The sequence below is a fragment of the Manacus vitellinus genome, unplaced genomic scaffold (assembly GCF_001715985.3).
Source record: "Manacus vitellinus isolate BGI_N305 unplaced genomic scaffold, ASM171598v3 scaffold_12_pilon, whole genome shotgun sequence".
NCBI lineage: Eukaryota > Metazoa > Chordata > Aves > Passeriformes > Pipridae > Manacus > Manacus vitellinus.
In genome coordinates this window covers 2,046,744-2,171,319 of record NW_021938949.1, presented here as the reverse complement: position 1 = coordinate 2,171,319, position 124,576 = coordinate 2,046,744, and the positions used below count along the sequence as shown (strand labels likewise).

At 44.8% G+C, this 124,576-nt stretch overlaps 3 protein-coding genes across 3 annotated transcripts; 2 read left to right on the top strand and 1 right to left on the bottom strand.

Annotated features, from left to right (window-relative positions):
* The first annotated feature begins 17,972 nt into the window (after positions 1–17,972).
* Positions 17,973–91,539, top strand: OXSR1 (oxidative stress responsive kinase 1). Its single transcript, XM_029957804.1, has 19 exons — positions 17,973–17,985; positions 18,785–18,897; positions 28,480–28,588; positions 40,687–40,828; positions 55,010–55,065; positions 64,163–64,272; positions 67,688–67,789; positions 70,384–70,517; positions 72,347–72,395; positions 74,991–75,056; positions 75,304–75,426; positions 80,035–80,070; positions 81,705–81,884; positions 84,333–84,409; positions 86,561–86,613; positions 87,005–87,073; positions 87,960–88,024; positions 88,884–88,999; positions 89,808–91,539. Exons 1-18 carry the CDS (start codon positions 17,973–17,975, stop codon positions 88,956–88,958), a joined length of 1,572 nt encoding a protein of 523 aa, XP_029813664.1. The 3' UTR covers positions 88,959–88,999; positions 89,808–91,539.
* Positions 91,540–94,812: 3,273 nt separating this feature from the next.
* Positions 94,813–102,227, top strand: LOC103761935 (solute carrier family 22 member 13). Its single transcript, XM_018089215.1, has 10 exons — positions 94,813–95,222; positions 96,212–96,315; positions 96,652–96,806; positions 97,378–97,546; positions 97,893–98,013; positions 98,614–98,708; positions 99,009–99,223; positions 99,698–99,806; positions 99,953–100,163; positions 100,658–102,227. The coding sequence occupies exons 1-10, from the start codon at positions 94,851–94,853 to the stop codon at positions 100,751–100,753; spliced, it is 1,647 nt and encodes a 548-aa protein (XP_017944704.1). The 5' UTR covers positions 94,813–94,850; the 3' UTR covers positions 100,754–102,227.
* Positions 102,228–104,257: 2,030 nt separating this feature from the next.
* Positions 104,258–110,648, bottom strand: LOC103761938 (solute carrier family 22 member 13). Its single transcript, XM_008928569.3, has 10 exons — positions 110,280–110,648; positions 108,897–109,000; positions 108,299–108,453; positions 108,014–108,182; positions 107,547–107,667; positions 106,850–106,944; positions 106,125–106,339; positions 105,289–105,397; positions 104,943–105,153; positions 104,258–104,814 (listed from the first exon to the last, which is right to left on the bottom strand). Exons 1-10 carry the CDS (start codon positions 110,646–110,648, stop codon positions 104,731–104,733), a joined length of 1,632 nt encoding a protein of 543 aa, XP_008926817.2. The 3' UTR covers positions 104,258–104,730.
* Between the last annotated feature and the right edge of the window lie 13,928 nt (positions 110,649–124,576).

The window sequence follows — 124,576 nt, the reverse complement described above, 5'->3', positions numbered from 1 at the left end:
CCCTCAGCCAGGGTTCGAGGGGTCTGTCCCCCCCCGCCGTAAGGGGTGTGAGGATCTGGGGTACCCCTCAGCTGAGGGGGGTCCCTGTTGCACACCCAGCAAGGAGCGGGGCTGTGTGATCCCCCGCTTCAGCCACGGGAGGGTGTGAGAGGGTCTGTCGTCCTGCCCTGAGGGGTGCGAGGGTCCGGGGGTCCCCTCTGCTGCCCTTCCTGACGTGTGTGAGGGACCCTCGCAGGGGAATGCGGGTCAGCCCCGTCCCCAGCAGAGGGTTGGGCTGGTCTCAGGGACACCCCCCGTCAGGGGTAACCCCTGATCTCTCCCCCCCCCTGTCAGGGTGGGCGTGTCATCCTGCCGGGGGAGCGGGACGGGGTCCGTGCTGGGGGGCTCTGCTCCCCACCACGGCGTGGTTTGGGAGGTGCTGGGTGTGAGGGGGTCAGCAGGAGGGAACTCCGCAGCTTAGCCCCGATCATTTTGGGGCGGTCACACCTCTCTCAGCGCTTTCGGAGCCCCGCGTTGCTTTGGTCCCTGCGTGGAGGGTTTGGTAGAGCCGCCGAACGAGCCTTTTATCCTGGGATTTTGCTGCTGCTGTGCGTTTTCATTCATTGTCCTCACAGCTCGAGGCCCCAGCCCTTGCTCTCTCCATTAAATGATTTTTTTTTTTTCTTTTGCTCCTTCCTCACTCTCTCTTCACTTTAAACTGCCCAATTACCAAAGGCCTCCCGCTGTACTGATTTATTGGCTGTCTCGACCATTTCGTTGGGGTGTGTGTGAGGGATATATTGCTCTGGGGCGAGTGTGTGACACATCAGAGGTGGTGCCACAGGTGACTCTAAGGTCAGTGCCTCCCGTCTCGCTTTCCGGAGGCGCGAAATAAAGTAGGAGGTGGCAGGGCAGGCTCCTGGCCAAAGGCTTTTAGGAAGGAGGTTAATTTTTGGGGTAATCTCTCTGAGAGTGCTTTTATTTGAAGTTTCTAAATGACGTAGCACTGTCATGCCCAGGCTTTCCATCTCTGCCTCGTGGGGAGGCTTGTTTTCTGTTAAGGAAGGTGGGAGAGTTTGTGAGAATGCTGTTTTAAGAGATTAAATACTTGGCATTGTTTAAAAGTAGGAAGGAACTAAAGCTGTGGAGGGGGGGAAATCCTTCTGGAAATCCCTGTTGCTCTGTGGGATCAGGCTTTGTCCTCTCCCTTTGCTTAGGGGGAGCAGCAGTACTTTAGGAAAGAGACAAACTCTCTGTAAAGAGAGGGAAGGTGTAATCCTACAAACCAACCCTTTAAACCTTCTCTGGAAAATGTGCCCTGGGGAGGAATATGTTCAGCCTCTTTGGGGAGCAGGAGATACATGAGGATCAGGAGATACAGGTGTGAGGAGGAAGGGGCATTTACCCATTTCCTGGGGAAAGAGAACTGGATTTGTCTGTGTAAGAAATACTTCCTTTTCTTTTGAGAGCCTGCAAAGGGTTACTGTGGTGGCACAAAGCGAGGATTTGGACCTGAGTATCCAAGGATAGGAGCGAATGGACAATCTGCCTCTTTGTAGCTGGCGAGCAGGGTGGGATGGGAACAAAAGGGAATGTAAATACACTTCTGCTCTTGGGAGAACTTGTGGCTTGAGACGCAAGTCCCACCTCAGAGCATTAGGAGTAGCACAGAGATGTGTTGTCTCACATTAACTGACAGAACTTGGGGAGGAATCAGTAAAAAGTACTTAATTTCTTCCATATCTTCTCTCTGTCCCTCTGCAAACCGAGTTTCTGGATGTCGCCTGCTCACTCAGGGGTTGTGTTGGCATTCTGGCCCGTGATGGAGTGTACACTGAGATGTGTATATTGCAAACATATGGTTTCTCTTTTTAACTTTCCTGTCCCCCGCCCCCCCTTTACTCATTTCAAACACTGGTGTGTCTGCCAGCGGCCTGGATGGAGATGTGACGCAAGTTTCCTAGCACGTATATGATTTGTGGGACAAAATGTCACTGTGTTAACTGAGCTGGACTGCCTTGCCTCCTGCTTCATGTCTCCTGTAAACCTCAAGGGGGTTTTTGGTGGGTTGCCCTTTTTTTTTTTTTTTTTTTTTGAGCTCTCTTTACTAATGTAGAGCTGCAAAGGTCTTTCAGCACAGAACAAAGAGGCATCCTGGTGTGGAAGGAGATGAACCTTGCACCGGTGCTTTTAAAGGATTTAACTTCTTTCCTGATGGAAAAAAAAAACCCCACTACTCTTAAAATTTAGAATAAATTTTGAGATTACCAGCTCAACTATTTTTCCACATTGGAATTCAGGAAATCCATGTGTAGTCTAATTCCTTAACTTGTGCTGGTTTTGCCTGAAAATTGCCATATGCGGCTTTTATTGGATGTGGATGGTTCCATACTGTTTTGGTGCAGGAATTAAAGGTGCAAGTTTTCTATCTGCAAAGAGAACTTCTGCTGTAAAACTGCCCTCCTGAATCTGGCTAATACTATAAAAAAAGGGATTACTCAGCACTGGGGATGACTCATGCCATTATAAAGGTATGGATTAATATCTGTTGATTATGCCTGGTTAGTGTTAATAACTGCTGAGTGGCTTCCTTAGGCTTAAATAACTTCTAGTACATTGAATAAAGGAACCTTGATCAGGATGAGAACCTGACTTCAAGTTAAAAAAGGATAAAGTGGAGCTGGGGTAGAGGAAACAATTTATAAAGCGTTTCAGTGACATGTCCCCTCAGAGTAGCCATAATTTTGCAGGTGAATAAGGCCTCTGGAGATACTCAAATTTTCATCTAAAAAGCAGAATGTAGTCTGTACTGTGCTGGTGGTTGTGAAGGTGGTCAGTCTTCTGAGCGTGGATTGCATATAAATCACTGCAGTCTTCTTTTTGAAGCCTGAAAAAAATTCGACCCCATGCTGCTTGTGCTGATCAGATACTCACACACGTGGGTTCCCTGGATCTCACAATTCCTGTTGGAAATGCTGGTAGCAGTAGTGAAGTTGGTTGAAACTGGGTCATTCTCGTTTTGCTACTTTTTTGGAAAGATGAGAGCTGTGCTGGCTGTGGCTGTTTGATTTAGGAGCATCCCCTCTGCTGCAAACAGCCTGTGCCAGAAGCAGGAGATAAATTAGTGGTGGGAGTGCTCCCGTGCTCTGTTCCTGTGCCCTCTCTCCCCTGACAAATTCCTTCACAGCGAGATGAGGACAGCGCAGGCTACATGAACAGATGTGGTGGGAGTTTCTTATCCCCTCAGAAATCAAACCTAAATTGAAAATTGAAGTCACCATTTACAGGATGATTAGGATTTTTAATGACTGCAGTTTCTGTAGCTTTGGAGTCAGGCTTTGCCAGTGAACACGTTGATCTTTTGGGGTTGAATATTTAGGTTTCTAGCCACATTCTTCCCAAGCTCTGCATGCGAGCAATATGTGGCCTGTGTGGGAGAAATTTTCTTTTGCAGGTACAGAGGAAATTCTTAGAATTAAAATTTCCACTTCCCCAAATTTCGTCAAAATATCTGTGGTCACCCTTCTGGTGCTTGTGTAGTTGTCTCACACACTGAGAAAGCACTACCATTGAAAAAGAGCAGCCTGTAGGTGCTCACCAGGTACAACAGGAGTCTTTGGATGTAAAAAACATACTGGAATGGGAGGCTCTTGTCCAATGATAACTTTTTAGGTTTCTTTTTGGAGCATGGTGTTGGTTGCTACCTGTGGTGCCCGTGTGCTGGCTGCACCCAGTTTCACACGCCTGACTATTTAAAACCTATTCAAGAAAAATGTTACCCTCTATAAAATATAACTGCCTGAGCCCTAAATGGAGTGTTTAGGCTTCAGTCTTGGTGCCATATGTTTTGTTTTAGCATTTCCTCACGGATTCCCACTCCTCCCCCCTAGCTTAGCTGAGCAAAATTGATTCCTACACCATATTCCCAGTATTCAGGCTGCTTAATTCATTTAAAGACTTGCTTTTTGCGCTCGTTTTTCCACTTAAAGTTGGTAGAAAATCCTTTGTTGTTTTGTATTATGTTAAAGCTTATATAAAATTAACTTTGGGCAAATGTAGATATGAATGACCACTCACTTTTTTTAACATAGTATATGATCTGCTTGGGCACTGATGTGGGAGATGCTCAGTGCCAGTTTCTCAGCTGCTTGAGTATAGACAAATATATCTTGTGTGTTCCTGAGTGTGACAGAATAGCCAGGCTACTCCTCTATCCAGGCTGCCTTTCCTTTGGATACTTGGCACATCTCATTCCTGTAAGACCTTTGATACTGTCGCCCTACTAGAACAAGGTTGAAGTGAGTCACTTTTCACCTCTGGGGAGGTGGAAGAAAAGGTGTGTGTGTGTGTCTTTGTTTAGTGCTTTTGTTGTTTGTGCCCTGATAGGAAGAAGGATAAAATGCACAAAGCAGCGGAGTGAGGACTTAGAAAGCCAAGCAGTGGTGAAGGAGGCTGGCTGGGGAGAATACATCCTTGTTAACCTTGCCTGCTGCTTTGAGGGGAGAGCAGAGACAGATCCCACTGCTTTCAGCTATTCTGGGATATTAAGGAAAAAATCAACATGTGGGATGCTTCATGTGGAAGTAGCTCACACTTTCCTGTGACTGGTTTCTCTGTAGCAGTTGCATCCAGTACTGTTATGTACCTGTACTGATTAACGTTTAACACTTTCATTTCTCAATAATCTCATTTAAATAGGTTCAATTTAATTCAAATCTCTTGGCTGGTGCTTGGATGTTTTGCTGTGCTGTGCTCCTGAGCACACCTGAGGGGTGGATGTGCTGGCTGACAAATGCACGCCTGGGAGGCTTCTTCCTTCTGCAGCTGATGAAATCTTGAGGAGAACCAGCTCTTCCCCAGAATGTTTGTCTGTTTAAACTTGGCAACACCTCTCTTCTTTCCAAGTGTTAGCAGCTTGCCCACCAAACCAGTGTCTAGGGATGTAATCTTTTAATAAAAGTTGGAGCTCTCCAAAGTGATGGCAATAACAGTGGGTCTTATTGCTAATTGCGTTAGTGAGTTGCGAAAAACTACGTCTTGGTCGAATTTTCTTGGAAGATTTCCCCAGAAATGCACGATATCCGTCGTAAATCTCCGCAGCAGTAAATTTAGCTGTGGACATGCTAATGGAGTGCTTGTAAACTCGGTGTTATTAAACTTTCTTAATAGGGAGAGACAGACTTGAGGGCTTTGTGGGTGTAGAAGAATAGCTGTTGGAGCAGTGGAATTTGGCATTGCAAAATCTTTGAAATATCAGGATGCCGGGACTTTCCAGATGAGTTGAGCCTATTATCCTGTGCTCTCTTTAGAATCAAACAACTGAGACACAGATACGAAGAACTTGGCTCTCAAAGTTGCTGCAGTTTCCTGTGAGTTCACCTAAGGGAGTTCAGCCTTGATATTTCTAAAAAGCACGTGAAACTCTGTCTCTCTTCCTGGCAGCCACACGGGAAAGTCTCGGAGACAGGGTTAGGTCCCTGGCTGACAGGCAGTCCCGGCTCTTTATCAGAAGGTCATCATCTCTCTTGGTGTGTGAGAAGGGATGTGGTGCCTCTGGTATGCAAAATAATGCATATGCTAATGAAGGGAGCTGGGCTAAGAGCAAAATCACACTTGTCTGACTTGAGTAAGACAAGATCACTTCAACAAATGGTGTAACTACAGCCAAATGACAGCAGGGGTACAGGTACCTGTCTGGGTCTGTGGTACTGCTTCAGCCTCTCTCATGTTCCTCTCGTGCATGAACATAAGCGAAGGGGCTGACCTTAGTGTGGGATTCCGCCAGCTGTAAGTTTGATCCCTCAGGTTGTCTGAGAGTGTTGTTTGCCTTGAAACTCTGCTCACGTGTGGGGTTCTCATGGTGATCATCACAGCCTGCATATTGCTTGGTTTTAACTGTATTAGGTGGCCCTGTCACACAGTGCAAGAGGTAGGGATTTGTGGTGATCCAGGTGCAAAAATTAAAAATCCAGTGTTTCTTTTCACCACTACTCCACAGCAATGTTTTTTTTTTTTTCAGGGTCCTTTCACCACTTCCCAAGGTTCTTAAAGATTGTTGTTTCCTGATGTGCATCACCTCACGCAGAATTTTTGCTTAACACAGATTTTCTCGTCATTATGAGAAATTCCATCCTGGAAAAAATACTTGGTTATGTGTAAATTTTTACCAAATGAGAGTCTAATGTGCCTTGCAATGATTTCTGAGGCTTCTTTGGTTCTGCACTCTGTGAAGTCTGCAGGGGACAACTGTCTTCAAGTCTTAAAGGCTTCACAGATCCCACCCATGAATGAAGCACAGAGTAAATTCAGAGCACTGATTCGCTTTCTCACAAAATTACCATTTTAACCAAATCTTCCTTCCACCTCCCATCCATTACAGTTTTATACAACTTGTACTGTGTGCTTGTGAAACAACACCTTCAAACTCTTATAACTCAGCCAAATTAAAATGCATTTTTGAGGGAATACAGAAAAGCTTTTCTGAATGAGGTTTGAATTTTCTGCCAGATTTCAATTTTCTGCTATATCCTCTTTGTCTTGAGAGTTTGGGGTGGGGGAGAGAAAAAATTCTTGTTTTGTTGCGTTTCACTGTTTCATGCTAAGCTGAGTTTATAGCATTCTCCCCAATGGGTAGGCAGGAAATGAGCCTATGTAAATTCATTCTAGAAAGAAAAGGCACAAGCAGCTGTTAAAGAATAGTGTGAGTTGAAATACTTCAGTGATCATTTCTTACTGTAGTAAATTCTCCTCGGGTTTTGCCAAAATTTTACTGTTTTATGGTCATGGATGGTAATTTAAGTGCAAACTTGACTCTTTTTCCTGCTAGCACCTTGCTATTAATAAGCTGTGTGGGAGGATGGTGTTCCCTTTTCATCCATCCACAGAATTAAGTTAAGTTAAAACTGTGGAGTGAAAATTTGACCTTGAGTACCCACCTTACTTCTGGTGAGATCTGACCGAGCACGTGGCTTGTCCTGTGGTATCCTCTGCTGGCTTGTTGTGTGGAAGAATTGAAGTTGTTTTTCTTCTGGGAGCACAGTTAATTGACAAAGTTTTGCAGTTAGAGGTAAGAGTGTTGTCAGGTAGGAAAATGTCTAAAAAAACTAGTTGTGAATGTGGAATTGTATTGAGGTGCTTGTGGTCAGGGTGTGAGATTATTGCATTTTGTGGCAATTTGCCGTATGTTTTGTGAAACTGATGTTTTCCTAAACACTGGATGAAAGCTCCATAGTTACTGTTGGACAGGTTGTGAATTTTCAATTTCATTTGGGTCTAAATTAGTCTCTTGCTCATTTTCAGTCTTCAGGGTGATTTCCTTAGGTTCCAGGGTTTATTCCAGCTCTTCTGAAAAGGAAGCTTTGAAAACAGTGCAGGGAGTAGTGGAAAATGATGGTATTTGAAAAGTGAGAGAGTGAGTTAATGGCTGTGGGATGAGAGCACTTAGAGAATATTTTTCCTAAGAAAATTAGCTGGTTGTGCTCCGAGCTGATACCTGTTGAGGGAAGTGTGGCAGCTGAAACTGCAATTGGGAATTTCAGGTCATCTCCAGCTTCAGGCAGGCAACACAATATTAGCTTATCTCGATGGCTTGAAAAGTCGTAAATTAAAGACAACGCTTCTTGTCATGGGGTAAGCACCTTTCCTGCAAAATCCACAGGCAGGGATTTCATGATGTAAATTTTCAGAACAAAACCAGAAAGCTATTGTCACTTATTTTGCTGAGACAGTGCTAGAAAGGACTCCCAGGGTCATGGAGCTCAGTTCTGTGCTCCAGCTGATGCCAAATTGTATAATCCCTATACCGAATTAATGAACGCTTGTGCTGGAAGGGGCACATGGGGGAATTACCGGCACACGTTCTGTTAAACACTGGAACCTCCCTGTGACCCTGTCGTCGCTCTGTGAAACAGCTGCCTAATGCATTCCCTACGACAGTGGGAACTAACAATGCCTTGTCTTCTCTAGCACGTGGCTGTGGCTCCGTGGCTTTCTTACACTGCTTGCTGTACGTTCAGGCCGTATCTGCAAGGACACTTCCCTGTGAAGGCACAGGAGAGCTGCAGCTTGGTGTTCCTGCTGTCTCCAAACCTTAAAGGTGTTGACTACGAAAGTCTCCAATCTGTGATTCCTTAAGATCTGTCAGTGAAAATGGAGTCCTTCAGAAACCTGATGTGTTATATGTCTTCATGTCCTAGGCCACTTCTTTGTGAACCTTTCTGTCTCTCACCGTACGAGGCAGTCATAAAAATTGTAGAATCATGGGATTATTAAGATTGGAACAGACTTTTAAGATCATCGGGTCCAACCCTTACCAAAGCAGTGCCATGTTCACCACTAAACCATGTCCCCAAGTGCCACATCCACACGTTTTCTGAACACTTTCCAGGATGGTGATTCCACCACTTCCCTGGACAGCCTGTTCCAATGCTGGACCACCCTATCAATGAAGAAATTCTTCCTGATAATTAACCTGAACCTCTCCTGATGCAACTTGAGGCCCTTTCCTTTCATCCTGTCACTTGTTACCTGGGAGAAGAGGCTGACCCCCATTGGGCTACCACCTCCTTTCAGGGAGTTGTAGAGAGTGAGAAGGTTCCCCCAGGAAAGTTGAAAGGTGAAGCTGTGAGTTCCATCCCTTCACTAAAGTAAAACTTGTCATTGTGGATGCCAAGTGCTGTCTAATAAATAACTTGGTATTAACAGCTAACAAATACCTTGGTATTGACTTCCAGCAAACTGTGCTTTGCTGGAAAAAGTATCTTGAGCATGAAGTATCTTTTTCCTGTTGAACGACTCACCAATGCAAATCTTATTTGAACAGCTGAGGGGCTGATGGACTGACAGCCTGAGCACAGTTATTTGTCCAGATCCTAAGGCTCAGGATGGTTCTCATTACTCTTGGTTAAAGAATGTAATTTTGAACCAGTGGGCTAATCTTGTGTGCTGAACAGACTAATAAATATGGAAAATATTTAGTAGATATTCCCTGAAAAGAAAGGATAATAGCCTTCGAGAGAGGAGGTATCTGATACTTAAAAGCTTATTTACATAAAATAACCATGGTACTATCAAACATCTGCACTGTGTGCAGATAGATTGTTCTGTTAAGTGGAATCCTGGCCAAATAAAATATCCTCTATAGCTGACAATTACATTTGAGACAGAGTTCAGAGATAAAGGTTGGGAGGGAAGAAAGGAGAGTGCTGGCTTGGCTACTCTACCAACTCTATGTTTTGAGCCTTGGTAATACCTGATGACAGACAGCATGATATTTACATTGCTGCATATACCATAAAGGCAACTGGCAGTGATTAAAAGGGAAGGATGAACCTTCTCCACTAAAACTGCTGTGTTTGGAAATGAGATGTTTGAGCCTGCTTTCCATCATGTGGAATTAACACTGCATAGCTGCAGTGCCCTTTAAATTAGGCAGGGATGTTGGCACGAAATCAAATAAATATAATTGGTTTCAAACTGAAAATCTAATTTAGGCATGCTAATAGCATCTTAAGTAAATGTGGCAGGTCACGCAGGACTTGTGTAACTGGCCCTTGGAGCTTACTGTAGTTATTGCTGTGGGGAAAATGGTCTCAGAGGTGTTCCCCAAATCACCTGGGCACCTTAGGCAACTGGAGGGTGTGTCCTTAAGGACGTGATGGAGATGTGTGCTAGCCTGGACTAACTTGGGATATCCTGGGGGCTGCAGGAGGTTGGGCATACAGCCAACAGCACCCTTGCATCCATGCTTTGGTGTTTGCAGTGGAAATGTTGAGGGAGTATCAGATGGGCTGATGCTCGTCCCTGGTAATCCTTCTCTCAGCTAATACCTTCTGTGGCCAGTGGCTTTTCCTCCTGTCTGTTTTTTTTCCCTTGCATCTCTTGTTCTGGTGTGGAGTGTGATGCTGGGGGGCTGCAGCTCTTTGTCGTAGGGAGGCAGCGGAAAGCCTGGCTCAGCTGGATGTGCTGTAAACTGGTGACTACTGGTGAAATCACACAGCAAAGTGACCCAGTGACAGCTTGGTCAGATATCTTGCTGACGTGCTCTGTGTGGCCAACCCTGTTCCTCACCCTCTGTTCCAGTCCTGGCCTGTGTTATATTGACAGGCTGATGATCATTTGCTCTCCAAACCTGTCACTTCCTTGCTTAGTCTGTGAGGATTCTCAGCCGGAATGTTTGCCAAAGGTGGAAAGCAGATGATGTTTTTCTGTATTCAGGGCCTAGGAGATATCGAAAGTGTTTTGTGAGAACAATGCGGTGTGGGGTGGGGTGAAAATTTCCATAAAGCTCCCCTTCCTTTCTGCAGAAACCTTGGCATTGGGTCATTTAGATTACAGTAGCTAGATCTCCCTCCAGCTTAGAAATCAGTGTCATTTATTTATTTATAGTGTAGAGTTCAGTGGGGCCATGGGGAGATGTGTCCAGCTGTGGGTGTTGCCCGTCAGTTGCTGATGGCTCTGCAAATTGGACTTCTTACAAGTGCCTGGATGTGGATTTGTGTTCTTCCTTCTGAGTCTGAGATGCAAGTTAAAGACCTGGACAATAAGTCTGCAGCATTGAGTGCTTCTGTACTGATGGACCACTGGATGGGAAGCCTGTTTAAACAAGTGCTGGCAGCACTGTGTGATCTTTGCTGGCTTATCATCCCTCTCCACTGTACACAGAGCACTGGGAATCTTGAGAAATGCATTGTCTTACATGGGCAGAAACCTCTGAGCTCTGGGCACAATGTGTGGTTTTCAGTGGTATTGTCAACAGCGAGAGCTCTGTCAAGATGGTAAATAACTCACTGTCAGCAAGTTTACATGCAGTTCAAATATTTTGGCTCTATTTCTAATTGGACAGTGGAGTTTCAGAAATATGTTTCTCCTTATTTTCTGAAATTCTTTGAACATGCTGGGCTAACACTGGAATATCAGTTGTCTGTTGGACACTGCAGGTGCTGACATGAATTGAGCAAAGACCCAGGCTTTGGGGAAGACACGTGATGGAGACTTAACAGCAGAAATCCCTCATGTGTGAGCACTGTCTGAAATCATTGGCCATGCAACTTGCACAGAATCACAAACTACCTGAGCTCTGGCTGTACTGGAATAAATGATCAGAGGTCATTGCAAAGATACACCTGCAATTTAAATGAAACAAACAGGAATTCACAAATGAAAATTGTGCTTTTCCCCATTCCCGTTTCCAATTCTTTCAGTAAAAGGCCTAGGCTGTTGCTATCAGATGTGCTGGTGCAAAATAGGAGTCATTTGTATTTAGGCCTTAATTTTGTGCTTGAGCATGTTACCTCCCAATCCTTGCCCTTTCTCAGTGTGTTGTGCAGCACATGCCCTGTGTCTTAATGTACCTGCAGCCACCTTTGGCTTGAGCCCAGCTGAATGTTCGCAGCACTTGGCTGTGCTCAAGGTGAGCCTGAACGAGGCATGAACGTGCTGCATTCGGTGGGGTGAGTTAGGCTGTGCTCAAGGCTGGGCTGACATTTTGACATTGACCACACGGAAGTGCCAAGTTTTGAAAGAGTTTATTTAAAATAGGGTTGAGTTATTCTCCTTAAAGCTTTTACCTCAGAAATACGAGCATGGCCACTGTCTTGTAGATGTGGGAGTTCAGCTGTTACACCTGCCTGCAGGACTGCTGCACACACATAGTGCAGGTGTCTTCATGTGTAGTGTGTACTTATGCTGTGATGTGTAGTCAGTGGGGATTGCTGGTTTTCCTCCATCCCCCCAATATGGGCTTTAAAATTGTCCCCCTCACAACTTTTCAGTTAAATCTGCTTTTGCTTTCTGGCTTTGCTTATGCTTCTCTGATTTATTTCTTTCCTGCACTGTATCAGCAAGTATTGCTTTACCTCTTCTTTACACAGTATATTCCCGTCTCTGCTGTGGATCAAACGCTGCATGACTGGAGTGCAGAGAAGGTGCACAAAGTTAAACCTGACCTCTTACTACCTCTACCAGTGTTCTAAATAGGGTATTACCTTCTTGTGCTGCAGCTTGTGAAGAAATAAATGTAAAACCCTGATTCTTCTCTCTGTGGGAAATACTATTCATAGTAAATCCATATTGGGAATAAGTGGTGGAAGGGTGTCTGGGAGCAAGTGTGGATGTGTTGGCACAGATCTGGGAGCTTCCTGATGGTAGGTGCACATCTGCACTCCCTGTGTTGCTGTGGGAGGGCAGCTCCACACACTCCTGTGCTTTTGTAGCTTTTTTGCGTCTTGGCCATGGATTCTCTGCTGCTGCTTTAGTTTCCTGTAGGTTTCCCAACCAGGCACAGAGCAAAACCAACTGAGTTCTGCCCTACTGATATCGCTGCTGCTCACAGTGTCTCTGACAGCATTCAGAGCCACCTTGTTGTTTGGTTTTGCTCTGAGCAGTGCTCGAGGCACCCGAGTGACCCTCCTGATTTGAGACTGTAACTTCACTTCTGGCATTGTTAACACTCTTCCTGCAGTGCCAGGCTGAGTAGATGACACTTTGCTGTGAAAGCTTTTTCCTCTCCACAGCTGAGCAGATGTTTTTGTCCCCTCTGTGACACTACTAGGAATAGATATGAGTCCCATCACGAATTCCCATTGTTTTTATTGATGCTATTTGTAATTGTTATTGTGAATAGCGTCTTCCATTTTGTAGTATGAATGTGACATGTAGTGGGGAGATGGCTTGAAGAACTACAACCGTATTCAAGGACCATTAACGTGGAATTACTTCACTCTTCCTGAATCGTGGGGCTTCTGCCAGCAAGACTTTGACATCCAGTGGACTCTTGTTACCAAGACCTCCTTGGGGAGTGGAGTATTCCCACTCCATACTGAGTTGGCTAGAAATTTGAGAGTAGGCTTTTTTTTTGCTGGCTTGTTTTTAGAAGAGGCTCTTTGTTTGTGAGAGGACTCTTCTCACCAGAAGCCTCAAATGAGGTGCAGAAAATAGAGGCATCGCTTTGCCTTCATAGCAAATGGACCAAACAATGCAAGATCAGTCAGAGTTTGCAATATGGTATTTAATTTCTAGTTTAATTAGATCTGTATCTGCACTGTGCTCTGTAAGAACAGTTAAGAAATTCTATTCCCAGTCTTGTAGCTTCTAGTTTTATTACTGTATTGTCCTTGGAATGAGTAACCACAGAGCAGGGCTCCCACAGCTCTTTGGCATGAGGCTGTCAAAGAGTCGAGGCGTCCAGAGATGGAGGATTCCACCCCCATGCCTGCTCTGCAGGCACGGACACAGAGTCTGTGTTGTGAAGCATTGAAGGTCTCCTGGGCTTTGGGGTACCTGGAACCTGACAGACATTGCTTGGTCCAGAGCAGCCTTGCAGGGAAGTGTTTTGTGTGCATTGTTCATAAGAGGAAAACCCTGGGGCACAATTATAAACAGAGCCTGCGTCACGAGCGGCTTTCTGGCACCGCACTCCAGATAGGGGAGGATGGATTCCAGATCTCGCTTAAAAATAGAGAGGTCGTGTGTGTGCTAGGGAATGGTGGAAAGCAGAGGGCAGGGTTGTGCAGAGGTCTTTGGCTAGGCATAGTCTAATGCTGAAGGAGACTTGGGAATATGACTTGTGGGGAGAGTTGGATTTCTTCAGCCTTAGAAGAGTTGTTGCTGTCCTCAGCTATCCAGGGGGTAAAAAGCTTTCTACCGTGTGGGTGGTCAAACACAGAAGCAGCCAAAAAGGTTGCAGAAGTATCTCTTGTTAAAGAAAATCCAGACTAGACTGAGTTTGATGCTGAGGAACCTTATCTAAATTGAGATTTGACCCTGCTTTCATCAGGAGAGTGGACTAGAGGCCACTGGAGGTTCCTTCAAACCTGAGTGGTTTGTAACATGCATTGGGCCCTGGGAGAACATGTTTCCTCTACAGGGGGGATTTGATATGGCATTAGGGTAGGGACTGATGCTCAAGACTGTTATGGAACATGTCCCCTGTTGATTTTAACAGCTTTGTGAGCAACTGAGTTACTATGAAGGGAAAATTTCACATCTCCCAGGGTACCTGAAGTAGATTTCGAGCTTGGGAAACACTGTTTTGTGAGTCCTCTTTCCATGTAACTACTTCAAATCACCATTGCACGTGGTAGGAGAATTCTGTTCTAGAGCCAGGATTTGGTGTGTGTCTTGTGACCATTTGGCACGACTGTTCCCATTGCTTAAGCAGATGCCTCTGCCAAGAGGATCTCTGGCTTCAATTGCATTCGCCTGGGAGGAGGCATCAGTGCAATTCATCCCACTCTTACTGGGAGAGCTGCAAAGTCCTTTTGTGACTGCAGAGATTGAGTTATCTTTGGAGACAAAGTGTGTAGGAACATGCTGTGTCCTCTGGTCAGTCCACTGTCTTTCTGCTCCTCCAATTAGCCTTGAAATAATTGGTTTCCATTAACTCTAACAAGAGATCTCCTTGGGCTTGTCTTTATTTTCAAAAATGGAAGCTTCATGTAAGTTATGCAACTGCAGAAGAGATGGTGTCCAGCCTCCCTTGAAGGCTGATGCTGGGCTTTCATGGGGGGTTTGTCTCAGTTTAAGGAGAAGTTCAGGCTGGAGCTGTGGATGCTAAAGGTACAGGGAGTATGGGTCCAGGGGAGCAGAGGAGATAACCTGGAAAAATGAGGCTTCAGTAACTGACTGCTTGGGGAGTTTTTGGTTTGGGTTGTTTTAATCCTTTCAGAGCTTGATTTTAATTCAGAAAGAGCCATTTAATCGAGAAACATGAAAGAAGCAGGGGTTAGAAAGGGTATGTTTTCCTCCTAAGGCAATGTTTTCTAAAGTAGGTCGTGACCCTCTTATGCAGGAATTTTGCAGCTGCTATCCTAAGGGTTGGAACTATATATGAGAGCCTACAGGGGCGAAGGCAGGAGGTATTAAGCAGATCCTAATACCCATTTGGGGTCTCCTTCCTCCCCCCGCCCCCAGCCTTCAACAAAACGATCTCCTGCTTTTCAGGAATAAAGCAGCAAGCATTTGGCTGTGCCCGGTTTTATTGTTTTGCTAAGCCGTTATGCTGGAAGAGATTAACTAGGGAGCAAATTTTCTCCGAAAGCTGATCTTGAGAGAGGCGGAGGGAAGAGCCCCAGCACTGACCTTGATCAGAGAGTCTTGAGTTGGGGAGTGAGTGTGAACTGAGCACGGGAACATTAACCCAGTGCTGCCCACGCCCTCAGGACCGCGTTTGGCTCTGACCTGCTGGGAGAGTTGGTGTGACCAAGCAGTGCTCCCCTGGCACAAATTGCCCTTGGGGTTTTTTCCTCGCTGAAGGTGTTTTATAGCAGCCCAGGAAATCTCCTCTCTTTCCCACCATTCCCCGGATATTTGTTACCTGCTCTTAAAACTTTTAGAAAACTTCCTTGATGAGCCTTTTCTTTTTCTCTCCCTTTGTGTCATCATCTCTCTCTATGCCTGTTTTCACTTAGCAATGTGTTCAGCATCCTTGCTGCAGCTTCTTTCCTTTCCTTTTCTTGCCATCCTGGCATTCGACAAACAAATTGTGTGGCTTCAAAGCCTGAAGTGCCCGTGTTGCCATGTTTTCTGTACTCTTCCAAGAAGCATGGAAACCCGCCTTTGTTTGGTCCCAGGGGCACGGCACGCTGCCGCTGCCACCAAAGAGCAGCTTGCTTGTGGCACATCGTGCTGCAGCTTGGCTTAATCCTTGCCTGATACGCTTTTGAGATTTCATTGTTTCTCTGTAATTAGTGCTACAGAGGAGCTGAAAGAAATGACGAATTAGCGGGAGAGGGGGGAGTGGGGAGAGCAGGTGGTGATCGAACTAAACAGAGCTGCCAGAAAAGTAGGAGCAGCAGGGAATTAAATGGGAGGAGTCTCGAGTTCGGATGATTCGCTGCCATGTGCCCAGAAGGATTTAGTTTGGGATTTCATTACTGTTAAAATAATGCCACACACTCCTAACAGATCGGGTCCCTGCAGGCTGGGGCATTGTCCAAACACTTAGTGAAAAGCAGTTTTTGCCCTCAAGTCCTAGTGAGCATTGATCCCACAGACTCAGAGACTGGGAATGATCTGTAGCATGAGTGGTCCTGCTTTTAATTAGTCTGTATCTATTGTTTCTGGTAGTAACATCTTAAAACAATAAAACACAAAGCTATTCTTTGTGTAGTCACTTCTATAACCCCCTGGACTTCATCTTGTGAAAGATTTGGTCTCCAGGAGTGGTATTGCATCCGGATCGTAAGAAGCACCTCTGCCAGTCGTGCTTACACCAGCTGAGTTTAACTGGCACAAAAATCCCAGGATGTCATGTTGTGGGGGGAAGCAGGAGTGTGCTGACACTACTGAGCATCTGAGATAGTCTTTGAGCACAGATACTCTCATATCAATGAGGGCTGTGAGATGAAAATACACACTGAAGAACTAACTGAGGAGTGCAAAGGGTTGTGTGACAAGACAATCCTCTGAGGTGCGCAGTTGTATATTCTTAACAGCGTCTGGCTTGTGTTTTCAGCCTCTATTACTATGCACCAAGACATCCAAAGAAAGAAATCACAATACTGGTGCTTTGAATGTGTCAGCAGCAACATTTCTTCTGGGATCTGACACTTTCCAAAGAAATGATACCGTGTTTGTTTTTTATTCCGACTTCCAAAAGGCGATTGCAGTAGGGAGACCAGCAGTGCTTGGAAGTGCGAACTCACTTCTGCCTTTTGCCAGCATTTCTGTGTGCTCTGCCCTCTTTGTCTTGAGTCTTTATGTGGTTTTACTGTTTTTTCCCCACCAGAGAAGCTGCAGAAAAAAGTTAGGAAAGCAGGTACTGGGTGGAGAGGAGCACATCAGTGCCACCCAGGATTCCCAGTGAATGGGAACACATCTGTGCTGGGACTGATGCTTTGCTGCTGGATTCCTGCACCTGCTGCTTGCCAGGCAAAGTGACCACAGGGAGTGTGTGTGGAGGTTTGCTTTTGGGATGTTTGTCCCCTGCATAATGTTGTGTATCTCGGCCCTGCTCCTGGCAGTGTAGCCAAACTCTGCTGTCAGAACCTCCCCACTTTGCTCTTTCTGAGTGCTTTGTGTTAAATATCTGCCCATCATCTCCAGCTTTTGCTCAAGATCCTGCTTATAGCACTCAAATTTCATTTTTAAAGTCCCTTGTAAATATTTTTGCTACTATTGCTGTCTTTTTCTTCCACCTAAGCTTTGCTTTGCTCCGTGCTCTGAAAAACTTGTGCAAGTAATAAATGGCCTCAGTCTTGAACTTCTTAAAAACCCATTTGCTTTGTGAAATAGTTCAGCTTTAGCAACCTTAGCATTTTGTGTTCTGCACATTGTTGCCTTCTGGGATTAAAATGTAAACTCCTGAATGCAGGGAATCCCTGGCAAGCTGATGCTGTTGTCCAGGGTGCACTGGCAATGCCATATAAAGTGAAGTCAAAGTCCTGTAGCTCCACTGTAGCAGGTTCTGGTTGAAGATTAGAGGAGCAGTGTCCCACAGTTCAGGACTTTTCAATTTATTTCAGTGTGACTTTGAATGGAGAAGTTTTTCTGTATCTTTCAAGGCTGGATTTCAAGCTCTTCCCCCCCCCACCCCGGAACTTTATTTGAATTTATCTTGGTGCAACTTGCTGTGAGAAGAACATTGATGGTGGTTGTAGGGAGCTTCAGTAGCCTTTGAAGACGAGATTGAAAACTTTTGCCTCCAGTTTATGTGAATGTACTAGACAAAAATCACAAAGCTTGCAAAAATGTGCTTTGTCTGGATTTCAGAATCTGGAAGCAGTTTTTATAGTGTTAAGGACAAGAGAATCTGGTAAAATAAGTGTCTTACTGCAAAATGCAGAATAGTTGTTCTCATCTCTCTCCTCAGCCTAAATGGGCTCATGGGTTATGCCTTGGATAATAAACAAAATATCCGTGGGTTTATTTTTATTAGCATTTTTTAGGTATTGGCAATAGGAAGCTCTTGAACTATTTTCCACCTATCCTACCTCCTTTTTTATTAATTTGGATTTACTCTTTTCCAGTGAAGCCTGTAAATGTGAGGAACCAAGATGAAGGTAGAAAGTAAAGTAACAAGGTGTCCTATTGATGAGACGTGAATGTTGCAACAATTTTTGTAGGCCAGCAAAAATAGACTTAACATCAACTAGATTTTAAGTCTCACTGTTGCAATCTCCTTTTGATATGAAAGAGTATGATATTGCTGAGCAGTTTAAATCCAGAACTCTTATGCCTGGTTGTAGCAGTTTGAACAACTGTACATTAAAATGCAATATTTTTTCCCTGTTGGAATTTAAATGTTCTCTGGCTGTGGTTCTCAACCCAGACAGCGAGGCGGTGTGAGAACTGGAGCTGAACCTGCTTGAATGAAACCTACCTCGTGTCTTTGCATGAAATGAGGAGAGATGAGAACAGCAATTAGTACCTAAAAATATTTGAAAAATCTCATTAGTTTTGGTAGCAAAGACTGTGGCTTGTTTTGACACTTTGGGTGAATACATCAGGTTAAAAGTCTGTGTGACCTCAGTGGCATTGCTTTTAAAAGTACATGAGTAGAATCACTCCTCTGTTATAGGGAAGCTGGAATCTGGATGGATTTTTTTGTCTGCACAGCTGTAACGATCCCTGGAAGGGATCATAAAGATCCACTTGTTTTCCTTCGGTTTGCCCAGCACTTGGCTGTGGCAGCTGAACTGACCCATGGGGCTGCACAGACCTGACTGGGGAGACCTGGAGAGCCTTCACTGGATTTTCACTTGGCTCTACTGTCTTTACCCTCTGGCATTCGTAATTTTGTTGTCTGGCCTCTCTCCCTTCCTGCTGAAGTCTGTAAGATGTTGCTGACTCTCTTTTTCACCCCCAGGGAGTGGAGCGACTGCGGTGGTGCAGGCGGCCTTCTGCATTCCGAAGAAGGAGAAGGTGGCAATTAAACGGATCAATCTGGAGAAGTGTCAGACGAGCATGGATGAACTCCTGGTATGCAACCAAAATTGTCTGGGGAGTTGTATTTCAGTTATCCCTGAAATATCTCTTTGCTGAGTGCCTTAAACAGCCTTTCTTGAGGTGGGGTGAAGGTGAGGGGACTTGACTGACTCCTCTAGAGGCAACTCAGTTGTCCTGGTTGAGGGACACGGTACTTAAAATGTTAAAAAGATCAACTGTTGCAGAACTTCAGACTGTTTGTTTAGAGCTAAGCACTTTGTATAATCCCTTTGTTTTGAACAGTTAATGTGCAAGTGTGAAGCTCAGCTGTACCCACCACCAGAGCTCTGTGGTTTGAGGGGGTCCAGAGCTACATGCTTCCAGAACCTTTACAATTTAAGGGAATGGCTTTGCTTTCTTTTCCCTTCCTGCATTTCTTTACAATTTTTCCCCTTCACCTGCAAAGAGAAAAACTAAATGAATTAGCTGTTGTTCCTAATCTCTCTCTGGTACTGATGCCAGCTAAAGGGATCACTGACATACTGCAGGCTGCCATATGGAAACCCCCATAATTCCGAGTTCAGGACAGGAGAGAGTCCTTTGGAGCTGTAGCTCTGTAATTTCCTTCTGCTGTGTGTCTCTTCTCAAGGTTATCTCAATGAAAAACAGATTCTTGCAGAGGTAGCCGTGGTAACTGAAACTGCCCTTTTCTCATCTGGCTCGGATGTTGCTGGGCTTGGTTTTCTCCTCTCCCTGTGTGTGTGACCTGGTGCTTCTGCAGTGCTGCAGTTCTCACCTCACACGTGGAAGATCCCTGGATTTAAGCCAGGCAGAAATGGACATTCCTGTGAACATTGAGGTGTCTCCACTAAAATGAGAAAGCTCTCTGGGGTCAAACTTTCTATAGTAAATATTGACGTAGTAAAAACTGGGGAGATGAGGCCTCCTACCATCTTTTCTCTAAAGCAACTGTCTAGGATTTTTATAATACCGCCTGTCTGTCCACTTACAAACAACTTCTATAGTGTTACCTCAGGCACTTGTTTTTGTGGTTGCAGAAAGTAAAACAGGGGCAGAATTTGGGAATCCTGGTGAACTTTACATCTGTATGATCTTCAGCAAATCACCTGAACCATGGTTCCGGTTTCTGTTTAGTGACTGATGATATTTTTATCATTATAGGGATCTGCAAATCTGCCCTTGTAAGGAGGAAAGGCTCCATCCAAGCTGTCACATTTTCATGCTTTTGTGAAGGGTTGCGTGTAGGACTCTTAAGGTGGCCTGTGTGCAAATCCTCTTATGGCTCATGCTGGAGTTCAAGATCTCTTCCCTTTTCACAGTTGGTCTTTTTGTCCTGATACCAACCCTTGGTACCCTTTTCAAGCCTTTTATGTGGCTTGTCCACACTGCTCTCAGCTGTATTCCTGACTGCATTGTCACGATGTAGTAATTGAGATTGTCAGTCTTTGAGTAATTGCCAATTCTGACTAAAAGGGTTGGGTTCAGAAAGAGATGCTGTGCACACTTGGCATGTAATTTTATATAAGTACTTCTAATTGCATATTTTAAATCCCTGACTGACCTGGTCCTCACAAGGATTTTTCCTGTTATGGGTAGGATTGCAGTGTCTTGCAGTTGTCAGGTCTCTGGAGCTTCCAGTTTTGTGACCAGGTCTAGAGTGAGTCCTTCTCTAGGCTTGGGTATGCAATTATTCTTGAACCTAAAGTCATGGGGGAGGGGAGAGGATGGTTCTGAGCTGTAGCAGCTTCCTGGGGCACTAGCTGCTGAGGTAGACATGTTGTGTAAAAAGTGTTTTCCCTGGGTTTATTTTGAACTTGTCAAGTTTATGGGATGTTGATTCCCAGTGCAAGTCGAAAGGATGGAAGTTCCTGATTTCTCTGCTCTGTGCTCTTACCTTCACTTCTTTTTATCTTGTTTCCATATTTGCTTCTTCCCTAAAGTAAATATTCTCAAGTTTTACAGTCTTGCAGTCTCCCTTTGTGGCAGTTCCCCAATTAGTTTAATTAACTTTTTTGAGCAACTACTTCTTACTGAAGGATTGTGTGGTTTTTGGTTTTTTCCCCCAAGGAAGGTAACTATAAATCCTTGCAGATTACAGTTGTTTAAAGAAGCAAATGCAAATAGAAAGATGATGAGTTCATACTGGGGTGTGTTATACCCCCTCCTTGCTTTCTTCTCTCCCTCTGTGCAGTTAAAAACACGAGCTGGCCTTTCATTAGCTCTCCTTGCTCTGAAGGCTTCTGAGCACAATAGTCAGTTCACTGTGAACTTTGCTGGACTGCCTGGGGTCAGGACAGTGCTCTGGTGTTAGAGCAGTGCCCACTCGTCGGGCAGTGTGGTGGCAAAGGGAAGATTGTGCTTAAATGATTTTATAATTATTTTTCTACAGTGCCTCAGACCCATAGCCTTCTCTTTATTCCCAGCTAAAGGATAAAACAGTTGCTTGGGAGAGGGTAGGGAGAGCAGCAAACATTTCTGCCATCCTGATAAGGATGGTTTGGTTCTTCTCCATCTCTTTCAATGTCCATGCTGCTTAGTGGTTGGCACTTCCACTGCTTGGGATGGAGGAGAAGAGGAAGGTTAATTTGGAGTGGGGTTAGGAAATGCAGAGTAAGTGGCTCTATCACCAGCTGAATGGATGAGTGGCCTTGAGCTTCCTTGAGCCTGGCATGTTCCCAGAGGCCAGGAAATCCAGGACCACCTTCTGGCTTGTGGAGATACCATGCTTAGAGTGATTTAAGTGGTATGACTTGGCTTGTTAAAGGTATTGATCTTTATCCTTGTATTTCAACATACACTTGAACCGTGTGGGTGGTCAGGGATAACCTGCAGGCTTTGCATACCCCATATGACATTCTAGGTTAATGCAGTGGATTAATTTATTGTTGCTACAGGGTATGGAAAATGCAGGAAGGACCAATTTTTTGAATTAAGAGCGAGCCAAGTCAAGGGCATTCAGCTCTTCAGCTGAAGTGCTAATTGCTATAAAGAATGTAGGCAGCAGGAGTAGTGCCATGCAGAGATGTGCTTTTTTCTAGCCCAGCTACCGAATTAGGTGATGTTAATCAGAAATTTATTTCAGTGCTTGATTTCTGTCTTTTCCCCTGTACGTTTTTGAATGCTCCCAGATCCTTCCTGCATGTGGATTCAGCTGACAGCAAAGTACAGTATAGCTTGTAATGATTGTTACTCAAGGGTGTGACTGGGAGTGGAGTGTAAGGAGAGGTGGTCAAATACAGTGTGGCCTACAATTCATCTTGGACTTCTTGATTTATAACTGAAGTTCCGCTTCTTATTTGTCTTACAGCCCAGGGTAGTTAACAAGCATGTAGCATTTGGTGTGTGTTTGAAAGCAGTCTGCCCATGTGTTGTCCTTCACAGCTGCACACTGTTGAGTGCTGTGTTTGGCTCTTACTCTTTTCCATTGTGGGATGCTGGTTGCTTTGCTGCTGTTGCCAGTCCTTGAAACACAGTGGTGTAACATCTGCCTCAAAATAACCCTGCCTCCAGCTTTTTTCTTGTATGACTGTGTTTTCTTGTTTTAAAGAATTACTAATCTAAAAGGCCTTAAACCTCCCCTCTGCCCACAAACTCCACTTCATTTTCATGCAATTAAAACTGAGTTTTCTTTCATCCAGATGTTTGTTTTTTTTTTCCTCCATGAGTAGCAGATGATGTGGATTGTCACCTTAGCAGTTACCAGGAATACTGAACAGCAGAGAGGGCAACATAAGATATGGGATATTTTACACTGGGCTAGGGTGACTCAGCAGGAGACAGGTTAAGGAAAGAGCATGGGAGATGTGGTGTTTCTGCTCCTAGGAAGAGATTCCAAATTCTAATAGGACTGGACCTGACAGGTCTACACACAAGAAGAGTGAAGGGAAAGTACTGCTCTCCCACTGCTGTGGTCAGAGGGCTGTTGGGGAGGCAGAGGGAACAAGTTGAACTGCAGTAAATCAGAAATGTCCTTTAGAATTTCATGGAATTAACCTGGGGAACTTCTGCCAAAAATACGGAGATCAAACATTGCGTGAGATTAAATAAATCAACCTATAGTTGAGAAGGTTAAATTAGATAGGATTTAAAAAAAGGATTATGAACTCCCCTGGTTTAGAGCATAAGCCAACTGTTAACTGCCCAGGCTTAGTCAGAAGTCTCCCCTCTGGGCAGATAACTGTGTAACTGCTTTTTATAGGGTTTTTACACCTTCTTTTGAAGACTTGGACAGGATATTGAGCTGCCTTTGATCTGACAGAGCAGTTCCTACAAGTGGATTAACCAGACTGTAAGGTTGTTGGGAACAAAGCAGCAGGCTAGTGTAGTAGTAGTACAGACCTTTCATCCATGTCTATCATCTGATGGGAATTGCCATTATAATTCCATTTTCAGGTCTGAGGACCTTTACACTTGCCCCAGGGGAAAAAGTCCCCAAGTGTCAATGCCAGGGAATCTGATGTATAATATGTGGCTTCTGCATGGTCATTTGATATGCCATGTTGTGTGTTTCTTGCATGATGGGATTGCAACTTTACACAAGACTTAAACCTACGCTGGGTACAGCTTGGTTGGATTGTTTTTCAAAGCAGCAACAACAGAAATAGTAATTGCTGGGCTGGCTGAAGTTTTTTTTTTGTTGTTGTTATTATTGTTGGTTTTTTTGTTTTGTTTTATTTTAGTAAAGTTCATAGGAACATCAGGATTAATGGTGCATGAAATCCTGAATGTAGAATGTCTTCCTTCACTTGTACTGGATGAGCATGAGATGGTGCATGTAAAGAACTTCAGTGAGTTCACAGTTGTCTGTGGGGACTAATCACACATTTAAAGCTTTGTTGAGCTGTAAGCACCTAGTATAGATCTGAACAACTGAGGGTCAGTGATAGGTTACTTGGTGATGAGGGTAAAGCTGTCAGTCACTTGCTCATTTGCTTGGTGGCTGAAACCAATAAAAATGGCTGTGGATGAGCTGCTACACCACAACAGTCTTAAATGTTTTCTTCCTTCAGTAAGTTGTCACTAATACTGCATGAATTAATGATCCACTGAATAATGCTGAAGAGTAAGAGTAGCCATCGAAATGGGCAACTGCTGAATGACTTGCCATGGGGGTGTTTTGTTCCCATCACCTAAGATTAATTAATGATGAAGTCTCTTTATCCCTTTCAGAATTGTTTCTTTTCCAACGTCGCTCTAGGGCTTATCTAACCCCTCTTTACTCATGCCACTCTAGCTCTTGTAGCCACATCTTGAGGTAAGGAGTTGAATAATCCAAGGAGTGGAAGTTGAATCAGAATCTCTGATTTTAAGCTTTTTGCTTTTTTTGCACCTCCTTATAAAAACATCTCTGAAATTGATTGTGATGGAAGAACATGTTTGGGGTTTTTTTCTTTGTTGTTATGCTTATGTTTTGAAAGAGGAATGAATTAATATTCTCAATTTCCCAACCTTTTAGCTAAACCATTTGAATTTCAGTTGGAGCAAAATGTGAACAGTTATGGCTGCCTGTAGGACTGGGGCTATAAATCCTGCTTTAAAAGGATGAAGAGCAGCTTTAATGCCTTATCTCTCAGCTGAAATCTCATGGTTTATGATCTTTGCCAGCCATAGTTGAAGCACTGGTGTTTTCAAGGGGTGATCACATCTGACCTCCTTTGATTTCTCCCCAAGCTGTACTTTTCCTTCCCCAATTCTCTTATGGTCGTGATTGCCTTCAAACAGGGCAGTCAAGCTGGCAGCTTTCTGGATTCCTCTGAAGTTGCAGGTAGCCACATGAAAGCATTCTGCTGCTGTGCTCTATCTCTTGAGTTCATGTCAACATGTAGGAAGTAAAACTAAATAAAGCATGATTTTTATCCTTGTGTTTGAGAGCCAAGTGCCTTTGAAGCAAACCTCAGGGGCAGATAAACACAAAGACTAGAAGGTGATGATGTGAACAGAAAACACCATTAAGAAAGTTGAGCTGTAGCTAAAACAGCCTTACCCGCTCCTATTAACTTAAACTTCAGTTATAAGGCAGTGGGCAAATAAACCCCCTTCCAAAACAGCAGATCTCCAGAAGTATGTCTGACTTACAGGAGACTAATAGGTTTCTTATGATTCTAAATTATACTTCACAGCAGTTTTATTACTGTTTTGCAAGCCTTGAAATGTTTCTTTTATTGCCCGTAGCAGTACTGAAAACATTTGTCAGAACCCTTAGTGGAAGCCATGGAGGCATTTAGAGCTAATCCCAGTCTATTTGCTTTTGGTGTTTGACAATGCAGATATTTTTAATATCTTGCCCAGGGTAAGCATGTAACCATTTCCAAACCATTGCCTGTGTCTAGACATGTTGTTGTCAGTAATTCATTCTCCACAGCTGAGCAGAAAGCAGAGCACTTTATGGGAATTGGCAGGAAGGCTGTCTCTCATCACTGGAGCCATGGAGTGTGAGGGGTGTTGGGTGGAAGAGCTGCCCGTCACCCACCGGATCTGCTCATGGCTTGGGGGGGTCTGTGTCAAGTGACCCATGACTGTTGACACAGAGGGAATAAAGCAACATTTCCAGCTTAAAACTTGTGTAGAGCAGCCCAGATAAATGCTGGTGTTTAGCACTGACATAATTACGGAGGTGTGGAAACCGCTGAGATTTTTATTAGGAGTCTTCCAATAGAGTTTTGATGCTGGGGAAATTAAGGGAAGCAGAGTTGTAGCTCAGTTATCTGGGGATAGCAGTCCTGTTAAGAGCGTGGGGAGAGGAAACCTCTGCCTGCTTTGGCTTTGTTGTGTTTAAAGAGCAGCAAGCTCTCAAAAAAGCTTTAGAAATAGTATTAAAGCTGTGCTTACTACCCACAGAAGGGCTGTTGCTGCATTTTATCCCCAACTGCTCCCTCGTTCTGTAAGTATGCATTTGAGCAGAGCTTTCCCAGTGATCCTTGACTGGGATTCCTGCTTTAGGAGCAGCCCTTCAGCCCTTGCATTTGTGCTGCTGGAGCACAGACTGTGCATGCATGGCACAGCTGGCTGGGTTTCAGTTATGCCAGGAAGCATTTTAACACAAATCCTGCTGTGATTTGCCACCATCACTTAAAACGATTGTATGTGCTGAGCCTTCAGGATGTTGGTGCCGTCTTTAGGGTGAGGAGGAACCAAGCTTTGATGTAGGTGTGAGATTAGCCTAGAAAACTGCTGAAAATGAGGTGGGGATCTGTGGGTGGGAGGAAAAATCTGCCTGGCTGCTGCTCCTTCTGATTGGTATTAATGTAAAAACATTGAAAATCATGGGCTGTGATGCAGTTAATTATTCAGAGCTGTGCTACACTGTGTGAGAAATGGATTAATCTGCCTCTGTTACACATCCTCTGGCTGACAGAGGTGTTTAATTGCATAGATCAGGCTTGTGATTATTTATTTTCCTTCTTTGTGCACCAAAGCATATGACAGGCTTGAGCTATTTTTCTTTAATTTATTTATTTTGTTAACTGTGCTTCCCAGCCTGGGGAGCAGATTGTGGTAGTGAATGAGAGAGGAAGTTCTTGAAAAATAATAAAATAGTAACTAAGTGTTGCAGAATGCCTGAAAAAGGCCATTTTACAGGGTTGTGCAAATGGCAAAGATCTGATTCAGGTCTAGGCTCTGAAATAAACTTGGTCCAGACTTTGTGTCATTGCCTCCTGAATTGCAGTGGAATACACTAATATATATAAAATATGCAATGTTTGTGTATATTTCTTGTATTACTCTTTTGATCTCCCAGGGAGCTGCTTCAAAATATTTGAATGGTCTAGCTAAAAAAAAGATAAAAACAGATCCTGTAGATCATTTCTGAGTGGTGGGTTTGGGGCAGGACTGGCTGATAGGATGGATCACCAGTCCTGCCTGCTGCTTTCTGCCTCAGTTTCCTCTGGTGCCACTTGTGCACATGTGGTATTTTTTAGTTGTCAGAGAGAGAACTACAGAAAGCCATAGAAAACCCCAAAGCTGCTGATTTATTTCCTTTTTGAAAAATGGCTTGATACAAGTGAATGTTTGCAAGGAAGGGAGCTGGAGCTGTCAGAGTAAGCAGAGGATATTGTTTTAGGCTGTATTTATTTTCACAGAGTGGTTTTTAGGCAAAGAGTGTCTACATGGAGATGAATAGCCTATTCCCCACTCCTGAAATATCCTTTCCTGTTTAGAAGGATTCTTCTTTAATCTGCTTGTTGAAGTTTCCTGGAAAGTTGGTGCCTCTTCTGGGGGAAGCAGAAAGAGGAACCGATTGCTTTGGATTCCTCAAATGCACCTATTCCCTGAAAAGCAGTATTAAGTGGATAAATCAACATGAGCCTGTTCCTTTGGAGCTGTGATTGCCAGTAAAGCCTTGCCAAGGGGAAGCAGTTTGCCTCTGCGCTGTGCTCGGTCACAGGCAGAGCTTTGCACATGAGCAGGAGAATGTGCTGCGTTTGTGGGGTGTCCTGGACACGAGTAAATTCTCCTCAGAGCTCTCTCTTGTACTTCAAACCAGGGAGGTCTTGTGCTTAGAGGGGGGAAAGGATCAGGGTGTGAAGGACCCTTGCTCTCCTCCTTCCCCATGAGTTTGGGATTATGGGGTCAGCTAAGTCTGTGTCATGGGGAAGAGGCTGACAGTGAGCAGGGATTAAACCTTTGAAAAGTGAGTGGCATCCACATGTTCAGTGAAGGAATGTCTTAGTTGAGAGCTGAAGTTTGGGGTATGAGGGTCTGCTGTGGGTGATGCTGGAGGGAACAACTTGACAGGTTGGGGAACTTGGCTGAAGGTACAACTTGGCTAAAGCACAATGGCTCAGCTGGGTGCAGTGCAGGGTGCCAGGCTTGGCTTAAGGGATGGCTTTTGTCTATGGACAGCCAAGAAACTGTGAGGCTTTCTGTCCAGACTGGTGATTTGTGCTTGCATAATGAAATCAGTCAGTGCTTTCTGTGGTGGTGTTCCTGCCCAAAACCTGGAACACCTTGACCCTTAACCCGTAACCAAATCTAAGACTAAGCACGGTCAAAACTCAAAACAGTTTAATATCTGAACATATTTCATATTGTCCTCCATCTGTAGTAGCTAATGACTTTCTAATCTCAAAGTGATTTCCCTCTTCTTCCAGTGTGACAAAGGATACAGCTGTCCTTTGTGCCTTCAACCTGATTGAGCTAAGCCATCTGCTTTCCTGCTGGGAAGAAACGTTAGGAATAAGAGGCCTTTTTTTCCCAGAGGTAGATATTTCCCTTTCTCATCCAAATGATAGTCTTCAACAGATTAAGCATCTGCTGTGTAATGTCTTAATGAAAGGAGAAGTCAACAGGAACTTCTTAGGTCAGAGATGTGTGAATTCTTGGGAATATTCTCTTGTGGCTGCATGCAAGTGTTTTGGTTGCCACCACTTCATTGTCCTTGACAAAGACTTCTTGGTCAGTTTTTTCTTCCTTCTGGACAGGCAGGCAGAGCACCCTAAAATACCTTTGATGCAGTCTGAGTGTTTAGAGTATTTCTGGATTTCCTTTCTTTAGCTTCGAGTTATCCTTTTCCTTTGCACCCTCTTTGTGTCTTGAGGAAGATGAAGATAACTTCTGTGCCCGAGGGGTAATAATCACTGGGTCCAACTGCTAATGCTTTATTTTTCTCTACAGAAAGAAATTCAAGCCATGAGTCAGTGCCATCACCCCAACATTGTATCTTACTACACATCGTTCGTGGTGAAAGATGAGCTTTGGCTGGTGATGAAGTTACTTAGTGGAGGTGAGTGGTGCAATTTCTTTACCCTAAAAGGCAACGTAAAAACCTGTCTTCCTGTAGTACCCTTTCCCTTATTTACCTCCTAAGCTTCCCACTTGTGAATTAAGAGATTTCATAGACTCGTAGAGTTTAGGTTGGAACAGACCTTTAAGATCATCAAATTCAACCATTAACCCAACCCTCCCAAGGCCACCACTAAACTGTATCCATAAGTGCCACATCTGCATGTCTTTTAAATACCTTCAGGGATGGTGACTCCTGCAGACTACCTGGGCAGCCTGTTCCAATGTTTGACAATGCTTTCCATGAAGAAATTCTTCATAATATCCAATCAAAACCTCCACTGTGCAACTTGAGGTCATTTCTTCTTGCCCTATCACTTGTTACCTGGGAGAAGAGCTTGACCCCCACCTGGCTACAACCTCCTTGTAGAGAGTGATGAGGTCTCTCCTGAGCCTTTTCTGCAGGCTAAACACCCCCAGCTCCCTCAGCTGCTCTGCATCAAACTTGTGCTCCAGACCTTTTCCAGCTCCACTAACCTTCTCTGGACCTGCTCCAGCACCCCAATGTCTTTCTGCTCATGAGGGGCCCAGAAGTGCACACAGGACTTGAGGTGCCTCACCAGTGCCGAGTACAGGGGCAGAATCACTTCCCTGGTCCTGCTGGCCACACTGTTCCTGATACAAGCCAATGGATGTCATTGGCTGTCTTGCCCACCTGGGCACACCTGGCTCATGTTCAGTTACTGTCAACCAGCACTCCCAGGTCCTTCCCCACTGGGCAGCTTCCCAGGCACTCTTTTCCAGCCTGTAGCACTGCCTGGGGTTGTTGTGACCCAAGTGAAGGACCTGACACTTGGCCTTGTTGAACCTCATACCACTGGCCTCAACCCATCTCTCCAGCCTGTCCAGATCCTTCTGTAGAGTCTTCCTACTCTCCAGGAGATCAATGCTCCCACCCAACTTGGTGTCATCTGCAAACTGACTGAGGGTGCACTCGATCCCCTTGTCCAGATCATCAGTGAAGGTGTTAAACAGGACAGGCCCCGATGGTGAGCCCTCAGGGACACCACTGGTGACAGGCTGCCAACTGGATGTAGCACCGTTCACCACCACTCTTTGACCTTGTCCATCCAACCTCTTTTTACCCAGCCAGTTTCTCTGGCAGAATGCTGTGGGAAATGGTGTCAAGGGCTTGACTAAAGTCTAGGAGACAACATCCAGAGCCTTTTCTTCATCCACAGACAAGGGTCATCTTGTCATAGAAGGAGGTCAAGCAGGACCTGCCTTTCACAAACTCACAGTGGCTGGTTCTGATCACCAGGTTGTCCTGTATGTGTCGTGTGATGGCACTCAAGATGATCTGCTCCCTGATCTTCCCTGGCACTGAGGTCAGACTGACAGGCCTGTAGTTTCGTGGATCCTCCCAGCCCTTCTTGTAGATGGGTGTCATATTTGCCAACCTCCAGTCAGCTGGGACGTCTCTGGGGAGCCAGGAATGCTGGTAAATGATGGAAAGTGGCTTGGGGAGCACTTCCACCAGCCCCCTCAGTACTGTTGGGTGAATCCCATCCACACGTAGTCTTGTGTGTGTCTAAGTGGTGTAGCAGCTTGCTAACCTTGGATTTCCCCTCGAATTATGGGGGCTTCTTTCTGCTTCTCCATTCCTGTCTTCCAGCTCATGGGGGTGGGTAAATATTAATAAAAGAAATAAATATTTTAAATACATGAATAACAATATTTAACTTGAACCCATTCAGCTCAGAATTAGCTTCTCATGTTATGTACATCACTACTAACACTGAAACATGTGACAGTGTAGCTTTTTAAAATCACTGCATAGTTTACACAGAGCCAGGGAAATTTCCTCTTTCTGAGTTTATTCTCTCTGACACTGGAGAAACAGCTTTTTTTGATAGTGTTTAAAAAGTTCTTATCAGTAATGTTTTATTTGATGTCATAATATTTTCCAGGATCCCTGTTTAAGTTACAGTTGAGACAAGAAGTGGAATCAAGTTCTGGATAATAACACAAAGGACTGTTGCTAAATCTTAGGCCTGTGTTTAGGAAGACTTCATTTTCCTGGCATCCTAGTAAAAAGGAATTGAAAACTGAAAAAAAAAAATCCCTGTTTTCTTGCTTTCAAACAAAAACTTCTTGGCTTCTCTGTTCTTGGCTTAATTCTGAAAACTGTAAAATGCCAGAAGATGATGTGGAAAAATCTGGCTAAACCTGTTGGCTTTTTCCACAAGAGCTCAACAGTGCCCATAAAACATGTGTCTTTGAAGATGTTCTTTAGAGGATTTTAGCAGTTCTCTTGAGGGAAATCTCATTTCATACCAACTTAAGTCTATCTTAAAGGGTTTTTAATGCCTCCTGTGCTCATGTGTCGTTAAGCAATACTCTGTCTTTTCTTGGAGGGACATGTAACAGGTCATTAAAGATATGATGGCTGGTTGTGTGTGGAAAAGAGTCCCCTGCCGGCTTACAGCAAGTTTTGGTGTGTGTATAAAATGTGTATCTATGGGAAAATTTCCACAACATGAGGAAATGGCATTTCAGGGGTGCTGGAGATGCAGCAGCAATGGGCTTGGCCTTTTCCAGAAGAGTACACAACCTCTTTGAAGAAAATGCACAGCTGCCTCAGTCATTTCACAGCAGTTTTCTGTCTGAATCAAGTCACAGAGAGGCTCATCCTTGAACCACCAAATGCTGTTTCTGTTTGTTCTCAATTTTGTGTGGAGGTGGGTTTTTTTTTTATGTAAAGCTGGGAAAAAGTCAGGCTCTTTATGGACCATCATTTCATTATTGAGGCACCACAGATGTAAAGACTATGCTGGAAAATTTCTGGAAAAATAATCACTGCTTCAGAACCAGCCTCTTGGAGGTGTGAATGAAGACCTGCTTCTCATTTAATATTCCTTTTTAATGGGCTTTTATGTTATACAGCCTGATAATTGACCCTTGTTCAGCTCTGGCATTCAGTGGGGGACTTCCAGTAAAGCAGTGCTAGGAAATTTCACTGCTTCTTACTCTGTTGCATATGTTGGAGACCAGGGTCAGACCATAAAAGACAGACTAGTGTAATTCTTCCCCCTCCCAACATTTCTGGGAGTCTGTTAAATTTTCTCACTTAAAATCAATCATTTGAGGGCTGGAGGAATTGCTAAAGTAAATGGAAAGAGTTTGAGAATGACCTGGCAGTTTCTAAGCAAGAGGGTACCTTGAGAGGTATTTTTCAGCTGTTTTCACTTTATACTTTTTTTAAGTCTATGCTTGAGAAATCTCAGATCTCATAGGCAAATTCTACAGGACAGTCTTAAGGATGGAGAAAGAAACTTGTGTTTGGAGCTTTCTGACTGAAGAGCTTTTTCATTCACTTTTAATGAGACTATTTTCAGTTGGTTTTAGGCTGAGTGATTTATGTAACAAGAGACACTTTTAACACTGCTTCTCATTCCTTTGAGCGTAGTCCTTATCAGTAATAAAGTGACTCATTTTGCTGTCATTTGTCATCCAGTGGGAAAAATAATGACCTGGGTTTCTCAACAGGAAAAACCTTTGGGCTGGTTTATAAATCAGACAGCAAAAAAAAAAAAAAACAAAACCAACAAGAACAACAAACAAACAAAACCCCCAAACAAACAAAACCAAAACCAGGGTGCAGCCTAACTCTTTCATTCCATCAAACTACTCAGGAAGTGTGGACCGAGATTTGTACATCCCAGTGAGCACATGTGAAATATGTTTTGATGTCCATTCTGTATCTTGATTGTGACTTTTGTACTTGAGAATTTATTCTGGGTAAAAGTTCAGAATCTAATTGCTTCTTTTCCATCAGTGTACGCTGGCGTGTGCTTTCAGGCTGAAACTAGTTTTAATTTCAACCTACTTACTCTGACCTTATTACTTTGATAAACAGCCCACAAGACAGCCCAGTCTGTAATGCAAGCCTTTTTTGTTGTTGTTGTAAGTGCAGTTTAATTTATTTTCTGGCTGCAGTCTTTTTGATGAAATCCTAATCTAGCCATACATGCAAGTGTTTCAGAGATGTCTCTAAGGGAAAATACTCTAAATCCATGGAGTGCTGTTGTCTGACAGTGCCTGGCTCCTCTGAGCCGGCTGACAGTGCACTCAGAGGTACCTTAATTACCTGACTGACATTGTCACTGAAACAGAGCTGTTTGTCTCCACAAGTGCTGTGTTGGTGGAAGATACTGTTTTGTGTCTTTGGAAATCTCCAGCAGTGAGGAGGTGATGTGCTGGGGAGCAGCACAGAGCTGCTCATGTGCATCAGAGCCCAGTCAGGCCGGTTGGAATCACTGCTGGGAGCAGTTTGAACTGGCAGATTTGACACCGAAGCAGGTGTGGAGTTGCTGATGGCAGAAACGTGGCTGTGATGAGATCCAGCTGGTCCTGACACGAGGTGCCAGTGTGTCCAGTTACTGTGACACCCTCTTTCAGATGTGGTGACGTGTGTCTGTGTCAGCTTTCTGTTTCTGTTCCCTTCGGTAGAAATTTCAGACTCTTTTCTCTAAGGATGGAAGTTTTGTATGGATCTAAGCTTAGCAATGTCAACTTGACACCCCAGCCTTTGGGTCCAGTGTTACTCCAAGCTGAACTCCAATGGCTATTTCTAGACAACTGCTGACCTGCTCTTTGCCTCCCTGGCATTCCCCTGTCATGAATTTTACTCATGCCTTTTTAAAGCCAGCTGAAGCCCAGTCCTGCTCTCAAACTCCTGTGGCTTTTTAGTAGGAAGAGGAGCAGCTGTCCTTTTGTTCTTATGCTTTTACTGACCGTGACCTGCTTGCTCTTCTAAATTCTCACTGCATTTAACAAGAGCTCTCATTTCACAGGTGACCCAGGGCTGTAGATAACTCTGTAAAACAGTTGCTGCTATGAAACAGCTGGCTCTGGTGACTTGCTACATCACACAACAATTTTTACTGTCCTAACCCACAACCAGTGAGACCTCTAAAATATTTTTTAAACTGTATGCAAAACCTTTAAATATTGAAGCATTTCCAAATGGGGCTCTTGGATATTCTGCCTTCTGGAAGCCTTCTAATTAAATCTGCTAAGGAGATTACTGTATTGAAATAGTTAAACCTTTTATTTTCCAAAAGTTTACAGATTATCTGATCAACTTCTTACTTCAACCTTTGATCTCAAGTTCAGCAAGCCAGACCAAAAAGGAGGTAGGCAAGTCTTAGGTCTTGGGGACACAGGGCATCATGTTCCATTTCTGCTGTGTTATTCTCTGATCTGGCCTCTCCGAATTCCAACTGAATTATGATCAAAGCGTAAGCCACGGGTTCTTAGAAATCCTTGTGTTTATGTTGAATTATTTTCTTAGGAGAGAGCTATGCTGTTTTTAATCCATCCTGAGGGGTTTTAATTTTATTTGTAGAAGCACAACTTAATTTCAAACAATTAAGGATAAGAAGCAGGAGATGGGACTGTACATGATTGCAGAATGTACATGATTGTGTGTAGATACATCACCATTGTCCCCTGTAATAGGAAAAGCATGAAAAAATAAATAGTTTGTCTTCAGATTTTCTCCTATAAATGTTTTGATCTCAACTGCAATAGGCTGTTTTGCTCCCTTTATTGTATTATCTTATTTTCTGCCTTGATCTTGTCGTGTTTCTTAGGCATCAATGCTCTAGAGGGAAGGAGGCAAAAAATGGAATTTTCCTCAACTTTCCCTCTCAGGAGGTTTAACCGGGGTTAAGAAGAAACTTCAAAACTAGAAACTCCAGCAATCTACTGAAATGTCTTTTCCTTTGCTTTATATAATTTGTCCTTTCCCTTCCTTCAGTGTTCTCTTGCTGTATCTGTATTTCTCAGCCCCAGAAGTACCGAATCCAAGCAGCTCTTCCTTGTGCATTTTTTTCATCTGTTTGCCAGAGACTGACAAGGTGCAGATTCAGTTCCTGGCTCTGGTGACAGTCAGGCTCAACGAAACCGCTGGCTAGTGCTGGGATGTCTTAAAAGAAGCAGTGATGAATCTGCCAACTCCCAGTTCTCAAAGATGCAGCCTGTTCAGCATCAGTGTTCATCAGATTTAGGGCAGATTTTGGTTCTCACAAAGTTGTGTAGTAGTCCCCAGCACTGTTTTACATCCTATTTGTGCCAGGCCTTCAAATGGCAAATCAATGCAGGTACTGTTACCTGCCTTTTTTTTTTTGGTTGGAAATTAAATTAAGGCATTAAATTTTCCTGTTCTGCTTGCCAGACCAAGTTAAAGGAGGAATTTTCTTTGCATTTAACTTATCCTGTATCTTTGCTCTGTCACCTAAGTTATATTATAACACGCAAGATATGGTTCCCACAGCAACCAGCTCTGCTGTACATTTTTTTTGCCTCTGGGGACACGTAAGATTCCAGCTGGAATGCTCCTGCATTTATCTGTGATCTTGTTCCAAATCAGCTTTTCTTTCTGCTCAGGTTTTCGAGCCCTTCTCTGCTCAGCCCCATGTGCTGAAACATTAAGCAGTGTCACTGAAGACTGTTATGTGGATACTTTCTTCCTTTCCTGAGGAAGAATGTCAGAAACAGGCTTCCTAAATGCCATTCCACAGACTTGCTGGAGTAGGTGAGGTCAAAGAAATGTACTCTGGATTTGGAAGAGGAAGTGTTGATGTTTGTGGTGGTTTGCTGTCGAAAGTGAATCAGTGGAACAATGAGGACTTCTTGCCCTGAGGGTGTGATTACATGGAAGTTTTCTTCAGCAGCAAAGCTGATTTAAGGAGTTCCTGGCTGTTTGGTCTCCACCCTGCCTGCAAAACCGGATTACCAGTTACTGCAGTGATCCCACTTACAGTATGGCTTTGTAAGCTGGTGCATGGGCACAACAGGGAGCTGGTGAACTGTGGGACTCTGTCATCTCATTTTGTCTTTGGAGCAGCACAGAGTGCAGGGTGTTGAAAGAGACAGTTTTACTGGGTATGTGTGTAGGGTGCAAGGCAGGACTGCATTTGCTGGGATCCAAGACAGTCCATTGCAAATGGTCTGTCTGATGTCAGTGTACAAAAACTGAATATGTGTCTCTTACAAATTCAGGATATTAATCTGCTCGTGGGTTACTTGTGTCTTCATTGTTCAGATGCTGTTGTCATGGGTGGAAATCAGCTCTACTTGCTTCTGGAAAGTTGGCTTTGGTGGATTGAGTCAGGCCTAATCAGATAGTCTCTAGCCTTGCCAAAACGGGAAAAGACGACCGTGGGGCCTCTCGCTCTTTACTCCTGGGGGAAACTGGAGGGAGCAGTGGGACCCCTGTTCCTACTGTGCAGCTCTACAGACATTAGTCTGTCTGTCTGAAGAGCTGGAGTGAGCAATAAGGACTCCAGAAAAAGTCACTCACTGCATGTTTGCCTTTGACCTGCACTAGTTACAGGTGGGGCTCTATCAGGTGAGGATAAGTCTGTGTCCTGGGAGTTCCTGGTGACTTGTGCTGTCATTAGGAGCTACTGCATTAGCAGCTTTTGGAGCAGACTGGGAAACTTGGGAATTTCAGCAGAAGACCCCTTAGGTTTCAGTTGCTGTACAGTTGAGTACAGCAGTACAGAGTAGATGTATTCCATGACCACTAGTGTCAGAGTACACTGAGACATTTCAGTGATGAATGACAAACCATGCTAAATGCTTTATCAGATTGCACAACATCTCCTAGGCTTCCTGTTGATGTGCTGCACGGTGCATATTTGATGGGCAGAAATTTGTTTATAGCTGCATTTTTTTCCCCATCAATCCCTAAACGTTGTCTCCTTTCTTTTGTCTTCTGTTGGGTTTTGAGATTAGCTGCTCATCACTAGATTTCTTTAAACATCCTTGTTAATGACAGCATTATTTGTATTTATGGTTAGACTCCAGTTCTGGTCCTTTTCTTTGTGTCTTGTTTTGTCTTTTCCTGATATGCTTCCCTTCTGGGCTTGGAAGAGCTTTCCAGTCAGCTTCAGCCAAACCTAATTTCTTTTGTTCTCTCTCACTTGAGGCTGACTGACCCTCCTGTACTGTGAGTCTGTACGTCTGTACTTGCTACTTGTGCATTTTTAATGAAGAAAATCGTGAGGGAATTGTTGTAATCAAACCTAATGCCATGTGTGATACACACCAGAGTGCTTCATAATGTTATCTACAATTGAAGTTTTATTTTAGGGAGGAATCAAAGATGTTGTTTTTTCTTTTAGAGGCATTGCAGTGGATTTGTTTTCCCCTTGAAAATCTTGCAACTGTTCTATAATACAGAGCTAGGTGCCTTATTTCCAATGTGAATCCCATCTTCTGGCCACTAGATTATGGGAGACTTCTGTCTTACACAGTGAGATAGGACAGTTTGCACATGGAGCACAAATCCATAGTGAAACTGCATTTAATCAGAGATCCAGCTGCATTCAGATGTTCTCTCGCTTCCCCAGTTACTCCTAAACTGGTTTGGAAGCTGGCTCAGGAGCTGGCAGTGCCTGCTGTCATGCTGGTGTTTTCAAGCAGTGTGGTCAGTTTGTAAAGCACATGCTCTTGTGTGGTTTAGATTAAGGTTCCAGTTCAGCTGAGTTAGTTTCCAGTTCATTTTAGCAGTTATTGTATTGGTGGACTGGGAACAGCCCACTCTGTGCAAAATGATCTGGTTTTCCCCTTGGACTCAGGATGGGGCTCTGATCCACTGCTCTCTTGTGGAGTCGGTGTGAGTATTTGTCTGCATCCTGTTGCAGTGGAGTTCTTACCCTGGTGAGTGTGTCAACACTTAACTGGGACCCTTGGGAACAATTCTGCATTGAGTTTATCAGCCTGGTTCTAAAATCCAATCCTGACCTAGCTGAAGATGTTTTTCTTAACGGCCAAATTCCCATGACTTCTGCTTTCAAAGTAGTTTTTTGTTTGGCTGTGTGTTTCTGTTTGGAGTTCTGGGTATTCCAGTGCTCCATGCCAGGCTTCCTGAGCCAGAATGCTGGAAGATTTCGAGCATGGCACGAAGCAGTGCTTGGAAGTGCAGCTTGGCTTCTTCCTTTGTATTCCATGGTTCTGTGCTTTATGAAGTTGTAATTGAGTTGGGAATTGAGATCAACTCCCAAATGTATTGATTTGTGAGGTGGAAAAATCCCAACTTCATGGTGTTGTGGTGCCAGTAAGCCAAACCCTGAGCAGACAAAGTGGGGATGATCCTAATAACATTTTCTCCAACAGAAAGGTGGCTGTTGTGTTGCTTTTCTGCTGTTTCCTGCACTAAGCATTTTGCTGATCCTTTTTTTTGCTGTTCTCCTTTCTGTAGATGACTGGCAAATTCCCCCCACTTCTATGAACACCTCAATGTGAAAGTGGTTTTTAAAAAAAATTGTGCTTAAAAAGTGGCAGGCAGGACTGGGAGCAGATACAGCCTGGGTGTGAATCAGCCCTTTCACAACCAAGGCTGGCTCTGTGCGTGCCCTCTTGTCTGTCTGCCCTCCACCCCCTTTTCTGGGTTAAATACAACCTCTGACTTGGCTAAACAGAGGAATTTTTGACCAAATGAATTTGAGCACCATATGATCTGCCTCCTCATGTTCCCTGAGCCCTTTGCAGGAGAAGGGAAATGCTTGTGAACAAAGTCTGCTAACAGAGTTGTGGGTGGAAAGAGGACAAAACGAGTACGTGAAGAACCACATATTTTCACTGGACTTCCAAAACAAGTGACAGTTTGTTCTCCAGATAAAGGCACATTTGAGAGGAAAGACCTGAACAGTGAAAGTAGAGGGGATTTTGGTGGTTTTTTTTCTTGGTGTCACAAAAATTCTTGTCCAAAATAAGAAACATTGAGGTTTGTAAACATGAACTGTTTAAATATGAAAACGTGACAGGCTGAAGTCCCCGCGAGTCCTCATGGCACAAAACAGAAGATCCTTTTCTCAGAACATGAAGGTGAGACTTCAGTGAAGGGGAACATGCTCTGACATCTGGGGTTTTGCAGTTTCCTTCAGTAGAGATAATCTTGCTCTCATTCAGGAAGTCCAGTGTATATGTCAAAACACCCTGAATTATGTCTGGGTGAAACCTTTGGTTGAGACCCATGTCCAGACTCACTAACCATGGGTGTGTTTCTCTGCTCAGGTGGGGTAAAGGAAGGCTGAAGAGTACTTTTGCATAAAATGTCGGGGGGATGTTATGTAACTACATTTCTGTATTTTTTTAATTTTCCTTTGTTTTTTTTTCCTATTTCTGTTAATTTCTGCTGTGTTAAGACTGCATCCTCTGCAAATATCCTGAACCAAGCAAAGATTTTTTTGCGAAGAGAAAGCTGGAGGTACCATTCAGGGCAGCCAGGGAGCTGGTCTAACCACTTGCTGCTGACGGAAGGAATTTACTCCCCCATTCACAAATGTTTCTCCCTCCTTCCTGCCTTCCTTTTCCTCTTTGTTGTCTCCAAAACCTCATCTGTTCACAGGTTGTGCTCACTACCAACCCATTTCTCCCTCAGTGTGTTTTTCAGTGGATTTAGTGGGTGTCTTGGTGTATACAGTGTGAGGACTGGTGCTGGAGGGCTAGAGGAGATGGAAAGTGGGAATAGTGGCTCTCCTGGCTTCAGCAGGCTGTGAGATGAGCTCAGCACATACTGCTTTACACAAACTGAGGGACACTGTGCACCCAGGGAATTGTTGCCTGTGCAGTTTGAGTTGTGCAAAATGAGCCTTTCCATGTGGTGTTTGTGTTCAAATGTTGCAGCCTTTTTGCTTTTGTCTGAGAATCCAAAAGGAAAATAAAAGTGATCTGCACAATTGTTTTGGCCTAGAAATTCAGATGGGATAGTTAATAAAATAAATGTTAAAGGAGGAAGGGGGTTTTGTCTACCTGAGCCTGAAGGATGAGAAGAAAATCAAACCAAAAACCTCCATTGTATTTTTCCACTTCAAGAATTTACAGGGTGGAATTTGTAATTCCCCCACTGACCAAACTCATGAGAGTAAGTTTTTGTTCTTCAGATACAAAAAACTTATGTTTTTTTTGGTTGTGGATTAGGAAGAATGAACTTCTCTAAACTTTTCTAAAACTGAACTCAGCTCTTCTAAACTAGCTGAGTTCGTACCGGGATGTTCTTTCCCTGTAAGCTCCCTGTTCAAAGACAAGCAAAGCTGGAATTTGTGCTGTGTAGTTGTGCCTGCTTTTCTCATTCTTTAAGAACTTCCCAGTACCTCTGACATTGCTTTGTGCCCATAGCAGTAAAAATCCTGCTAGTCCCTATTCAGTCATTAAACCATAGAAACCCAAGTTTGAAGGGGCTAAACAGCAGAGGCTTAGACATCACATACTGGAGCAATAAAAAGTTCTGAGAAGACTGTCTTCAGTCCAGATGCAAATACAAAGAGTACAGTACCCAGTGTATCATGAAAACAGGACCTTGCACAAGAGGCATGTAACGAGTCGTTGGTTCTGCTTATTCCTGGGTGCAATTCAAAGAGGTGGTTTGTTCTGTAAAGTGTGGTTTGTCATGGAAGGTGATGTCATTCACACCATGCTTGGGAGAGAGACTAAACATGATGCTTCTAGGGAAGGATCTAAGCCAGTCCAGTTTAGTGCACAGTAAAGAAGTGACTTATTGTCAGAATTCAGCCTCATTTGTTCTCTATTTAATGATTTCCACTTTTTTCCTGTTAGGGTGGTGTCAGCCCTTTAACAGGTTAGATTTTTCATGCTATTTCTCTGCCTAGGATTTGTAGGAGCTGAGAGTTTAATTTTATCAAGCTTGTTGCCTTCGGCTTGTGAGTCCTGGCAGCCCCCTGCTTTTTCCATTTCCCCGCTCCAGCTTCTCCAGTGCTCAGCACTAAACCAGCTGTAGCATCAGGATCTACTTAAAAACCTTCCAAGAGTCTTGTGTATGTACATGCCACATTTTGGCTTGTTCAAATAACTCCTCAGTTACTTGTGATCACAGGGGTTTTGTAGCCTACCTTGAGGATCTGCACCCAGGTGTGCATTGTTGCCTCTGCTTTCCTGCAGCAAAGACTTCAGCTACTGAGTTTGATCCTGAATTCCTTGGACTTGTATATTAAATGATTATAAACTACACTTAACTGTGAATAAATACTTCTAGTTTGAACTAAGGTGTTTAACTCTCTTCTCTAGGCTCTGTTTTGGATATTATCAAGCACATTGTGGCCAAAGGAGAACATAAGACTGGTGTCCTGGATGAACCCTGTATAGCCACAATCCTTAAGGAGGTGCTGGAGGGACTGGACTACCTGCATAAAAATGGGCAAATCCACAGGTATTTTACATTTTTCTCACCTTTGTCATAAAATGTTCTTGAAACAGAGTAGCTGAGCACACTCAGTCTCATCCCACAACTCACCGTGAGGGCATGAAGAGAGGAAAGTAAAGGTGAGAGCTTAATCAAAGTGCAGAATTCAGATGTCTGTAGTCTATAGACTACATCTGTATACTATGACTAGGCCAAATTTGGGTAAACTTTGGGATATTGAAAGTTCTGACACAGAATCTCATTCCAAATGTCAGCAGCCAGCTGCAAAGTATAGTTGTTGGAGCTGGAAAACTTCAACTGGTTTTGTTTCTTGCTGAGCTACAAATCAGCAAGAGCACTGCATAAGCAGTGTTGAGCAATTTAATAAGGAGCCCTTCAAGCCCTGATTTTTCTTTTTAAGGTTAACTGCAAGATCAACATAATGAAATTTGAATTTGAGTGATTTCATTAAAAAAAGAAAATGAAAACAAAATTAATGGAAAAACAACTTCTGTAGGCAAAGCCCAGTTAACTAATGGCCTGTGATTTGACAGATCACTGAAACATGAGGGTTTCTGTGCTGCTCTCTTGTTTGAGAGATACTTTTAAATCATATTTTCCTCTCCCCTGGTGTCAAGGTGTGGTGTAGTTCAGTAAGAGAAGATGCTAAGTCAGTCTGTTCTGCATTAAAAAGACTGAGATTTTCAATCCTAAATATGTGCTGAAAATAGAATAAACTGCTTCTGGGTAATATTCACTATCCCAGCCACAGCTGCTGGAACAGCCTCTTCTTTCTTGGGAATTTTGTGAGCTTGGCTGTCTTCTGGGACAATGCCATTACAAGCATTGCTGCTGCTGCTGTGCTGGAGTAAGTTTCTGTCCTCTTATAGCTGCACAAGAAGAGGTTACTTTTTGCCAAAATTCTATTTATTTAGAAAATCCAGTAAGTATTTATTTCATATTTATAATCAAACTGACTGGCTTTTGTAGGTTTATTTTGGGTTGAAAAAGAAAAAAAATGGAACTAATTGAGGTGGAGTTTTTCCCCTGAAAGAAGTGTCAAATTTCATTTTCCAGTCTCCATTAAAATCCTTCAACAAGAACCGTTGTCTTCACTGAAGACAGTTTTGATTTCCTAGCTGGTTGCTTAACTTCGTTTTTTAGAGGTAATACTTCAGGCAGCTCTGGGAATTCAGAGAAAAGTGATAAACCAACTTACCTGCCAAGTACTTGGTAACTTTTCACTGTGCCAGAAGTAATTAATAGAACCATGTTCATCTGTGACTTGCAGTTGGTTTGCTTGGCTGATTTAGTTCATCTTCTGGTCTGGTGGTACTGAAATATATATGTTAAAGCAGCAGTAACCTGTTAAATTTCAGTTTTTCTGAAGGTATCACATAATGTTTTCTGTACTGAAAGAGTGGTGGTTCTCCATTTGGCTGGCTGGATTGGAAGAGCAAAGCTAGTAAATGTGGTAAAGATTAGAGAGAATATATTCATGTGTGTGGGGTGAGGTTTTTTTACTGCTCTCAGCAAAAATACCATGTTCACAAAGTTTAAACTGCTTGGTCTGAAGAAAATGTGATTCACATTGAATCATTTGGAAGTGAACTGGACCAAACCTACTGTGACCATTCTCATCTTGCTGGTTGAAGCATTTTGCCCATATTTAGGGAACTTCAGCAAAGAAATCAGAGCTGTGTCATTGATGCAGCTCAAGGTTGTGGTTGTGCATCAGCTGCTTTGCATGTGTTGCATCCCTGTATTTTGGGGCTGCTCCAACAATTGTGTAGTATTTTATCATGGAAAAGTGTTTGGATTACCTCATTGTGTTGGGCACAGTGGTCTGGGGAATTTGGAGAAGTGGGATACACAAGGAAAGTTGTGAGGTTTCCTGCCTGTGATGCAAAGGATGGGTTTTAAGTGTTGGCAGAAAGCAAGCTGACATGCCTTTGAGGGATGAAACATGTTTCCTTAATGGAGTTCATCCTGCTGTGTTCCGTTTTATCCAGATGTGTGTGTGCTGCTGAGGAAAACACAGTTTAAAGATGTGGTGCAAATGGGACCTTTCCTCATCCATAGGAATATCTGTATGGTTTTCCCGTTTTGCTTAACACCAGGGTCACAATATTGGTCATGCCTGATGGGAAAGGCAGGTGGAAATCTTAAAGCCGTGCCAGAGATGCTCTGAGAGGAAGTGTTTAAAATAACTAAACTTCAGTCCCCTGGGTCAGCTTAAAGTATCTGGCTCCAAAGGAAACCACATCAGGTGATGGCTGAACTGCTGTATCGTGTCTGCAGTGTGGGGCAGCTGTGCTTGGGGTGAACTTGAGGCCAGGGCAAGATCAGCTGTGAAGGATCAAAATGGAAGGGCTTTGACCAGACTCGGAAGATCCAACCCGAAGCAAGCAGCCGTCCAGCAGAGCAAAGTGTTCAGCTGGTTGCACTAAATATCCTATCTCTGTTCATATTACACCTAGGAGAAAACAACTTGATAAAATTAGAGACATAGTATGAGTGAGTGACTGTAATTAGCTCATCTAAAGATGGACAGCCAGGCTGGTGGCAAAGCCCAGAGGATGAATATCAGGACCCAAATGTGATTTTGTGGGCGCTGCTGACCTGAAGTGGGGCCATAAATCATTGGTGAGATCAGAGAACATATGTCTGACAGCAGAGCTGCTTCATACTTCTGAATTATTCATCATCTTAAATGGGTAAATGAAGTTAACACGTGAAAAACTGGCTTAATGAAATTCTGCTGCTGAATCTTACTCTGCATAAGTCCGCCTTGAACTTAGTGCCACTTCCAATTAAGGTTTGGGGAACTGGGTTGGCGTGGAAGTGTAAATCCCTGCTTTGGACAGGAGAGGAGTTTGACAGTATTCTCTAGAGGAGATTAGAAAGCCAAATATCTAGTGAAGGCTTAAATTATAATTCTTTTTTTTGTTTACTTTCCTAATTAACAGCCAGAGCAAGTCCGAGACTTGAATAGGCACCATTGTTCAGCAACAAATGCTGAAGTTTCCCACATTTGCCCAAAGTGATGTTTTTTTTGCTTTCATCTTCCAAAGGCTGTTGGTAAGTGTCTTGAGGCCTTATGGGAAAGACAAAGGAGAAGGCAAAATCAGTTTTATTTTCATGAAACACTCTATACCGAGGTGACGATTACAAATGATGCCCATCTTTCTCCAAAATCACCACTGCCTCCGTATTGCAGAGTTAGCAGCTCCCTGCCTTCCCTGCCATGTGCCCATCCCTGGCCATCTCTCCTGTGCCAGCTGCTGCTGCTGTCCCCATTGTGGCTTCCTGCGTAGCACAGTGATCCCAATGCGGATTTGAAATCCCAGTGATCCGGCTCATGCTGAGTGAGTTAAGTACCTGGGCACCAGCCAGTGTGCTGAGGACGGAGGGCCAGACTCGGAAGCCTTTGGATGAAGCTGTCCTGCAGGAATGTGCTCAGGCACTTTTTTTTTTTATGGAAGTTGAGCAAGACTGACGTGCTGTGAGGGGTCGCTGCCGGGCTAATCTTGTCTGGGTGACACTCAGGGTATGTTGTACCTCTTCCCCATTTGGACTCTGATTCCTCTGTGTATTTGGGGATTAGCAGGAGTTTGATGAATGACTTAGAAATAAAACTAAAGTAAAACCAACCCAAGAGGTTTTATTGCTTAAAAAGATTTATTGGAGGGAAGTTCAAGGCTTTTTCAGGTGGTGCTCCGTATGGCAGTCTGACAAATGAATCATGCTGATTAACTGTTACAAGGTCTCTCTGTCTTTCTCCCTATTTTTATCTCAGAGCTTATCTTCTGTTCATGATTAGCTGTTGTGTAACTGAATATTTTAGTTAGTCCAGGTGAAATGATACGCTGCTCAAATATAACCAGATTCTCTTATTGCAGCACAATAAATGTGATACTTGCTTGCTTTTTTTGTAAATACAGAAAAGCCTGGAAAGTGGTTTAGGATTGCATGCACTCGAAATATTGGCATGGCAGCAGTCCAGCTATTACTTTGTTGGCTGCTCTGCTTCTTACAGGGTGAGAGATGCAGAAGCACATTTGATCTGCTGAGCTAGATCAGCCTATGCTGCCCTACTGAATGTTTTGGGGTTTTTTGGTGTCTTTTGAAAATCAAGAGTGTGAGCAGCAGGGTGCTGGGGCAGCTGTTTGAATGTTGCTTTAAAGGAGACCCTGGAAAGAGTATTCTTGCTGTGCTTCTATGCCGACTATATTCACTTATTTTTTGGACCTTAGGATGGTTCTGACAGAGGATCAAAGTTTAATTTTTTGCCTCTTTACCTATATTAAGAGTAAATAACTTCTGAAAAAAGGAAGTGAGCACATCACCAAGACTTGTGTGTGGGCTTTTGCAAGAGTGCTGCTCCAATAGCGGGTTTTGTATTTAAGATGAAGAAGCTGATGGATATATTTCGGCACAGCTTGGCTGTCCAGGATTCAAGCTTAATTTTCATGTAGCTGATTAATGCATTGATAGCTGTGCTGGCAGGTCTTGTGGTTAAACTGGATTCCAATATGCCTCTGATTATTTTGATGACTGAAATACTGTACTTTTTTGTTTCTGTAGCAATAATGTGGGAGAACTACAAGCCCTTCTCTCCACAGTGCTGTAATCTTACTTTGGGGAGTGCGTTTTGGAAGTGAAGTTTGGTAGGGGAGGAATGGATAACGGGTGGAGCCTTTCCACCTCTAATTGCCAGTTTGATTTTAAGTCAGGACACTGGTAATTTGAAAGTTGGCTATTGCTCAGCTGTGGGAAGTGGAATTTTCTTATTCAGAGATGTGTGCTTTGGGCTCTTCTTTTATAGTATGGTAGGGCTAGAAATAACTCCTAGAGGTAGTAGTTAATATAAATTTTAGAGCTTTAATTTGTAAATAGTTCAGTAGTCACAGAAATGTTACTCTTGGCTGTTTCAGTGGGAAGGAGGACAAGATGCAGCTCTGGGTTGTACTGGGTGATTTGTTCCCCCAACAAACACCTTGCTCTGCGCAGTGTGAAGGGCACAAGGATCACCAAATCCTACTCTCTGTATAGTCAGATGGGGGTGTATTGTGGTGGTTTGGCAAACCAACATGTTCTCCTGGTGGTTGTTTCTTCCACTGCATCATCCAGAAATTCATTGTTCAAAAAAAAAGAAAAAACAAAACCAAAAAATACCCCACTGTGATTGCGGAGAGGAAATACGAACCAGATGTAAATCCCAAATCTGCAGACAGCCAGAAACAATAACTCCTGTGGAGACAGTTTTCCTCAAAGTGGATAAAGAACAGTCTCTGCTCTGAAGCCTAAAAACCTGGGATTTAAACCTCTGCTGGTAAATATTGTTGCTGCTCAGATCACAGGGGTGCTGGGGGCCCTGCAGCAGCTCCAGGGGACTCTGTGTGTTTGCAGGGGGATGTCTGGAGGTGTGGCTGTTGCAATCAGGTGTTTACCCCCATGTTTTCTCCTCAGACCCAGGTGCTGCCTCTGAACTTTGTCACTCAATTTCCTGCACTTACTCAAAGTAACTTCGGTGTAGTCCAGGGGAAAACCTACTTTTGGTAGAACTCCTGTGCATCACATTAGAAGGAGGGGAAGTTTTTAGGTTTTTCCCTCTGCTGCATGGAGATGTGAAGTGGGAAGAGTACCATGAAAAGCAGGAGATAGAGGTTGGGGTGATCTCCAAAAGCAGTGACAGGTTTTGATCAGTGATCCATGAATGAGTTGCACACTCAACTAATGTAGTTTCCAGCAGTTCTTGAATTGTCAGGAGCATTTGAATTTGATGTGTTTCCAGGAAGAATAGTCATCTGCTGTCTGCAGCATTAAATGTATCAGGTGAAAATGTAACAGATTCTTTTAGCTTTCTACTCTGCAGAAACCAAGTGCCATTCACACCTGTGTACAGCAGTGTTTGTGTGACATCTGTCTCATGTCACTGCATTTATCTGGTGTAGATTACTGGGATGATATTGCCTGGTATAGGCTCTTGCAGCATCTACCCAGCAGCAGAGTGACTGTTTAAATAATCATGTTCATCTTTTCCACTGTGATATATGGAGTAAATAACTCCCTTCAAAAAGGGGGCTTTGGGTATTGTCCCCTATTGTGATGCAGCAGATTTTCTGGCCTTTACAGGTCCTAAAAGCTACATTTTTGGAGATGCCTTAAGCATTTATTCAGACCACTTCATGTCTTCTGCTAAAGCATGAGAAAAAAGGGTCACTTGCTAAATTTGTGTGGTAACGTATTAAGCTCTTGAAAATTTTGTAAGGTTACATCAGAAGTTATTTTTGTATGTTTACTAAATCAAATTATATCCTGCCTAGTAGACTTCTAATAAAACTTTGATATTAAAAAGTAAAGTTAATACTTTAAAAAAAAAAATGAGACAAAACCTACACACATTTAGGACAACAAATAGGGAACTGCCACAGAGAAATCTATCACTTAGTGGTAGCCTGGAAAGCATCACCAAGTGAGACTGGTAACTGAGAGAGCACTGTTTCCATTGTATACATACCCAATTTTATAACTGCTTTCTCCATTTTATAGGAATTACTGGTTGAAATATGGAGATCTTTCTTCTTCCTATGCTGGTCATGCTTAAAACTGTTGTTTCCTAGATTTTGGAGGAGGAAGTTGAGCTGTCAGGGCTCTGGGTGTCTCGAATTTCTCCTCCTGTGTCACGTTGCAGACATGGCTGAGCAGGAGCTGTGGGTGGCTGTGTAGATAGGGACAGCTCTTGGCTGCATAGGGGAATGCCTTGGACCTTGTGTGTGTATAGATATACATACTGCTTCTCCAGAAGAGGGGTGCTTTTTGCCTTTTGGAAATTAAGACCTTTTTAAGCCACCCTATGTACATTTTTTGGGCCTTATTTGATCCAGATTGGTTCTGTCTTTACTGGAATGACCTTTCCTCTTTCCATTGTGGCAGGGGGACGTGCGAATCACTTGATATTCTCATTTCTTCTGCTACCTGATGCATCTTGTACTCAAACTGGGGTGATCTACATGTGGTAATTTCTGGGAAAGTCCTATTTCTGAGGACACTAGGAACATGTTATAACATGCAGGAGATACTGCAGCATGGTGACGTGCATCACTGGTACTGCCACACAGAGCAAACCTGCCTCTTTGCACGTTAAATCATTTGACATGAAATATTGAAACAAGACCACGTTAGAACTTGACTGTTTTCCTCTGTTACCACTGACTAAGCCAAGGTGTCCCAAAAATATCTGGGCCTCCAGGGGTAGGAACAGACCTTGTGACTCCACAGCTTTCGATGTGTGTGTTGCTTTTCATGCTGCAGCTGTTAAAGGGTCTTTGTGCCTTGTCCCCACTGCAGTCCTTAGGAAGTAGGATCAGGAAATGGAAGGGCTAAAGAGATGAATTTGTGGAAGAAATACTGGTACATTTTTAGCTGCTGTTCAGCGGTATGAAAACTTGATTTTAAAGCCTGCTGGGCAGGGTCCTTTCCTTATACAAGAGAAAAAACCCTGAAGTTCTGACAGACTCGGGGAAACTTTAAAAGCGGTGTGTGAAGTTAGAGATATAGCTTCTCTCTTGCATTGACTGCTGAAGGGTGTCAGAAGCCCTGGTTGATTGGCAAATCCTCCTTGTCATGAGCTGCTGTTACAGCAGTGACATGCTTTGGGGTGAATGTGTGAAACAACAGAGTCTTTTGCTGGAGGAAGAAGTGGGGCTGTGAAGGTTGGTGTGATTAGATCATCTCCATGTTGGGAGGTAGGGCTAAATCCAGTGTTTGTAGCACTTTATTTTCTGTCTTAAGGAGCTGATCTGTCTGAAAACTGTTTTTTAAGGTTTTGGATCACCTGGAGCAACTTCCCCACAGTGATGTGTGGGTGAAGTTACTTGAGCACTGATGCTGGGCTGGCTTGGTGATGGATGGGTGGTGGAGTCCAAGGCAGACAGGATCTGTCCTTGAACTGTACCACCCTTTAACCCTCGTTAGGCTGTAACCACGTGGGAAGAGAAGGAATTAAAGAGAGTGCGAAAGCATCAAAGGCAGAGTTGGCACAGGAGTGAAAAGTGTAAGTTGGACGTAATTTGCCGAGATAAAGGGAAGTTGCAGACGCTGCGATAACAGTGACAGACAGGGACACAGAGAGGGATGTGACACTTCATAACAGAGACTCACACTGGGTTAGCCCAAGGTCTGCAACTCTTTCTGTACTGCCTCAGCATCTTCCCAGCTCCTGGAGCTGTTCAGTCAAGGAGGATGACAGTATATTTCAGGCAGATCTCCTGCAGCTTTCCTTAGTGAGTCGTCCCTTGTCTGAGCTGACACAGTGGCTTAACCTAAAAGAAATCCAATTCACGTTGTGGTTTCTTTGGCCCCAAACCCTCTACTTAAAGCAACATTGGAGGGCAAAAAATCAAGAGGGTTTGTACCGAGAAAGTGTATCATGCAGCCTCTTGAAAGGTGTTTTATGATTTAGCTACAATAAAGTGCAATGGGAGATTAATTTCTCATATAGCCCTCACTGGGGTTTCTATTTGCCTATGCCAAGAGACAGGATGGAGTTATCTCTCCCAAGAGGTCTCTTCATTACACTCAGAGTGATCTGCCTGGATCTTAAGGGTAGGGCACAGAGAAAACAAGTACTTGATGCACTCTTACAGCTCATTTTGATGGATGCTGACAGTCCTTTCCATTGGGCTTTGTCTACACATGACTGTGACAGACTGTGGCTTTGCAAACAGTAACTTCTACCTGCCAAAGCCTTGCTTCACTCTGCTTAAAAGCACAAAAAGAACCTTTTTAATTCCTGGTTACATTGGATTATTCATCTAACTTTCTCCAGCCGTTAAAATGACAGTTAAAAAAGCTTTTAAGTGTTCCTACCTTTGTAGCCCCCATGAAGTTGTGCCTTTAAAAATACCTGTCTCATTTGAGCCCTCGGGTAAATCATGAGTTGCCTTGTGCTGCTGGCATTGAGTTCCTGCACCGAGGCCCTGGTCTTTGAGCACAGCCCAGCAGCTGACAGAGCAGCTCGGAGAGGAGGGAAGCGGCAGTCGCTGTGCTTCCCTGATCCTGAGCAGTAAAGCGTGTCCCTGGGCCGGTCCCCCGCTGTAATTTATGGCAGCCTGGCTGCTGCCGCGGGGCCCGGCTGCCAGTGGCCACGAGGGCCTGCTGAGAGGGCTGTGGATGAGCAGGGATGAAGCAAGCTGTGGACTTGGCCCTCTCCTCCCTCTGCTTATGCCTGGCTCAGCAGGGAGGCTGGAGAGGAGTATGGAAGCTGCTCTGCCAGCTCTCTGCCATTGGAAAACCTTCAAGCTTTGGGAGATGTTCCTGAGGCCGGCTCTGCAGTTAAGTACAGCACAGTAATAGACAGCAATTGCACCTCACCCAAGAGTTTGGGACTTAAAGCTCAACTCTGTCACAGGAAAATATTAGTGCACACAGCTTTCCTGAGCAGGAGCAGGGACATGTTAATGTGTACAGCACTTCCAGCGTTGTCTTGAATGCCTTCTCCTGTGTTGTACTGAACTTACTGACATTTGAGGGTGTAAAAATACTGATCTGCCTGCACGCTCCAAGCCTAGTTTACATTTGGCAGCTCTAAATGGTAAAGCACTTGCATGTCACCAGCTTTTTATATCTTGGCTTATAAGGCAAAGGGAAGAGGTGACACAGGTAACAGCATATCATTGAAGGGAAGGGAATGTTTCATGGTACAGAGAGTATAGTGCTCATTTGGTGTATAATGTCACAGATTGCTTCATATTTAACTGTATGTAGAGATATTGTCCAGGGAGCATTTTCTGCATGACTCAGAACAACATCAGCTCCAGCAATTGGTTGCATTCAGCATAAATATTTTGAGTTCTTCATTACTATTAACAGAAAATAGTAATTGTTGCATCTTGCACCTTCTCTTTTTTTAAATGAAACTTGGCAGGACCAACCACTCCTTCCTCATGCCAAATTATGCACTGTGGAGCTCAGTCCATGAAATTTTATTGTTGCAGTTGATGTAAATTGCATCTAATGGGCAGATGACTCACGGCTGTGCTGACATCCAGCTTTGCATCCTAAAGGCACATGCCAGCAGGCTGGAAGCATAGGCAGAGTAAACAGGGCTTATCTCTCTTTCCTCTTTCCTGGGATAATTTTCTTCCCAGTGCTGGCCTGCAGAGCACCTGGAATGCCACTCTTTGCTCAGGTCCCTTGTATTGTGGCTGCAGTGGCCTTAACAAAGCATCCTTAGCAAGCACTGTATGTTGGTGCCAAGGATTGAGGGCTATGGGTGAGGGCAGATCTGATCATTAAGCAGAATTTCAAGTACTTATGTAGGCTTTTTATAGTGGGAACAAGCCATCAGGATACAGTTCCTGTAGTTCCCCCCCCGCCCTGCTAAAAAGTAATTTGTGGAGGATGTGGGAACCCAGCACTCAAAACTGGGGACTGTCATCTCATTGTCTTCCTGTGCTCCCAAGCCTCCTGTAGCTGGAAGTGTGGTTGTAATTTTGTTGTCGGGGTCAGATTTGGTTGTACAGCACATGATGCCTGTGGCCCAGCCCCACCCTGAAGGCATTAATGTGATGTAACTGGTACATTAGTGGGAAGCTAAACCAGTTTGGGATGCAGATGAGGAGGGATTTCTGCCCTGCTGCGAAACCTCTCAAGGCTGATGTGGAGAATCCAGCTTTGCACTGGAGCAAGTCCAAACCCCTCTTCCCACTCAGGTTGTGAAGTACAAGGTAAATAAAAACATAATTGTTATTTTGTGGAAGGGCTTCTGAAGGCTTTAGAAGAAGGGAATGTGACAGCTACAGAGCGAGAATGTCTGGAACTACTGTAGCATTTGTTAAGCTACCAACAAGAAAGTTTACATCCTTCTGTAACTTCATTTAAAACTTGGTATAATTACTGTTTATGCTAAAGCCTAAAGCTGCTTCCTGTTTCCAGTGTAGTAATTGTGCCAGAGGCACACCATTTATTCCCAGTGTATCAGCCCAGGATATGGTCATTACCACATTAATAGGAAGTACCTTCAAATTGTTATACTTGGCAATAACTATATCCTGGAGTAACAAACTTCTCGCCATTCAGTGTGTGAGTTTATAAGCATCTCCTGAGGAGAATAAACAGGAAAGCACTTACCCTCTCTTCCCTGCCCCGTTGCTTTAAATGCAATTAATTAATCTTAAAAATGATTTTAGAGGAGAACCTACTTTGAAGACACTGCCAGTGCACCAGTATATGCTAAGGAAAGGGATTTGTGCTCTCCCAGTGTTATGGTGTTATGTATAGGCTGGGGTGAGGAATGGGAAAGCTGGAAGTTGCCTCTATGGTACAGTAACTCCAAAATGGAGTTGGTGTCCCCAAACATCTAGGTGCCCCATCAGTTTTGCTGCTCCAGGGTGGAGTGCACCAGGCTGGAGTGAGTAATGGCCTTTGCAGAGGGCTGGTCACTGTGAGGAAATGCCACATGAAGGGGTGATTTAATTCTGCAGCTTGACTTGGGTATTTGGCAGTGGCAGTTTCAGCCTCTTGGATTTGGAATTGTGGCAATGACTTGTTTTAATTTCTTGAACCAACTTTAAGCATCGTATTTACCAACTTTTGTTTTCAACAAGAAAATATATAAATTTTAATTAATCCAAGCTGAAGTTAAAAAGAAAACAAGCCTCTGCATTGGTGGGGGAGGTTAAGGGACTGGAGTACTTTGACTCTTTTTTCTTATGGAATTCAATCTGAGTGCTTGTTTCACTACTTTTTGCATTCTAAGCCTGTCCAGCTTGCTCTGTTGTGGTGGGATGGTTTGGTGGTATTGAATGTGTCCTGTTTTCTGGCCACTGTTGCTACACCAGTGAAGCCTGATTGATTTTTTTTTTTTTTGCCACATCCTTAGTTTTGCTTAAAAACTTCCCTGGCACTTCCTTCACAGCTGAGTATGGTCTGCTCCGGGGGCTGAGTGAGCCACACATGCTGTTGTGCCAGAGGGGAGGTTTGGAAAGGCCCAGCTTACTGGGGAAATGCTCCAGCATCCTGGGCTGCCCTGGAGTACAGATGGAAGAGGAAATTACTCTTGCTCCAGTAAGAGAAATTATAACTTCAGCAGGCAAGCTCAGTGCCTCCTATTCCTTTCCCTGTAACCTGGAACTGGCAGGCAGCTCTGAAAGGGCCTTGTGCATCCTGGCTCTTGCAGGAGAATCAGATGTGGATAAACATTTCCAGTAGGATTGGAGAGTTTCCTGAGCACCCTGTGTTCCCTCTGAATTAGTGCTGGTGCACAGGGGGATTCCTGGAGATGGCTGTGCCTGTGCCAAGCCCATTTCACAGCGTGTGAGCCAGTTCCTTACCTAGGAAGCAGCAGACTTGGGCACTTCACTCCAGTGTCTCCACATGCTCACGCTGTTGGATCCCAGAGGCATCATCTGCCTAACTATTGGCAGGGAGCTTTTCCATTCCTCCCTGTTACGGACTATGAACACTTTGTGGGAGTGCAGGGGTCAGTCAGGTTTGGATCTCTCACAGCAATTAGCTCTACAGCTCCAGTTGTATTGGATTTTGCCAGAGGATGCTAAGGGGGGGAGCATAGCTACATGCTTAATTGGGTATTTAATCCCCTCAGGGCCTTGGTCTCTTTAAGAGTCTCCATCCAGTGTGGTGCTGATGCTGTCTGATCTCCAATTGCTGCAGCCGTTAATTGCAGGAAGAGAACAAAATAATGCTCCTTGGAGGGAAAGTCAGCTCCTCAATTCTGTCATGTCATATAACTTCAGAGTTTCCATATAGATCTATCCAGCTGCTAGCAGGAGGTGTACATTTGGCAGGACTTGGAATACTTGTTTGAAGGGTCAAGGTGCTGTCAGCTGCAGTTTGGTGTTCATCTTCAGTGGGACTGTCTTATGGTCTGTTTTGTTCCACTGTATGTTGGGGGAAAGCTTTGCCATGCCAGTATCCTAGACTGGGTATTGGGAAGAGTGTGATAAATGCTAATGCTGGAGAGGATGTGTTTAAAATTATCCTGGCCTGGAGCTGGCAGTGGCCCAGCCTCCTCTTGAGAAGAGCAAAGCCAGGAAGGAGCTGATTTCCAGGGCCTGACCGGGCCGCTTTGGCCAGACCATCAAGCCAGTTCTGTTCTCATGATGCACAAGGGAGGAGGGAAAAAATAGCTTTTGACTTTTTTCTCTATGTGAAATGATTTGGAATATTTGTCAAAGGCAGTGGAGGGAAAATTTGCTTATTTTGGTGTTGTTTTCCTCTTTTTGCTCCGGGTCTGTGTGGGTTCCTGGGCAGCGCAGGTTTAGCAGCAGTGCTGGTGAACCCAAATGTCAACTATAAAGGTGCTTCTTTTGGCTTGGTGGGGGGAGCAGCCCATGAAAACAAACTAGAAAACTTCGAAGTGTTTGGAGGGAATGTAGCATTCCCTCAAGGTGGAGAAGTGCTACTGTAAACCTAAAAGCTTAGAGCTTTTTTTGTCTAGGAAGAGGGCAGTACAAAACTTTCATAGCACATGCTGGATGTTGTTGTGTGTTCATTGACTTTGGTAAAAAAAATTCAAGGAGACTTTTTCACTAAAGCTGAGGCTTCACAGGACAGTTGAGTGACCCCACTTTCCCATTCTCACCATCTCTCTTGTACCAGCTCTACTCACCTGACCGTTGGTATTGAGGTTCTGTTCATTAAGCCACAAGCAAAGGTTTTTCTTTTGTCTGTATTTTCACCAGTGTGTGGGGCTAAACTGATTTCCTAAGGCAGCATGTGAACTCCTCCGGGGCAGGAGAGGAGCAAGACATGGGGCTGGGGGGAGAACATGGTGCATTCAGCAGGAGATCAACTCGTGTCTTGAAGTTGCTCCTGCTGAAGGGATGCATGAGGATCAGATCAGTGCTAGGCTCTGTTTTCACATTTCTAGCTAAGTTTTAAAACCTGGGACAAACCACTTTCCTTGCATTTTTAAGGGTTCCTTCTGCTAAGTTGTAATTTTATTTTTTTTTCTGTACATAGTACCTGAAATGCTACTAGCTATAAATCATACAAATACTACTTATTGTCTGTCTATGAAGTTACAATTGATGTTAAGCCCCTACTATTTCTGCATGATTAGAGGCAGGAGGTGCTAACGCAAGAAACAAAATGTAAGAAATAATAACTGTTTTGTGTATTTTTATTGGTTGAAGGAAATATTTAATGGCTTCCACTTATTGTTGCTTTATCTTTCTGCAGGGATGTGAAAGCAGGAAATATTCTTCTTGGAGAAGATGGCTCAGTGCAAATTGCAGGTAACTTTCCTGGTAACTCTGAGTAAACTTTAGGCATAACTGCATATCCAAAGAAATTATTTAATGATCAAGGAGAAATTTACAAGAAATTGTTAGCCTCAAAAAGCCCCACGGTTCTTAAAACAAACAAACAAAACCAACAACACCAAAAACGCCAACAATAAACAAACCACAAACCAAAACAAGAAACTGAACCAGAATTTACTACATCTTGTTATCTTAAAATACTCTTATTTGGAACAATGACAATAAACAGAAATAAATCATTTGACTGTCAAGTGCTCAGAATCAATAGATCAGATAAAATTCTTGGCATAAGCTAGTCAGATTTTTAACTCAGCAGATTTATAGGCTTGGAAGTGGAGTGCACAGACCTCACTGATTTATCATCAGTGTGTAAGGTGGTTTTCCAAAGGACTGTGCCAAAGGTGGATTGATTTATCAGAAGGAAATGGGTATATCTGATAGTAAAGGTCCCTTACAATTTTGTCTTATGGAAAGAGCTGCTGATCAAACTGCTCATGTGGATGTTCCCTGGTCTGCTCCAGTTGAACTGGGTGGCAGAGGAGGTATTTAACTGGCCGCCCTGACCCAGCCCAACCTGGAGGGAGCTGGAAGTCTTGGGAGCAGTCATGCAAGCTTAGGAATAGGGTAGGGAAAACTGTAAAGGTAGTTTCTTTAGCTAATACAGATCTGCCTGGAGTTGTGTGTTGTAGTCAGGGCTGTCATGAGCTGCAGCAACACAGGTGTGTTGGAAACAGTCCTTGGTGTGGGTGGACAGTGTGTCTGTGGAAAAGGGGTGTGCCTCCCCTCCAGTCCCCTCTGATATTTTCTTTCAACTTCACTCTTCTTTCTAGAAACCAGCAATTACACCCCATCCTTGGAAACATTCAAGGCCAGGTTGGATGGGGCTCTGAGCAGCCAGTTCTGGTTGAAAGTGTCCCTGCTCGCTGCAGGGGGTTGGATTAGGTGACATTTAAATGTCCCTTCCAACCTGAACTAGGCCATGATTTTGTGATTATTAGTATTGCAGGCTATTAAGTAAGACAAGATTTTTGGAGAGTACATTTAGAGCCTGTGATATTTGCTTTTCCTCCTCTTCCCAGGGTGCTGTTTTCCTCTACTGAGTACGATTCTTCTCCAGCTGTCCTTTCTCTCAGGACTCCATCCTTTCTGTGGATCTCGCAGTGCTTTTCCAGTCCCTGTGTCACTTCTAGCTGGAGGGCAGAGCTTGTGCCTGGTCCTGCCATCTTGGCAAACATCCTTGTAAATGTTTAGCATTTTCAATCCCATATTTAATTGGGAAGAGACATATCTGTGGGTGATAAGGTCTCTTTAGTTCCCTGTCCTGCTGGTGCAGGCACAGCAGTGAGTCAAGCCAGTGTGCTGGGGGTTAAGGGATAGGGCAGTGACTGTTGTGTCAGGGGGAAGTGCCTACTGCATTTTTTATTCCTTTGGAATATCTATGCCTGGCTTTGCATCTTGGAATGAAAGCTGTGGATTATCCACCAGGAAGCAGAACACGTTGCAATGTGTTTTTTATAGGTAGCTCTCCCCTCTCTGCAGAGGACAATAATCCCTTTTACAGAATATAACACCTATTTCTGTTTAAAACCTGAAGTTGCTTTGTTTTCCTTTTTAAGTCTCCCAGTGCCCTTAATGCCTGCTGTTATATTTCTAATGAGGTGTAAATAATTAATCTGTGTGGCAGCTGATGGAAGGTAGGGAGTGGCTTCTGAAACGCTCAAAGGAGGAAACTTTTTACAATAAAATCCTAGATTTTTTTTCATAATGGGGCCAAGATGTAACTTTTTGGATTTGTGCTTTAGATTCTCTTTTGGGAGAGGCTGCAAATAGCTGTTATTCTGAGTGTTTCTGCCAACCTAGAGAAAGCTGCTTGTGTTTCTCTTCCACAAGGGTGCCAGGGCTTGGCTTTTTTTTATATTAAGTCTCACTGCTAATAGGTACCTGTTTGTGCTTTTTTCTGCTGAATAATTTTTAGTTGATAAGTAACTTTAAGATTGACTGATCTTAACTGTATGAATTCCAGAGGATTTATTTTGTCTGTAATTTGTACCTGCTCCCCTAGACTGAACTACTTGTGGTTTGTATGTGCAATATTTAAATGATGAAATCCACCTCTCAGCCTATCCTGTGAAAGCAGCATTGTGAGATGTGCAAAGTTCCCTCTTTACAAACTCTTCCTTTGAACATGCAGAAGGTCCAGTGAGACTCTGTGACTTTTCATCAGCCACAGCAGGGCCACTAAACTCAACCAAGGTCAGCGAGTTCACCCGGTGGCAGGAAGCACTTTCCTTTCTGTGGAGGCAGCTGATGACTTGAAAGAAACGAAAATAAATTAATGAATAATAGAGAAGAGCCTGACCTGGTCATAACACGAGATTTTGTTTCTGTGGGAATTTCTGACACTTAAGCTTCCTTTCCTCCTGACCCAGGATGAAATAGCAAAATTTCTAGCGAATTCTTTGGGGAGGAAAAAATGCTGGAAGCAAACCAATCCCAATAAAATGAGATTTGTTTCAACGAGATCAAAGCACTTGCCTTTGACAATAATATTAATGCATATTCTGAATAATTCTGTTGATTGAGTGCTTCAGTTCTGAGCTAGATGACATCACTGCGTTCCCATGAAACAAACATGTATAAGTTTCACTGGAAAGTTACACCAGAAGGAAAAACCCAAAAAATGGATCAGCTGTGGAATGAAGCCTGAGGGTCAGAGTGAATGGGGCACCTCCCTGCTAGGAGCTGGTTTGGTGTACATGAAAAATTTAAATAATGTAGCAGGGAAGAATGACTTCCATTCTTTTATAATGACTCCTTTCCCTCTTGCCATTCCTCAAGCCACACTGCCTGTGAACAGTTGTTAAGAAGGTCTTATTCAATGTTTGGCCTTTGCAACCTTGTGTTCCTGTGTGTTTCCTACTGCTTGACACAATTCCTGCTTCTTGTCTCAGAAGAAATGTAATTCTTAAATGTAAATAAGGAGTGTATATCTCAAACTAGAAATCCTTTGAGGAAAAGAAGCAAAGTGCTTTCAAGGTTTGGAAAAAAAATGCTCATCCCTGTAATGGAGGAATCCTCACTGCTGGGCTGTACCTCCACAGTGTATCAGTGAATTTAATTACGGGAAAATTTCACTGTGTAGAATTCATGGCAGTAATTTTGCTGCAGGATTCTACAGTTCTAACTAGTGAAAATTAAAGCCTCCTTTGTTAATTTGGGCCATGCAATTCTGTTAAGGCTGAACAGAAAAAGCAACTTGATGAAAGTGTGTCAGACATTTCTCAGGTTCTGTTTGTAACTCTGAATTGGTGGTTGTGCATCCGGTGTGAAAGCTGCTGTGGGAGCAGGTGAAGGGGTGGAGGAGAAATCTGTGAACTCGGGGGCATTTGCTGGGAGCGGGATTTCTAAAAATTCCTCTAATGGCCTGCACAAATTCCCAGGTTGAAACTCCTCCCCAAGTCTTGGGACTTGGTATTTTTACTCATGGCTCTATTTTTAACTCTGTAGCTCCTTTTGCTTTCAAAATGTGCATCCACTGAACCAAGGAGAAAATTGTCTTTAACAGACCGAGCTGACCAGCGAGAACTAAACTGAGGCAGTTTGCTTCTATCTTAACACTTTATTTTTTTTTTCCAAGGGCACTGGCTTGGGCTGGTGGCTTGGCACGAGGTTTTTGGAGCCTGTCACAATTCAGCGTCGCTTTCTCAGTTTGAAGTGTTTTCCTGCACATTGAATTAATCTGTCTTCTGGAGAGAGCAGGACTCTTTCCCAGATACCGTTGTTCTGGGCTGTGGTTGCAATGTAAATTGAGATAGCCATGTTCTTTTGTGTTCCAGCCTCTCCATGGCAGTTATTTCTTTTAATCGGGGCATAAAGCCTCTTTGCCCTGGCATTTATTGGCTCCCTGGAGTCTAAAAGCTGTGTGGGTAAAAGCACTCTTGTCAACATAAACTGCATCAGCACCAATATTGCTGCATAAACCAGGAGATGACTTCTCACAGTAAGCAAGACTTAGCATTTGTCAGTTTACTTAACTTTGCAGGCCCTATAAATTATTGTGAAATGAAGTGAGCATCTTGATAAATGGGAAAGGGATGGGAGAGGTTGAGGGGAAGCTCTCCCAGGGTGCACAAGACTTGCTCAGTGTGAGCCACACTCCAACCATGGCACGATATCAGCATCCTACTGAGTCGGAATACAGAATAAATCTTTTTTTTCCTTGATTTTGTCCACTGGGGTATTAAATAATGCTGTTGCCCATCCCTCTGTGATTGAATGTGATGATAGAAGAGCCTGCTGAGGGCTGAGAGCGCACATCCCTCCATGGGTGGGATTTTTTGGTTGCAGGGTATCTTCAGGATTTGAAACCAGGGAATTATTAACGCGCAATCCGAGAGGTGCCCGCAGTGCCTGCCATGGCCCGGGACGGCCGCGCTGCCAAGCGGTTGAAGTGGATTGAGATTTCACAAAGTTGTTCAGGACTTGCTAATTGATCCTGGGCAAATTGCCCAACCCCTCTCGCTTTATCTATTTATAAAATGGGGATAGTTAAGGCCAGGCAAAACTTGTGTAACTGAATTTGTGTAACTTTCCACAAATCCATGCCAGCTTGTCACCGGTTCGCTGTGTTCCTGACTGCTCTTAATTCATTGTACTAAAATAGCGCTCTACATAAACATCGAGCTATGGTGCAGGCAGTGTCATTCCCCACTTTCCCTTAGGAAACTCTAACTTTAGGAGATTAAGTGGCTCTAAGAAGGGGCAAGGCACAAATCTGACTTGGGAGGGAAGTGTCGATTGCAGCTGGTGTTGTATCATGGCTCCTGTTGTGTCAGGAGCTGCTTCTCCCTTTCAGAAAAAGGGCCAGAGGTATTTTTCTGTGTCCAGTGGAGAGTTTTAGTGCCTCTCCTGCAGCAGCATGATGTGAAGTAACTTCTTCTCTGTGTCACTTGTACTGTCTGTGTTTCCTGAAGAGATGTTGCGCTGTTTTGTTGTTGAAACCACTTCTCCAAGGGCAGTGGGTGGATTCACCCAGCCTGGGCTTTGTCATCCTGAAGTTACTTTGTGCAGTAGGAGAACAAGTGTGTATTTACAGATCCAATACCACTGTACATCCATATAAACTTGAAAGAAGCTTTTGATTTTTGTTCTCCACTAACCTTCCTTTTCTCTGGTGTCCGATCACCTACTGCTTTCTCAGCACAAAATTGCTGTTTGCCATGGCCTTCCTCCTCTTCCTGCCAGGTTTGTTCATCTTCAGTGCTCTAAAAGCTGTAAGGTTTGCAGGAAAACATTTAACTACAACTGTAGGTATTTTCTGATGGAGAACAACTGAACAAGAAGGAAAGTGACTGGTGACAAAAACACTTAGTGCTGTCTTCTGAAATACTTTTTGTTTAAAAACAACTCCGAGTGGTTTGAAGTCAAGATTGGATTATTCAGTTTTTCAGCCCCTGTTGAAGTTGGGAACTGCTTTAGGGTCTGATCCAAACCCACCAGACTCTGTAGGAACCCTTCTGATATCAGCAAGCTTTTGTCCTGGTTCTTAGTGCACATTCTTCCTGTCTTTTGCTTCTGTGTATACTGTAGGCAGCTACGTGCGGTAGCTTTTTAGGATTAAGGTAATGTTACAGTGTGAGATGGCCAAGGAGAGATGATTTTAAAAGCTGACCTCTAGATTTGGGTAAAACAATGCATTTTATGGTAGAAATGTATATTCCTGTGGTAATACACATTGTGATGTGCCACAACATTCTTGCATTGGTGAGTTGTTCAGATGGAGTGTTTCCTTTCAGCTTTTATATTTCTTGAGTGGCCAGGATAGTTTTCAAGTTTGATAACTTGGATACCTTAATAGCAGGAATTTTTGCCTAGTGCCATGCTTTTCAAACACTGGTCCGCAACTTTGTTGCCACTGCAGGGTGTCCTGTAGGGTATGTGGTTTGAAACATGTGATATTTCTACTGGAAAAGACAACATTTGCCATATTTTTTGCAAAGTCTGCATCAACAGAATTGACATTCCCATCCTGGACTGATTTTACTGTGATAAGAGAGTCTGGAGATATATATCTATAGATATAGATATATATGTTTTTCTCTTTTTTTAAGAAGTCTTTGGTTTATATCACTGACACAGCTCCAGCAGATGAATATTTTCTACACTGCTTCAGAAAAACGATTGAAAAAAAAAATCCTACCGCTTTCGTCCAGACATCCTGGAGACTGCTATTTGCCAACAGACTGCTGGAAGTCTGCAGTATTTGGGCTCCTTTAGAATATCTGACAGTCGGTAGATCCCCAGCAGTGGTGGTTACTGGTATTGCAAGCCAGGTCCAAGCGTTTCCAATTCCTCCCTGTTCTGGTGATTCAGTCCTTTCCAGTTGTCACCATAGTGAGCCAATATAAACTATGAGCTGCCAAGGAAGAGTACAAATGTAAACACTTCTGAGCTGTCTTGAATTTCATGGCTTTTCCCATTTTCTAGAGTTAAATTCACTTGAAGTAACCTGTTTCTGTTGGAGAACGGAGACTCAGAATTGTACCAACTGCTCAGAAGTAAGAACTGAACCTCAACTTGTGGTTAGGATTGTATTTTATTGCTTTGTAGATATTTCTTGAGAGCAGGCACATTCTTAGTAGCTGGGGCTTGGATAAAGTTAGTAAGGTGACATTTGAGAAGATGGTCTTAAAGTCATTCCTTACAGCAGAGTAGTACAGGCTGGTTGAGCCTGTTTTAGCCCACTGGAAATGAGGGAAATTGATTGGGAAAACATTGAATAAATCAACCATGTAATGAAATAAACTTTAATTCCATTTAAGCTTTTTGCTGACCTCAGATGGCAGATGTAGGGGCCCAGTTTCCATCTGGAATTTATAAACCCATGTTTGATGTGAGATGTGGTGAATAATGTTTAAAGGACTTGTGTTGTTAGTGCTGGAATGCTTTTGCTTTGAATAGCATTTCCTTTCCCCTCAAAATGACTGCATGGAAACTTGAGGTAAGATAATACATGCAAGTTCAAATACAGCACATCACAATAAAATACTGATGGCACTTGGACAAGTTTCTGTTGGTATTATCTTATTTAAAAGAACTTCTAATTGCTCTTGTGTTTAGAACAATAGATCTTGCAAGACTTCCTGTAATGAGCAGTAAGAGGCAAATAACTTTGAATCTTTTAGGAAGCTCCTTCAGTTTCTGAGAAAAGCAAGGATGGTTGATACTCACATGGCAGATCTCAAAGCAAAATCAGTGTTGCAAAAAGCATGTTTCCAGAAAAATAAGGGTTGTAGTGCTGATGGGACAGGGATCCATCTAACAGTTCTAAAACTTCAAGGTTAGAAGGAAGCCAAGATGCCTTTGGGAACAGGGAAGAGAACTGGACAGCACATCTCTAAAGCTGAATCCTAATGATATGATGGACCTTGGCTAGTGCTGGTTTTAGCCCTGTGATTGCTGTGAAACTTCCTGCAATGTCACCTTGCAGTTATCCATGTGTAGTGACTTCAGTGAGCACTAAGTCCATGTCCTTGGAAGTCTCTAACCAAAGTGAGCTGGAAGCTTTCTGAGTAATGACTTCAGTGGTGTTTCTCAAATATTGAAAGTCTAATTAGAAGGGTCTGGTTGCACTACTGGTGTGATGCAGAGGGAAGCCTGAGACTGTCCTCACAGGGACACCATTCCTTGCAAATTGTGAAGGGGGATCTTTTGTTGCAGTTGTTGCCTCAGTATAACATCCTTAAGACATGGAGTAACTCTGGCTCCTCTGGCCACAGAGGGAAAGGCTTTTGCATTTGCAGTTAACTGTCACCAGAGTTTCAAGAATTTTCAAACCAGTTGTGGTCAATAATGTTCTGGTTTTATGTGAAATAGCCCTGGAATTTCAGAGACTTGCACTCCAAGCCTGTCATCAGTCTTAAAATTGGCATTCAAGATTCTGATTGCTTGTAGTGTGTTTAAAAAAAAAAGTTGAGTTATGGAGAGTGGCCCATTGCAGGCCTATAATTCAGTAATACATAAGCAGTGTAGTTTGGAAAAAATTGGGAAGAAATACTCACACAGTTCTGTGTTTACAGTTTCCCCATCACATGATTTTTTTTTTTTCTCAAGTGCCATCCTCTTCTGAATGACTTGATTGCCAAATCTTTTGTAATGGTCTTCTCTCAACAAACATACTGTATCCCATAGCTATCCCTGCATACTGCTACTGCTGGTAACAGATCCTGTCTTCCATTTAATTCTTAATTGCATAAGACATCAGGGTTACCTTTGACAGCATAGTTTTCACATAAGAGTGATTTACCTTAAGAAATACAATTACCAGTGAGTGGAAAGGGCATCCTTGAGCATCCTTCAGCTTGTGAAAGATGTTCCAGGTGAGGGTGATGCTGTGCAGGGTGTGAATACCTGTCTGTGAGGCTTCCCTGAGCTGGTTGGGGGGCACGTGAATTAATGCTGCTGTGTCACCAGGAACTAGTTCAAGCTCCTGTTAAAGGAGCATTTGGGCCATGGGAGGTTATCAAGGAAAACATGTTCTGGTAATAAATCATCAAAAATAAGGAGCTGATACCTCATCTGCAGGGTGCAGTTAGGACAGTTACATGTTATCAAGTAATTTTTTTATGCACCCACCTTCCTTGCTGGGAATGTTACCAGGATGCTCATGGAGGGTCAGTTCTCATTACGAATGTATGCAAATTAAATAAACTGTGGCTGGCAGGGGCAGGTCTGTACAGCAGCAGGTCTGCTGGGGGAGCACAGGCAGGCTCTAATGTGGCCAGTGGGCTGTAAGGGAAAGTGGAATTTTCCTCTCTGCCAGCCAGGGCTGAAAGCTCTGCTGTCCCCAGGAACTGAATGGCGAGCTGCTGAATGGCAGTTCGTGTACCAGCACTCTTTGCTAACTGTTGATCATTCTTCCTTTATTAGGAAACTCCTCATGCGTGACTGCATGGTCTGGTACTTAATAGGTGGCTGGGAATATGAGGGGAAAGAGGGGGCAGCCCTTCAGTTTGCTTGGGATGTGTTCTTAATAAATTCTTATTAAATTCTGCTTTTGTTTTCTTTTCAGACTTTGGCGTTAGCGCGTTTCTGGCCACTGGTGGTGACATTACCAGGAATAAAGTCAGGAAAACTTTTGTGGGCACACCTTGCTGGATGGCACCAGAAGTTATGGAGCAGGTGAATTGTTTTTCCTACTGTCCTCTGAGCTGATCTGCACCTGGAATCCCCTGTTATCAGCAATGGCTATATTTGCTTCAAACTAAGATGATAATTTGGCATCCTGTAAGGTTTTCCTAAAACCACAGAATTTTCTTCAGTTTGCCTGTTGCAGACAGGCTTGTACTGTGAAATACTAAGTGTTCAGTAGATTTTTGCCCAATTGCTTCTCTTCAGGCTCCTGCTTAAGGTGAGATTGAGACAGCTCAGCTGTTGCATAAAGAAGATTAACCTGCCCCTCCCTCTTGCATAAATATGAGGTAGAATATAAATAGTTTCACGTGTGGTAAATATGCACATTCACAGCTCAGTAACATGCTCTTCTGCATTTGCAAACATCAGTTTAGGGTAGTTAATTGGGACGTGTCAAAGTGGGGAGTTATTACAGGAAAATAACATGCAGTTGACTTTATTCAGGTATTTAGCTTCTCTTGGCTCGTGAGTATCCAGGCTGTAAAAGCTGAGGAATGCTTGCATTTCCCCCTTCCTTCGCTGCTCTTTTGGCTCTCTAAAAGATGTCGTAGTTCTTCCCCTTGGGTGGAGATATGTCACCTGTTGTCCTCCACTGCTTCTAGACTAAACTTCAGAAGCGTTGTCTGTGTGACTTCTGATGAAGGCTACCTGGAAGCTCTGTTTACTGTAAAATATCATTGCCCATTTCTGAGCAAGATCCACAAACAAAATTACCTCTCAGTCCTGACAGGGCATTTGCAGTAGCTGTTGATGGCATTGACATTCAGTGCCGTGGGCATTCTGAAAACTATCCTGTATTCCCTTAAAATCAGTTCGACAGAGGGCTGGACTCAGGGTTTTTGACAGGTGTCCTAAGCTGAATTATAACAGGCTATAAATGTTTTTCCATTTTTCCTTCCACATTTTTTTAAACAAAAATATTTTGGGAAAACAGTGTTTTATTAAAGTAATCCCGCCTTGTTACTTTTCTCCTTGCTGTTGTTCGCAATAAAATATCTTGAAGCTTAAGAGGAACTTGAACAAGATCCCCATGTATATCTGTAAAATGAAGTGGAGGTAAAACTGTGGTAGCACTTTAATGCATCCTTTCCTATATCTAAAACTTCTTGAGGAATGGAGGTAACTTTGGAGTAGCTTAAATGTATTATTGATTAAAGGCTTTTTCAGTGTTTGGCCTTTCCAGTGGCTCCCCACGGTGGCACTGAGGGGCTGGTGCGTTACAGCACTGCTGCAACATCCTCAGAGTGTAAGTCTAACACTACAGAAGAAAGACACACTTCCTGAGTCAGGATCTCTTTGTAAATTGGATTCTGAACTGCTCCACTGTCATATTCTTCTGGATTTTTTAATTTAATGTTGATTTAAGAATAAATAAAAATAGAGTATTTGGCGTTTCCAAAGCCAGATCAGAGTTGTCCCTTGATATTCTGTCAGTTGTGTCCTGTGGTGCTGCAGCACTACTGGTGCTGCTCCAGCCTCTTTGCAGCTGCAATCCTCAGGACAAAATGGAAAAAAAATCCCAAGGAGCGAGCTATAAAGGGGAAATAAAGGTTTCAGTGACAAAGTGAGGGGTGGTCCCCCACAGATATGTTTCCAGAGGAGACAGGTTGTCTAGGGAGTGCAATACCTCCATCGAGGCTGTGCACATCTAACTGGATGCAAATATCAGATGTTAAAGCAGTATTTTGGATGCTGATGTGAAATCCTTCAGTGACCATTAGATCATCTTGCTGCCTTCCAGCAGGTGTCACCCTGAGCCACTAGATCCAACAGGGAAAAGGGACAAAGGGGTTGCTGTAGGTTGGCCTTAGATACGTAGATATTATCAACCCAATTGCACCTGGTTTGCTTCAGCATCATTAATTTCCTTTACCATGTTAATATGTGATGACCCGGTGTTGTCTTTTAATGTATGTTCACTTCACAGATTTATGGCAAAAAAAAAAATTGATGAGAAAAATAGATGTTGATATAAACTAACTGCAGGGTGGTGAGTCATGTATTGGACTGATGTCAAGATGAACTGCTGTAGACAGTTTTTAACTTAATAGTTTTCACTTGCAAGCAGGATTATGTGAAATAATTCAAAACCCCCCACACAGTTAATATCCCGTTGGGGAATGGGGTTTTGTACAGTGTATTGATGTGCTGCAAGATTAACTGAAAAACAGAGCTAAGAAATGTCCCAAAGTTATTCTTAAAACCTAAAAATAATGTGAGGGGGGGAAAAAACCCACATACAGCATATTTCTTCTTGCCCTGTGCTCTTTTAAATTATACTACATATTTGTGCTTGTTTAGTTAACTGGCTTGAAACCTGTTCAAAATCACAGCACTCATAAACTGAGGCACTGCAAGAAACATTTCAGACATTTAAGCCTCGTGAAAATGATGCTTACAGTGTTGGAGGCATTACTGCAAGATATAAATTTGTGTTGCTATAGTAAGTTTCAGTTCAGCTACAGTATTACATGACAAATAGTGCAGGAGGGTTTTTTGTTTGTTTGCCAAAATTAAAGATTATCCTAAAGGTAGTTTGGGGAATGTTGTTTGGTTTCCTCACAATGAGTGTCTTTCTTAAGCTTGTTAGGTTAGCTGAGCACAATGTCCCTGTTAGCTTTGCTCTGATTCAGTTCTCCTTTTTCCATAGTCTAATGAGAAGGAATACAAGCCATCCTGAGCAACCAAAACGCTTTGATTTTCGTGGCTGCTCTTGAAGTTAGTACATAGTGTCTCTCCCCTGCAGCGGAGAAAGCAAGTGCCAAAATATTACCTAATAATAATGAGGAAGTAACTGCTTTGGCATATGAAATATTTTTTCCTGTGCAGGAGGGGAAGTAAATGCTATAAATTTTCCTGAACAAGCCTGTGTTTAATGTCAAGTGCAGAAGCTACTGTTAATTAGTGGAGGGAAATATTAGTCTGCAGGCAGGAGCAGGGGGCTTTTACTGAGCTGGTGTGTCCTGAAGTTCCAGGATGGAGCATGTTTGCAGTCACATTGATTAAGCGGTTGACTAAAAGTGTAGTGAGCCGTGTGTCCCGAGGGGTAACAGCCCATCTATTAACTATGGGAGTTTCATTATGCTGTTTAATGACTCTCTGTGTCTTTGTGTAGAAGTCAGAGCCTGGTTTAACCCAGTGCCCCTTTATGTTCTGCACATGTAGAGGTTTACAGCAGAGCTGTCTTAGTTGTACAGTCCACAACCACGATTTTCCTCAGACTGTCACTTCTAAAACAGCTCCTCGAGGTACAAGAAGCTGGAAGAGAGGAGGGAGAAAGCCTTCCTTCCATCTCTGTAGTGCTGGTCTCTCCAAATTTGAGGGGAATGGAAGGAAAGGGTGAAAGGGATTGTAGTGTAGGACAATAAGAGGCACAGACTAACATCCTCTTCGTATTTTTCAGGTCAGAGGATACGATTTCAAGGCAGACATCTGGAGCTTTGGGATCACTGCTATCGAGCTGGCTACAGGGGCAGCTCCTTACCATAAATACCCCCCGATGAAGGTGAGCAGGTCTCCAAATACTTGAGCAAGATAAATCATCAGTGTGTTCTGTGGGTGTTTCCAAGAATTTGGCCGGCATGTTGTATAGAAGAGTTTGTCCTCTCAACTTGCACCTGTGGATCATGATGTTCTTGGATTTATCTGAAGTCACCTTTTAAAAATACACCACTTAATCAGCATTGCCTGAAACTGCACAGCTTTTACTTAGATCCTGAGTCTCACCATTATTGAGGAAAACGCTGCGTGTTTTAATCCTGGAACCTCTGAAGGCAGCAGATGTTTTTAGGGCTATAAATAATGATCCAGAATGTGTTATCTGGCATCCAGTGACACTAGGATGGCGAGCCATTCTTTTTCCTGCACTGATAATCCTTCTTGACACCTCTCAGAAATTCTCATGATGCCTCTCATGTTCCCAGTTATCCAAAAGAATTTCTAGTTTTGTTTAACGCCAACACAGTCTTGTCGTGCAGTGCAAAGTACCACATCAGTGTGAAATGGTGTGGTATTGGCAACACTGGTGTTTTATTAAGGTTGAAGTGAAGGAAATGCTTTTTGCTGTCACTTCAAAAATCTTTGTCAAATATCTTGAACTTCAGAGTGCCTTATAATTTGGCTAACTTTCCCTATTTTCTGACTCTGGAACAAGGAGTTACTTCCAACATGCTGCTCTTTCAGGGGGAGGATACCTCTTAAAGTTAAGAACTGACACTCACCAGTTGAATTCTGAAGCATCCTGTCTGTCTACAGAGCTTTGAGATCTTTTTTCTTACCTCCTTTGTGATATCTGATGAGGCCTTGTCTCAATCACAGAACTTTAAGCCCCTTTGGCCCACCCTCTTTGCTTCTCTTATTGGGAGGAATGCTCCCTTGGATCAAACACGAGGGGGTGGAGACCCCTTTTGATACCCCCACAGCTTATGATTAGAGTAATTACCTGGGATATGAAGCTTATGGGTGCCAAGTCCCTCTGTTTTTGGCACTGGGAGAGGGACTTTTACATGGACAGATAGTGATAGGACAAGGGGGAACAGCTTTAAACTAAAAGAGGAAAGATTTAGATTAGATGTGAAGAAGAAATTCTTCCCTGTGAGGGCGATGAGGCACTGGAACAGGTTGTCCAGAGGAATTATGGATGCCACGTCCTTGGAAGTGTTCAAGGCCAGGTTGGATGAAGCTTGAAGCAACCTGGGCTAGTGGAAGGTGTCCCTGCCCACGACAGGGGGATTGGAATTAAGTCCCTTCCAACACAAATCATTCAGTGATACCATGGGACAAACTTCCCTCTTCTGAGTCCTGCCTGCTGGAGTGCTGTATGAGTTGTGGGTCACCTCTTCAGGACCTGGGTGAATCCCCTCCCACCCCACAATTACAATAGCATTTGGAAATCCAGTAACTCCCAACTCAGAACAGGCACATCCATGTATCCCTTTAAATACCAGGACTTTGCACAGGTTTAACTCTTATAGAATTAATTTTAAGACTTGTCATGTCTGTGTAGGGACTGTTGAGTAGCTGAGTGGTTCAGAAATGCCATCAAAGTTCCTACAGACTGTGGCAGAGCAGGGAGGAGTTGAGGAAAATGTGTTGCTGGTTTAGCTGTTACTGCTTTCATTGATATTTCCTTCTGTGCATTTGGTAGCATTTTTCAGCAGCTTCTGCAAGTTGTACTTCTGTTTATTGTGGTTTGAATGCCTGGGATGAAGCTTTGAATACCAACATCACCTATTTAGTATCATGTGCTGTATATGGTAGATAGAATTGAGTCCCTAATTCTGTTAGGTTTGGGTTCCACTTGTGTAGCCTTCAAAGAAGAGTTCTCTCTTTTACTTATTGAATGCAATCGTACTGCACTGCAGATTAATTTTGTTATGTAGCAAAATTACCCATGCATTAAGTGACCCTCCAAGGAGTGCTGAAAAAAGCAGGGAATTCTGTCATGGACTGTATAATTCCAGCTAGATTGATGGGCTTTTGCTGCCCTAAGCAATATAGCTGTTGAAAGCTATTTAAATATGCTACGTGCTGCTTCCTTTTCTAAAAATAGATATTCATCTGTATGTAGGTGACAAGTTGTAGTGGAAATGGAAATGAGTAATTTTCTTCCTTTCCTTCAGAATATCTAAGTGATGTGAAGGAAATAATCAGCTTGGCTTGATGGGTGCTTATGTGAGAAATGTCTTCACCTGCTGTTGCACTGGTACATGGAAGTAAACCTTTGTATTTTTTTAGGTTGCCTTTCTGCCTTTACATTAATTTGATTTCTAGCTAGGAAATACCTGCAGGGAGGTATACTGATTCAAATGCCTTGCACAACTGCTCATCTCAAAGGAGGAAAGCTGGTAGATGTTCTGCTCTGCTTGCACCTTTAATCACACTAAACAGGCCTGAAATCACATCCCAACCTTGTGTTTGGCCCACAGGCTCCCCTGTGGGCCAGGAGATGGGATGGGAAAGAGTAACTTAAATTGCTAACACATCCTGGTGGACTCAGATGCTTGATGAAAATGCTTATCTAAAAGTACATTTTTCCCAAGATGTGTCTCTAACAAAGTCCAAGAAAAATCTCATTGCCAATAGACATAATTCTTTCAGGTTTTAATGCTGACACTACAAAATGATCCCCCATCTTTGGAAACTGGTGTGCAAGATAAGGAGATGCTGAAGAAGTATGGGAAATCATTTAGGAAGATGATTTCATCGTGCCTACAAAAAGACCCTGAAAAAAGGTAAGAACAGGTGACACCAAAATAAATTTTAAAAAAACCCCAACAAACTCACAAACCTCATTGTATTCCCTGTTTTTTTGAAGTTGATGCACTCTCTGCCCCTCCAGCCTTTCAGTCACAATGAACACAGCAGTCTTGCTGTGTGGCAACAAATTCTCTTGGCTGTCCTTATTTTTGTGGATAAATGTCTGGCATGGTGCCTGGCCAGGGCACACATCCCCCATTTGGGTTAATGAGAGTGCATCCCAGTCCACTGTGTGGGCAGGGCTGTTCTCCCCTTGCCACCTCCAGCAGGTGACTGCAGTTCATGTTTTGTTCCCAGTCAAAACTGCTCTGTATTTATAAACTAGAAATTGCAGGTTGGGCAATGTGTGTTTTCTTACAAAACTGCGTAAATAAACTTTTTTAAAATTTGCCAGTGCAAAGAAGGCTTTCAGTGTAGTTTTGGCTTGTTTAATTACAAGTAATATTTGGTTTGGAGGAGAAATTAGGAAAAACACTGGCAAATTTTACCAGCATGTTTTCATCAATGCAGATTGCTTAAGTGACCTGATGACACTTTCAGCCTTCCTTGAACAATATCTTGACTACTCAGCATTGTAGGAAATAGCACTGAGGGGGTGTTTGTTGTGTCATTTTTAATACCTCTTAGGGTTTCTTTTTACCCCCTCCTTTTCCTCCTCAGTAAGCAAACTTAATTCTGGAAAGGAAAAAGCGCTTTCATAAAATAATAATAATGAAGACATTTTTCAGTTCCCTCTTGTGTCAGATCCAGGAGCACAGGCTTCTCACACATCATGTGATGCACTTCAAATGCTTAATGAATCCAGTGGAGTGCTTGATAAATGCTGATAGCTGGGGCTTTTTCACAGCATGATATTTTTTCACCTTTCTAAAGCATATCCTATCCCTGCAGGTTAGGATGTGTGCTGATCAGATTATACATAATCACTCTGGATCGTGGCACACCCCTTCTCTCTCCCCAAGCACCACTAACAGCCACTGGCATCATCCCGACTCTGGGAGCAGGAGGCATATTCCATGAGTTCTCAAAGAGGAGAATTTAGTGCAGTTGCTTTTTAATAATTTTAGGGACTCCCTTGCTATAAGGTGAATGTTTTTTGTTAGAGTAGTCTGAGATGAAATAAACCCTGAGATGAATGGCCTTTACAAGTTACTCATTAAACTCTGTTACTGTTTAAGCACCGTTTGCAGTGTGGGAAATGCTCTAAGCTGCTGCTTTCTCATTTGGGCTTGAGTCTTTAGAAAACTCCTAAACTGACCAAGGGGTGTCTCTTACTTCCCAGTATTTATTCCAAAGTTTGACTTAAAGGAGAAAATAGTTTGTAATTGTGCCTATTCCAATAGACAAAGATTGATCATCCCGCCTGTGTTTAATAGAACTAATTACACACATTTAATCAAGTATCTCTGAAATAGCTGTTACTTGCACACAGTGAGTGCTGCACTCCTGTGGTAGGTGATGATTCTGTGATTTCAATTTTGAGCAAATTGTTTCTGTGATCCTGTTCTTAACTAAGAGTCTCAAGCTCAGCATCAAAAAGGGGGCAACTTCTCCCCCCCCAGTCCCAAGTAACTAATTGCTTTGGAACAAAATAGGCTTTGGTCAGAATACACTGAGTGTTTAAAAGACTGCTGGTGTTATAAAATTCACTTGGAATGCATTGACTAATTTTTAGGGAATTGTGCAGGAGAAGCTGATGCCCTTAAGAGATGCCATGTTACAAGAAGCTACAGCAACCTGGAAGACCGTTGTGTTGAAAGGGAGCACTTATAATTGTCTTTTCTGCATCTGTTTTTATTGACAGACCCACAGCAGCAGAACTCTTAAGACACAAATTTTTCACGAAAGCAAAGGTAAGGACACACTTCCTAAACTGATCTGTGGAGAGGACTTTTCAGAAGCATGATAGGTGTGGTGACAGCTTTACTGGCAAGAGTGTGGGCTGTTTCACTCAGGGCCAGCATAGCTGAGTGAGTTGAATGGGTCATTGTGAAGGAACAGAATGAAACCCCCCTTCTGTACCTCCTGTGTGTGCTGTCATTAGAGAAATTATCTAGAAATTCTTCAGCATTTAAATGTCTTTCAGTGTGCCTTTTGGTTTTGTTCTTCTCTTGTAATGGTTCCATCCTGGCTGCCTGTCCAACCATAAAGGTCTCTGTGGCAGCGAGTGTAACTTATATTTTAATAAACTCTATAATTAGTCTGTATGCAAAGGGTGAATGAGGCCCACTGTGCCAGGGCTACCTAAATCTATTTCACCCTGTGTTGCCATATGGAAAGCGAGGATCCTGTGATACAAAACAGTAGGAAACTCCCATTTCTAGCCTTGAAGTGAACTGCCAGCAAGCATTATGTAATTACTGCCTGGAGATTACTGCATATGCAATGTGCAGGGTCTTATTGAGGGAGACAGGAATAATACAAGGGAGAATTTGTATTTTCATGGGCCTGAGGAAATATTTTCTGTTTCCTTATTTTTATTGTGGCATGTTTGTGATCAAAATGCACAGGGTTTGTAGCAGAATACAGATTAAACTGTCAGAAAGAGATTCGATGCTTGGGATAGCACGGCTGCATCACCAATTAATCAAAGTAGTTTTCAACTCCCAGATTAAGATGCTTAAATGGAAGTGGCCAATCCAGATATCTGTTCAGGAGCTGGATGTTCTATGACAGAAATCCAACAGGTGCAACCAAGGGAAGGTTGCACTTCCTCCTATGAGAGGAAGTGGAGAGGTGGACACCGATCTCTTTAGTGACCAGTGGCAGGACCGGAGGGAAAAGCATGGAGCTGCATCAGGGGAGGTTTAGGTTGGATATTAGGGAAAAGGCTCTTCACCCAGAGAGTGGCTGAACATTGGAACAGGCTCCCTGTGCCAGTGGTCATGGCATCAAGCCTGGCAGAGGGCAAGAAGTGTTTGGACAACACTCTCAGGCACGTGGAAGGATTCTTGGGGCTGTCCTATGCAGGGCCAGGAGCTGATGATCCCTGCCTCTCCCTTCAATCTCAGGGTATTCTGTGATTTGATAATTCTGTGAACTAAGGAAGTCTAGAGATTGATCCAGTTTATGAAATGTAGCAGTTTGCTTTAGGGCATGTTTAATTGATGTCTGGGCTCTTGACAATATTAACTGGGTTTTCACTGTCTGTGGTGGGATTTTAGGCATGTGTATGCTGGATGCACACTTGGTGTATGAAGTGACAAGATGGCTTACACATTGCTGACCTTTCTCTGTTTTGTTATGCGAGTTCTGGATCACTTTACACTTCATTGTGTGTTAAATCTCCTTTGTGCTTTCATTAAGCTGCCGTAGAGTAACATATTAGCATGTGTGGTGATAGAAAATTAACATTATTGCAAATGAGGCAATACTTAACCCGGCATCTGAAGTGAAAACGTGTTCCAGTTCACACTTAGGGTTCAATTACTGTCATACATCAGCCACTGCCAAGCTGACAGCTGGAACTTGAGGGCTGAAGAATCCAACTTCTACACATCTATATTGAGTCATATATTTAAATGCAGTTTATGTTATGTGAAAGTATGGTTTGATAATGCTGAGAGCCACTTATCAGGAATGACAGCATGTGTCTTGAGACTCCCCATCCTGCCTGCAAGCAACCATTGCAGGGGAGTTCTGGGAGCACTGCATGGTCAGAGACAACAGGGCTTTCCATCCTCACTCGTGTGCTGTGGAATACCCAGCTAAATCCCAGTGCCAATGCCACGGTGCCTACCTGGCTTCTCCTACCTCCTCTCCAGCCTGAAGTTTGGCCCTGCAGTCCAGCAGTCAGAAAATTATACTACCAGGAGCCCACATTCCAGTCTGGAGCATCTTGCTGAAGAGGAAATTTAATACAATAAAGCATCACATCAGTTTCCCAATGTTTAATCTGTCATGATCGCTGCATTGACTTCCTCTCTAAACATAAATGCTGTATGTTTTTTCATCCACTTCAATATTGCTACCCTAATTCCTCGATCTTATTACTCCAACATAAAGGGATTCCTGCATCCCAGCCTGCCTGACATCTGAGGTTTGCCTTTGACAGTTGGACAGGCATAAATTTAGGAGTAAGATAAAGCAAAGGGGTTGGATCCAGGTGGTGTAGTATCTGCTGGTGGAAGAATGCCAAATGCCTCAGCAGGGTGTCAGATGCTGCAGTATAATAAGTGTGTTTCCCAGTAAATCATAATAATATCCAACTCCTCAGTTGTTAATTCCATATCACTTTGCAAAGGGAAAGTGTCAAGTGCTACCTGAAAAGGTATTTAGGATGAAAGTTCATATATGGTAGTTGAGAGTAAGGAAGTGGTTAGTATGGGGGTGAGACACGTGAACCACTTTCTGCTAGAAATAGCTTAGCAGTTACTTTATCAGAGACACTGAAGGAATCAAAGGGCATTTTCAGCAAAGCAAATGTTTGGTATTTTTTTCTTTTGCAGAATAAAGAATTTTTGCAAGAGAAGATGTTGCAGAGAGCACCAACAATCACTGAAAGATCCAAAAAGGTATTGAAAACCTCCCGGGCTCTTGCTGTTGCTGTTGTACTAGTATTTTAGGTTTGCGTTCACATTTTTAATGATAATTAGTGTAGTACAGCATTTTCTAGATACAAAACTAGACATTTCAATAAAATACTCAGGTGCCCTGGCAGGTGATGCAACCTGAAGATGCTCTGGTGCTGTACCTCCTAAAAAAAGACCAACTGTAGAAACTGTTTGCTTGATACAAGCTCTCTGTCTTTGTTCTGAGCAGGTCCGGAGGGTCCCAGGCTCCAGTGGGCGTCTTCATAAGACTGAAGATGGTGGCTGGGAATGGAGTGATGATGAACTAGATGAAGAAAGTGAGGAAGGCAGAGCAGCAATTTCACAGCTCAGGGTGAGTCCTCAAACTTCACTGTCTCTGTTTTGTTTTCCACTTGTAGTACGTCTAAATGTATTTGGGAAGCACGTGGTCTGAAGTGTGATACACAGCAAATTACAATCCCTGCCGTGGAGTTTGGAGCTGAAGCAGAGAAAGAAGACTGAAGGTTGAAGAAATTGTATTGATCTTTTCTGTCATCGTTGTGGGGCACAGCTGGTCTCATCCAGGGATGTTCAGTGTAATTGGAAATGTGCATTCTCACATTGCTCTGCTCCCAGCTCAGCATACTAATTCACTGGAGCCAACACATTCCCTTTAAGGGTGCTGACTATTTGAGATGCTTTCTTCTGGAAATATCAGGAGAGGTTTTGTCCTGCTGCCCTCTCCAGGATGGAGCTAAAATCAATAGGGCCTGTGCTTATGGCACACAAGGTTTCATCTCCTCAGTTACACCGAGATCAATTAGTCCTGGTTGAAAACCTTACAGCATCCCTGAAGTCACAGGAGTGATTGGTCCAGCACTTGAAAATACTCAAAAAATCACCACTTTCCCCTCTCCCAACACATGCACAAAGCCCCTCAAACCCAGACTAATCCCCAGGAGCACAGAGGAGTAATGCATAATGATCAGCTAAAAGATTGCAGTGAATTTTCAGGCTGTCTTCCCCCAGCAGTCAGCAGTGTGGGTTTTGCTTGTGATGGTTTGCCTGGTCCCTTTTCACTACAGCAGGTGGCGTGAAGTAAACCTTGGGTTTTAATCATCCTGTAATTGAATTAGTGAGACAGTGAAGGATTTTTAGAGGAAGCTTTTCACTGTAAAAGAGAAAAAAACCCTCAGTATTTGTTTGAAGCATTTATTCCTTTACAAATTTTTTAATTTCTCTTTCGTTAGTCTTCCTTCTGCTACTGTTTTGAATAGGCATTTAATTATTAAATGCAGGATTTTGCATCTTTTTAGCATCTTTTGAAATGCTTGGGTTTTTAAAAGCCACTACTAATATAATAATTCCATTCTTTGTGAGAACAATTATCGTGACTTTTTAAAGAGCTTACTGTGTCCAGCTTCATATTACACAGTCAAGGAAGATCTTGGTACCAGGTGGCTACTGCTTTGGTGCTTTATAAGCTGAATTCTTCTAAATTCCTTTTGTAGGTTTAAATATGATCAAATTTTAGGAGGCAATGTTGTAAGAGACCCTAATTCTCTTTCAGAGATTACTTAGAACTTGTTGTATCTTGTCTCTAAGCTCAGGGTACTATGACTTAACCCTGTTTACTGTGTTTTGAACAGTACTTGTTTCATTCCTCTTAGGCAGAAAGAAGCAGATTGACACACATGTTTACAAGCTCCTTTACAAACCAGTTTTTTTCTTGATGCTTTGGCATATTTCCTTGTGCTGCTGTCTGTTCTGGTTGCTCTAATTTGGGCTGTGCTTGGCCTTTTTACTTGTAGGTCTCCTGTTCAGCAATCCTTTAGGGGGGTGTTGGTGTAGGGGGTCTTAATTGAGTTACCTGAATGTAGATTCTGAAGGCACCCCATGTATATATACCACAGAACTTTGGGAAACCCATATGTTCAAGGATATCAGGAAGGGCACCGTGGCATCTTCAACCTCACTGCATGTCTGCCTGGGTACTTGAATTTGATCCCTTTTCAAGCAGTTCTAAGACTTGTGTACAAACTTCTGATTTTTGCCATGAATATGGTGGTGCTATTGAGGACTAGTGTTTATCCTGTGTTTTTGGCTGTATTTCAAACACAGGGTGTAAATTCCTCCTGTCTGTAAATCCCTCTGCAATTTTAACTAAGTTGTTGAATAGAGTAACTTATGTTAACTAGGTGTCACCTTTTATTCCTGCCCATTGCAATGGGGGTGGAGTAGATGCCCTTTAAAGGTCTTTTCCAACTCAAACGATTTTGTGATTCTGTGATTCCATCTGTACCTCTATTTTATTGCTGTCAGCCTTAAAGTGAGGCCTTGTAGACTGACTTAACTTGCCAAAATACTGAAGTATTAATGTTCATAAAAGCATCTACATAAATGGAAAGTGTTTGTATTTTTTACTTGTTTCCACTTTGCAGAAAAAATAGGGTGAATTTATTGTGTACAAACATGGATTTTACAAGTCTCTTGCTAGGTCTGCACCTGAAAGCAGACAAATATGTATTATACTCAGACCCAGAAGTATCTCTTCAATTCGTTAAATATGGTGACTTGTTGGCTTGGCATTACCTTTTGGATATAAAGACTTACTGAACTTCCTCTCTGCATTTAAAAGCTTGAATTCAAATTAAAGCAAATTAAAGCAGTTGTGTTCTCCAGGCTCTTAAATCGTTCACATTCTTTTGCCCAATAAATCTGTGCACTGGTGAGTTGTGTGGTCACATATCACTGCTTACTCACATCACTGATTACACAAGCAAAAATCAGTTAGAACTAACCCCCAATTCATCCTATTTGTGCCTTTTAAAGTTTGTCCTGTTTTCTTTCTGTCCATGTTTTTCATAAAATCGTAGAGTTGTTAAGGTTGAAAAAGACCTCCAGGGTTGTCAAGTCCAACTGTTCACGCAGAACCACCATGTTCACCTCTAAACTCTGTCCCCAAGTGCCACATCTACATGTTTTCTGAAGGCTTCCAGGGATGGTGACTCTACCACTTCCCTTGGCAGCCTGTCCCGATGTCTGGCCACCTTATCAGTGAAAAAATGTTTCCTAACAGCCAATTTAAACATTCCTTGGTGTAATTTGAGGCCATTTCCTTTGTGTTATCTCTTGTTACCTGGGAGAAGAGACTGACCCCCACCTGGCTACAACCTCCTTTCAGGCGGTTCTAGAGAACAATAAAGTCTCTTCTGACCCTCCTTTTCTCCAGGCTAAACACCCCCAGCTCCCTCAGCTGCTTCTCATAGGACATGTGCTCCAGACCCTTCTCTAGCTCTGCTGCCCTTCTTTGGACCTGCTCCAGCACCCCACTGTCCTTCTTCTAGTGAGGGGCCCAAAACTGAACACAGGAGTCAAGGTGCAGACTCATCAGTGCCCAGCACAGGGGGACAACCACTGCCCTGAACCTGCTGGACACACTGTTGGTGACACAGGCCACTTGCCATTGACTTTCTTGGCCACCTGGGCACACGCTGGCTCATGTTCAACCAGCTCTCAACACTTCTGGTTGTCATTTATCTGGGTTAGCTGTTAGCTGAGGGACAGAGCCTGTTTCCTTACTTGTCTGTACAGTGTTTAGCACACTGTGATCTCTCAGACAAGTTCCTTTTACGTAATTCCTTGAGGCATCCAGGTACTCTTGGATATGAGCTTTGTGCCTGAAAGAAAAGCGCAGCAGCTGTGGCCTGCAGATGTGGAGCATGGCTGTTTCTCTGGGAGCAATGCCACGTTTTTCATCTTGCCTGGTAACTGTCAAGCGAAGGCTGAGCACATTGAGATGGATTTCAGGCTTTACCTTTCCAGCTGCATGATTTTTTTCCTGACACTGCCTGCACACAGTCATTGTGAGGGAAATGTTCCTTCTCCTCCTGTCCAGAGGGCTTTTCGCAATTTACTGTTCTGAGAATAAGACTTTTTAACCTTTTCTCATGAGAAGCTTCTGAGTAATATGTTACAGATTGCTCTGATCTGCACTTGGTGAGGTAGTGGCTTTGGTTACTGCATAGACTGGCTCAGGATAGTGGCATGATGAGGCTTAATGTTATGCTGCTGAGCTTCTACTGTCCAAATAGCAACCTGTCTGTTAAAACCATTGTGTGGAGAAAGGAACACCTATTTTATTAATCCCAGCATGGACCAAACCATCCTACATATCTCCATATAATAATTGGACCTGTTGGAAGCCTAAGCTTCTCTTAATTGCAGAGCTTCCCTGCTTGGCAATTCCTTTCTGCTCATGTAAAACAGCTAATGCTGTTATCTTTGTTTTACTGATAAGCAAAGGTTGGTCACATTACTCTGACTGCTCTTTCTCCTTTGTTCCACTGATCTCTTTGTTTCACTGCTGAACTCTGTACACCTGTCAGTTCTCTGCTTTCTCTCACAAAGAGCTACAGCATAATGTAGAGTCCAAGGGCAGGGAGAGCAGGCCAGGGATTTCCTTCTATAAAGCAGCATAACCAAGGCTGATTCCCCCCTCCCACCCCACAAAGGTTTTATATGTTCTAAGGAAGTTGGTTTGCAAACTACTTCTCTAAGTATACAAAGAGGATTTGTTTTCTAGCAGAATTCTGCCAGGCAGATTTGTGTGGCTTATCGTTTTCTTCCAGGCTTGGGTAGCTTAAAATGGATTTTGCCATCTTGGTGCATAAGTAATTTGATCCAATCTGAGGGATCTTCCAGAGTCCTGGATTTTGCTAATGGGTAACAATGATAGCAGCTTAGGGTGTCATGTGCCAATGTGGAAATATCAATTGCAAATTCTGAAACATTGATTGTGTTTCTGGGTGGTACAACATCACAACAAATTGTGTGATATTCCTTTTGTTGTGCTTGCTAATACACATTTGTAATCCAAAACAGTGATGTAGGTTTCTCACAGTCAGTATGGTTCTCACATGTCCTAGTCAATAGGTTTCACTTTTATTGAAGCACTGACAGCTTTTTCTCTGTCTTTCAGTCTCCCAGAGTGAAAGAACCTGTACAGAATTCCGAGGTAAGTTGAATAGACAGTGGCTTCCTGAAATGGTGACTCCTAGTTATTGCTGTTGTTTCTAGGAACATGCTTTATTAGCCTTTGAAAGCAATATTGTGTGAAGTAGAAGCTAGTGTATCTAGCTGAGCTCTGTTTGAAGAGCTCTCCATAAAAGGAATTCTTGGCTGTGTAATGCCAAGAGCTCTTCCTGGAGTTTGGTGTATGTCTTGTCTACTTTATTTGCTGTGGCAAAAGTCTGTATATTTTAAGGTAATGAATTGGTCACAAGAATAATTAAAGCAAAACAGCTGTGTTTCCATTTCCTCTTTTAAAAAAACCCAACACAAACTCAACAGAACACAACTTTGAGATTTCTGGTTTGCATAGTCAAATTCTCTAGTTTGGAACCAGAGGACTCAGAATCTGCTCAGAACTGTGAAAGGAATCTGTAGTGATATTTGATAGCAAACAAGGCTTCAGTTGCAATTTGTAGTCTTCCTTCAGTTCTGAACTGTTTCTTGCGTTAGGAGTGTTGGTGTATCTTATCTCTCAGTGATAGGGACTGCTTATCTTCCAGAGACTGTGCTATGTCTGTCTTTTCCCTACCTGTGTGGAAAGATAAACAGAGCTATCTCCTAGAAATTCATCTTGGGTTGGGCTCTCCTGTTCTTCCTTCGTTTCCCAGAAATGTTTATAGAGGAAGATCTTAAGAAACACTATAGTTCTGGCACTGTAATTTGACATAATTCTAAATTCAAAGAAAAAGCTGAAAACCAGAATCCCTTTGGGATGAATTTTCCCATTGTAATGCATCCTTTAATATATATTGTGATTTGGAGGTCTCCTGCCAAAGTTTTCAACAATCAAGGTGATTTATATTTCCTACAACCCATCAGAGTAAGCTGAAGGGCACACTGAAGTGCCAGCAAGCTGACAGTTCTTTGGCTCCAGTGCCAAAATCGTTTTCTCTGTTCTGAATAACAAGAGGTAAAAAAGATTGAACTTTCATTTACCTCTTTTCCCCACCCTCAAATTAATTTTTTTTAATTTATTTTTTTCCCCCAAGAGGTTGACTTTAATAAAGTCCAATCCTAAACCTTGTCTGGTGTGTTTTGAAGAACGCTGAATTCACTTTTCATTGAATATCCAGATTGCTCTGACTCTGACTTTTCTGAATGGATCAGTTGTCGATAGTTATCTTACTGCTTTGCTAGGTTTTGTTCTCTGAAGGGAAAGACAAGTCAAAGCAGGGTATTTCTGCTGTGACAGCATGGCTGCTTGGAACTGTAAGTAGGACTCGGATTCCGAGAAAGAGGGAAACTGGAGGATAGGGTGCTCTCATCCAACCTGGGATATGATCTGTGTGCATTCAGCCTTGCCACAGAGTGTAATTTTTGTCCAAGATCCATGCTCATGCTGGCATCTTGGTTTCTTATCCTTCTTTACAGATGGGTAAAACTTGCAAATGTCAGGACACATTAAACCCCTTGAACGCCAGCTTGGGATCAGCGTATGCATCCTGGAGGCCTGGGAATGCCCCTGGCATTGAACTTCTCTAAGTGATTTATGTCGCAAACAAGCATTTCTGGGAAAGCTGGTGCTTGAGTCAGAACTCTTGAGTTCCTCTTCTCGTTAAAACTCCTTTTTACTTGCAGCTCTTTCCGTCAGCTGAGCCTCCAGGTCCTTCACTCAATGCTCCAGCACAGGCACCTACTCAACTACCTCAGGCTGCAGGACAAGCACCTGCACAACCTCAAACTGCTGTACCTCCACCTAGTCAGGCTCCTCCAGCAGCCCCAGCAGCAGCTCCAGCAGCAGCTCCAGCAGCAGCCCAGGTAAGAGCAGAAGCCCTTCCTACCAGCTTTCAGGTGCACTTAGCTGTTCTGTTCCAGACATGCTAGAATGATCTGAAGCCATGGAAGTTTCTTGTCTGAAGTTGATTTAGTGCTGCAGTTTCTGCACAAGGACAGCTGGTGCTTGCAAAAGGAAGATGGTCAGTGTAGGTGTGGCAGTTTTTCATTATTCTTCTGTGGGTAAGCAGTGACTTTTTATGCTGTTCAGGGAGTAGACTCTGGCTTGAGGCAAGGTCAAAGGTAAGAAAAAAAGATAGTCTCATTTAAGTGGAAGCTGCTTGTTCCTGGTATTTAAGGTGAAGCACAAACAGACTGACTTCGTGTCTCAACACCACTGGCACCTGTGGGTAAAAGTGGAGAGAAAAGTGAGGGAGAAACTAGGACCTCAGTTCTCCAAATGTCACAGGAAAATGACCAACCCAAATAATTTCTGAGACACTTAGAACATGTGGTTTGCTGGAGTAAAGCACTGCAGAGCTTGCTTGGCTCCTGAGTGATGGCACACATTTTATAAAAGACACTGATGTTCATATTTGTTGGAGTCATTTGTTCATTTCTTGTGGGGAGAGCCTGTCACTGTTGGGGGGGGACCATCAGCCTTTGGCAGACCCAAAGAGAAGAGACTTGACAGTGCTGATCTGAAAAATAAATCTTAGACTTACTTCTTCCTGTGTTTCATTAACTATATTTTAAAGAATGTAGAAAGTGTCATATATCACTGCAGTCAGATCTGTTAGGAAGAAATTCTGTACTGTGAGGGTGGTGAGGCACTGGCACAGGTTGCCCAGAGAGGTTGTGGACTCCATATCCCTGGAATTGTTCAAGACCTGATTGGATGGGGTTTGGGCTTGGAGCAGCCTGGTCTATTGGAAGGTGTCCCTGCCCCTGGCAAAGGGGTTGGAGCTAAATGATATTCAAGGTCCCTTTTAACCCAAACCACTCTGTGATTCTGTGTTCCTGATTATAAACCCATTAAAGACAATCCATTAGTCATTACACAGAAACAGTGGAGTTGTGGTCTGACACATTCTATGTTATTCAATGTAGCCAAGCTTTAATACTTAAATTAAAGCCCTTCAGATATCTTGAAAAAAGTCCAGTGTTTAATCCCTGAATTTTATGCAGCAGTTGAAACACCAACAGCAGTGAAGGCTGGGACTCTCAGTAAAGTGAAGCAGCAGTGGTGGTCTTGGTGACAGTGTTTTGGTTTGCACTAGCAGTGTGGCTTCCTCCCTGCCACTGGTGCCCAATAGCTTGTTTGTTGGTAGCTTGTCCTAAGATAAACTTCATTAACTTGTGTCAGTGAGTTCTTCTTTATAGCTCTTAGTGTCACTATGCTTTTTTTATACCTCTTTATTGTCAATATGTTCTTTACAGCTCTTTATGTCAGTGTGTTATTCTTTATGGCTCCTCTCATTCTTGTTGCTCGCTGGTTACTGTTTTGCAGAGCTCTGGGCTTCTCCATGAACCCTTGTTTGTTTTCACTGACCTGATAAAGCTTCAACAGAAACCATGTTGTGATCAGAAGCCCTGAGCTGCATTGCTGGCCCAAGAGCACCGTGGAGTAAAATACTTGTCTTAAACAAAGGGTTATTTTTTCTTCCTCTCATGAAAAAGCAAGTGATCTAGATGAAAAAAACTTGGTCAAGACTTCTGTGTTTAAATTGTCAGCCTGGTGTTGTGTCTGTCTTGTTACTGCAGTTGTAAAATCCCTGCCTCAGCGTGTGCAGGTGACTTGTGCAGCTGGGAGAGTGACCAACCCTTCTCTGTTTTGTTTCACTTTTTTGGTGGATGTTGATTAACAATTAGTCCTTTACTTGAACTGTCATAAGTGCTGTAAAGATGGGCAACTCCTGGATCTTTCCTACTGCTGCTGGCCAATATAAAATGCTTTGATTACATATTCCAAATGTAATTATTCAGATGTAATTTAGAAGCGAGAATAGGCAACTATAAAATTGCTGCTAGATGCTCTTAAAGGCTTTGATTTCACAAAAAAAAAGTAACTGAGAGTTATGCTAATCTGGCAATTAAATTATTTCCTAGGTACTCTTCACAATTATATCAGGTTTTTAAATCAGATGTTTGGGGCAGGGTTTAAAACACAGGAGGTCTTGAATAACCAAAAGCCTTAAGTTTTAATGCAAAGCAATCTTTTTACAATTAGCACTTCTGTAGTCTCCTGCCCTTTTGTCATTTCTCAAAGTTGTGTAGCTTTTGTTCTTTTCAGGACTACTGCAGAGACCCTCCTTGGATACTATTTGTGTGAAGTTCTCTTGTTTCATCAGTCTGTCTTTTTTTTTCACTGTAGTGATTCCAACAGCGAGTTAAACTTTTATTTTTATCTGTAGTTGATCAAGGTTATCTCTAGTTTTAAAACCAGAGCCAGGAATTGTTAATCTGCTTTAAAATGATGTAATTCTATTGCAGGCCCCACCTGCAGCTGCTGCAGCAGCTCCGGTACAGGAAGACACAAAAGTCCCCATCAGCCTTGTACTAAGGTTAAGGTAAGGACACAAAACTGGCCTGTTCTGTCAAAGTGAGCCTGTGTGCAGAGGGACAGTGGCAGACTTTTGTACCTCTTAATTAATAGAGTGGTGGTTATATGTTGTCTCAGCTTGGATTTCAACCACTCTTCTGAAACCAGGACCCAGGAAACCAGTTTATCACAGCCACTTCAGTTTGGCAAAACCTGTAGTGTGGAAGAGGTTTTGGTATTTGTATAAACATGGCTAAACTCTAATGGGGTGGAAAGGAGGGATTAGCTGGGTTCCTGTGATAAACAAAGTCTTGAGTTTCTATAAGTTTCAAATAATAGTTTATTATATGGTAAAAGCAAGCAGCCAGCTGGGTGACAGAAATGGGACCAGTTTCCCAAATCTGCACACCCCTACTACAGGGTACATTTAGTATTTATCTTAGCTACTTCATGCATATTAATTATATCATATACCTATACATTCTGCAGGTTTTTGCTAAGTATTTAATATATGGGTTTTCTTACATCTAAAGCTAAATGGTTATCGCTCCACCCAGTCATAATTCCCGTATTCTTGGACAAACAGGCACCTAAAAGATTTAAAGTTCTACTATATTTTATTCTTAGGATAGTAAGGAGGTTTTAGGCCTCTTGACCTTGTAAGGGTCTGTTTTATTTCTTTATGGGGGTGTAATTAAGTTTTACAATCAGTTTTATTTTGATGTAATCACCCATTTGTTTCATGAATCACAATTATTTATATATCACAATTCCCTCCCCTTTTTTATTATTAACTTATTGATTCGTGACTTTTTGATTTTTATAATATTAACTTTGTATATTTTGTCTTAGTTATTGTATACAGTAATAGAGTCAAAAGTTTCAAAAATGTCTTTAAGTTTCCATTCATCGGTTTATGTCTTAATTTTATTTTAAATTTTCTGTTGGTGATGTTGTCTACGCAGACCTTGGTGTTTTCTTGACTTTGGTGTAATGTATTTAAGGAAGTTGCCTTTTTTAATTTTGATTGCAGTTCGTGTAATTAGCATCACTTGATATAGATTTTTCACTTTGGCTCCAGGGGTTCACCTGTAAAAGATCTTACATATATAATCTCTAGGTACAACATTATGAATTGGCCTCTCGAGGTTACAAGCTTGTTTCGAGGATTAGCTCTTTAACATTTTTAAGTTGTTTTTATAAATGGGACCAGTTTCCCAAATCTGCACACCCCTACTACAGGGTACATTTAGTATTTATCTTAGCTACTTCATGCATATTAATTATATCATATACATATACATTCTACAGGTTTTTGCTAAGTATTTAATATATGGGTTTTCTTACAGCTAAAGCTAAATGGTTATCACTCCAACCAGTCATAATTCCCGTATTCTTGGACAAACAGGCACCTAAAAGATTTAAAGTTCTACTATATTTTATTCTTAGGATAGTAAGGAGGTTTTAGACCTCTTGACCTTGTAAGGGTCTGTTTTATTTCTTTATGGGTGTGTAATTAAGTTTTACAATCTGTTTGTTTTATTTTGATGTAATCACCCATTTGTTTCATGAATCACAATTATTTATATATCACAGTTCCCTAGGGGGATCAGGGATCCAGGGGTTTTGTCCTTGTGCTGGATCACTGGGCACAACTTCAGATTTCAGTCAGTTCAGCTTTTACCCAGTTGGATTCTGGTCTTTGTCCCTAGAAATAGGCAAAATCTTTCTCAAAATCTACTCATTTCACACGCTGACATTTCTAATTAGAGGAACCTGGTTCTCATCCCTGTTGGTGAGCATTGGCCTGGGGCCTCTGGGCATCACCTCCCAGTCAGCTCCACAATGGATGTGCATCTGCAGACAGTGGGTGCTTCCCTCCTCTGAAGCATGTGCTCCAAGGATATATCTGCTGATGGATATGAGTTGCTGAGACAGTGGAACAACAAGGCTTTATACCTGAGAGGTGGCACTCATCTATCCTGGACTTGATCAGGCTCTGTCAGGTTGGAGGCAGACTGTGCTGCTTCCATATGCAAACCCAAGTGATTAGTTTCTGCCTTTGAGGGGGAAGGATGCAAAGAATTCATTTCACAGGCTGATTATTCAATGACAGCACTTTCTTGTGGGCACTGATCATAAAATGGCCTCTCTCCATAAAATTCTCTTCTTTCCACAGGAATTCAAAAAAAGAGCTCAATGATATTCGATTTGAATTCACCCCAGGGAGAGGTGAGCTGGTGGGAAATTGCAGTGTGTGTGAAGGGGAAGTTTTGTGTTTGGTGTTGTGCAGCTGTGTGTATGGAACCCCTGTGTGAGTGTCCATGGTGCTTTCCTAAAGGGCTCCTTGTGGCTGAGCTTGGAGCTCTGCTGTTGAGAAGACCCTTCCTGTAAAACTGTTCATGGATACGGCCAAAGTGCAGCCCTTCAATGAATTCCAATGAATTCACAGCTTAGCTCAGAGCTGTCTGACTGCACCTGGTGTGCACCCTATTATCTGTCTTCTGTAAAGAACACTTTTGCTGTCAGGTTTGTACAAGCTCCTTTAGGTTTGTGTGTGATGCCTCCATCAGCTGGACAATCTCTGCTCTGTGGTGACGGCTCTTGGGTTTCTCCCCAACAGATACTGCGGACGGTGTGTCCCAGGAGCTCATTTCAGCAGGGCTTGTTGATGGCAGAGATCTGGTAATAGGTAATTACATATTATTTTTTCTACTTCTAACCATTTCAGTCATTTTTTGCATGTTTAAAATGACCTGATCAGTGGCCTTGCTGTGGCCTTGATTCTGTACTCCAGTGTCTCTACACAACTGCTGTGAATTCTGGTGACAGTTCTGTGCCAGTACGTGTAGGCAGCCCCCAGTTCACAAGAATACGATTTAATTGGAAACATTATGAAGCAAATGTTCCTTGTAGTGCAGAATGAAGTCTAATTGATGCATTAGCTAAATCATTATCATCTGACATAGATGCATTGCCAAGTTGCTGCACAAGCCTGTCCTGCTCACGGGTCCTGCACAAGTTGAGACTGGAATCAGCCAGGCTTTGGGGTTTTGATTAGGACTGGGGAAGGAAGCACGAGGTGCATGTGCTCTGAGGCAGCAATACAAGTCATGTGGGGGTGAACATTACCTCAGACAACAGTTTGCTAAACAAACCTGTCCTTCTGTGCAGCAGTTGAGGCTTTTAAACACAACAGCACTGCCTGGGTATTTTAACTACAGCAAGCAAAACTGTTCCTTATGCACAGGCAGCAGGATCTGGAAAGGCTGGTAGTGCAAAATTAACTGGATTTCCAGGTGCAGCTGGGCAGCTTATTACTACTAATCCCACCACATCCAGGGAAAAATAACTACCTCTGAAAAAGTAGCAGAGTAACAATGACAGCATTTTCAGTTTAAAGCTTTAGATTTAAGGAGATAGAGTCTAGTTGAGACCTAAACATTTTTTGATAATTGTAAAAATTCAAAGTTTGCTAAGTAATACAAAGAGGGCTGATGAGTTTGGGATGTTTTTCTCTAGCCTGTCCTAATATTTGCCTGTTCTCTTTATGTGTGTGTGTGTGTGTGTGATTTCAGTTGCAGCTAATTTGCAGAAAATTGTGGAAGAGCCCCAAGCAAACAGATCCGTCACTTTCAAACTGGTATTTATTCCTGTTCCCTAATTGAACAAGTTGTCCCTTTCAAGGAGAAGGCATTACATGTAGATGTCTACTGCAGGCATCTGATGTATGCACTCTAAATCCTCCCTTCTTTCCCAAAGCTTCCTACTGGTTGTCTGACTGTAGGCAGTGCAGGCTCCCTGCTTGTATCCTCTGAGCAGCACCTGGGTTAAATAAGTGTGAGATGATGTGCTAATACAAGCATTGCCTTATCCTTGCTAATAAACGTATCAAAATGTTACAAAGGGGTGTTTTGGGCACTTGGATATACACTTACAGAAATATTTCAGGGCTAAGAATTGCACGGACTCCTTTCTTGGAGGAGGAGAATGAGGAGGGTCCAGATAACATTGTTCCTGAGGAGGAAATGAGGGAATGAAGAAGAAAAAAGGAAAACAAAGAACTGTGGGGCAAAACTGACAGCAGATAGGCTTGGAGAGCTGAGAGAACTGCAGGTGAATCTTTCAGAGGAAATGATATTTGGAGGTAGTTACAGTGGCAAAGAGAAGGTGTAACCAGGTTACTGGGTGCGAAGCACTAAGTGCCATTATCTTTTGCTCTTTCTGTAAGGAGTTTTCACTTGTTTTGCCCCAGTTATTGCAGGTAGCCCAAGTCAGAGCAGACATTGGCAAAACTTCAGTCCCAGCCCTTTGTAGCTTCAAAAAAAAGAAGCAAGAAAATGAAAGTACTCAATTTTAACTTTGGGCAGTGTGAGCTGCTGAATACAGTGCAAAGCTGTCCCTTGTCTCCTCCCTCCCCACACCCTGTTACACCTTCTTGTGGTTTGCATTGGAGGGTAGAGCATGCCTGTTGCTATTTGGATCTCTGTTCCTTGTTTCAGGCGTCTGGTGTCGAAGGCTCGGATATCCCAGATGATGGCAAACTTATAGGATTTGCACAGCTCAGCATCAGCTAAACAATGGTCCCAGGAGATGTTTCCCAACTGAGAACCCACATGTGCATATTCGTAATGCTTCTGTTAGCCTAAAAAAAAAACCACTACTGCCAAAGAATTGAACTACAGCCCCCTTCCTAGAAGCTTTAACATTTTCCTTAATAGGATCACAAACCTTCCTGAAATTACCGATGACGTTTACACCTTTTGTAAACAACTCTCATGTTTTTGTATCTGTCATCTCAAAACATGCAGACCCAACACGTCATTGCCTGCATGTTCATTTTATTATTGCCTTACTTTAAAGAAAAATACTACTGAGTACGAAGCAGGGGGTTCCACTGCTCTCATGATCTTGCCTAAATGTTTGCTTACATGTGGTTTCATTTTTTTTCACTTGCTATTTTTGCACAAGTTTTAATACTGAACGGATTTTTTTTTTTGTTCTTTACCTGCTTCTCCTTCTATCTGAAACACCAATGTACATGTTGTTTGGGTCACCTGGAGTGCTGAGAAATCTGCTTCTCTTTGGCTGTGTGTTTTAAAACTGCTGGTTTGAATGCTTGCACCTGAGAAAGCAAGCTGAGTCTTAACCCACAGGAGGGAGAGCCGCCTTCCCTTGTGTTTGTGCTTTTGAGAAGTTCCTTGACTTTTGAGGTGTTAGAAGTCAGCTTCCCTTTGTAAACTGCCTTAATTTTATTTTTTTTTTTTACCATTTTGGTTCTCTCCACATGAGTGCCAGGTGTGGCATGAGGGCTGAACCTTTTAATTTACGTTAAGCAGTCCTTCCTCAAAACGTCTTTCATCCTGCATCTTAGACGTAGTCTATTCTTGAAGCAGACCAGTGAGGCATTGCTACTGGTCTTTCAGATGATGAACACAATATCCGTGGTCAGAGGGAGAGGAGATCTGTGTCACCCTGTGTTTGGGAAACACGCGCTTCAGACTGTTCCTCAAGCCCGGTTCTGCCATGCCTGGCTGCGCAGAGAGTCCTCCCGACGTGTTTTCCCAGTCCTTCGCAAACTGGTCCCCGTGGAACCATCCCTGTCGTGTTTCACAGCAATAAAGAATCGCCAGCAGAGTGGTTGTGCTGGGCAAGCGGGCGCCGGGCTGTGTCCCTCCTGCACTAACGGCCTGGGCCGGCACCTCCTCGCCGGCCGAGCCCCCACGTTTGATCAGGATGTCACTGAAACCCCGTCACACATGTATTTAGCTTTTCTTTCTATGTGGTGTTGAAGTTGAGTTTCTACATGAATAATATAAATTATGCTCTGAGTTTGATAAGAGACACTTGTAATGCAATATGTGAATAATAAATGGTGTTGACTCTTTTTTTTTTTTCTTTTTCTTTTCCTACTGTTTCACAGTTGGCCTTTGTAACTGCTCTTGGCTCTGGAGTGTTTTCTACACAGAAATCGTTAAGTCTGTAATTTAGCACGCAGATGGAAATGTGTTTTGTTTCCATCAGCCACAAACAATGCAGAAACAGAGCAGAATGACTAGGTTCAATTAGGACTTATTTTAATTTCCAAGTCTTCAGATGAACAATCTGTATTTATATCTTGTTCTCTATGAGCAGCTGTGGAAGCTTCCGGAAATGGTGCATGTTCTTTTTGTACCACCCCTGTTGCTTTTAGCCTTGGGTGGATATTGGGTATGTCCCCGTGGGCTCTTTGCAGCCCCGTGGCTGGTGATTGTGGAGGGGAGGGAGAGGAGGAAGAGGATTTGGGAGCAAGAGCATCCCAGGGTGTTGAGCAGATGCTCTCAAGAGCCCAGGAGACGAGTGCCCGATACCAGGGAGTTGGTGGTGGCTGGATTTGGCCAAGTGCATGTGGCACCTCTGGCACTATTCCCTGTTGTCTGACACAAAGCACTCCCCACAGCATCCCCCGACGAGCTGCTTGGCTTGGGAAGAGCAGGCTGGCACCATGATTTTCATGTCACCCTGTGCTCAGTATGGATTTACTGGAAACCTTTAGGATACAGAGACGAGGTAGTTGTGGTACAGTATTATTTTCCCCTCTGCCTGCATGCCATGGGGACCTCCTTGTTCATTTGTGTACTGGTGCTGAGGAAGGTAGGACTCAAACTGCTCAAATGGAACAATGCAGCATCTATTTATTGTTATTCCCCATCTTCCCAAAGCCAGGACTTAGAGAGCTTGAGCTCACCCTAACCCAAGGCTCCGTAGTTCTTTAATGGAGAAAATAAGTAAGGAAGAAACTGATGGTTTTTGGCTCTATAGATCTCCAGATCTTTTGGGTAGGGATCCAAAGTATTTACTTGGGCTATTACAGTGCTAGACAACTGTCTTTTCTGATGTTGTTCCAGTAAGTGCCAATGCTGTTCATAATTGTTTTCCAGTGTCATTAAGAATTTGGTTTTTGTGCAAATCTGAACCTGGAAGCAGGTGGTAATTTTAAGTTAGTTCCTACTTTTAAGGACAATGCTCTGTTAATGAAAACGGATCCTCTTCACAACTTTGGTGTATTGTAGATTATAATGAAAGATGTAAAATATTCAGGCTTTTTTTCCTTTTTTGGACTTTGTATTTTACTGCATGTCTCTAATTTTTAATCAATAAAGAACAAATTGTCCATTGCCACGTGTTTGGTGTGTGGTTTATATGTCATTGGGTTGGATGGTGTGTCTTGGGGAAGGGGTTTGTCCGAGTGGTGTCTGCAACCCCTGGGGCATTTCTCTTTGGGGTGGTGGGAGGTTTGACAACCCCCAGGAAGACTTGGTGGGGAAAGGGAGATCAAGACCAGGCTGGATGGGGCTCTGGGTAATGTGGTCTAGAGGAAGGTGTCCCAGCCCATGGCAGGGGTTGGAACTGGAAGATCTTTACGGTCCATTTCAACTCCGTTGGATGATTCTGTGCTCTGCAGGAGTTCCATGCAGAAGTGGAGCCAAGAGGGCTCTTAAGATGTTGTCCTGAGGCCTTGTCTGCAGCTGAGAGATTTGCTCCAAGCTCTGCATGCCTTGTGCCAGCTGGGAATGAGCTTCCCCTGTCCAGAAACACCTTAGGGTTACACGGGCTGGTATTAAAGTGGGATGATTTACACCCTGAGAAGTGTTTGGAGCACGAACTGCATTCCCTCCTCACCACCTCCACAATAATTGTTCTGTCTGAATTTGAGGCTCTGGGGCAGATGTGATCCAGAGGTACTTTCCTTTGCTTTCCTTCAGTATTGTTTCTTGTCTACCTTCCACGAATTTTCAGGAATGAAGGGAAATGTTGCCTGAGAAGTAAAAAAAATCCCTAGTATTTCTCACAGGAGGTCCTTTTGGAAATTTTTCCCTAATATATTTCCTAATACATAAAACCTGTTTCCAAGGTGCCCTGTTCATTCAAATTCCGAAAGTTTTGTTGACCTGACTTACCAAGAGCTTAGTGGGTTTTGTTAGAGCAAGGTCATAGTGTCTCCATGAGGAGAGACAGAACAGACTGTGAGAACAGAGAAGTTTCTCTAAAATGGCAGGGGCTGTCAAGGGCAAGGTGTGTGTCTTTTAGGAGGTGATGGGGATGGTCCAGTCCTAGCCATGTTCACCAGGCCTTTTGGCTGGGATGCACCCCTCTGTGTCTCCTTAAAAACGAACATGTTCTTGCTTAAAACCAAAGAAAAGACCCCCACCAAAACAAACAAACAAAAAAGAAGTGTTGGTCTTGCTTGGTGGCACTTCCTAAGCTTCCTCTTCCATTGACTCTCTAAGGCTCTTGGGCTTAGTTTGCCACTTTCTGGCTCTGTTTCTTTTAAGGTGTTCCTCTTTACCCACAGATCCAGAAAACCTTACCTTGGGTAACTTGCAGATTTGAGACATGGGATGGTCCGGGATGCTCTGGGTTAGGGAATCACATCCTCTACACCTAAGCCAAAATTTTCGCAGTATTTTGCCAAACCCTGCTTAGAAAGCCCCAGAGAATTACATCTCCCATTCCAGCCTCTGTAGGGAATCCCCTTATGGACACTGCTAAAGCCTTTCCATGCTGCCTTAGTTCAGTGCCTCCTTAGTCCTCCTGTGGTTATCAAGTCCACTCCAGTTCCCTTCATCCTTGGAGGTTTCCGTTTCTGAGTGCTCATACTGCCCATGCCTGTGGGCTTCCCTGCTCTTGTTACTGCATTCTGATCACCTTCTCCAAGTCTTTCCTCCTAGATGATGAATTTTCAAATGGAATTCCTCATGATGGTGTGCACCTCCTGAAATTTCACTTAATGGAACAGGTCGCTCAGGTTTGTAGCACTGTTTTATTCCTTATTGTTTTGTGGTGTTGTAAGTGGTGTTTTGATGGTTGAGGGGCCTGGAAGCGTTGCTCTTCCTGTGCATTGACTTTGGTGCACAAAAACTTCTCAAATTGCAGCAGATTAATTCCTCCTGACTTTTACAAAAAGCCAGGGACAGGTGTGTCATGGACTTGTGCCCTGGTCAGGTCCTGAGGAGATGATCCCAACCCAGAGATGTGACTCAGCTCCAATCAACTATTGCTGCCTCCTCGCCTCTTGTTGGAAGCCCCCAGCAGCGGCTTCCTGCTCTTTCCCTTGGTCCAGGGCCTCAGTGTTCTCCAGTCTCCTGTAAATGTGATGCCCAGCTCAAGTTCTCTGATGCCAGTCCTCTGGCTTCTCCTTCTCCAGATCCGTGAGACCCGTGACTGATGCCTGACTGACCCTCCTGGGTTTTTCCATTTAAGCCGTGGTAGAGAAGAGTGGAAGAGGCTGCTTTGTGCCCCAGACTCCATCTAGCACAGAGCTAGAGACAGCCAGGGGAGATGGTAGGACCAGGGCTGGGAAAGGCTCCTGAACTCCTGGCCCTGTGTGACTGCTTTTAGCAAAGTTTGGCCTGACCTGTCTCCTGGTGAAGCAGAGCCCAAGCTGAACAGGGACACGATTTCATCCTCCACTTGAGTTTCCTAATTGACTTGAACAGATCCAATTTGTGTTGTCCAGATCAGTGTCTGCCTGATTATCCCTGCCTTTGGTGCTCCCCGCTTGTGGTTGCTGAGCTGGGCTTATCCCGAGGGCAGCGTTTCTCTCCTGGCTCCCCAGGGAGCTGCTCTACTGCCAGGCTGGACCTGTGTGGGTGTCTTGGTCAACCCCAACAGGGCAGCCGTGGTCTGATTTCCATCTTGTTTATACAATAGTCTTCCTGTGGATTTGTGGGCAGGAGAAGAAGCATCCAAATTGCTTTAGGATACCTCTGGAGGCTTTGCCTTACGGACACCTCAAAGGAGCCCCAGGCAAATGCTGTTCCTACATCAGGGAATGACCTGAACAGCACTGCACTCATGTTCTCAATTACGAGTTCAAGGCATTTGAGCTGAGATTTGCCAAACCTGCCTCAGGCAGCGTTGCCCTGTGACATATTTCTCCAATCCCTGTACTCCTTCTTCAAGTCTTCCTGCATATAACCATGACCGTTCTGTGAGGTGGCCTAGAACGGGTGGGAAGGGTGGACTTTCCGTGCCTGACTTACTTGTGGTTGCACAGGGAAGCTGCAAAAGGTGAAGGAAATGGCAACTCCCATCACCTGGGACCACAGTGAACTAACTGCCCTTCTTCGTCTGTGACTCTGCCCATGCATTATCATCAGTCCCTTTATTCCTCTGGGCTTTTGGTCCCTTTGGTCCTCACTTTTCTGAATGGTTCAGCAAATGCAGCCTTTGCAGTCACTGTGGAGAAAAGTCTGTTCCCCTGTCAATGCCACTTGGCAGAGGGGGTGGCCCAAGTTCCCTGAAATGGGGTCTTTCTGCTCCAGCCAGCCCTGGATGTTTGTGGGTGGCACAGGGATGATTAATATATTACATGGTGTACTTGTGGTGACAGCCTATGAGTGCAGGTCTTATCTTAGGTTTAAACATTAATTCCAGCCCTCTGGGAAGTCTGTCCCAGCACTGTCCTGCTCCAGACACGGTTACCAATGTCAGGTGTGGGGGAAATTTTGAAAGCAATTGGTGATTTTGGGCCGTTTCAGAAATGGCTGGTGCTGCTCACCCTGATCCCCTGCCTCAGCGTGGCTTTCCACCAGTTCTGCCAGCTCTTTATGGTTGTGGATGTTCCCCACCACTGTGACACCAGCTGGATCCGCGCCGTCGGCCCCAACCTGACGCAGGAAGAGCAGCTGAACCTCACCCTGCCCCGGGATGCGGACGGGGAGTACGAGCAGTGCTCCATGTACTCCCCGGTGGACTGGGACCTGGACTCCATCGTGGCATACGGCCTGAACACCACGCAGAAGTGCAGCAGTGGCTGGGTGTACCCCTCAGCAGAGCCACCATCCCTGCTGACCGAGGTCTGTAATTGCCTTTCTGAGGAGATGGGGACGTGGAAGGGATGGGACACCCAAACAGCCGCCCTGTCCTGCAGTTTCCCCAAAAGCTGGTGCCTGACCATGCTGCAGCTGGGCTGGGCTGAGGTTTACATCAGGTGTATTTTGGGGAAATTGGCTCCACCACCCAGCCCCAGGTGTGGTCCTGGAGAGGCTGCAGGCAAAGCAGGCTGTGATACAGGTGTCAGTGTCAGAGCCAGTGGAGAGATTAATCACTCCTGGTGGGACCTTCTGGGTTTCCCTACCCCTCTGCATACAGGGGGTAACCTTCTAACTTAAAATCCTAGAAAGGTTTGGCTTAGAAGGGACCTTTAAAAATCATCTAGTCCAACCCCCAGCATAGAAGCTGGTAGCTGAGGAAGAAGCTAAATTAAGATGAAGGAGGGTAGATTTAGATTAGATAGTAGGAAGAAATTCTTTCCTGTGAGTGTGGCAAGGCACAGGTTGCCCAGGGAAGCTGTGAATGTCCCATCCCTAGAAGTGCTCAAGGCCAGATTGGATGGGGCTCTGAGCAACCTGGTCTAGTGGAAGGTGTCCCTGCCCATGGCACAGGGGTGGAATTAGATGATCCTTAAGGTCCCTTCCAACCCCAACCATTCCATGATTCTATGATCCTCTCTGTGTCACTCTTTCCATAGATGCCCTCTGGTCACTGGCAGTTGCAGAACTGCTTGTCCCAGGAATCAGTATCACACTCATCCTTTCTCCTCTGGGAGGGCAGGTGGCCTGGGAGGAATCAAACTGCTGGGATTTCTGTCCCCAGTCCCACCTGAAGCAAAATTTGCCAACTGGGAGGTTCCCCTGGGGGTGCCTGGACTAGGTGGGGGGTATGCTCAGAAGAGTACCCCAGGGACTTGTCCCACCTCTGACTTGTGTGCCTTGTGCATACTGTGGAGATTCATATCCTGGGAGGGAGGGATCCACAAGCACCTCTCTGTTTGTCCTTTCTCCAGTTTGACCTGGTGTGTGACAGGAAGGACCTGAACGACATTGGCCAGGCCATCTACATGGCGGGGCTGCTCCTGGGATCCATGATCTTTGGGCCGCTGAGTGACAGGTGAGGAGACACAACCACCCACCCCAGGTCTGTGCAAAGCCAGAGTGCTGGTCTGAGCCTCTCTGGACGCTGCACACTGTGCATTTTGTCAGTGCTCCTCACTCATAGGGACCTTGACCAAAGTCCTCGGGTCCCATGAGGACATCGCCACACGGGGAGGGGAAGGGAGAGAGACACAGCATGTGTGCACGGGGTCCTTCACTTGTCAGCCCAGAGTGTAGTCTGAGCCTTATCACCCTCCAGGGTGATAAAATCACTTGCGTAACCTGCTGGGCTCCTCCCCATCTCCACGGGGTCTCTCCAGATACCAACTGTGTCTCCCTTCCTTCTCCGCAGGATCGGCCGCCGGCCAGTCATTCTGATCTCCGTCATCCTCCAGGGCTTGTTTGGTCTGGGAATTGCCTTTGTGCCCCATTTCTATGTGTACATGGCCTTCAGGTGTGTCGTGGGGGCTTCGGTGTCAGGGATCACCATGACAATACTGACATTAGGTGAGTGGGACGCCCTTGCCCTGAGGCAGACGGATGTGGCCTGTCAAGGTGCAACAGGAAATGTCTGTGAAGAAATAAAAATCATCATGTATGACTAGAAAAACACTGCAGCAAGGACAGGTCATGCTCTGCACTGTTTCTTTGGCACTTTGGCATCTCCTCAACCCTGAGTGAGAGCTACAGGGAGCCTCTCTCCCTTGCCAGTCTCAGAGGAGGGAAAAGGGACAGTGTCCCAGCTCAGGAGGCCAGTGCAGAGAGAGAGCTCAGTGGCTCTGGAACATGATCAGTTTGGGTTCCAGCTCTGCCCCAGTCAGGGATTCCGTGGACTCTGAGATCAAAGAGGTGACATGGTTGAGCTTAACATCCTTCTGCAGAGGACAAGGACACTGACAATATGGAGAGGTGATGCATCCCATGAAACACTGGTGACTTGCACGTGTGACTGATGCCAGAGCTCCAGCTGCTGGTCTCTAACCCTCACCTCCAGGGGGGGCTCTTCTCCAGGGGAAATACTCTGTTTTTTACAGGGGAAATCATTACATTGACTCTAAGCCTTTGATCTTTGTTGCAGCCACAGAATGGATTGGTGTCTCCTCCCGGCCTAAGGCAGTGCTTTCCTCTCACTGCTGTTTCGCCATTGGACAGATGATTTTGGCTGGTTTGAGTTATGGGATTCGCAACTGGAGGCTGCTGGAGATTGCAGGATCTGCTCCTATATTGGTCGTTTTCTTCTACATCTGGTAAGCAGGAGCTGGGCAGAGCTTCTGTAAGACACAACAGCAGTGTGAGGGGTGGAAGTGAGGAGGCAGCAGCAGCTCAGCACCAGGATGGGTCTTTCCCATCCGTGCAGATGCTGGAGGAGCTTCTGCAGAGCTCAGCACATCTCCCTGCGGCACTGAACTGCTGAGACCAGCAGCTGCTTTGCTTCAGGTCATCAAATGTGGCCTTTGGAGCCTAAATATAGGGCATTTAGACCCATCCCTCCCATGGGATGCCCACTGCTTGTGGGACGTGGTGACAGAGAAAAGGGCTGTGGGGGAACTCTGCGGGTCAGAGCAGCACGTGCTGAGCTCCCCTCCTCGGCAGGGTGCTCCCAGAGTCAGCTCGGTGGCTGGTGACAAAAGGCAGGATGGAGGAAGCCAAGAAGCTCCTTCAGAAGGCGGCGGCCACCAACAAGCGCAGCCTCCCGGAAGGACTCCTGGAGCAGGTACCTGTCCGGGCACGGGGAACCGTGGCTTGTCTGCAGAGACTTCCCTCTGCTCTTGGGCTTGCACGGCCCCTGCAGCTGAGCTCAGCCCAGCAGCATCTTTCCATGCCCCCTGGGGGTGAGTTGGGGATGCACCGGGGGTGACTCCAGCTCCAGCTGCAATGGACACAGACGAGGGCAGGGAAGAGGCACAGCTTCTGCTGAGGCTCAGCCCGGAGCTTTCTGGGGTCCCCTTTGGGCTGTGGAAGGGACTGAAATGCTTGCCTGGCTTTTCTCCTGTGAGGGTTGCAGGAGTGTGGGTCATGAGGATATGGACTCTGTTTAGTCTGTGGGTTTCCATGCATAAATGCCAGAAGGGGAGTTACTTCCTTGTCCATCCCAAAGCTCACACTGGGGAAATGTTTATCCCACAGAATGTCTTGGTCACCAACCCGTTGCTGGGCACCCAGAGCACAGAGGCAGGAGCCCCTCGTGGGGTTGCCCAGAGCAGTGGAGGTCACCAGCCTGTCCCCCTGAGGCTTTCCATTGATTGCAGATGGGAAAGCAGGTGGCCATGGGTTACCTTTGCCTGCTTTGACTCTGACTTTCTTTGTTTTGAAGTTGAAACCTGAGAAACAGATCAAGTCTGGAAGTCTTCTGGATCTCTTTCGGAAGAAGCACCTCCGGAAGGTGACTTTAATCATGTCGTGTGCCTGGTAAGACATTCCCTGCTCCCCTCTTTCCATACTTCAAGGTGAAGAAAGGAAGGTATTGATAGTCATGCACCTTGTGGTTTTTGAGTGTTATTGATGGTTGTCTCTGTTTCTGGCTGTTTAAGATGCTTTGTGGTTTGTGGGATAGGTTATAGCATTTCCACTTTTGGCAGTCCCGTGGTATTCCTCTGGCTTTACATCCCCTTGGAAGTGCTGTGGCTTGGTCAAAATGTCACTGGAGATCAATATTGCATTTCCTCATGGCTAATAGATGTGCTCAGAGCCACTCTGCCTTGATTTCAGGTTTGTGAACAGCTTTGTCTACTACGGGCTGAGTCTGAACGTGACAAATTTTGGCCTAGACATCTACCTGACCCAGCTTGCCTTTGGAGCAGTGGAAATCCCAGCCCGTGTTGGTTGTATCTTCACTCTGCAGTGGTTCGGGAGGAGGAAGACCCAGACTGTTCTCCTGCTGCTGAGTGGCCTGGTGTGTCTGATCATCACTGGCATCCCTGAAGGTGAACGGCCTCATTCTGTGCTGAGAGGACACTCTCTGGGACAGGGAGCCACAGAGCCCAGCCCTTCCCTTGCTGGTGCAGGTCCTGTCCTCCCAGCCAGACTGGATTACATTCCTCAGGACCTGAGCTGTCCCTGGTGCCACGGCCATGTGGGACTTGGTTAATCCCCTAGGGACCATTCCAACCAGCAAACTTGCACTTGCCAGTCATTAAAGCAGCAGGTAGAGCTGAGCCCAGTAGGCCACCTGTCAGCAGAGCTGTCCTCTGGGAAAATTAATACCTGGGGAAGTGAGATGATGGATGCAGAGCGTGCTGAAGATGCCTCTAGGCCAGAGCTGCTCAGTCCATGCTAGGCAGTGGAGGTGATGGTCCCTGCAGGTGACACAGTTGTCACCGTGCATCCCCAGTGGCCATCTGTGAGCGGTGCTGAGCCCTCCCTCGTCCCATAGCAGTGGTCTTTCCTCCTTCCCTCAGACCAGCCCCTGGCAACCACCATCCTGGCCACCATTGGCAAGTTTGCTGCCTCAGCCTCCTTCTCCACCTCCTACGTCTACACGGCAGAGCTCTTCCCCACGGTCGTCAGGTGAGGTCTCCCCACACACCAGGGCTTCCCTCTGCCATGGCTGGTGGTGCTGATGGCTCAGGTCATCCCCATGGCCACGCCCAGTCACACAGTGGCCTGGGGTGGCTGGTCCCTGCCCAGACCCCCCGCTGCCCCTCGCTCCCCAGGCAGACCGGCGTGGGGCTGTGCTCGATGTCGGCGCGGGCGGCCGGGATCCTGGCCCCGCTGGTCCGGCTCCTGGGGCAGTACCACGAGGCCATCCCCATGGCCATCTTTGGGAGTGCCCCCGTGCTGGGGGGGCTGCTCTGTGTCCTGCTGCCTGAGACCCGTGGCACGGAGCTGCTGGATGACACGGAGGACGGCCAAACCCGGACTGAGGTGGGTACCTGGAGCTGCCTCTCGGGCAGGAACACGGGGTACCAGCACATTGCACGGCCTGGGGGGGTTCTCAGAGGGGCTACAGGGGTGGGAGGGCAGGCAGTGGGACTTTCCCACTGTGGAGGGAGGGGAGGAGACCCCATAACCCTGCCCATGGTTGTCATCCCTTCATTCCTGCCCGTGGGATAGAATGGCTGGTGCTCCACTTGTCTCTCTCTGCCCTCCTCAGGGAAGGGGTGGTGCCTTGTAGCAATGTCCTCTGGATTTCACCCTCTCATACCTCCCACCCCCATTTCCCATGGGATCAGGTGGAATTGCACTCCAATGCAATTTGTTGCCCTGCTGGGAGAAGGGTGTCCACAGGCACCCAGAGATCAAGGCGGGATTAGGATCCAGGTTGCTGAAGGCTGCTTGTCTTGGGGATGGCTGCCATCAGCTCACAGTGCACTTTTCTTAGCTTTTACACCATTTTACACCCTTTTTCCTTTCATTAGGTCTACGAAAATGGCACCAGCAGCTCTGAGAATGGACAGGTGAAAGGAAAGGATGGTGTCCAAGTCAATGAGTGCACGAAGACCACTTACTTCTAGCTGGGTCTGCAGGGTTCTGTAGCTGAAGGCAGCCCGGTGCTGTGTGGGCACTGAGGACAGGCAGGGTCTGCACCACAGGACAGCACCACCACTCAGACCATCACTGCCAGTTCTTGGCTTTCCCTGTCCTTTTTGCCTTCCTGTATCTCCCTCTATAGCTTGTCCTCAGGCACTGCAGCCTGTCACTGGTGTCCAGCAGTGCTTCCGCTGGAGAAAATTGGGTGCTTTTCATTTAAGGGAAAAAAAGAAAGAAATCAAAAACCAGAAGGGGGACGTTTTTTCTCTTAATTTTTCCTGTCTTGTCTCCAGGAAGGTGAGACTGTAAACTCTGTCCAGTGAGACACCTGAATTGAATAGAGTTGCAAGAGAGAACTGTGCTCACTAACAGGAGAAGAGCAGATGCAGCACTGAGAACATTCTCACTCTTGCAAAAAGGAGTGATTTATCTTGACTGTCTAGCAAGGTTATCCCTCTCTCTCATAAAAACACTCCTTTTTATTTTTTAAAATTTGAGATACTCAGCTGAGAAAAAAAAATGGTGTGATGGAAGAAACAGCAAGCAGGCAACAAGGACATCTAACAGGCAGATGAATTCTCACCTTAGTGATGGTGGCTTTGAATTGATGCCTGTCGTGGTGCTTTGGGCACGGGAAATGGTGCTGTTGGGCTGCAGTGTAGGGCCAAATTAATTTGTCCATTTCAGGAAACTGAGATGTTGTGGCAGTTGGGCTTTTAGAAGAAAGTGCAAATCTTTCTGGGAAATATCAGGTTTTTCTACTCTGTTTTAGTCTATTCCTTCTTGGTGGATCCGTTTCAGTCTTTAAATGATTTAGGACCACTTCTGCCTTATACTGTGAAGAAAAAACAGGTGTTTTTCCTGTGCTTCCCTTTCTCTTATCTTCTGTCCCTCAAGATAACTTTCTTTTCCCATTGGTTTGGTACAGATCAAGCGTGGAAGTTGCACATGGTGGTGCTCCATCTTTGCCTGTACAGCTCAAAGGCTATTTTCTGGTAGTGTCAAGAAGCTTTTAAACCAGAAAATATTTTTTTCTCTCTGTTGTCATGCCCATGTGTTTTCCATGGACCAAAGTACCTCATGGATAAGCAGTTTGATGAAGACAGAGTTTTGTTTAAAATTGGTGCCATGTGACAATGTCCTACCAGGAGGGACTGGCTGTGGTGCCCTCTTCTCTCTGGGACTGCTTTTCAGAGGATGTGCTGTGGTGCTCCTCTGCAGTGCCCTGAGAATAGAGGAGCTCAGTCCTTTGCCCAAGGGCACTCTTTCCTTGGAAAAGGCTGTGGGCTGCCTCCTTCAGACTTTTATGGAAAACAAGGCATTGAATGTAAAGGCTGGGGGAAGAGCTTGGAGCCAAATGTACAGTTACTGAGGGAACCACGACTTCTTTTGGGAACTGTGCTCTGAGATTCTCTGTTTTAGCTCATTTCATAAATAAAGGCATCCAAGCAGAGCAGATGTACTTCTGCTTCCATATCATTCATGCCTCCAGTAGGCTGAAGATCCATTTCATAGAATCCCAGAGTGATTTGGGTTGGTGGAGACCTTAAAGACCATCCAGTTGTAAAAGCCCCAACCAACTAAGCCATGGCTGGAGGGCTGTGGGATGGTGCTGAAGGTCCCAGTGCTGAGCACATGCCAGACTCCATGAAGGGTTTGCTAAGACATATCAATTAATGTCCAAGCCTTCTTAAGGCCCTCCTATATCAGACATGGGAGCGAGGCCCTGCTCCTGCTCTTACACCCTCACTTAGATCTCTCTGTATTTCAGGTCACAACCTCTTGACCTCCATTTCCCCTTTGGAGAAGACCCAAATTCATGCATCAGAGCCTCCCCACTGCTGAGGAAGCTGGTCAGGCAGATCCAGAGGTATCTCAGGCATGGAGGGGCAGCAGAGCCTGGCCTGGCCCTGTTCCCTGATGGGAGCTGTGGGGTGGAGCAGCTCCTGCTGCCAGGGGAGCCCCACAAGGGCCGTAGAGATAATCGGGACACCCTTGGTGTCAGTGACACCAGCCAACTGTGAGGCAACCCTGACTCCTGGCTGTGGGGCAGAGGTGTCAGGATCCTTGATATTCCCTTTTATCTAGAGGACATTGCCCTCTCCTTTCACCTGATCCCACACTGGGAAACCACAGGTCTGTGAAAGGAGCAAAGTTTGCAGAAAGGGACCCAGCAGGGAATGGCTGAGGAGGTGAGGAGATGAGTATTTAAGCTGCTCTCCTGAGCCTGGGCAAGGAGTCATAGAACTGTAGGTTCATTTATGTTGGAAAAGAACTTTAAGGCCATTGAGACCTGCCATAAACCCAGCACTGCCAGGTCCACCACTAAACCACATCCCTAACTGACGCTTCTACATGTCTTTTAGTTACCTCTAGGGTTTTTGACTCCACCATTGCCCTGGACAGCCCATTTCAGTGCTTGACAAGCCTTTTGGAGAAGACTTTTTTCCTAATATCCAATCTAAACCTCCCTTGACTCAGCTTGAGACCACTTCTTGTCCTTTACTTGGGAGAAGTGATTGACCCTTTCCTTGCTACATCCTCCTTTCAGGTAGTTGTAGGGAGCAACTGAGCCTCCTTTTCTCCAGGCTGAGCCCCCCCAGCTCCTCATCAGACTTGTGCTCCAGACCCTTCCGAGCTCTGTTGCTCTTCAGTACCAAAGCTCAGATCTTGGAAGCGCCCCATCTCCAGCCCTGACCAGGTTACATGTGACTCTGGGGTGATTTTGTGCACCAGAGCCAAGGCACAAAATGAAAATCACCTTCAGGCACATCTGGCCTATACTTGGGACACCCTGGCCTTCAAAACACCACTTACTACAGCACAAAGTGATAGAAAAAAAAGGATGCATCAAACCCGTGTGACAAGACTCCTTCTTCAACCAAGAGTAGTAATGTTGTTTGAGGAGATGACTTCATGAAAGGACTCCAAATATGTTCTCTGCTTGCAAACAAGTTAGTACAGGAGAGGAGCTCACTCTTCTTTCTTTTCATGACAATAGATGACACTAAAAAGTCATGACTCAGCTGTCATCAGCCAACCAAGCTCACTATTAAAGGCTGACCATGATGAGGAAAGCTGCCCAGATGCCCACACAGTTTAATTGACATCGAATTGCAGTGCACTCCACACAATTCAGAAAGCTTCCACAGCTGCTAGTAGAGAAAATAAATACAGGTTGTTAGTCAGAAGACTTTGAAAGAAGAAAAAAGTCCTTATTGGACTCAGTCATTCTGCTTTAACACTCTGCTTCTGCATTGTTTGTGGCTGATGGAAACAAAACACGTTTCCATCTGCGTGCTAAATTACAGACTTAATGATTTCTGTGTAGAAAACACTCCAGAGCCAAGAGCAGTTACAAAGGCCAACTGTGAAACAAAAAAAAAAGAGTCAACACCATTTATTATTCACATATTGCATTACAAGTGTCTCTTATCAAACTCAGAGCATAATTTATATTATTCATGTAGAAACTCAACTTACAACACCACACAGAAAGAAAAGCTAAATACGTGTGTGACGGGGTTTCAGTGACATCCTGATCAAACGTGGGGGCTCGGCCGGCGAGGAGGTGCCGGCCCAGGCCGTTAGTGCAGGAGGGACACAGCCCGGCGCCCGCTTGCCCAGCACAACCACTCTGCTGGCGATTCCTTATTGCTGTGAAACACGACAGGGATGGTTCCACGGGGACCAGTTTGCGAAGGACTGGGAAAACACGTCGGGAGGACTCTCTGCGCAGCCAGGCATGGCAGAACCGGGCTTGAGGAACAGTCTGAAGCGCGTGTTTCCCAAACACAGGGTCACACAGATCTCCTCTCCTTCTGACCACGGGTATTGTGTTCATCATCTGAAAGACCAGTTTCCAGGCAGCAGTGCCTCCCTGGCCGGCTTCAAGAAAGACTGAATCTGACTAGACCATTAGTGTGTGCCTGTCCAATCATGGCTTGATTTCTGAGCACCTTCAGTTGTCCTTCTCCAAGTCTGCTTCATCCTCTCTGGAGTCTCTCTTAGAAAACTCTCTTAGAACCTCTCCAGTCTTCTCTATCTGAAGAGAAGAAGGAAAGAGGAAGAGTCAATATGGTTTTCGTCCTGGTTTCTGGTATTTTTTCCTTTACCTTAAATTTGCACCTTTGGATGTTTTTTTTCCTTAAATTCCGAGTTCCTTGTACCCACCTCATCTGGGGTTTTGGCCTTCCCTGTGTCATCCGGCAGGCTGACGCCGCGGGTCTCAGGCAGCAGGATGCAGGACAGTGACACAAGCAGGGGGATGCTCCCGAAGACGGCCATGGGGATGGCCCGGTGGTACTGGTCCAGGGGGATGATCAGCGGGGCCAGGATCCCGGCCACCCTCGCCATGGTGGAGCACAGCCCCACGCCGGTCTGCCTGTGGGAACAAGGGATGTGGGCAGGGCTCAGCATCCCCTGGGACTGAGGGTGGCTGTGGGGACAGCTGGGCTCTTGTCCCATCCCCACCACCAGCCAAGGCAGAGGGAAGCTCAGATGTTTTGGGAGACCTCACCTGACGACCGTGGGGAAGAGCTCTGCGGTGTAGACGTAGGAGGCGGCGAAAGCGGTCGTGGCTGTGAACTTGCCGATGATGGCCAGGACGGTGATGACCACGGGCTGGTCTGAGGGGAGGAGGAGACACCACCACTGTGACCTCAAAACTCTCTCCAGTATGTTTTCTTGGGACACTCCTTTCTAATGGACTTACCAAGCAAATCTTGGTAAGTCGAGGACAAAACTCAACCCTTTGGAAATTGTCCCTAGCATACCATTACCTGGAAAATATCCTCTGGAAAGCTGGCAAAGAGAACACAGATTACTCCTGAGTTCTTGGGCATTCCCTAAATCTGCAACTGATGTGAGCTACTGAGCCACCTCAGGTGTTTGGGGGAGTGCTCAGTTGGAAATACCACATCCCTGAGCTTGAAAGCATCATGCAGCCCCTCTCTTTCCTTCCCAACCTTACTCCCAGCAGCAGGAGTGAGGGTGTGGACTGCAGCAATATGGCACAAACAGATGTGGAGGGTGGGCATTTGGTTTTTTCTGTTCATCTAAAAGAAGGGGAAAGCAGTGGATTTTAAAACACCTCTTCTGCTACACCTTTCTGCCAGGAGGTGCTGGAGGTGATGGCTGATGGGCATTGCCTGCCAAGGGCCAGGAGCTTTGGAAAGATCTCCCTGAAGGAGAAGAAACTGAAGCTGAGGGGGAACCAGCAGTGCCCTGGCCTGTGGCACTCAAGGCAGCTCAGCCCCTGGGAGAGAGCTGTGGCCAGCCGGGCTGGGAGGATGGGTCTGAACAAGGATAGGGATCTGTCCAGCTCTGCTCATGGGTTGGGAAGAGGTTATTCACCTTCAGGAATGCCAGCGAGGGCGAGGCACAACAGGCCAGACAGCATCAGGAACATGGCCTGCACTTTCTTCCTCCCAAACCACTCCAGCAGGAAAATGAGGCAAACTCGACCTGGAAACTCCACGGCCCCAAAGGCCAGCTGTGTCACGTAGATGTCCAGACCAAAACCTGTCACGCTAAGGCTCAGTCCATAGTAGACAAAGCTGTCTGCAAACCTGAAATTCAAGTAAAGTGGAATAGAACATGTCACCAGATGGTTTTATGTGGACTTAACATCAAAAATTAGGATGGTTATACCACACACAACTTATTTAAACTCTCAACAACCTCTGTTTTGCTTCTTGTCACCACCTGTGACAGTTCTGTGGGACGTAGTTACATGAGATAAAGCAGAATGGATCCCCATATGGTCAGCAACTTCTAGACTGAACCCAAAACTTCTAGGTAGGCATAAAACTACTCCGAGGCATAGGGATCACCAAAATCTGGAATTACTCAAGCCTTTCTAACAAAACCCACAAAAAGTATAATGAATAATCATCTTCTCCCCATGGCCAGGCATGGTAAATCTGGTCCATGGGGAAACAGAATGACAGCAGATAAAAAAACACATGTATATATGACAACCAAAGTCACATGAAGTGAATTTACAGTTCTTGTCAACTATCAACCCCTTCTTTTCTTCACCTTGAAGTATGGAAAGAGGGGAGCAGGGAATGTCTTACCAGGCACATGACATGATTAAAGTCACCTTCCGGAGGTGCTTCTTCCGAAAGAGATCCAGAAGACTTCCAGACTTGATCTGTTTCTCAGGTTTCAACTTCAAAACAAAGGAAGTCAAAGAGTCAAAGCAGGCAAAGGTAACCCATGGCCACCTGCTTTCCCATCTGCAGTCAATGGAAAGCCTCAGGGGCACAGGCTGGTGACCTCCACTGCTCTGGGCAACCCCACGAGGGGCTCCTGCCTCTGTGCTCTGGGTGCCCAGCAAGGGGTTGGTGACCAAGACATTCTGTGGGATAAACATTTCCCCAGTGTGAGCTTTGGGATGGACAAGGAAGTAACTCCCCTTCTGGTATTTATGCATGGAAACCCACAGACTAAACAGAGTCCATATCCTCATGACCCACACTCCTGCAACCCTCACAGGAGAAAAGCCAGGCAAGCATTTCAGTCCCTTCCACAGCCCAAAGGGGACCCCAGAAAGCTCCAGGCTGAGCCTCAGCAGAAGCTGTGCCTCTTCCCTGCCCTCGTCTGTGTCCATTGCAGCTGGAGCTGGAGTCACCCCCTGTGCATCCCCAACTCATCCCCAGGGGGCATGGAAAGATGCTGCTGGGCTGAGCTCAGCTGCAGGGGCCGTGCAAGCCCAAGAGCAGAGGGAAGTCTCTGCAGACAAGCCGTGGTTCCCTGTGCCCGGACAGGTACCTGCTCCAGGAGTCCTTCCGGGAGGCTGCGCTTGTTGGTGGCCGCCGCCTTCTGAAGGAGCTTCTTGGCTTCCTCCATCCTGCCTTTTGTCACCAGCCACCGAGCTGACTCTGGGAGCACCCTGCCGAGGAGGGGAGCTCAGCACGTGCTGCTCTGACCCGCAGAGTTCCCCCACAGCCCTTTTCTCTGTCACCACGTCCCGCAAGCAGTGGGCATCCCATGGGAGGGATGGGTCTAAATGCCCTATATTTAGGCTCCAAAGGCCACATTTGATGACCTGAAGCAAAGCAGCTGCTGGTCTCAGCAGTTCAGTGCCGCAGGGAGATGTGCTGAGCTCTGCAGAAGCTCCTCCAGCATCTGCACGGATGGGAAAGACCCATCCTGGTGCTGAGCTGCTGCTGCCTCCTCACTTCCACCCCTCACACCACTGTTGTGTCTTACAGAAGCTCTACCCAGCTCCTGCTTACCAGATGTAGAAGAAAAGGAGAAACATAGGAGCAGATCCTGCAATCTCCAGCAGCCTCCAGTTGCGGATTCCATAGCTCAATCCAGCCACCATCATCATTCCGATGGGATAAGCAGCCTGAGCAATAAGCACTGACTGTGGCCGGAAGGAGACTCCAACCCACTCTGTGCCTGGAAAGAAGAACAAAAGTTCGGGGTCACCCTTTCCAAAACATGTCCAGTTCTTTTTTCTTATTGTATCTTGTGAGGCCACAACTGCTGCTTCAGGGCAAGGGCATCCTACTCACCCAGGGCCACGACAGTAATCATAATTCCTGACGCTGCAAACCCCACGACAAACCTGATGGCTATGTAGACATAGAAATGGGGCACAAAGGCAGTTCCTAGACCAAACATGCCCTGGAGGAGCATGCAGATCAGAATGACTGGCCGGCGGCCGATCCTGTGGGAGAAGAGAGAAGACACAGTTGGTATCTGGAGAAACTCTGTGGGGTTAGGGAAGATCCCAGGTGGAATACCAAGTGATTTGAAAACCAGAGATTTTACATCCCTGTGAACAAAGTTCCTCTATACAGCCCAAGAAATAACATGCACAAAAAGCAGCATCTCTACTTTTGAGCTGTCGCTCAAAGGCTGAGACACCAGCTGGGGCTGGACTTGTGAGTCCTGAAAGACCTCCCCACAAGGCTGTATCTGCCCCTCTCTCTTTTCAACCATCAGACATTTACAGACGTGCCAGGTGGCCCCAGATGCCCTTGCTCAGGCAAGGGGATTGAATCTGTGGAGGGAGTAGTTCATGACTAGTGCAAGCACAGTCTGCACCCTCAGCTGGGCTGTCCCTGAGTGCTGGGCAATGACTCTGGGAAGGTGACCGTGTTTCCTCACCTGTCACTTAGCACCCCAAAGAACATGGCTCCTACGAGAAGCCCAGCCATGTAGATGGACTGGGAGATGTCGTTCAGGATCGTCCTTTCACACACCAGGTCAAACTGGAGGAGGGAAACAGAGATGCTGTTTGTTTTTGACAGACTCCAGCTGCTTTCTGAGGGTGGGCATCCTGTCTGGTCCATGGTGGATCCAGGAGCTGCCCCAGCTCTCACTCCGGCCTCTGGGAGCAGAGAACCCCCTCACAGGGACATGAGCCCTCTGTGGTGTGCACATAGGGCACAAATCAGAGGTGGGACAGACACATGGGGTGCTCAGCGTGCCTCTTCATCCTGGTGCACATCTCCTGAGTGCTGGGATCTGCCCAGGCATTCCTGAGGGAGCCTCCTGCTTGGCAAGCTTTGCTTAAAGGGTGACCTTGGGATAAGAGTTGTAGCAGCTCCACTTCTCTGGCTGCAAAGGCAGGATGGGGTGGAAGGAGGAGGAGAGAAGGAGAGCTGTGTTTTCTCTGGTAAAGGAGGACCAGCATAGGAATGGGAGGGGATACAGCAGCTACTGAGAATCCTACAGAGAAGCTGGCTGTGAAATGATGTGGTGCTCCAGGGACACCAAGGAGCACTTGCAAATGCCAGAGGCTGGACTCTCTCCTCTGGTTGCAGCTCAGAAGAAGGTACTTGAGAGAAAGTGCTGGAGCTGGGAAGGAGAAAAGGAGGGAGAGAGGGAAGAAAGGGGGGAGGAATGAGGCAAGGTGAGAGAGAAACAGAATTCCAGAGAGGGAGAATCACAGAATCATCTAGATTGGAAAAGACCTCCAAGATCATTGAGTCCACCCTTTGATCAGCTAGAAGGTGGGGGATAAAGCAGAAAGGAGAAGTTGGGAATGCTGACAGACAAAGCCTTTGCTCAATTGCATAGCCCATGGAATGTCTTGTTGCAGCCCTGAAAGATTCTGGAGGCCCCAAAAATATCAATGACAAGTCCTTGGAAGGTAAATGTCTTTCACAGAGAAGGTGATATGAGTAGAGCCAGGCTGAAGAATAGGGGAAACTGTGGCAGGGACACTCAAAAGGTCCCTCCTGGCAAGACCATATGTTCAAGGGTCTGGATACCAGAAAGGGAAGAGATGGTGGGCAGACCATGTCATGGACTCACACCCCCATTGTCACTGCCTGTGCCCTCCCTGGGCATCTACATCATGGTCTTCCTGCAAAAACCTCCCAAGGATTTCAGCTGTGATCTGTGTGATGGAGGTGAAATCCTCCAGTGCCTGGTAAATCTCAGCCTGGCTGCACCACAGCTGGCACTGGCCGACCAAACCACAGGACAGGACACACCCATCCCTTCCCTTCATGTCCCCATCTCCTCAGAAAGGCGATTACAGACCTCGGTCAGCAGGGATGGTGGCTCTGCTGGGTACACCCAGCCATTGCTGCACTTCTGCGTGGCGTTCAGGCCATATGCCACGATGGAGTCCAGATCCCAGTCCACCGGGGAGTACATGGAGCACTGCTCGTAATTCCCGTCCGCGTCCCGGGGCAGGGTGAGGTTCAGCTGCTCCTCCTGCGTCAGGTTGGGGCCGACGGCGCGGATCCAGCTGGTGTTACAGTGGTGGGGCACATCCAGAACCATGAACACTTGGCCAACCATTTGGAAAGGATTAAGAAGGAGCGGGAGGGTGAGCAACAGTATCAGCAGTTTCTGGTATAGCCCAAACTCCCCCAGAGCACTTATGACATCTCCGAAATCAGCCATGGCGATTACCTCTCTGGCCAGGCTGTGCTAGTGCATCTGGCTTAAATAGGCAAATATTAATGTTTAAGCTGTGTCAGCACTAAACCCCTAATCCAGTGATAAAACAAGCACCTGTACCAGCACGTTCATCATTATGATGATATGGTGCTGTCCTCCAGGGCGTACTTTGTCACCAGCCATTTCCTCCTGTTCTTTACTCAGGAGCAGAACAAAGAGCATTGCCACTCTTGGAGACAGCACAGCAACAGCTTGTCTTTTTCCAGCCTGGAATTTCTCACAAGGCCTCCTGAAAGCAACTGTGCTGCAGTGCAAGGTTTTTGTCTGAGACATGAAGTTGTGACCCTACAAACGAGGGGCAGTTTTCCTGAGTGGGGTGAAACAAAAGGAGTGAATTTGCTGCTCCCATTCATGGTTATATAACCCATCCTGGAGACTATAGGAAAGGGAAGCAGAAAACCACTTCTCCTCTGGACCAGGAAATATGGCTGGTAGTCAAGTAGACTTGGCCTTGACAGCTGTGTCCCAAGCTGTCTGTTTTAATTTGCCCCGTGTAGAAATCCGGGTTAGTCATAAAACTAGACCTAAACTGCAGTGTCTTGGGGAGAATCCTAAAATAGGTTTGGCTCAGAGAGTACCCTTAGGGAAAACAGCCCGTTACACACACAGACACACAGAGCACACAGGATCTGGGAAACCACACCAGCTTGGTTTTGCCTGAGGTTCTGATGTCACTTGAAAAGCAGATTGACCTGATTTCTGCTGCGCATCTGAGTCGCTTCCTAGGCAAACTCCCTGAGTGGTTTGTATCTTTATTCCTGCAAACTGGATAGCTGGATTGCACTCAGTGTATGAAATTTGGTGTTTACTTCGGAAAGCTCTCCTGGCTGCTTTCACCAGAGCAATAAGGACAGGTCACTGACCTGCTCACTTCAAGTCTCCTCTCAAATTCTTTGTCCTTCCCTCTCAATGCAGACAGCATGTATGAGCCTCCAGCAAAGTTACTGAGGGGTCACACAAGTCTAGATTGATGTTTCATGCCTGGGAATGGCATTGTTGTGCTTATGGAAGTGGGAAGAGGGGTAGAATATTGGATTTTAAAGCATGACCTCTCACCAGGAGAGGGAGTGTGAGATCATACTGGTTAGTGCTATTAGTGAAGGAAGGGAAGAGTAAATGCTACTTATAGAGTTGTGTAAATTCACAGCAGTGGTGTTTGTGTATCATCTGCACACACCACACTGGGCTCTGGATCCACACCCTTGAGTGAGGGGGCTTGTTATTTTTCAGAGACACCCTTTGAACTGGGGTTTGAGCTACACAACCTCCAGAAATTCCTTTTGCCCTCTGACCTTTTTGTGGGATGACTTAGCCAGGGATATCTGCTCTGGCAGATGCATTTTGACCCTGTCCTCCTCAACAGGGAGCAGGTGCCTTCTCCATCAGTGTGCAACAAGCTGAAGTTTTCAAGCTTACCCTGTTATGTGTGGCTCATGGTGTTCCCTCCCATTCCTCAGCCACCAGCATCTCCTGTGTCAAAGAGGTCAGATCTTGCCTATAAAAACTCCTTGAGGGTGATCCAGACCTGAATGCAGCCTCATGTGCTAATGCAGATGTGACTCCTTAAGGCTGTTCTTCCCAACATCACCAGTCAGGCACTTCTGAACCCCTGGGAGAGCTTCAGCCCCTTGTAAACTCTGTCACCCTCAGCTGACATTTCTCATAGAAAGACATTGGCCTCATTATGTGGGGCCAAGTGGGTCAATCCCTACATGGTGGAGATCTCTCAGGGGCCAAGGCTGGAGCAGCCCTGTAAACCTCAGCTTCCTGGAGCAGATAAGGATCCTGTGCTTGTTTCTCTATGTTCAGCAGTTTTGCCCATGTGCATTACTAAGACTTGCAAAGCCTCTTGAAAATGGAGAAGCCTCTACCAAAGGAACCATGAGAAATCAGCAAGTCTCAGGGAAAACCTGGGATGGGAATTTGGAAAACCTGTATGTCCATGTCAAGGACTAGGGAAAGGGAGGGGGACCATCCAAGGAAGTAGTTCAGAAAGAGAAAAGAAACCACTGCCTGGGGAGGAAGCCTGGTGCAGGCAGCAGGGCGTTGACATACTAATTCATGGACTTGTCTTTTCCCATACACAGCTCTGAACATCAGGAGTGACTGCAGTTGGAGACTCATTTGGACACCTATGTTGGGGTGAATTCTAGCCAGAATGGTTTCATACCCACCACCTGTGTTGCTCCTGCATTTTCCCCCTTCCTCTTAGAGCTGTCAGGGAGAGATTAGGTTTATGAGTGTCACCTGGCAAGGACAACTTGGTCTGGGCATCACTCTGAGCATCTCTGGCACAGGTACCAGGGCCACCCACTTCCCACTGCCCCAGTGGAAGGTGCTTGATCTCTGCAAACCTCTCCATCTCTAAGCACAGCTTGACCAGGTTTCAGGCAGGGCTGTGAGATGGCAGTGCCTCTATCCCAAACCTCTTGCCCCATCCTAAGGTGAGACCAACATCAGCATCTAACGATTCATCTAATTTTCAAGGACATCCCTCTTTTCCCTGATCTGTGTTGATTGAGCAGTGTCCCTGCTCAGAGCACTGACACTGCTTTGCAGCAGATGCACTCATTAAGCAGCTTTATTCCTCCAGCAGACCTGACAGAGACGGGGTTATTCTGGCACGGGTGAGGCAGGAAAGGTTTTTTTTTCTTTAATTATCTTTATTTTAAAAATTAATTACTTTAACACCTCTTTTTTATTTTTTTTTACAGAGAGCTGATTAAAACACGTGCAGTCCCTATGATCTTATGATCTAAGGCACATGTCCTCTCTTTGACCCTCTGAGGTTTCTCATGAGCTTATTTATGATTAGTATAATTGTTAACTCCTCTAATATTTATGATTAGTATAATTGCTGACTCCTCTAATATTTATGTTGTGTAATATTTGTGCAAAGGGCAGTCAGAGGGGATCAGAGTGCAATCACACAGGAAGAGCAGATGTAGCAATGTCCCTGCACCACGAGGCTTCAAGACACCTGGGTTCCTTGTCCTCCTCTGCCCCTCTGATCTTGGCAAGGCCATTTCACTTATCTTTGCACGTCACTGTACAATGAGGCTGATGGTGGTGACCTCTTGTGTGGAGCAACTTTGCAGTTTACAAAAGGAAAAATGCAGTGGGGGGTGTGAGATATCATCATAATTAAGTGTAGGCAAGTCACACGGTGAAATGGTGTATGATGTTTTGGGTTGGATTCATCTCTGGATGTCTCAGTGTAGTTGTCTGTGTGTGAAACAGACCCCTAAGGCCACACTGTGGTGAGTGGAGATGGATTGACACAGTTCACAGAGTCCAGAGGGCTGATCCCTTTAAGTGCAGTTTTCTGGTTTAGGGTGGGCTGAATCACTCCCCAGACTCTACTTGCTAATGCTCCATTGACTCTGATGTGGGCTTAAGCATCTGCTTTACCTTGAAATGTTAATACTGCAGACACCTAAACCTAAACTTTCACCTTGCCCTGCTCAGCTTTGCCTTTGCCCATTGCATTTTACTTGTACACTTGTGGCCAAGGATTCAGTTCCTTCCTGAGACATTTTCTCTTCTCGTTCGAGTTTCTAGTTCTTATTGGCTTGTTGTTCATGGCTGTGAGCTGGTTGGACCTTTTTGGTTCTCTGTCTTCCCTCCTCCATGCAGAAATCCTTTGAGGGATCTTGGCAGCAGCAGATCCCCTCTGCAGAAGCCCCCTGGCTGCAGAGAACAGGGGGTGTTGGTTGGTCTCTACTTGGAGGTTCCTCACACTGAACCCAGTTCTTGCAATGTTCTTTTTTGGGAACTGACCACTGACTCACTCTGGACAGGATAGAGAACTTAAATTTAGCTCCTTAAGGCATTAATAAATCAGTCTGTGCACAACTGAATTTGTCTTGTGCCAGAGGAGTGGGACATTTCTAAACTGATTTCAATAATTTCTTTTGGTCCCGTATCAGCTAACTTGTGCTGCAGGGCTGGGTGCTTTTCACCCTTTTTTTTTTTTTCAACTATATAAAGAACTCCTTCTCCGAAAGGTCATCATTTAACTCATCCAAGTCCTCAGAAGAGAGACTTGCATAATCTTCTTCAACTCCTGATGTTTTTCTGCTCCTGTTCATTTTTTCAGGAGCCTCCTGGCCTGGATCAAAGATATCCTGATTAAAGGTTTCAGAAACATGGCTGCTCAACATGCATGTTAAGGGAAAATTGTCTTCCTGTGTAGAGAGATGCTTGTTTCTTGAGTCTTCAGCACTGAGACCCAATCCAAACATTTCTTCTGCTGCCTTTGGAGCCTGGCACTGTGGATCCTGCTGCTGCAGCACTGCACAGCTCTGAATCCCTTCCAGGTCTCTAATATTAATCTCATCCTCACCATCAAGAAGTGAGAGACTGGAGGTGTCCCACAGCTCCAGTGGGGCATTTGTTTCTGCTGGGATTTCCTGGAATAATTCTGAAGTATTTGGATCAAAGAAAGGTGGATTTTCTGCCTCTGAGTTTTGCAAGTCCGAATTTAGGGTTTTACTTGCTATGCTGGGAAAATCTTGTCCTCCAGAAAAGAACAAGTTATTGTCCTCCAGAAAACCCATGTTGCCAAACTGCAGCTCAGCTTTCTTGGATAACTTTTCTGAATTGCCTTGTGAAAAAAGTATCCCATCTTCTGTCACCGTGTCCTGGACATCAAAGCTCAACAGGTTCTGGGCTTCTGGTGGATGAGCACCATGATGGTTTCCTACCCTGGTGAGATTTTTGCTGTTGTCAGCAGCAGGAGCAAGCTCTGGAGGAGGATGTGGAGGGTTTGTTCTACCTTCTGAGGTTTCTGCAGCTTGTTTCTGACCTTCCTGTGTTGTTATGAGAGGGGGCCAACAGCTGCCCCATTGCTGCCAAACCTGGCTATTTAAAGACAGTTGGTCATGAATGTCAAGTTCAGTTTTCTCGTGTTTATCATCATGTGACATGCTTGTGCCAGGAGCTAACAATAGGATGTCCGTCTCCTTGCCCTCAGCAGAGGCTGAGAAACCTCCAGAGCTCTCCTGGATATGTTTAGGGAAGACCTCCATCTTTCCTGGCTGTGGCAGCTGATCATTCCTGGAGGCCTTTTGTTTTGCTTGGCTGGAGGAGCTGAGGAGGCTCTGGGGATTTTCTGTCCCATCATCAATATTTGTTTTTTCTGAGGATCCTGCAGGTTTTTCTGGTGGGCTCTGCTTCTTCTCTGAGGAGTAACCAAACAGAGTGACAAGGGCTGACTGGGGCTTCGTGGATTTCCTTTGGGTTGTTGTTTCTTTCTTGGGAGCACTGCCTTTGTCTTCAGAGCCAAAAAGTGTAATGAAGGGATTTTTCCCGAACCTGAAACCTTTACCTGGTGTTTCTCTGCAGGCTTGACTGCTTCTGGTCTCCTTGCTCTGGGCACCAGTCTGTGACACAGGCAGAGTTCTTTCCTCTAGGAGTTTCAGATCCACTTTTTCCTCACCCACTGGGCGGCCTCCGGATTTTTCCAAGGATATATTTGGTTTGGAATATTCTGATGTCTTGGCTGGTTGCTCAGAAATGTGCAAGATGTTTTCACTAAGAACTTCCCTGGAATCCTCTGACTTGGAGTTGATGACCCCATCATGTGAGGGGCAAGTGGCACAAGTTCCTTTCAGAGGTGTGTCTGTTGATCCTGGAAAATCCTTGCCAGGTGATTTAATGTCATGGCTCAAAATATCCTCATGAGTGTTAGTTTTCAGTGGGCCACTTGTGTCCCGAGGTTCTCTTTCTTGTAGACAGGACACACCACGATCATCTGTCTTCTTTGGCAAACCAGGTGAAGAATCTCTGCTCTTTTCTGCTTTGTTTTCCTGAGATGTTTGCTCAGCACTAGGCTCTTCCAGACACTCTGACATACTTACCGCTTTCTCTTCTTTTATCTTCTCAAACTCTGCCCCTTTGCTCTCAATTCCAGGCAAATCACTTGTGCTGGATGGCTGCCTACTTTCCCCCAAAGTTACTGGCATCTGTTTCACAGGGAACTCCTTGGTGTTTGCCTTTGATTTCTCATTCAACATTCCAGTGATCTCGGGTAATACACTCAGCTCTCCCAGCTCCAGGGAACCAGAAGATATATAAGAAGCCCTTGATATACCAGAGGGGGAATGGGCTTCTTCAGCTTCACTTTCAGGGGTGTCAGTACCCTCAGCTTCACATTTTAGTTCTATATTTGTAGAGTCTCTGATTTCAGGCACAGGGGTGGGCTGTGTGCTGTTCATTCCCTCTCCAAGATGATGCTTGTCTCCTGCAGGATCCGGGGTGGTTGTGGTCAGTTTAGGCTTGTTATTTGTCATGGCAGGTGTTGTGTCTCCTTCACTGGGTGTGCTTGGAGACCCATGGATCTTGTTTTCCTTCGCTGGGACCTCTGCAGCAGGGAGGGTGCAGCCCCCTGTGCCCCCCAGGCCCATCCACTTGGTGGGTTTAATGCTTTGAGGTGTGGTGTGGGGGACAAGGGAGCCACGAGGCAGGGGCTTCACAGGCTCCAGGACTGGAGGGAAGGAGGCAGAGACAGGTCCTCTCTTTCGCTGGGCTTGGCCCTGCTGGATTGCAGCCACTCTCTGGGACACCTTTCCCCCTCTCTTCCCTTCAGGCACATCCCCATCCCCAATCTTTTCATTGCCTCTCTGTCCTCCATTCTTGGGCCAAGAACACACTTGCTCTCTTTCCTTGGTACAGGTGATGCCAGGTAAGAATCTTCCCTTCTCCACTGCTGCCTCTGCTGCTGGTTTGCCCTCCTGCCCCCTGAGCACCATCCTGCCTGCCCTGCTGCCCTGGTAGGTTTGCAGGCTCAGTGCAGGCTTTTTCCAGGAACATGCTCCGTTTCTGCCTTTTCCATCCACAGCCAACAAGGCTGTTTCTGAAGGTGGCCAGACTGTTCTGAGCTTGTTCCCTAAGAGGACAGACCTGCTGTTCAGCTCTTGCCTGCGCTCAGCCAGCTGCAGATCACGCTGTGCATTGAAGGATGAGGGTTTCTCTCCTGTTTCACTGGTTTTGGCCCTGTTACACCAGTCCTGGGGCTGTGGTCCTCCTGGTCGGTGCTCCAGCCTTTCCGTCTCACTTCTGCTTCCTGCTCCAGCCATCTGCTTGTAGTGGACTTGGCAGTAAAACACCCCATGGAGGGCAGCATAGTTTTGCAAGCTGGAAAACACACATTGGCATGGCTGTTAGTGGCTGTGTGGGAGGGAAGCTGCAGCACTGATGGACGGGTTTTTGAGCAAAATTACTTTTCAGTGGGCAAAGGAGGGGGGGGTTGAAGAATGAAACCTTTCAAAAGTGGTGCTGGCTTTCTGAGCATGTGTTTGATTTTTCTTTCAAAAACCAAAACATGTGAAAAATTAAACATTTCCTTGCGATACCTCTGGGAGCTGTAGCCCAGGTTATGTTCAATCCCTTTCTCATTTACAGGCCAGGCTTCATACCAGCACTTCATCTCTCCTCCTGTATGCACAGCGTGGACCTTATGGATAAAACTGCACAAGGGCTCCCATGGTACAACAACAGCATGATGGGAGAAAGTGTCTGTAGAGCTCAGGGGTCAACAGGATGTCAAGCAGCCTCAGAGGAAAGGATTGTCTCAGTGACTGGCAAGCCAAAAACAAGCCAGCAGTGTGCCCTCGTGACAGAGAAGTCAACTATATCCTGGGCTGCCCTAGGAAGAGCCTGCCAACTGGTCAAAAGAAATGACCATTCCTCTACTTTTGGCACTTGTAGGACCCCATGTGGGGCACTTGGTCCATTTTTGGGTTTCTCAGTGCAAGAAAGCCATTGATACACTGCAAGGAATCCAGCAAAGGGCCAGCGAGGTGGTCAGGGACCTGGAACTGTTAATGGCTTATACTTTGTTAAGATCACTTTTGTCCACAGTAGCAAACTGCAAAGAAACAGCTGCTCATCCAGCAGCCCACCCCTCCTGAATATGCCTCCTAATTTGGACTGTGAAAGGGCCTTGAGATGAGATGAGATGAGATGAGATGATGAGATGAGATGAGATGAGATGAGATGAGATGAGATGAGATGAGATGAGATGAGATGAGATGAGATGAGATGAGGGGGTGCCATTGTCCAACTATCCCAGGTGCAGAAGGGCGTGCCTACCTGCAGCTACAACTGGATTTCCAGATAAGGGAAAAGGCTGATTAAGAGGCAAATCCTTCTTATCATGCCTATGTCCTCCCTTACATGATGACTGCAGCTGTGGAAACTGTGACACTCACACCTAGCCTGAGCTATTAATCTCAGACGATGGACCATAATGGGCCATGATTGATGCTGACATATTAGGCAGCTGTAACATCTTAGAAGGTGTCAAAGGCTCATGACAGGTCCTGTGATCCAGTATTGAATCATCCATTGTAAAACTCACCTCCCCAGGGGAGTACAAGGTGTTCCCACCTGAGCCTGAGTGTATAAAACTCATGATATCTTTGAGTTTTGTGGGCCTCCCCCACCCCTGATGGATCAAGACCACCATTTCAACCAACAGGCATCGAAGCTGCAACTACCAAGTCTCATCACTGGATCCAGTGGGTGGTGACTTTATATCTTTCCAGCTTCATCCTTTCTTTCTCTTTCCTCATGCATTTTCTTAAGTGTTATTTTTATGCTTTTATATTGCTGTATTACTATAGATAACAACAACCAAAACAGCCACACAGCTGTTTTCCCTTGAAACCAAACTGTTCTGAAATAAACCCCACGTATCTATATTTACAAACACCAATCATTCAGTGTCGTTTCGCTCTCATCTGCCCCAAGGGATCTATTAAAAAGAACCAGGGTTACCCTCACCTTCTGAGGCAGGTTGTGACAGGAATGTGTGTCATCCGAGGAGAGGCTGAGAGCTGGCTTAGCCAGGACTCACCACAAAGGGTTAAGAGGGAGAAACTACTTTCTGTGTGTGTTTATTTGATGGGAAGTTATACAGAAGACAGAGCTGGAGTGCTTTTGGAGGTGGACACTGACAGGATGAGAGGCAATGGGAACAAGTTGGAACATGGGAAATGGCGATGAGATACAAGAAAAAACATTTTCACTGGTGGTCAATTCTTCAAAGAGGGGCCCCAGCTGAAAGACTGTGTAACCTCCACCCTTGGAGCCATGCACACCTCTCCTGGACATGTTCCTGTGCTACCTGGCTTCCTTGGACCTGCAGAAGGTTGGGTGGGGACTTCCAGAGGTACTTTCCAACCTCCCTGACACGATGTGGTGCTTAGGGACATGGTTAAGTGGTGGACCTGGCAGTGTTAAGTTAATGACTGGACTCAATGGTCTTACAGGTCTTTTCCAACCTTAATATTTCTATGACTCTAAGAATATGAGGCACCCAAATAACTCCTCCAGTTAAATTCCATATCAGTATTCCCAAACTGTAAATATTTATTGAAGTTTCAGCTCACCCTTGCCCCACCAACTGTGCAGATTCCTGAACCACAGGTGTCTACAATCTTTAGATAAGCAGTCTGCAGACTGGTGATGGAGAGGCAGATTGTATCAGGGAAACTGCCTGCCCTTTCTCATTTCCTGAATCGTGTTCTACTGGAATTGCCCTTGGACAATTGTGATGGAAACTGCTTGGACACTCCTTAAAAATAAATGCACCTGGGTCCTACCACTCACCTCAGCTTCCTCCCACAGACCTGGCAGCAGAAACACGAGCGGTGCACACAGACCCCGTCAATGACAACCCTCTCCATGGAGTAGATGGGCTTCAGGCAGAAGGCACACATTTCTTTCAACATGGGCTGAAGAAGGAGAAACTGAAGTTAAATAACTGAATCGTGACCACCTGAAGACGTGATCTGCAGGCCAATTTACTGAATCTTCTGCTGGGTTGCATTTTCTTGCTGTTCCTTCACAGATCTGCTGTGAGAGTTCAGCTTCGTGTCTGACTCAATTTATTTGTCATCTTGGATAAGTCAGTGTTAATTTTCAGTCAGGACAGAAAGACAGAACACCGCTGGGCCCCCGATAAGAAAAAATATTCAATTGTTTGAGAGCAAATGATTCATTCAGTTGAATAATTTAAAAACCTTGAGTGAAGTAAGAAATGTTCTTCAGAGCCCCTGACTCAAAAACTCTGGCTGTTCAGCTCCTGAAATCTCTGATATCATATGGCTGCTCACACTGACACACAGTCCAAACATTAAAAAGACAACAGATATCAGCATTAAAGCTCCCACAGGTTCACAAACCTGGTGCTTTACTCCAGCATGTTCACTCTCTGGACTGTGTTTTATGCCATGACCTGATTCCTAAAATACTTCTTTTATGTGAAAAGCCCAGGGAATCTCTCTGGAAAGCACTGCCGGTGCCATCTATATTAGTGGACAGAGAAAGGGAATAAAGGATCTCGGACATCAGCCCAGCTCCAGAAATAGCTCCAGGTACTCTGCATGGCCAAGTGACCCAGAGGATGCAGGAGGCAATGTCTCTGTGCACTCCTTCTCACTGTGGTGCAAAGCAGAGGCTTGGGTTACCTGGTGAGTTAATCTGCAAGCCAGGTCTGTCCAAAGCCCCAGAAGGACTACAAGTGAGCCCAACATAACTCTGACAGGTCAGTGCTCTGAGTGCTGACACTCCCTCTCAACGGGAGGCACAACTCTGATGTGAGGCACAACTCTGCCTCTTTTAGGGGGCTAATTTGCCACAGTTCTGCTGGTGCCCTCTGATCCCTCTGGCTTTTTTCCCCACATGTTTGCTGTGTTGTCAGATCAGAGAAAAGGAAAGTTTACTTTCTGCTCTCATGTGGAGTGGGCCCATGGCCAAATTTTGGCTTTGACCAGATGAAACAGTTTGTCCAGTGAAGCTCTAGAAGGTCCATCCCTGGAAACGTTCAAGGACAAGTTGGGTGGGACCCTGAGCAAAGTGGTCTAGTGGAAGGTATCCCTGTCCATGGCAGGAGGGCTGGGCTAGATGATCTTTAAAGCTCCTTCTAACCCAAACTATTCTATTATTTTGTGACCCTATGAAACAGGAAAAGTGTTTCTGTATCTCAAGAGATGAGTTGACAAGAGATGAGTTTTTTTCTAACAGACACCTGTTAATTGTGTCTGATCAATTGTTTTTTAATTACCTTCATTTTGGTTGAATGTGCAAGTAAGGTCATGTCACCTTGACAACACTTTCATGAAGCAAAAACAACACTTTCAAGAAGAAGAGTTTAACATCTTCAGTTTAATTCCTTCTCTCCAGAGAGAAGCATACAAACCAATCCCCTGTCTTCCCTTCAGTCTGAAATGATCCCAGCATACCTCTGCTATTCCAATCCTCTCCAGAGAGGATACCATAGCTCTGTAAGTGAATACATGTGTAATAGGTGTCCAAACTCCCAGCACACTCAGTGGAGGGCCAGTTAAGGGAATCTAGAGGGTGAGACATCTACCCTAAGACAGGCCCATATAGCTGTACAAAATCAGTCAGTTTGGAAGATGAATTTCACCAGTATTACTGCAAAACTGTGCTGATGCCAGTGGGAGGGCAGTGCTGGTGAAGGGGAAGCAGAAATATACCCTTGTGCAAATGTAATACAGAGACTTCAAGAGGAAAATGGTGGCAGAAACCAGATGGAAAGTTAATAGACGTGTCCAAGAGAAATGGAAACTCTGCACCTTTGGCATGGGTGTCATTCCACTGGAGGAAATGAGCAGGTTCTTTGGCAGAGAACAGTGAGTGGTGATGGGCAGCTGCATGAACACAGCTTCATTTGTGATGCAGCAAAATGCCAGTGATGGCGATAATAATTCTCAGCCGAGGGATCAGCTTTGCTGTATATGACAGCAGAGATCACAGTTACATGTAGGCACCCTGGCAGGCACTTCCTCTGACAGTGACAAGCTCTCACACAGCACAAGGGTCTGTGCCCTGGCAGAGAAGAGAGTAACTATCGACACGTCTGTGTTGTATAAGAAAGAAATGCTTTCCTTTAACCATGGCAGAGGAAGGAAGCAGAGCCATTTGGCAAACAAGGAAGGTCTCTCCCCTCTCAGCTGGGAATGAATGTATGTACTCCTGGAGTGTGTTTCCAAAGAGGGGGAATCTTTCGTAGGGGATACAGGTCTCTTTCACCGGGGGGTTTGTTTTTAATGCTCACTGTCTGATGCATGGAAAATACTCTTGCTCTTCACAGGTATATTTGTCAGCACCAGGAATAAGCCTTCCCAATGGTTTGGAAGATAGAGAGGTGACCAGCAGCAATTGAATGGCACTGTGGGCAAGGAGATTATCTTAAGGCTTCTGTGAAAAGCAGAGTGTTCCTGGAAGGCTCTTCCAGCACGCTGCTGATTACTGCAGTGCTGAAAGTTGCAGCTGGCTCATGGCTTATCAGTTGTTGGCTTTTTTTTTTCCTTTGGGTGAATTAAAACCTTTATATAGTAGGAGGAGTCAGCCTGGAGTCAGTCAGCTTATGTTATTGATAGGTGGAGAGGCTGGTGAAAGGTCTGGAGCACAAGCCTTATGAGGAACGATTGAGAGAGATGGGGCTTGTTTAGCCTGGGGAAAAGGAGGCTCAGGGGGGACCTTCTTGCTCTCTACAGCTCCCTGACAGGAGGTTGTACCACGTGAGGATCAGTCTCTTTTTCCAGGTAACAAGTGATAGGACCAGAGGAAATGACCTCTGGTCACACCAGGGGAGATTTAGATTAGATATTAGGGAAAATTTCTTCATGGAAAGGGTTGTCAAGCACTGGAACAGGCTGCCCAGGGAAGTGGTGGACAGACTCACCATCCCTGGAGGGATTTAAAAGATGTGTAGATGTGGCATTTAAGGACGTGGTTTAGTGGTGGACTTGGCAGTGTTGAGTTATGGTTGGACTCGATGATCTTAGAGGTCTTTTCCAAACTTAATGATTCTGTGATTCTATGGTGAGCACAAATATTTCAGACCTAAGACTGAATATCCCCAGGGAGGCCAGTGACTGATAGAGCTGGGAAGGGCAGTACTTGCTGTGGGCACTTCAAATGTGGTGTAATTTGTGTCCACTGCTGCAAGAGAACCAGGTCTGTAGCTGAACAGACCTTTGACCACTCAACAAGGCACAGTTTAGACAAGGACAACTGTCCTCTGTCCACTGGTCCAGGTAATTCTCCCATCCCCTTTGCTCTTGAAAATATCTACCCAGCACTGTGTGAGAATGCAGCAACCCACAAAGAAATGCAAAGAACAGTGAACAATGTCACGTCTTGTACCCAAAAATCACAGAAAAACTGTTACAACTCCTTTGGGATTTGAAAGTTTGTATGTGCTCCACTGGTTTATTATTGCAAGGTCTGAAGCACGGAGAATACGAGCTGATCCTTCAGCTTGTATTTGAGTTTCAGATCTTTGCATTTGTTTTTTCTCTCCAGCTCTTTCAGTGTTTCAAGGAGCCATGTATGGTGCTGAAATAATGCAGCATCTGTGTCCTCCTCATATTTCAGTTCCTGGCTAGTGGAAATACCATGAAAGAAACATATCTTAAATGATCTTAGCCTCATAAATGGCTCTTTGAGACATTCAGGAATCCTGCAAAATGAGAAACAAACAACAAGATCTGTATTTTTAAGCACTGGCAGTGCAGGATATTTGGGTTTATTTGAGTTCCTGTGGAATCATTCTCATTGCCCAGGCAACCTGTTTTCAGCTCACTAAAACCGCTCCACAGTTGTCCTTCAACAGAAATGAAACCAACATGTGTGATGGGCATCCTGAAGCAAGCTGAGATGGAAATGAACAAGGATGAGAAAGGAGTGTTGGAAAAATTCTGAAGAGAAGCTCCAGAATACCAACACTCCCTTACTTTTGCCATTGGTCCTACTAAAGGGATTGGGAAGGTCAAAGCAGTTTTTTTTTTTTCTGGTTGTCTGAAACCAGATATGCTCAGTTTATGATGATCTGC

Excerpts from the sequence above, each read along its gene's own strand:
- OXSR1 (XM_029957804.1), top strand. Across the intron at positions 18,898-28,479 it reads CGAGCATGGATGAACTCCTG|AAAGAAATTCAAGCCATGAG; the intron begins GTATGCAACCAA and ends TTTTCTCTACAG. Across the intron at positions 81,885-84,332 it reads CAGCTCCAGCAGCAGCCCAG|GCCCCACCTGCAGCTGCTGC; the intron begins GTAAGAGCAGAA and ends ATTCTATTGCAG.
- LOC103761935 (XM_018089215.1), top strand. The coding sequence starts at position 94,851 with ATGTCAGGTGTGGGGGAAATTTTGAAAGCAATTGGTGATTTTGGGCCG. Across the intron at positions 98,014-98,613 it reads CGGAAGGACTCCTGGAGCAG|TTGAAACCTGAGAAACAGAT; the intron begins GTACCTGTCCGG and ends TTTGTTTTGAAG. Across the intron at positions 99,224-99,697 it reads CATCACTGGCATCCCTGAAG|ACCAGCCCCTGGCAACCACC; the intron begins GTGAACGGCCTC and ends TCCTTCCCTCAG.
- LOC103761938 (XM_008928569.3), bottom strand. The coding sequence starts at position 110,648 with ATGGCTGATTTCGGAGATGTCATAAGTGCTCTGGGGGAGTTTGGGCTA. Across the intron at positions 106,340-106,849 it reads TTAATCATGTCATGTGCCTG|GTTTGCAGACAGCTTTGTCT; the intron begins GTAAGACATTCC and ends CTTGAATTTCAG. Across the intron at positions 105,398-106,124 it reads CCTCGCTGGCATTCCTGAAG|ACCAGCCCGTGGTCATCACC; the intron begins GTGAATAACCTC and ends TCCTCCCCTCAG.